At 45.1% G+C, this 141,425-nt stretch overlaps 10 protein-coding genes and 1 long non-coding RNA gene across 20 annotated transcripts; 3 read left to right on the top strand and 8 right to left on the bottom strand.

Moving 5' to 3' along the window:
* Positions 1-3,159: 3,159 nt before the first annotated feature.
* LOC129589628 (uncharacterized) lies at positions 3,160-7,330 on the bottom strand. 2 transcript variants are annotated; one of them, XM_055484450.1, is made up of 4 exons: positions 6,342-7,330; positions 6,062-6,164; positions 3,938-4,687; positions 3,160-3,852 (listed from the first exon to the last, which is right to left on the bottom strand). In XM_055484450.1, exons 1-4 carry the CDS (start codon positions 7,126-7,128, stop codon positions 3,723-3,725), a joined length of 1,770 nt encoding a protein of 589 aa, XP_055340425.1. In that variant the 5' UTR covers positions 7,129-7,330; the 3' UTR covers positions 3,160-3,722. The 2 variants fall into 2 exon arrangements, with proteins under 2 accessions (XP_055340425.1, XP_055340426.1); XM_055484451.1 differs by lacking the exons at positions 3,160-3,852; positions 3,938-4,687 and adding an exon at positions 4,709-5,025.
* A 60,120-nt stretch (positions 7,331-67,450) lies between these two features.
* Positions 67,451-75,570, bottom strand: LOC129589587 (methanethiol oxidase-like). Of its 8 annotated transcripts, none has more exons than XR_008690620.1 (4): positions 75,037-75,570; positions 73,842-74,185; positions 73,657-73,774; positions 67,451-68,025 (listed from the first exon to the last, which is right to left on the bottom strand). XR_008690620.1 is itself a non-coding variant. In XM_055484390.1 (4 exons), the coding sequence occupies exons 2-4, from the start codon at positions 68,982-68,984 to the stop codon at positions 67,836-67,838; spliced, it is 987 nt and encodes a 328-aa protein (XP_055340365.1). In that variant the 5' UTR covers positions 68,985-69,043; positions 69,426-70,769; the 3' UTR covers positions 67,451-67,835. The 8 variants fall into 8 exon arrangements, 6 of the variants coding, with proteins under 6 accessions (XP_055340365.1, XP_055340364.1, XP_055340361.1 ...); XM_055484390.1 differs by lacking the exons at positions 73,657-73,774; positions 73,842-74,185; positions 75,037-75,570 and adding exons at positions 68,104-68,856; positions 68,941-69,043; positions 69,426-70,769; XM_055484389.1 differs by lacking the exons at positions 73,657-73,774; positions 73,842-74,185; positions 75,037-75,570 and adding exons at positions 68,104-69,043; positions 69,426-69,524; positions 69,677-70,769.
* Positions 75,571-77,369: 1,799 nt separating this feature from the next.
* On the top strand, positions 77,370-79,744 carry LOC129589559 (uncharacterized). Its single transcript, XM_055484360.1, has 3 exons — positions 77,370-77,410; positions 78,158-78,732; positions 78,903-79,744. The coding sequence occupies exons 1-3, from the start codon at positions 77,370-77,372 to the stop codon at positions 79,742-79,744; spliced, it is 1,458 nt and encodes a 485-aa protein (XP_055340335.1).
* Positions 79,745-80,877: 1,133 nt separating this feature from the next.
* Positions 80,878-82,993, bottom strand: LOC129589557 (mitotic spindle assembly checkpoint protein MAD1-like). The gene is made up of 3 exons (XM_055484358.1): positions 82,862-82,993; positions 81,896-82,445; positions 80,878-81,377 (listed from the first exon to the last, which is right to left on the bottom strand). Exons 2-3 carry the CDS (start codon positions 82,371-82,373, stop codon positions 80,878-80,880), a joined length of 978 nt encoding a protein of 325 aa, XP_055340333.1. The 5' UTR covers positions 82,374-82,445; positions 82,862-82,993.
* Positions 82,994-84,897: 1,904 nt separating this feature from the next.
* LOC129589721 (uncharacterized) lies at positions 84,898-118,738 on the top strand. The gene is made up of 5 exons (XM_055484564.1): positions 84,898-84,978; positions 116,751-116,838; positions 117,095-117,257; positions 117,779-117,986; positions 118,551-118,738. The coding sequence occupies exons 2-5, from the start codon at positions 116,754-116,756 to the stop codon at positions 118,677-118,679; spliced, it is 585 nt and encodes a 194-aa protein (XP_055340539.1). The 5' UTR covers positions 84,898-84,978; positions 116,751-116,753; the 3' UTR covers positions 118,680-118,738.
* LOC129589717 (uncharacterized) lies at positions 94,974-107,319 on the top strand. The gene is made up of 4 exons (XM_055484561.1): positions 94,974-95,277; positions 105,804-106,007; positions 106,068-106,180; positions 106,301-107,319. The coding sequence occupies exons 1-4, from the start codon at positions 95,004-95,006 to the stop codon at positions 107,255-107,257; spliced, it is 1,548 nt and encodes a 515-aa protein (XP_055340536.1). The 5' UTR covers positions 94,974-95,003; the 3' UTR covers positions 107,258-107,319.
* On the bottom strand, positions 102,754-104,796 carry LOC129589720 (uncharacterized). Its single transcript, XM_055484563.1, has 5 exons — positions 104,645-104,796; positions 104,320-104,486; positions 104,119-104,203; positions 103,879-104,045; positions 102,754-103,807 (listed from the first exon to the last, which is right to left on the bottom strand). Exons 1-5 carry the CDS (start codon positions 104,694-104,696, stop codon positions 103,403-103,405), a joined length of 876 nt encoding a protein of 291 aa, XP_055340538.1. The 5' UTR covers positions 104,697-104,796; the 3' UTR covers positions 102,754-103,402.
* Positions 104,847-108,234, bottom strand: LOC129589722 (uncharacterized). 2 transcript variants are annotated; one of them, XR_008690653.1, is made up of 3 exons: positions 106,438-108,234; positions 106,292-106,380; positions 104,847-106,220 (listed from the first exon to the last, which is right to left on the bottom strand). It is a non-coding gene; the product is annotated as an uncharacterized LOC129589722 (long non-coding RNA). The 2 variants fall into 2 exon arrangements; XR_008690654.1 differs by having other exon boundaries at positions 106,292-106,368.
* LOC129589718 (proteoglycan 4-like) lies at positions 112,043-113,936 on the bottom strand. Its single transcript, XM_055484562.1, has 4 exons — positions 113,851-113,936; positions 113,674-113,751; positions 113,513-113,610; positions 112,043-113,453 (listed from the first exon to the last, which is right to left on the bottom strand). Exons 1-4 carry the CDS (start codon positions 113,903-113,905, stop codon positions 112,341-112,343), a joined length of 1,344 nt encoding a protein of 447 aa, XP_055340537.1. The 5' UTR covers positions 113,906-113,936; the 3' UTR covers positions 112,043-112,340.
* Positions 118,739-119,917: 1,179 nt separating the features above from the next.
* LOC129589716 (uncharacterized) lies at positions 119,918-124,449 on the bottom strand. The gene is made up of 4 exons (XM_055484560.1): positions 123,189-124,449; positions 122,458-122,560; positions 120,456-121,214; positions 119,918-120,395 (listed from the first exon to the last, which is right to left on the bottom strand). Exons 1-4 carry the CDS (start codon positions 124,015-124,017, stop codon positions 120,221-120,223), a joined length of 1,866 nt encoding a protein of 621 aa, XP_055340535.1. The 5' UTR covers positions 124,018-124,449; the 3' UTR covers positions 119,918-120,220.
* Positions 124,450-128,579: 4,130 nt separating this feature from the next.
* LOC129589556 (uncharacterized) lies at positions 128,580-130,866 on the bottom strand. The gene is given in 2 exon segments (XM_055484357.1): positions 128,580-129,276; positions 129,501-130,866. Coding segments are annotated over 2 exon segments (1,824 nt in total). The 3' UTR covers positions 128,580-128,818.
* Between the last annotated feature and the right edge of the window lie 10,559 nt (positions 130,867-141,425).

Here is a 141,425-nt window from a genome sequence, read left to right as displayed (position 1 = left end):
AAGCGTTCTTCAAATCGACTTTCAAGACCGCGGTTAGCTCCGCTACGGACGATTCCACGAATGTTCTTGTTGCATGGACAATTGCTTCAACACCACCACGCTCGTTGAAGCCAAGCTGCTGGGGCGACAAATCGGAAGTAATGCGGTCGGCTACGCGATGACATATGATTTTTGCTGTCAGCCGGATAAAGTTAGTCCAACCGCAATCGGGCGCAGGCCGCCGTCTTTTTTTCTCAGGGCAAGCAGTTTACCACCAAAGAATACTGGCCGAATCTCCTCTGGGATACTTCCAGTCAGTGCCAAATTCAAAACATTTGCCAGCGCTTCACAAAGTGGCTTACATTCATCGTTGAATTTATGGCCGACCATGTCGAGAAGATGTTGTGGACGTAAGCCATCCGGCCCCGTTGCCGAACCACGGGGGAAGGTGTGAACTGCGGAAAACACTTCTGAAGCTGATATAGGTGGCGCTGCAGCTGCCGGCGGGGCGAGCGAGGCCGTGACTGGGGGTGGAGGGCATTCAGGATGCTTCTCTCGTAGCTCCTGTAGTACAGCGGGAGAAAGGGCTACAACAGCATCAGTTGAAAGAATTAACCGCATGGCACCAGAAATGCTACCGTCGTCAATTTTCTGCCCGACGCGACGAACAAGGTCCTCCTGGTCTGATTTCTTCTTGGGGGCAGGCGGGGGCGGCGTCGGGGGTAGTTCGGTTCCGCGATCGTAGGCGCCCACATTTCGCTTCACAACTGTAGCCAAAGATTCTGTACGGTCAGATTTGGCTTTGGGAGGAGCACGGAGAGCGGTAGGGGCGAAGGAGAACAGCTTCCCCCAGGAGGGCTTGTCGTTCTTGCTGGCGACCTGCTGCAGCGCTGTCCTGAGTGAATCCCTCGCCGTAGTGCGAGCTCCATGTGGGATCCGCCGCATTACTCGCTCCTTCGATGGCCTAAAACTTTTCGGCGGGGGTGGTGTTGGAGCTGCTCCTGTAGCATTATCAGCGGTGCCAGGAGAAGCAGGTGAAGGCCCGCAATCAGCTGGGCGCAAGGGACACTTCTTCTTATGTCTGGTGAGGCCTCCCCCTCTGCAATACAGTTTCTTGCAATACGGGCAGGGAACTTTGTCGTTGTTCATTCTGAAAAGGCCTAACGGGGAGCGACTAACCTGATCAGTGCAGGAACGGGCAGGATACTTGAAGGACCGGGTCGCTGCAAGCAGCGAAACACGAAGCGTGCAAACGGGTCCCCTTCTGCGGCGCAGCCCCCGAGCACGTTTACATCCTTCAAGCCACCCTTCAGACCAAGAGGGTTCCTATCCCAGTTTGGTCGGCGTAGGGAAATTGAACGCCAAAATATGACAATGAAGGACGATAAGGGAGGATAATATTGTCCAAATCAATGGCGAAAGTCCAAGTTTGCCAGTTCAATTACCAGTTTTACCTACTTTGTACGAGGGCCCTTTCATAAGTTTTCGCCTTTGATACGAACCAAAATTAATAAAATTATGATCTGATTTTTCAAAAACTGTAGCATTCATAACTAGATCATAGGGCAATGGCCGAGGTGATACCTCCCACGGCTGGCGACTGGCATCCGTTCGTGCAAAGGCACCCAGGCTCAAAATGCCTCGAGTCAATAATGAGTTAACATTTTACCGACCGCGGATTTTCCTTACATATTTCAAGAAATTGCTAGAAAAGAACACTGGAGTTTTATTTCTTGGCGAATTATTTATTCTTTTCCTTGATTCATTGCCATCACGTTCTAACGTTTGTGGACTGGTTAAGCTATTTCGAGCTGGGCAATCTTCTGTGACGTAGACCAGGGAATTGAGGAACCATACTTTAATGTTTACATCTAGACAACGTCTCTTCTAAAACAGCCACGCACAATAATAATCTCGTTAAATCATGAAAGCAATAGTAGAGGGACTAAACATTTAGGAAGCAATGGTTTCGAGGAATCGCTGCAGCTCCTCGCAGATAAGCTTGGAGAAGATTGACTTTGACACGGTATAGCCTCCGCACGGGGCAACCCCAAGATAGCACGCACCTACACTTTTCGTCCTATCGCTCATTTGTTTTGCAACATCACGCAAGAATATCTTGACGCAGCCATTTTATCAACATAGCCTAACCTTCTACTAGTTTAAAATAATTTTCACTTTAAATGCAATATGAGATGTCTAAGAGCAAAAAGCATAACAAGAAGAGAAACAGAATTTTTATGGGTCGATCTCCTCTTTACCGCGTCATTTTTCTCTGAATTCGTTTCAAGAATTGGGGAGCAGATGCCTGCAGAGCAGACAGAGTAGAGAAGTAGATTTTATGGATTCGAAAAAGTAAATTTGATTTAGTTCAAAACCGTGCAGCAAAGACTAAAACTTATGAAAGGGCCCTCGTATAATTATCTAACAATAAGTCGTAGTCTGAATGTGAGCAACGAAATAAACTGCAACTTCTTATTAGCTGATATCACTAGTGACTAACAAGTCAATACAGTGCAGTAATACGATTACCGTTTACATACAGAGATGTACGTGTCGTTACTCATTAGCAATAGCGTAGGAGATTATTAATTTTTGTAGGTAAAATTTTACTTTACTTCTGATTTGAATGTTTAGCTTAATTGCGTTTAAATTTTCGAACGTAAAAGGCAAACGTTTAAACTTTAAAGCGTGTCCAGTTGTCATTTCTAAAGATTTTTGTAAAACCTACTGTAAAAAATTACACATAGTAATCTGGCAGCTATTTCCGTTATGAAATTTGTGCAGTTGCTGCTGCAATAGTTGCGCAATGTAAATCTGTTGAAATTGCTACAAACGAAAACTGAAAAAACCGGGAAATTTTGTTTTGTTATGTTCAGTTTTGACTTTTGTAAGCATGGAAACTTCTTGCGAGCTATGCCGCCGTATGGGTTTCAAACCCCATGTTAAACAATTTGATAGTTTCACAGGCAAGTAAAGCCGGGCGACACGACACGAGCGGATCTCGCGGAACACCAAGCGAGACATTCTGCGGAGTGCTTCGTAATTCCGTGGTGCACAGTTACTGTTTCCTAGATTGGCAAAAGTCGAAAATTAGATTTGCTTTTATTGTTTTCGGAAATGCACTTTCAACCCACAACTAAACGTGGAAAACTGAAAGCTAAAAAGTAAAGTCGACTACTTCGTCAAAAACTTCAAAACCTTTCGTTTGGTTCACGACCGTTTGAAGTAACTCAAGTAAGTAGCAGCATGTTTGAGACATTTACGAAATAAATACTTTAGAAATAACTTGAAAAATGAAAATGAATGTACAGTACAGAAATATTTTGAAAACAAGCGAGGGTGGTGAAAGCAAATCCAAATATCAAGCGAAGGAAATTTTGACTTGGACAGTTGGGCCAGGCAGTAATGAACGGAGGGAAAAGCAGTACGAGCACCGAAAGTTTCAAAGTTTTTTGGTGCAGAGAAATACGAGTACGATTGCAAGGCAACGAAAAGTGGTGAACGGAGTAGTCGAGTTATTTTTAATTTATTTTCAAATGTTCTAAAACATGCGACCACTGCTGAATACGTTCATAGTACTATTAACGAAAAATATGAGTACAGTATGTGTTGTACGAGTAGGTCTCCATAGTTCGTACTTCGGTATCAGCCGCTAATTTACTCCGCGCAATTTGCGCGGGGTCCACTAGTTCACTCATAATTTCACTCGAGCCAATAGGTAGCACTTGGCAACAACACCGTCAGATTCGACAAACATTCGCGGCCGGCACTAGCAATGTCAGTGTCTGCATCATCAAACGTTTTTGGGCAAATACGTTAAAGGCGTCTCTTTTGACGTCCTCCAGACATGTCGGGGGCTCTTCGTTCCACCTGTAAAGTAAAAAACCCTCTTAAGCACTTCCATATTACTATTTTACCGCACAATACTAGTGCACTTCTAGCCTCGCATTCTCACAGTTGATATGAGAGCAGAATAAATGGCCAAATACATTTCTCGACCTCCATATCTTCATTTGTTAATGAATCCAGCCAGTTCACAAAAGATTCGATTTCGTTTTTCTCCAAAATAGGACAACATTCCTCGAGCGCCGACTGGAAAGCTGGTTCGAATGCGGAAGTAGACGATTTAGTAAAGTGATGCTGCCATCGTAAAATGCGGATAGCAAAGGGATCATGACAACATTTAAGGTCCAGTCGTTCGCAAGGACAGAAAAAGCCTGATTCACCGTCTTCTATTGACAAAACTCCCGCAAAACATATAGCGAGCTCGCTACTGAAGTAGCAGTTCTTCAACATAATGTGGTGACAAATGGTATCGTAGTCCGGGTAATCTGATGCGGAGAAATTGTTACGTCTAATAACAATAAAATCTTCGATGTGTAGCATGGGAAGCGGCTTCGGAAATATCAAAAATTCGTTAAACGAAAGCACAAAATCGTCAACAATGACAAGCCAGTCGAGTTTAACGTGCATGACCTTTAGGATAGCAGTCAGTGGGCTCAAGCTTTTCTCCCAGTTGCCAGTAATATACAACACTTTTGCCTCACAGGTGACACAATTTCCAATAATCTGAGCCAGCTGAAAATTATTTGGGCAGGCTATGCACAAACCCGCAGGCTTAGCGGCATGTTTACTTTGCCACGGCAGTATTACACACTGCCGCACAGTAGGCTCAAATAGCAGATGCTGAAACCAGCGGCATGTTCTAAAAAACAAAGTATTACTTTAAAGGCGATGGCGATCGGTAGATGTACCGATCGCGTAATGCGCAGGCAAAATATACGTGATATGTAAGCACATTCTAGAATGTACTCGTAATTCTCATATCACGTTTATTTTGCCTGCGCATCACACTTATTTAGCTTTCGACTAATAGATGACGTTCCAGTATAACAGTAACCATCATTCATTTTAAAATCAATTGCATGTATTAACGACCATCGCCCACGACTCACGAAAACCAGTCTAGAAGTAACAGGTCTCATTTCTTACACCAGTGCACATCAGTGTCCACTTTTTAATATGACATCGCGCAGCAACTGCCTAACGAATGTTAAGTAATAATTACCGGGTGGCTAAATAAAATGGTGGTCAGATTGACAGTAAGACAGTCCACTAAGTGATTTTACGTCATCTTAGTTTCATTTGAAAGAACGATCTCTGCAGCATAGAAGAAGTTAGTAAGCCAACATTATACTAAGGCTTTTATATGAGTTGTTTCGAAAAAACTGGTGGATTTGGAGGTAGTCCTGGGAGCAAAAACTCGAAATTACCACTTCTCAATTAAAAATTGGGACTCCTCAGCTGTGTAGATTTATGTGTCTTGCGTTACTGTTTCGCTCAAACCCCATGGGTATTTTTTGTTGTTTTTTATTGCTAAGAACGGCGATATCATGGTGATCGTGTTTGGCTCATAAATGGGAAACTGAGATGTACGCGTAAGTCTCATGAAATCTGCAAACAAAGCTTTTCAAACGAAGTTTGTGACCAACGGTTTTGAGACTTAAAAGGGTAAACATGTTTTCTCAAGAGCAATGCCTCTGCCACATCCAAATTAAAACCGGCAATTTTTTTAGAGTTGGTCGTGCAGCCAAAAAATATAATGAAAATTCTTTTAAAAATTAAATAAGAACCCGACATGTTTTGGGAAAGTGATATAGTGCGCTATACCACATCTCCAGTGCATGCAAAATGTGGACAACTGTTTTTCTGTCGAAAGAAGAAGTCTTCCTTAAGTAAAACATTTAAAAAAGTCAAATAGTCCATACGGAAAGGAATGCCACTAAATCTAAATTTTGCGAGCTAGGACATGAAAAAGCACGATGTCAGTTGCCAATGACTAACTTGCCACCGTTGCAAATGACCAAAACTTAACATTTAAAAAAACATTCAGTTATTTTAGATAGCTATTGAACTTGTCAATCGAACAAGTCTAAACAAACAATCGTGTGACAAGTTGTCAGCGAGATCAAAACCAGAATCAAAACAAAACGTCGAGAGCAAAACCAGAAAACCAGAACAAAACTATTTTGTTCAGCCACCCAGTGTTCAAGGTTGTACAGTGGTCTATTGTACTTACCTGCGCAGCCGGTGTTGATCGTACACATTCAAATATGCAAATACCGACACATGTAGTTCCTTGTATAGACCAAGGAAACGATTTTCAGAGGGATCATCCAAGGCTGTAAAGGTTTATAACAAATTGTGTGTATGATTAATGATAATCCACAATGTTTTGTTAATGTCATGCACCAAATGTAGACTTTTGTTGAAAGGTCGCAGAAAACAAACCACGGAAACTTTAAGTACTTTCACGACGGGAAATTGCTATTTCTGACAATAAACCCTAATTTGATTACCTTGTTGGGCTACAGTGATGCAGAGAATTTCTTCTACAATCGAGCGCGCTGTAAATTCTGCCGCTAGCACCGATTTTTTCGAATACCAATAAATGGCGCGCAAAACGCTGGTAGCAATTTCGTCATTCGTTACGTCGGTTTCAGTGTTCTCCGCAACCAGTACAGCGACCCGATCATTCTCGACACCCAAGAACATTATTTCCCCGGTTTGCATCAAAAACAGACTACGAAATTGAGGTATCCATTGTATGGTGGTCAACGTGGCAGTAAGACCTGCAGAACGCAAGCGGAGGCTGTCCACTGGGATTGTGGCATGACGAAATGACAGTTTTGTTACAGGCGGTCCGAGATGCCCGCGGCGACGGATACGCCGAAAGGCGGCACCAGGACCATCCAACACCAGATAGCGCTGCACAGAGTCATCGGATAGATTAACTTCTACGTTTGCTAGCAAATAACCGTCCCCCTCAACGCCGCCGACAATGCGTCCTGCTTGCCAAGATTCGGGTCGATTTTGTTGTACAGTGACAAGGACATCAATCTCTTCCGTAAAAGTTTCTGGATGAAAGACTAAACTTCCGTCCACTAAACGTAGTTGTTCTATGGATACCACCTGTAATTGCTGCATCGAGCCAACTCGCACCATACACAGACGCTGACCGTTTTCCATGCCACAGATGTAGCCACGATAGGTCGCATCCGACTCAAGAATATCAACAGCAAAACTATTATAAGCACCTGTAATAAGTGGCTCTTTGAGAACTCGCCAAGGTAATAAGTTCTCCATCCCGACTTTCCAGTGTTTAAATGCAATCACTTTGCTTTAAATACAGCAGGATGTAGAAGACGATCATTGGTTCCAGAAAATAATATACCGCCGGTCGCCGGAGTACCTAATACATTTTAGTAAAGTTCAGAAAGAAAGCCGATTTTATATACCTCAGATTTTACGTTGCGATACTGGGCAATGTGCATTTTGCTACACTTCAAGTAGGAATGCACGCAGCTAAACGCAGTTTGGCGATCGATATTCGCAGTGGTGGATCTATACGAGTCATGCACGATACCCTATTCCCTGGAAGGCATGGCTTGTGTAGTAATGCTACAGGGAATACTTATTACAATACATTGTTGCTTACCGCCTTTACGACGTGGCATATTTACGGCTGACGGTGAATAAATTCCAATTTCCAGTGATGTATTCTGCGCGACTATGTACAGATGATTTACACACACAATAATACTTCCATTATTAAGTACAAATATTCCAAGTATACACTGATATGACTCATATGAGTGCAGAAATTACAGTGGCTCACACACCAATGTACTGCAATTTATACCAGGATGTGGTAAACCAGATGTGGAAAAGATGTAGCAGAAAACGGTTATCATGGGCTTGCCAGTAAGAAGTGTACTAGTATCGGAAGAAGGGAGCGCTATAACGGTATAAACGACATCATACTGCGAGCCCTCTGCAATGCCGGAATCGAGTCGTATCCGGAGCCTGTGGGTTTTCTGCGAGAGAACGGAAAACGACCGGACTGAGCCACACGTTGGAAATGGTACCGCGGACAGGCGTTAGTGTGGGACGTGACGTGCAGAGACACGATGTGCGATTCATACATTGATGCGACTTCAAAGTGTGCTGGCGCCGCCGCCGAACTGGCTTGCCGGAAGAAGATTGGAAAATACAAGTCGCTTACTGATCGCTGCAATTTTGTCCCCTTTGCATGTGCGACTTTTGGCACTTGGTGCGAGACCGGCATTGTTACGTTAAAGGAGATTGGAAAGAAGTTGTTTTTAAGGACGGGCGAGAGCCGCTCTGCTTGTTTTTTGTTTCAGCGTTTAAGTTTGGAAATAATGCGTGGGAATGCCATGAGTGTGTTATGTACGGTCCCTTCTCGTGCCAACTGGGACAAATTTTTCATTTGAATGTATTTCTGTGAGCGATGCTCGTCTCCGTACATATTGCAAATAAAGTTTCAACTGCATCATTTATTGCTTTAATGTCATTCGCAAAGGGGCTAGAGCCCCCTCAAGGCAATAGACAAAAGGGTCAGCAGGAAAACGTGAAAACAACAATGCGCTAATTCAAGAAAATTGTTTGACCAAAAAAGGAAGGAAAATATTAATTTTTTCAAAAAGGAGATTTTCTAGGTCAAAACCAAAAAAAAAAAGTTTTCGAGTTGTGAACCATGAAATGTTCGAAAAAGTTGTAACATGAATTTTGGCAATTGCAAGCAACGGTTCACACACTGTAGTTAAATGATCAGATCAAGCGCTGTGCCTAGGTTAGAGCAAGAATTACGTGATAACCGTTTTTTTTCAGCATCTTCTGCTATTTTGGGCAAAACTTTGCCGCACACAGACAATAACTGTACGGATGTCAATTATGTTCCGTTTGCACAACGTTTGTTGTATTTATCATCTGAAGATCTGTATCTAATAATTATTTTATTTGTCGAGTACTTAATGGTTAATTAGAATTAGTTAAAACTTTCCTAGTCATAGTTGCTTGTGAGTGTTGAAGTACTGACTGCTTTTCAATGTAGTTATTCTTTTAGTCTGCGTTAATCCTCACTTTAATAAACCCGTTTCCACAAATTCGGCATTAAAAAAATAACAGCTAGCAGAGTTTTCAATTACGATATTAAGCACCTGACAGCAGATTAAAGCGCTAGCTAAAACCGATTTTCTTCCTGGAAATAAAACAGATTTTCTAGTCAGAAAAGGCATTTTTGCTCCCTGCTTTCGGCAGGAACAATTGCCCGTTAACCATCCACTCCAACCCTGGTTAGCAGCATTAAACGGGTACTGTGAGTTTGCAATGCCGTCAGAGAATAACGGAGTAATGCGCACAATTACAACGATTCACAGATGGTGCTTCTTAAAGCAAACAAATAAATATTTCTAATATGGTACGGCCGCAGCGTTGCTCTACCCAGACTTTACCTGAAACTTGAAAGACTCAATATTAGAGCTGGATGTAGTTATTTATCCTGACAATTTACAGTATGCTAGCTGTCGCCTGCCGGTAATTGTAGTAATTATTATTAGGAAGGATTACACTAGTCAACCCAGATTTAGTGGTGCACTACGGTATGAATGTCGCGTTCGACTGAAAAATCAAGTTTTATCAGTCAAGTTTTGCCGCGCGCAATGAAACAGTACATGGAATCCACAGCCGTTACGGCGCGATTATGTGAATCCTGATAAGAAGCTTTCTTTCGCATAATTAATGTACTTACGCGTACGTGCGCGCCATCAGTAATTACTAATTACTAGTATAACTTATGGTAAGCGGTGCATGTTAAAAAGCATTAATGTGCGCAACACCGTTCGAAGGTTAATTGAAGTTAGCGTTTAATCGCTAACTTGTTTTAACGATGCGAGAGAAACGCCGGCAAGAGCTACTCTCTTTCTGCACAGGACATTAAAGATTAGCCGCCGGACTTTGAGCGAACCGACGGATGCATTTTCTCCTCCTTCCTGGAATGTAGCACCAGCATGTGTGCCAGCGAATCGCCTGCCTTTCCTGTTTGCGGACGGTGTGCAAACTGCCTTTTTTGCCTACGGACTACCTAACCGTCAGTTCTATCTCATGCTGGCCTAGTTGTATTTATCGCATTGGTGTTTTTCGGCATGTGCGAGTTCTTTGCCTGTTATCCTCACTTTTCGTGTGTGTCAGAATTGGATGTTGATCATTGAAAGTTAACGTTTGCAATTTCCTGTTACCCGCCTTCCCAACCCTTTAGCAATTAACTCTGGTCTTGTTCACTTCGTTAGTTATAGCAGCACCAGTGTGAAAGTCATTAAAGGCCATTCCTCACTCGCGCTGCTCTCTCGCTATGGTACGCACAGAACCGCACCGGAAGGCAGCCGCAACATCCTGGCCACGTATCAGGATCCAGCTCACTCCCTGGCCACGAATCAGGGTATCACCTGGCCACGAATCAGGTGCCTTCGACCCCTGGCCACGAATCAGGGGGTCACCTGGCCACGGACCAGGTGGCACTGCTCGCTATTTCACGTATACGCTCCTTCCGGTGGCCGAGCATGTTCTGACGTTTTCCACGAGACTCCGCGGCCGAGCCGAGGCTGGCCATATGCCCCAAAAAACCATGTCGGCGTTTCTTGAATACATCGTTAATAATTAATAAGCACGAGCATTAAATTTAGTACCGGCATTGTACGGAATATACAGTAGACCGTACAATGAAGTACGCAGTCTTATCGTTGAACTTCTGCTAACATGCTGAGGAGCAGGAAGAAAATACATGTAATTTGCGTTTTGTGCATAATTATACGATACTTTTAATCGACCTTTTTCGCATTCTTGACACTTTTACAATGCGGATTTGTGTGCCGGACACCAGAGATATGACATCTTGCATTGTTCAACATTTGAAAACCTGATAATTTCTTATTAATCTCGTCTATACAAGCTTAATTGCATAAAATAACATTGATCCGTTTTCATATATAGAAAATATATCATTTTCTTGACAGTTGTTAACAATTGTCAAGAATTGGCATAATTTTTGACAATTGTTATTTCAACAGAAAACTTGGGGAATGCTGTGTCTCTGGTGTCCAGAACGCGAATCGATATTGTTACAGTGCCCGGAACAAAAACGTCAAAGTACAGATTTTGTAGTCAATTAATAGCCGTATAAAAAACCTAAATACTTGATAGAATAATAAAACAAAGCCTATCTTCAGGGTACACGTACGGTCTCAGCGCACGGTATATACCGCACGTACATACAGATTGCGCTATCAATTGATGCATGGCTTTATATGGATATCAGCAGCATGTGCACTAATTAATTAATACATGACCTTTCTAAAATTAAGAAAAAAACTTATGTGCGCCAATGATACTTTTGTTTTGGTGATCATAACTTAATTATCGAAATGTTCCATTCTTTGATACGCGGCGTTTATTTGTAGCCAAATTTTCTGTAAATAAATTCCATTTATTTACAGAAAAATAAAAGAATAAGCTCCACTTATTCTCTTATTATAAAGAAAGGATGTAAGAACTGAAGAATGGTAGTACGAGTATGTTTACTGTAAACAAAAAAACTCCCTTTTTCCAGTGCGGGTGCCGGGATTCCTGTTACACTTGTTTTCGAACACTTGACAACGCAAAGACTCGTCTTCTCGTTTTGGCCAAGCAAATTCCCTCCCTTTTTTCGACCGCTCAAAATCCCTTCCTTTAGTTTTCCCTCCCTCCTTTTGACCAGTGAAAATCCCTCCCTTTCATTTTCCCTTCCTCTTTTCGACCCTGGCCAAGTACTCGTACTGCAAAGTTTTTTTTAAGTAGAGCCCTTATTTGAGTGCTCTTTACTCTGTGGTAAGCGCTGGTTGGCGATGTGCATTGCTAGCATGAGTGTCTCCGACTTTTCGCATAACTTCTCTTAAACGAGGGAGTATTCCAAAAACGTCCTTCAGTGGAATCGGGAATCTTCATTTCGGGATGGGCTTCTAAATCGGAAAGGTCACTCTATATTAATAAAATACGATAGCTTTTTTATAGTTGCATTGGCCTTCTGGCCTTTATTCGTTGGATTAGGTAGCATATATTGCCGAATGCCAAAACCTAATGAACTGCAAATTTTCCCGTACGATGCTGTTTTCTTGGCAGGTAACCTGTCAGACTTTTCACAGTCATAATGGATCCAGCTATGTAATCCCTGCATTGGCGGGAATGAACAGCACAAAATAATAATATAATGTGGCTGAAGAAGCCCGCATCAAGGTTTAGAATCTGATGTTCAGTTATGTAAGTAAATAGTGGGTCTTAACTTTCGAAGAATATGAATTTGCCGTTAGTATTAACAGCAACCGGCAAAACGCTTAGGTGCTCGAGAGTGGTGTTCCGTACCATTTTTCTCTCAATTCGCTAAACAAGTTTTGTTGTCGCAAATGTTTAAACGCTGCACGTTGCAATTGTTCGAAATCTTTGAACTTCCATGCATGCAGCTAACGCCCGTGTTGGCCAGTACACCAGCAGTATGTAATGTAAATGTTTTGGTCATTCGGTCTAGCGGTGGGACGGTGACGGAAACATACTCAATCGTAAATTGTAAGGTAGTTAGTGACAGGCTTCAGTGATTCATGGAAAATGTTGTTACATACTCAGCAAAGGTATCTGCAGAAACAAAGTCAGTTTCATGGTTGTTACTTAAAAGCCTAGCTGAAGCAGTTCACCAATAAGTGCACTGCACTGCCTGTAACCTGCAGTATCCGCGCCGGTTAAATGTGCTGATGACACGACACTGTCACCTTAACCCCCTTCATGGTTTCTTCTCCGCATAACAGTAAAAAAATGACTCAAGTATATCTTTATGAAAAATTTTGTATGCGCAGGCAGCACAGCTATGTTATCTTCTGTTATGTTAGCTGCGCAGGCAGCACAGCTACGAGTGAGTACTCGTATTTCAAGTAATGATCGGAAAAATTAATTAATTTATATGGCTTTCTGCAGATTGCAGAAAACCTCCGCGAAAGACCACTATTTTGTCGACCCCGTGATGGCAAAAAAGCATCGCTACTCGGCAAAATATTGGGACCCTTCCATTAAGGAGGACGTACGTGTCTTCACGCAAACGCGCGTCAAGAAGATACTGAACCGCATGGCGAAAAAGGAGAAGGAGGACAAAACATTCGTTTGGTTGGATGTAAGTGTAATGTTATCACTACAGAATACTGATGCATATGGACGCTCAACTTATAGAATCACGACAAAACATGATTAGTTGGTAGATGTAGGATGTTTGGACAGTTTTATGTCTGTAATGCGCCCTACTTATGTACGTTCAAGTAAATCTTGGGGCTCATCAGTTAGACAGTTACTAAGTGCTGTTTAGTACGAAATACGAAATATGTAACAAGTTAAACGTTCGTTTGTAGATTACATCCGGCGTGCCGAAACGGTTGGTCGACTGGGATGTGGAAAATACAAACTCACCACCGTCCAAGCAAACAAAACGTCAGAATTATTTTACGGGAGAAATTTATGTTAAGGCGATAGACTGGTTTTGCTTCATCCCCAGAGAAGTTACAGTAACTACATTTTCTAGAACAGAAAAAAATGCTTTTTAAAATGAGAAGTCTTTTGAGAAGCAAAGAACAGAACAGAAACCCAAATCCGTCTAAAACCAAAAGGTACCGCGGGTCCAAAACGACGGAGGGGTGCAGCAGCACGGTTCGATTCACGTAGCTGCCATCACAGTTTCAATCGAAGCATACCCAACCGCACGCGGGCTGCGTATCTGCGTACCGCTGCAGCCGTGCGCAGGCGGCGATTTCATGAACGCCATGCGCAGCCTGCAGGTAGCGTGGTTATCTGCTCAAACTGGTCCACCGATGCAGCGGACCATTTGCAAAACCCGAAAACCTTGATTTACTGGAAGTAAAGTTCGGAGAGTTTTACGCGTATTGCATTCCACTGCCGCAATGGAATTGGTCGTCCTTGGTACCATTGGAAAGAAAAAATTATTCTACACACTGGGTTTTCTTGGTTTTGCGATATAGTCATTCGAACTCCAACGCTCAGTGATTTTCTCCGTAAGAAGAATTAGTTCCATGTTCAAAAACTTGTATCTTCCTAGCTTTTTATTCAAGATTTTTTCTGAATAAACCCAGTGTGTGAAATAATTTTAAGTTCCATTTGAAAACATCAGACCTGAAGATGTTCCATCTGGTGCTTGGCTTAGATTTTTTTAATGCTCACACAACAGAAAAATTTCTATCGCGTTTATGCTGTTAGTGTTGATTTTGAAACTATGTCTATTAAAAAGCGCGATTTATGAGCTTTCTAATGAACCCATACACTCCGAAAACAGCTCAAACCAAGGTGCACAAACAATTTTCGAAGTAGCTATAAAGATTGGTATTTTACAAACTAGTCCATCGCCTTAAAAAGCGAACGCCGTTAAAGTCCCCGGCTGTTACCAAAGAGAACTATTTAACACGAGGCGTTGATGTTGAAAAGCCTTAGTTGCTCAAGAAGAATAGTTATTATCGGCGGGGATTTGGCCATCAGTGGCAGCTGCCGTTGATAAATCCAACTGTGCGCTTTATGCACCTTTTTTAAATAAAGAACGGTGAAATAAGTACATGAAGCCTTTCGGCAAGTATTTTGTCATGCTACGAGTAGTACTACATTAATACATAAACCATTTGGATAGGACAGCCGTTATTAAAGGGTTGTAATTCTCCGTTCAGGCGGCGCCAGCAATAAACCAAAATACTGTACGTCATTTATTTTTACGAACTTGCACTGAACAATCAGAGTGAATTTTATGCGATAAAAAATTACAGAAACCTTTAACGACTATCGCTGAGCAAAACGTAACTTTCGCATCATTTGAACCGCCTGCGATAGTCGAATAACAGATTTTGTTGAAACCCAGAGAGCATGAGTTGAGTATGACAAGCATTTCTTACCGTTGGTATAGAGTTTAATTTACCGATAAAATCCACCCCAATGGCGTTATTAATACAGAGTACAGTGCGGCTTCGGATTATTTATGTTGCCAACCTCAGAGACAGAGCCGTTTCCGCCAGTCGTAAACCGGCTAACGTAAAGTAGTGTTGTAAAGACCGAAGTCAATGTCGTACGCTTAGCGTAATCACAATCATATTCGAGTGTTTCTTTATTCGATGAATGAATGTCGATATCTTCTTTATTCAGAAATTACATATTTAGTGACTCGTATGAATGGGCTTACTCGCATGCGATGTCTGAAAAAGACAACCTTTCATCTGCGTATGCTAAAACGTCAGCATTCAATAACAGCGGTTTTGCAGACAGCCGGAAAGATGCAAGGTAGGGTCTTGATATGTAAGTATGTCTAAACATCCTACACAAAACTGGGACTAGGAGAAACGAATTCCGTTGTGACAATACAGGTGACGTGTGGGAGTAGGATCACACGCCGGGATGTACGTACGGATGCTGACTGTCCGCCTTCCACCTGCAACATAATAGATAATCTAGTCAATCTCATCTGTGATTTGCTGCTCTCTTTTACTAGCGGTGTATATGATGTCATAACATGAAGTCTATATAAGTTCTGGTTGTCACTAATATCGGCAGCAGTCGGATCGGCAGTCGCTAACCTGACTTCTGAGACTGTTTCTAATTACGATTTCCTAGTGTTGTGGACTGTGAAGTGTATTACTGTATTGTCGAGTCAACTTGCCACCTTTTTTTACAGTGAGTCGTATCCGATTAGCATATAACTCACTGTAAGAAAAGGTGGCAAGTTGACTCGACAATACAGTAATAAAGAGACAGCAATACTTGTTCCTACGGAAGTGCATAGTCGTTCCCGGATTATCGCTTAGTATACAGGTTTGCTCGTGACACAATCGTCCTAGCTCTTATTGATCCTCACAGAACTGCGACCGGAAGTTGTGATTGGAGTGCTCCTGCTTAGGGATTCCTGAGTTCTCGTGTTCCTGAGTCGTCCGTCGTTTCCACCGTAGTTTATCTGTTACAGTTTGAGATAAGAGTTGCCTACCGATTGAGCATTACAGGCGTGGAAGAGTAAAGATTGTTCATGGAACCTTAACCGGTGTGAACGCTTATACACGACATGGCGCCCACCGGTGTCTTTTAATTTTCCCGATGTAACAGAAAATTATTGGTGGAAAGTTTGGTGGTAATTTATTGGTAAAGTGGTCCGTACAGAAAGGCGTCGAACCGCAAAGGTACGCCGAAGGAGGTCAGCGCTCCAGATCTGGCCTAGTCTAACTTATTTTGGCGAGCTTCCTCGCAATTGGTGAGCTTCCTCACTGGTGAGCTTCCTCGCCAATTAAATTAAAATTATTTAATTTGGACCGTAGGAAAACAGTCGAAACCTTAAAGGTCGACTGTGCGAATCGAGTGGTGTTTTGGTGGGTAATTTCCGGGTTGTCTGCGCAAAGCAGTAACCGCGGGGAATAAACGGTAAACTGTAGTGTCAGTGTGCCTGGCCTGCAGATAGATCAGATAGCAAACACTGAGCCACTGTCAGTGGCCAGGTGAGATAACGATCTCCAGCAGCTTGATAAAGGCAAGCCGCAAGCGGTAGCCAAAATCAGCAGCTAGAGATAGTTGATCGTAAAAAGGTAAACACCGGCAAACGGTGATTGACCTGTAAGTTAAAATTACAGCAGCACGCAAAGTGCAGCAAAGTAATTTTAGCATTTAGATCTTCAGTCGAACCGCAAAGGTTGGCTGCGTTCAAATTTTTCACTGAGCAGTTCAAACCTCAAAGGAGGACTGTGTAGTGAAACCAAATTGCACAATCGCAATATCAGGATTCTACGGGAAGCAGTAGCACAATAGTTACTGTGTGTACCGTAAGATTGACCTGTAAGTTAAAATTACAGCAGCACGCAAAGTGCAGCAAAGTAATTTTAGCATTTAGATCTTCAGTCGAACCGCAAAGGTTGGCTGTGTTCAAATTTTTCACTGAGCAGTTCAAACCTCAAAGGAGGACTGTCTAGTGAAAGTAAATTGCACAACCGCAATTTTTCGGAACTTACGGTAATCAGTAGCACAATAGTTACTGTACGTACTGTAAGAATGTCCAATCCAGGAAATAGGAGCAGGGCGTTGAGCCAGGTTCCAGAAGATAAGGTCATAATCGGCCCATATGAAGCAGCAGCGACACAAACCAGATTTAAATTCAAACCGGATGAAATTCCATTAGGGTTAATGTACTTCGCCTTGAACTGGGAGGCACCCAGTCAAACGAGAGCTTACTGTGGTAAGGCGTGGGTAGATTTCCAAGAGCTGGGGAAGTCAGTCGATCCAAACAAAAAAGCTCCCTTTTATTATAATGGATGGTATGAGACTGAGAGATGCATTCCAGAAGCTTATCTGGACATTACTGATGATCAGTTTATCGAAGTAGTAAAGAAAGCCTACAAGTGGTTACCTGAGTATAAGAAAAATATGGAAGACTGTAGACAAGCGGCTCTTATTGCGTTTGAAGCAGCTGCAAAGGTTGCAGGAAAACCAAAGGAGTCCGTTTCTGACGATCGACCCAAGAGAGTGGTGGCGGCAAAGTCAAAAACTAACGAGAAAACAGAACAAGTTACTCGTAGCGAACCAAACACGGAGCCGCGTAAACTGGTTGAACCACTTTCAGAGGAAAGTCTCCTTGATAAGGAACAACCTCTTCCAGACTTCGAGATGGATGAGGATAGCCGATCAGAGGATGATACGCCTATCCATACGGCGTTTGGTGAAAATGTGGAGATAGCTCTGGAAGCATCTGCAAGAAAGAAAAGTATTATGGGTGGCGCAATGTCCTTTCACCCGTCCCAATTGAAATTACATGCTTTTGTTTCGGAGAAAGATTTCGAACAACCGGATGAAGAGTTTTTAACTAAGGCTAAGGAAGTTGACGAGCTACTAGCTCATACGCAAACTGATCAGGATGTGGGACTCGTCGCCCGGAAGACGATGCCCGTATTACTCCAGGGTCTGCGGACTTGGATAGCGACTACGAAATTAAAAGTCGATGAAATGGGAAACTCCATGTCACTGGATGCCCGGGTCGATGAAGAGCTTAATCTGAAATTAAAATTTCAGTCAGATTACAATGAAATGCGCATTAAATTTGTAAACGAACAAACCGAGAATGACCGGTTAGTGAATGAATTGCGCATTGCGGCCGAAAATTTGTCTCAATCAAGAGATGTTGGCAGAAACGCACAAAATGCTCTTAATGCAGTTAAAGATGAGCGTGACGGATTAAAAGATGCAAACCGGCATTTGGAAAAACAATTAGAGGAAGTTCAGAGGGAGCTATCGGCGGCGAAAGCTACCATCGATAGTTTCAAAGCACAAACGCTCCCTGATACGGCGAAGCAGGTGGTGGATCTAGATCAAAAATTATCGAAAGCTCACAGGGATCTGAATGCGGAAAAAGATGCACATAAAATAACCAGTAAAAATTTAGCGGTTGCGCAAAATCTGTCTCAAAAGCTTTCTAAGGATCTAGACGATGAAAGGAAGCGCGCTAAAGAAAAAGAGGACACCCTACAGCGGGATTTAACAAAAGCTAATGTACAGCTTAACAAATTGTCTACGGTTGGCCCGATGCATATTCCTAAGGAAAAGGACGAGCAGTCTCAAAAAGAAATTGAACGGCTCGAAGGATTACTTGATGACGAAAAGGAGAATAATCGCAAAGTCCAGAAGGAACTGAGCGACATTAAAAATGATAAAAAATGCGCTAATTGTGAATCAGCGATTAAAGCGAAGAAAGAAGCACAAGCTGCCGCCTTCGAGAAAGATCAAAACTGTAACCGCTTATATGAAGAAAACAAACAGCTTCGCGATGAATGGTATGAAAAACAGGATCAACTTACCAAATTGGAGGATGAATTCAAGCAAGCGTGTAGTGAGCTTCTCCAGTTTAGAAATTCAGATATTGCCCTTGGAGGTGGCCAAAGACAGTTTCAAAGGGAAGCCCCGGTAGCCACAGGAGATGTGTTGCGGTCTGCCCCGTTCCCCGTGTTTCATCCTCAGAACTTTTCGACATCTAATGAACAGCCTTCGGTTGCGGCAACCAACCCGGCTGGCATACTGCGGAAGCCCAGACAGGAATCACGGGTCGAATTCTCGGAAGCTCACGCTATGCCGCGTTCGTCCTCTAAAACCCAGATTCCCAAGGAGACGGCGCTACCTAATCAAAGTAAAAATCGGTCAACAGATTTGCGTCAAGAGATATTTAAAAGGGCGTCCGATGACGTTAGTCGGCATGCGCGTAGATCTGAAAACAGAGACGGTTCTGATATCGAAAATGATCTGATGGATGATTTGCCGCTTGATGATGAACACCGTCGTCCTAGTAATACGGCAAGTAACGAATCCACGTCTAGGAATTTACAATTAGAAGAATGGTTAATTAAGCAAACGCAAATATCGGATAGAGCAGCACTTACACAAGAATGTGTTGTTGAATTAATTACGAAGCTTGCCGAAAAAGGAAACGATAAAGCTGAAGGCAGTATGAAACTGCTTACCTTTGATGACTCCCATCCAGAAAAAATCCAGAAGTGGCTTATGAATGTGGAGCAATGTCGAACTACAAATAATTGGAATGATGAGGTTACTTGTCGAAGAGTAACAGGCGCGTTCACTGGAGCGTCCTTTCAATGGTTCGAAAAGTTCTGGAAAGACAATAAAGGAAAATCATGGTCCGATTTCTTTAAACCGGCGATTATTGAGCATTTTAATGGCTCATTATCTAAAGCTGATATTCGCAGAAAAATGAATAAGCGTAAGCTGGATTTTTATGAGCCAGTTCGCGCTTACCTGGATAGTTTCCTCCCATGGTTTGAGGAGCTAAAAATTTCAGATGAGGAACAAGTTGAAGCACTTCTCGAAGGTGTTCAGGATCATCGGCCGGCATGGTTCCGCGAGATCTACAACGCATCACCAAAGAATTACTCAGAATTTGAAAAGAAACTTCAAGACTGCGAGAAACTGGGGAAGCGAATGAATAAAGATAAGAAAGCTCCGGAATTGACGCAGAAAAGCGCACTCACAGAACCAAGAAGTGCTGGAAATAATAATAACAAATAGAGTTATGAAAATAGAGGTGGCCGCGGTGGCTCCTCTCAAAGAGGAAATTATTACCCAACTCGCGCAGGTCGTGGGAATTATGGGAATAATCGCGGAGGATACTCTCGTTCGTATACCGAGACGGTGATCCCCCAGCAACAGAACCCTGCGGCACCAGCCCAACCTATCCTGAGTGTGTCCCAGCCGCAGTTTGTCCCGGTCCCGGTGTATCAACAACCGCAATTTGTCGAGCAGCATCCAGTGCAATTTGCGCAGACATTCCAGCAGCCCATTCCGATGCAAGCTGCTATGCCTGTTCCTGTCCAGATGATGAATCCGATGATGCCGGTTATGCAGCCGCAATTTCAGCAGCCGGTCCAGAACTTCGATCCGCAGTACCAACAGGATGGCCCTGCGAATAATAATAATTATAACGGTGGCGGTAAACGTGGGAATTTCCGAAATAGTAATAATAATTACCGTGGACGTGGTGGTTATAATAACAACAATAATCGTCAGCAGAGTCAAAATCAGAATTATCGCCCGCAACAGCAGGCTGGTAATCAACCTCCGTTCGATGAGCGTAACATTTTAAAAGACAAATGGCGAACAAACCGCGGAGTCGAGATTTGTTTCCGCTGCCACGGTTTACATCCGGCAGCAGGTTGTACAAATCAATTTGTACTTCCTCGTCAGTATGAACCGTCTGCAGAATTGTTGGCCCGATACAACAATCCGCAGCAACAGATTAATATGATGGAATTAGAGTTACCGGCAGGTCTTTCCTCGCCAACGCCACAGTGCCACAAGATGGAAATTCAGGATTTTTCGCAATACCCGTTAGCTGATCATGTGTGCCTGTTGCCGACGCTTGACGCACAGGCTTGGTATTCTGTAATTGACATAAATTATCAGAAGGTGAAAACTATGCTTGATACAGGCTCTAGCATTTCGGTTATGTCTCTGAAAATGGCAAAGCATTTAAATTTAAATATCCATCGCTGTCCTGACCACATTAAAGGTAGAGTTGTTCACACGGCTTACCAGGGAAGACAGCTAATTGAACCGCTTTCGGTTGTTGTTACCATCCATGAGTTCGGCATGGCCTTTGAACACGCAATATTGGTGAGTTCCACCTTCGACAGGGACCATGTTGTTTTAGGTTTAGACTTTTTAGCTACAAAACCGTTTGTCCTGGACATGAATACGATGACGTGGCGTCTTTCGCGCAGACCGCCTGGTGCGCCAACATTTTTACGTCGTGAAACTCACCTCATGTCGGATGTTATCCGCTCCCACGACTTTGATCCTTTAATTCCCCCGGGAGTTAGACCGTCTCCTTTGATCCCCGCACTGATGTTGACGGAGCGAATTGGTGTCGCTAAAGAAGCAAAATTTGTGCCATACGAATCCGCACATTGAATTTTGGCAAAGGCTGATCCAGAAATTTGTATCTTACATTTACAAAAAGCCAAACAGGAGTGGTCTCGACCAGTGCAGCCTCCATCAGCGATAAAAGTGGCTAACGTACCGGTAAAAGCAGAAATTAAGGAAATTGTGCCCGTGCCGGCAGCACCTGTTAAAGCGGGATCCGACCAACGTGATGTTGAGTTCGTGCGGGAAGTGGTCCAGGAAATGATTCGGCAGTATCTTCCGGAAGCAGCCTCGGTGGCTGATGAGCCCATCCGTACTGTAATTAAAAAAGAAATTAAAACGGAGAAAACCCCAGAGCCAAGTCAAGTTCGTGGGGGAGGCGGTGAAATAATTGTACATAATATGCAGTCACGTTCGTGGGGGGGAGAGAACAGGCGTCTTCCCAGCCGCAAATTAAGCAAGAAAAAATCTGCCAGTCGTCGCCGGCGGGCAGTCCGAGTACCTCGTCTTCGGCATCGGTCAGTCCCGTGCCCAACTCTGGCTCACGTCAAGTTCGTGGGGGTGACGATCCCTTGCAACTTCCCATTCAGATTTCATCCTTGGACGCGGTCCTACAACAGCACCCTGCTGCAAAATATTTGTATATGGGCGTCCTAGAAAAATCGTCTAAATCAGTGGAATGTCTTAGTATGGACAATAAGCTTCTAAAAGTCATACCTGTTGAACGTGACCACAGAGACGTTGATGAAGTCCACGACTATCCGTCGTACATGGCACGGAATCCAGAGTTTAAGAGGTGGATGTCACCGATGGATAGGCCACAGGATAAACAGTTGTTTCCTTCGGAGCAACGTTTCAGAGATCCACAGTTTTGGCGTGAAACTCAACAGATGTGCGTCGACAGTCGGATATGGTACCAAATGTATAAGAAACCCTCGCACGCTAATACCAATTATACCAAGTACGAAATCAATCGAATGATAATCTGTGAAGGAATTTTGTGCAGAGTGCCCGATCACTCTGGTGCATGTCCGAGGATCTATGTACCACACCAATGGCGGCAGAAGCTGATAGCCTGCTTCCACGAAGTGATAATTCATAAGCAGGTGTATGGCCCGCGGGAGAGACTGCATCCATATTTAATCAAACTGTTCTACTGGCCTGATTGTATAATCGAAATTGAACGATATGAAAAGAATTGCCATATGTGTCGAAATTCTGTAAACGATCGTCGGCATTTCGGAACGTTAAAAAGAAATGAGCAGTTGGCCGCTCAGAAAGCGACTGGAAAACGCAAAGTTACCTTTTCGGTGGATAACCCGGCACCAGCAGGTGAATTCGAAAACGGCAGTTTCATCCCTGCTGATGACATGCGGCCCATTGATATCGGTCCTTGCCCGGTTTCCTACGAGGATAAACAAGCGGAGAAGCAAAGAGTACTTGCTTCTCAAACTCTTGGTAACTCACCGCAAGAATATACGCTAACCAGTCAGCACATGTCGAATTTGGTACCTCCGGCGGTCAGAGCAACATATGATACGCCCACGAATGTGAATATTAATGAACAGTGGGTAATCTGGAATGAAATACAAAGGCAGAAGGTGTTAAGAGAGTCTACAAGTGTTAACTCAGCACAACCTACCGTGGGAAACGTTGAACAGGTGTCGGAAGGTTCGGGAAGGAGTTCACCCCGGTGCAAAAAGTCTAGTTACAGTCGACGAATTAAGCGCGAATATGCAGAGCGCGAGGCGGCAAGCCAGATGTCTGCTGAGACAGTACAACCGGTATCGGTACAACAACAGCATGTGACAAAACACTTACCGAAACGGTCGCAGGATGTTCGTGAGTCCACAGAAATCCCGGCATGTGTGTACACAAAGGATGCCATCGAGTTGGCATACAGGGACGCCCACCTGAAACAAGCACAGGCACAGGCGGAAATCAACTCTGCGGAACAAGACATTTACCGTTTCGAGCCTGAACCTGGCCCAATTGACTGTTTTAAAATGGAGCTATTTCCGGCTTCACCGGTGGTTTTCCAGCCCCATTCGCAGGGAATTATTCGTGCAACGACGTTTATGTCTGATGAACAATTCATGGAGTTCCAGGATGAGTATTTATATACTCAGCCATTTCTCTACGAAGGAAAAATACCCGAATCGAATAAAAATGCGGTATACTGGACGGCGTTTTGACGCTTAACGAGTACGGTAACTGTCGGGTCTGTGTTGTCAACGTTTCTGACAAACCACTGGTTTTAAATGAAGAAACTAACCTGGGAGAAGTTGCGCTTGTTGACGCAGTATACCAAATGGACTCCTTGGAGTTTCAAGAGAATTATCATGACCAGTCTTGCGGCATACCACGTGATGAGAAAGCCGTTCCAGTCCTAGAGAAAATTAATGAATGTGTCGCGATGCAGTTGCAGCCTTCTGCTTCCAGCGCCATCGATCCTGAAACGGAAGAAACCTTTGCCAAAATTAAAGTGGGAGATATTTGTCCCAGTAAAGAAGAGCTTAAACAGATTTTTTATCAGGCAAAATCAGTGTTGCCCACTAGAGCTCGTCCAGTCGGATGTTGCACCATTTACGAGCATTCAGTTGACACAGGAACGAGTTTGCCGGTCCGAACTCCTTTGTACCGCACATCGTTTGAAGATAGGAAATGGCTCCAGGCTAAAACACAAGAAATGATTAAAGATGGTATCATTGAACCGACTAACTCGGCGTGGGGAAGTCCTATTTGTATAGTAAAAAAGAAAGATAAATCTCGTCGTTTAACGGTGGACTTTCGAAAGCTAAATGAGCGATTAATGGGCAGTAGCTATCCCTTGCCCAGAGTGGATGATATCCTTAATGCATTAGATAAAGCCACGGTGTTTAACAAAATAGATCTTAAGTCGGGGTTTTGGCAGATCAAGATTAAACCGGAAGACCGTTGTAAAACAACGATGGTTGGAGAAGAGTTTACTTTTCAATATAAAGTCTTACCGTTTGGGTTGAAGGATGCACCTTCTGCCTTTCAGCGTGCAATGGACTTGACGCTTGCAAACATGAAATGGAGAAACGTCCTCGTTTTCATAGACGACATCATTGTCTTCAGTAAAAACCTAGCGGATCACATGCGGGATTTACAGGAGCTCTTTCTGAGGCTCCAGGAGTGTGGCTGGACCATCAACCCTGAAAAGACAGAATTGTTTGTCAATTCCATTACATGTTTAGGACATACAGTAGATCAATTTGGTATCAGCACAGATCCAGAGAAGATGCAGGCAGTTAAGGAATTTGGCCCTATAAAAGATAAGAAAGTTATATTACGGTTTTTGGGCATGGTCGGGTATTATCGCCAATTCATTAAGAATTTCCAAGAGATCGCGGAACCCTTACAGAAGCTTATTCCGAGAAAAGTTACCTTTGAATGGGGAACAGAACAGCGTCATTCGGTTGAACAATTGAAGGAAGCATTGGTGACGGCGCCGGTCTTGGCCCGTTATGATCCAGAGGCCTTATCCCGTGTTGTCGTGGATGCCAGCACCATCGCTGTTGGCGCAGTACTTATGCAGTGCCCTCGAGATACACCGACGGATGTGGCAACGAATTGGAGGCCTATCGCGTACCTAAGTCGCAAATTAACAGAGACACAGAAAAGGCTCTACTTTCCTACAGAACTTGAAGCTTATGCAGTTATTTGCGCGTTAAAGAAATGGAAACATTATCTGTCGGACTACCAGTTTGAAGTCCAAACGGATCATCAGGCGTTAGTTTTTCTTAATAATATGCGCGATGCCGCTGGCCGTCTTGGGCGTTGGGCGTTGTATATCCAGCAGTTTAATACTAAACCAGTCCACATTCCTGGAAAAGACAACGTTATAGCTGACGCTTTAAGCAGAAACCCAGGAGAACAACCGGAACCTGATTCTGATGACTCCGATATTGAATTTGATTATCGGCAAACTTACCCTTTTGCCGGTGACGCAGCAATGATTGAATGCTGTTTCGCGGTCTTGGAAAGAGATTACGCGGATATCCGCTTCGAGATGATGTCGGCCGAAGTAAAAGCCATTTCGGAGGAAGATATGAGAGCCTTTGACGCGGACAAGGTTCAGAAGTTGATCACGGACGATAAAGCCTCCTACTGGGCGGAAGAACAGTCGCGGGATGCACGGATTGTTCGATGGAGGCTGCTCCTAGAAAACAAAAAGGAAAAGATGTCAGAGCACGAGCAGTTACACCTGAATAAGTTTGTGGTTAAGCAAGGCGTTGTATATTATAAGTTCGAATTAAATCGCAAAATTTATTACTGTATGTACGTGCCCGTACACTGGCGTCTGCAGTTCCTGCAGGATAATCATGATTCACCCCTAGCTGCCCATTTGGGAGTCTTGGCTACTTATAAACGCATGTATAAGTACTTCTACTGGCCACGGATGTTTGAGTCAGTCAGGAATTACTGTGCATCCTGTGCGGCATGTCTTGCTCAGAATGTCCCTGCTACAGCTCCGGCTGGCGCTTTACAGTCAAACCCGACAGTTCCTCCTCGGTTGGTGTGGGCTATTGATGTCGCTCCGGCTCTTCCAACGACGGAATCTGGGAACAAAACATAATTATTGCCGTCGATTACGGGAGTAAATATATTGTGGCAGAAGCAGTTGAGAGAAATGATGCTGCTACCTTGGCATTATTTTTCCATAAAAGGATTTTAACCGTTTTTGGTATGCCGATACACATTACGTCGGATCGAGGCAGTAACTTTATGTCAGAAATGTTTCGAGAGCTTCTAGCTCTCGCTGGTGTTGCTCACGCACCGACAGCGTCAGGACACCAGCAAGGCAACGGACTTGTCGAAAAACGGGTGGGAGAAATTAAAAAGGCGTTGGCGAAATATGTTAACGAACAACAAAATGACTGGGATATTTTCCTCCCGGCACTTTGCGCTGCCTTTAACAGTAAAGTTGTGGAACGAACGGGCCGCACACCATTTTTCATGATGCACGGCACCGAGATGCGCTTACCAGTGAATAACTTCCTCCCTTTTGAAGAAGACTTTGTTGTCCCCGCTCACGTTTTTGTGCAGCAGATGCAGCGCGGCCTTGGTGAGGCTTTGGACTTGGTGAATGCAGAGGAGTTCCGCCATAAGCTAAAAGACAAAATTCGTTACGACGCAAATATCTCACATGCCACGTATAAAACTGGAGACCAAGTCTTGGTTTACGTGCTTCATAGAAAGGTGGGCAAAAATCCGTCGCTTATGCCCCGTTGGACAGCTGGATGGGAAATTGTTCGCCCGTCGGGGCCGGTGCATTATGTAGTTAAAAGTAACAGACGTGGGAATGTTAAAATAGACACAGTTCATGTTAGTCGCCTAAAGCCCTATAATTTCCGCGACGTTGACATAATTTTACAAGACGAGCACTTACCTAAGTTGCTCGATTGTGTGGAGAAGGAATGTCCCGATGAAATCGTTGAGGCACCCGCGCCGCCGCCGGTGATCCCGTCCGTTCATTCAGCATCGTCGCGCCTTGATGCTGAGTATGCAAAATACTTGGATAAACAAATGGAAGAGGTACCGCTTCTGAAGACCCGCTCTGGGCGTGTGGTGAAACCTGTAGAGAGGTTCATCAATGAAATCAATGAGAAAAAGCGTAAAAGGGATCCATCGGTGGATAATAAAAAGAGAATGACAACCAATGGTCGGGATTCAGTCACACCGAATGTATCCCAGTCTGGGGACAATAACTCTATGTCGGCTGAAACATCTGCAAGTAATACACTGATTACTTGTAATGCTATGGAAATTGTGCCAGTACAGCAGATGAAAATTTCTCCTGTACCTGTGGTCTTTCCTGAAGAGAGGTTCATTCCAGCCCCGGCTTGGGCGCGTCCGGTTGAGCAGTTCTGGCCTCAGGGCGTAGTCACTGACGACGCTCTGGACAAACCGGAATTTTGGAAGTATCGCCAATTGGAGTGTAGTGACACCATGTTATGGGACGCTGTAGTCGACGGAGATTACACAGTGGAAGAATCGCGTTATGCAGCTTGGCATCTTCCTTTAGTCCTAAAAATCAATGGCGTTATTTGTCATTACGGAGAAAAAGAAGATATTGCAAAAAGAATTCCCAGAATACTAATTCCCTTCCAGTGGCGTAAAATTCTAGTCGAGTCGGTACATCGCCGATTGCTACACAAATATCATAGCGCTATTTCTCCGTATGAGTACCTATATTCCAAGCTCAGATTCTTCTGGCCGGAAATGCAGTATGACCTGCTGAAATATTGTAAAATCTGTGCGCTCTGCAGTACTGCTTAAGAACGGCTGAGCGGCCGTGTAAATCTGTACAATTATTTTATTTTTAAATTTTAAAGATTGAAATTTTATTCCCTAATCTATTAATTACCTGGAAAAATTCCCAAAAATTGTGTGTACGTACGGTTTGAGCGCGCGCATTCGCCATTGGATAGTCTGTGGTGACGTAGCGTTCGTTGCTTCTATTTGGCCACTAGCTGTGTTGAAGTTGTTTGAAGGTAGCTGTAGAGCGAAATCTTAAACTGCAAGAATTCGATTTGTTCATGTATTGCTCTTAGACTTGTTCGGGTTTGCTCCTTCTCTACGGCTAATAATTTCTGGCATACCGTTGTAATGCATCGCCCGAAAGTGCCGTCACATCCTTCCTATCAGCATGAGGATACCACCAGTTCCTCGGAGGATTTGGTCCAGGTTTTGGCAGATGTTTTGGCAGATGTTCAGCCGCCAATGTATCCTGATCCTCATGTCGGATGGCCAGAACCGACATTTGAATGGTCGACTTGCATGGTTGATTGTGGCGTTCCGCCGTCGCCATGTGATTATGCTCGTGGAGGAAAGAGTTACATTCCTCCGTCTGGATTAATTCACTGCCCCTATAACCCAGACACTGACTACGTGGAGCTTCATCCTGAAACTCGTCTGCGCTTCCGTGGCAAGATCTACCACAATGGATCGGAAATGACCCGGGACAAATGTAACCGCTTTGTCCACACCCTGGATCTGTCAAAGGATGCACATTATGCTTTACTGCGTTACCTGCGGGTGGATTTCCGTCAAGGATGGCTCATAGGGCAGATTGTCTGTGAACTCCGTCGGAACCACGGAATCAATGTGGTGCGTAATCCTGTCGAGTTTCTCACTGCGTTGGATTATGTTCCAGGAGAAATGGGAGACCGTGGTGCTGTAGTCACGCTGGTCGATGCATACAATCAACACATTGAAGAAGAAATTTCTACCATTGACGAAGACTTACGTTTGGAAGCGGAGCAACGCTATTTTGATCGTTTGAATGCAGCGGACCCGCGCTCGTCAGCTCAAAAATGGCAGGAGTTGCAACAAACTCGTTGGCTATTGAAGGAAGGCCAGGAGAAGCGTGGCCCAGGCAGGTTGGACGCTTCAATTGCCAAACGCCACCGTCACGGCCGAGATGATGATGATAATACGGGCGCTGCAGTGTAAAAGGCTTCTGTAAATCTATACAGTGTACAATCTTAGCTTTTATGCTTTATGACCAATTAGTTTTAGTTTTACAATTAGCCTGTTGGCATGGTGTTACGGTGTATAAGCTGTATTGTATGTGGTTTGCTTACCATAATTCTCCAAGAAATCAGAGATCGCGGTTTCGATTGTCGTTCGTTAGACGGAATGAAATAAATCAGATATATGGCAGTCCTGGTTGGTTTAGTAAACTCATAGAGATATTACAGAAGAGAAAAAGCTCAAATGCTTATGAATTTCTGGGAAAAGTCTGAGTTTTCACGTCTTTACATGCAGAAAATGACAGTCGCTGTACCAACCGCCTGTATGCCGCCAAGTGTTAGGGCAGTGGCAGTTTGGGGGCACTCAGCTGTTTCCAGTTCCGGTCTGCTGTTCAGTGTGTCCGAAATTTCATGTTTAGTCCTGTCCCTACCATGCCTGCAGTCTTTTGATTTTCTAATGTAAACTTTTCTTTTCGAAGTCTGAAGCTATAATCATTTTCTCCTGAAAATGGATACTTTTACGTGTCCCTTCAGTTATTAAAGCAGCTTTGGCCGTATCATTTCAGACGACTATGCGCAGCAGCTGTGTAGTAAGTATTTCTTTTTACGCACAAGCTCAGCCTCACCTTCGTATTATCTGCCATATGTGTATTCGAAGGACTTTTCGTCCTTCTTGAGTTCCTTCCTATCGACAATTATTCTCGTGTATTGTAGTCGAGAATCACGAACGATATGAAATGCTCGTCAAGCAAGCAGAGGACGAGATTCGTGCGGATCAGACGGAGTTCTACTATGTCCGTCGCGGAATTTGGCCTGGACCTGACACTCTGATTGTCCGTGCCGCAATGGATCGCATTCGTAAAGACTTGGGTCTGTCGCCGATGCCACCTAAACCAGAATCTCCGCGTACGCGTCGCCGCCGCGAAAAGGAAGAAGAAAACAAGCGCATTGAACACGATCTCTGCTGTGTGGAATGTGAGAACTATGGCCCGGGCACTTGCGGCCGTATGTTTCGGACGCCATATGAACCACCTGTCCCGAAGTTATGGGGATCTGGCAGCCTGGATGACTGGAAAGGACCTGACCCAGATTTTGCTGACTGGTGGAATGAGAAACCCCACATGTTGGATCCAACTAAGATTCTGCCAGTAGAGATGCTCTGGGTAAATGTGAAGCCTCCGATTCCAGAGTCTCCGAAGAAAAAGCGCAAGCATTTGGTCATTCAGCGTCATGCCTTGCGTGGAATTCCTTATAATTATTGGAAATGATGTCGTGCGTTAGTGGCCGTTTTTGTACTTGATAAACGGCGATATCGATAAATTCTGTACAGGCTTTTTAAGCATTGTTGTATGGTGTGCAGATGATTCTTTTTGCACTGTATGTTTTGCCGTTTAAACCTCACCTTTTGAACGAATTATGTTTTCCTACAGTTGTGATAAGCCTGATTGTTTAGGCTTTATGAATTATATAGTAGTAGTGGCTTAATAATTTTCCTGATGCTTTAGAGCTCCCATATCTTTGTATGGTTCTTAACAATAAGATGAAATCAAAATAAAATGATTGGAAGTTAGAATCTGCGAGTAAGATATTTGAGAATGACTAGTGTGCTCCCTACTGGAGGAGGCGATACCGTTAGCGTTAACTTCGCAGCTAGGGAAGTCCAACAACAACAACATTTGTCACCGCCATAAGTGGGTGGTTGCAAGCTCTGCCAATATTCTGAATGTATCCCAGCAGTTTTTCTCGTCATTACCTCTTATCATCCACCTTATTTTTCTACTTCTTCTGGATAAAATTACGGTGTGTCTTGTTGGATACTTGCATGTGATATTATTTTAATAAGATGACTCCTCCAGCCTCTGAGAAAAAGGAAGCGGCCAATCAGGCGCTGCAAAACCGTGTTTCGGAATGGACGACATCTGTTGCGCAGAAGATGGCTCAACGTACTGAGGCCCAGCATCGCTTCGAGCGGAAAAGGATTGCAGTGAAGGAGGCTGTTTCTAAGCTTCCGTTGAAGAATCCATAGTGTCTCTGGACTCAATGGGTCCCTGCGTGAGATTTTGCCTTATGTGTCTCCCTTCTACGGTAATCAGTTGGATGCCCGTAGTTTCTCGAGCATGTTGGTTTTATGAGTCTCATCATTCAGTTGCAGCTCGGCTGTATGTTCCTTTTACGATCTCGTATTCCTCGGGTGCCGTTTAGAATTTTATTTCAGTTGCGTGTATAGTTGTGTTGGTCTTAGTTTTCATTTGGTTTTCTGGTGTGAGTTCTAGCGGCGCTGTTTCCGTGCGTGCAACAATATGGCTTTTGCGTTTTTCCGTTCGTTCGAATGTTTGGTTATTATGCGGAGTGCGAATTCAATAAAGTTTATGTAGTTGCCGTTTGCATTGTTGTTGCCAAATTTGGAATGCTGTAACCTGCAACCACACAATCTATTGCTTACGTTAGTTTTCCTCAGTGCTATACACGAAGTCCCTCACTCAGGCAGGTAGCTGATACGCATATTGCGCATTTTCCCGTTATGAGCAGCGGTACGTTTTAGGCGCTGCAGTTATTTTGCGTTTTGCGTAGAGCGACCCCGCTGTTGTAGTAGTGGCTCCCGTTGCAGCCCCGTTATAGGTCGGAGGTTCTAATCCACATGAGAGTGCAATTTTGTGAATACACTTTCCTTTTTGGCTTTTATTATTTATGTTTTTATATTTTTATACACTGGGTCAAATAATGTGAATTATGGGCTCCTCTACGTTGAAAGAGATCTCTACGAAAAGCAGAACTTTTGTGCTGTTAACTGTACCATATTATATAACAGTAGCTTACGTCGATGTCTTGCGTAGTCGAGTGGTCTAGTACGTGAAAAATGTCAAACGCCTCCCCGCTAGATACTGGGTTCCAATCCCAAGAAATTTTAAAAGCATTTTCATAACCCTTCTTTTTTGACGTTATATATTTATACTAGTATGTACCGACGTATTTCGCGTGCTGGTGTTGATTTTGTCCTACTTCCCGGTGAGCGGCGCACAAATTGCGCTCCCTAATGTTGTGTTTTTGGTCCATCTTGTCAGACACCGTCGTAGTGTAGTGGTCGAGTGGCCAATTTCTGTGACCACCCGGTTGATCTAAGGCCTTGGGTTCAAAACCCCGATAATTAATGCACATTTCATTATACCTTCTTTTTCGATTTTATATTTTTGTGCTCTGGTGTAGTAATATTCTGGTGTTGTTGGGTTGAATTTTGCTATCACAATGAATGAGCGAAGGAGTCGGATGTGAGAATTCTGTACGGCCGTGTTATTACTATATACATGACACGATATGGTGCATTTTCGGTGTCTTGTAGAATGTCGTAGCGTAGTGCTTTGAACTGTTGAACTACGACAATGTGTCAATTTGAAGGTTTCGGGTTCGAAACACCTCAAAACCAAACTGCATTTTCTGAAAACTTACTTTTTGGTTTTTATATTTTTATTTGTACCCTACTTAAGATATTAGTGACGGTGGTTAGAATTTTGTGATTGCTACAAAGAAGCAGTCTTATAAAATCAAGTGGGCACTATGATGTTGTTTTCGGTTCGATAATTTTGTAGAGTGGTGGCCGAGTAAATAATCAAGGAAATTACTTACTGAAGTCTCGGGTCCATTTGTAGTAGAGTGGCTGACTTGCTGAGTCACAAGAAGGAGCTAGCCTACGCTTTCGAGTTGAAATGCTTGAAATTTGTACTTACAAACTTTATTTTTGGTATTTTCGCGCCCGAATGCTGAATTTAACCATCTCATGCACTGTTATTCAGTATATACACGACATGGCACTTCCGGTGTCAAAGTTAACTGGGCTTTTACGTAGAACACCTCGTAGCGTAGTGGCTAGGCCGGGAATTCTCGTTTACCAACTGCTTCACAGGCCTAGAGTTCAAGGCCCTAAAGTTAAAATTGCGAGTTTTGAAAACCTTCTTTTTCGGGTTTATATTTTTATGATAATGTGCAATAACGTGTTGGCATTGACGACGATAATTTCGCGATCATTTCGGTCGAGCAATTTAAAAAGTTGCCGTCGTAGAACGTCGTAGTGTAGTGCTTTGCACCGTTGAACTACTGCAACGGGGAAACTAAAAGGATTCGGGTTCAAGTCCCACACAGTCAACTTGCACCTTCTGGGAAATTTACTTTTTCCTGTTTTATATCTTTATTACCGCCTTGGAAAAGTACTGGCATTATTCCTTGGAATTTCAGAATTAAATTGGAAGAGCGGCGCATAAAGGCGTATATTTTGAAGTGGCAGTGCGTATCCTCGTATCTTCACTTGCAATCGAATGACTTCGTAGTACGGTGGCTAGGCATGACGGCCATTCATTACAATCACTACCTCTTTGATAGTCTCAGGTTGCATGTTGCATGTTCAGAACTTTTTGTTCTATATTTGTGTATATTTGTGGAATGGAATTATGCCAGAGAGAGATACTCAACTCCGTGACTCAACTGGAAAAGCAACGTACAAGTTGTTCATACTGTAGTCACATCATATATACACATGGCGCTTCCGGTGTTTAAATAATTATTTGGAAATGTGCGTAGTCACGCTGGCGTAGTGGCAAGAACAGGATGTAGCCGTGCAGCTAGACCTCAGGTTCAACTCCGCATTAAGACCAATTTTGTTACTTAGAAAATTTCTTTTTATCTCTTTTTGGTCTCCGTGGATGCCGATCTACGTGGATGTTTTGCATTTTTGGGAATTAAATCTGTACAGACCATAAAAGCATGATCGCTTTTCTTATCGTGTACTATGGCCTCATCGTGCACAATGCTCAGGTTAATTTCCTTTATCCACCTCCTGTAATACTATTATGCGCAGCAATTATATCCTCTTATTAAAATTCGCTTGTTAAACTCAAATGACGAGATCTACACGACAAGGACAATTAGAAATTACATGAGCAAGGTTAACAAAATTAAAAAACTCAGATCCAAAAGTTAAAAGACAACCAGGATATACAAACAACCGGCTGAATTACCAAACAAATTATTCAACAGCCGCCGGAGATGCACAAAACACTGTAAATTAATCTAAATCCACGTCTTCCTTGGCATTGTTGATGTTGGCCATGCGTTGTTCCAAAGCTTCACGGACGTATTTGATCTGATCGATGCCGGTGTATACGCGTGCCTTTAGAGTATTCACCAGCGCCTTACAGTTCTTCATGATGTGCTGCTCGCTCTCGACCATCCGCAGTAGTTCGTCGATGTCCTCGGCGTGATCGTCGCCTGGTTTTTCAGCCTTGGCCTTGGCTTTTTCAGCTTTTGTCGCGCCATGTTCTTTATTCTTCTTGGCCTTTTCACGCTGTTCGTTCTTTTTGCCCACTACATATCGCGGACGGGCATTCATCTCTTTCAGTTGACTTAATGTGATAATTGGCTCGCGCTTGATCCGAGCATCCTTGTTGGAGCGAACAAGCAGGTTGGCTCCGATGGTATTGTTCTTCGCTGGCTCGATGGCGTCCAAGCGCTCCATCACTCCGTCGATGATTAAATCGACGTCTTCGCCAACATAGCCGAAGCTGGCGTCGGTTACATGCTGTTCCGCTTCCCGTCCGTTCCTTTCGATCTTTAGAGTGGCCATCTTCACATCTGCAACTCACTGTCGTTATGCAAAATGCGGGAAAAGTGCAGTGTGTGTATTTCAGATCCAGTACAACTTTGCACAGCTGACTTACAGTACTACGATCGTGAAAACAAAGTATGTGCTCTTTTCAAATTCGTTACTAGTAATCACACAAAATACTCACTGATAGTCTGCGCCAAAGTGTCACATAGACCACAGCCGCGAATGCTGCGCAGCCACAGATCAATGCAGCTGTGGACATACAGATTCCCGTAGACCATCACGACTTGTTTCTTCTCCAGGAGCCGATGCAGGCCGCGGTTGAACCAGTATTCGTAGTTTTCCAACTGCAGGTCGTAGGTCCCGGTAGCCCATTGTTGAATTTCTGGCCGGCTCATGGCGTAGCGTGCGTGGTAGAGAATTGCGCGTATCATACAGCGAAGTTTGCTGTATGTATCCACGATCTTCACCTGGCGGTTGTTGTACACATCTTCCGCGACTTCCAGAACAAAGCGCCCGTCGCGCGCCATCTTCTTCAGTAGAATTCCTGCGTTGATGGCGTCTTCCAAGAAAACTTCGACGCGATCCGCGGTGAAGTCCGTGTGCATATCCTGTACAAACTGCTTGATAGCCGCAATATCCACATAAAAACCGGTAATATCAGCTTCGAGGATACAGGCGTGTGCAGCAGTATGCATAGCCAGATGACGACGGCTTGCCGCGGTCTCGTTTTCAGTGAAAGGTGCATCCATGGCAAACTGCACAGATTCCCGCGTTCGTTCTTCCAGTACCGGGCGTGTTCAATCGCATCCGTTTCTGCCGATGGCTCTCTAGGCTGTACAGACATTATGAAATGGGTAGGTTAAAATCTAATAAAGAAACAACAGAAATAAACAAAGAAAACCGTCACCACAGAAGAATAAGATATTGTGGGGTTCTTCGTTTTTAGTGTTATGAGTAAACAGCTGATATTTTCCGTGCTTGCGATGCGGCATTCTGTCGCCTGTCAATCGCCTCGCGCTGGCAACTGCCTCGGAAACTATGCAGTTTCCGGTCTATGTTCCGAATATTTCCCAGCCGCGTGTTTTCTCCTTCCGTTTGCATTTTTAACTATTTGTTACGCGGTGCAGATGTATATTGCGGAAAATTCTAGTTTTTATACTTTTATTTTACAAACTCTTGGTCGACAAATCAGTTGAGACTTTTATTCAGTGTAGACGCCTGAAGTGTTGGAAACTCGGTGAAATTCGGCTTGTCGCCCGTCAACCGCCAACTCGTCGGTTGCCTGAATTTCGCATTTCCGGTGTCGGTGCCGAATTAACCGCAGTGTAACTTGTCACTTTTTGTTGTGGTTTTTCGCTGCGTGCGTATTTCTGGATTTCTTCCTTTTCCTTGGCATTTTTCGCTCTTGATGCTAGAAGTTACTAAAATGTCTTCCACTCCGAAGAAACCTACTGCACGTAAAACAGTTACTCGAGTTGCGCGCCCGAGTCGTGCAATGGCTGGGCTGAGTTTTGGCTATTCGCCAGATAGCGACGAAGCTCGCTCTTCCAGCAGAGTGACTCGATCACGAGTTTCCTGCCGCACTTCCTTCCAGCCAGCGTTTTCTGCCCAGTCGGCTGAGTCATCGGGAAATAGGGCTGCAGCAAAGAGTCCTAAACCTTCAGCTCGTAAGACGGAGGCGACAGTTGGTGCGCTGAAGAACCGTTATCGCGAAGCAAAGCGACGCACTATTGCTCGACGCAATGCGGCTGTGGTTCGCCGTCGTGATCGCCGCGGATCCTTTCCTGCTGATCCTGATGTTGAGATCCGCCCGTCAGCTCCGAAGAAAGTGCAGAAGAAAGCGGAGAAACAGTTGGGCACTCCAGATCTTACTGAGGAAGAGCCATCATCCTCTGAAACTCCGTCAGTGCGAGCGGCACGAGGTATTGTTGTTGTTACTGTGTGATTGCTCAGTGTTATGCTTCTACGATTCTTTCTTCAGTTTTCTTCATTACATTTCAGCCCTGTACTACAATAAGGTCTTGTTCTTGATTGAGACTATTCTTGTTTAATGCTGCACTTCGTTTTGCATATTTGGTTGTTTTCTACATGGTTCTACAGCCTGAGCCAGGCTTATTCTACCTCTTTGTAGATGAAGAGCACTTGCGCAAAGGTGGTATCCTCTATGTTCCGTATAACCCGGATACGCCGCGGCCGATATTTAAGACCAAGCAAACGGCCCGTAAGCGAGCGTCTTCGCCTGTATTTCCACGAATGGCTGTGGCGGATACGCGGGGTGAGCATCAATTAGTTATTACGGAGGCTTATTTTCCTGGTCTGAATCGGTTCCATCGCTTTTATCCGCGTCTATATTTGTCTCGATTTTTGTATCGCAATGGAACTCTTATTAATCGTTTTGATCTATGTATTATCACTCGTTCACTGCCTACGGATATTGCTCTTGAGTTGCGTCGCCAGTACTTATATTTAAGTCCTGCTTTTCTGGCCTTATTTGAAGCTATCGGAAAGCATCAGCGGGCGGATGCGGCTGCTCGTCAAGCGACTGTTGTGGCTGGAAATATGGAAGATGCTGAACCATCTACTTCAGCGGGGCCGTATCATCTTCGTAGCCGTGGTCAGAAGCGCAAGTACAAGGAGGTTTCGCCGTCCTCGTCTTCACCGGAAAGCGAAGTCTCGGTTTCGGATAATGGTGGCGACCGTGACGATCCTCCCGCAGTGTTATCCGCTGATCAGGATGATGACGTCGAGGCCGACGAGAATGCGGATATGGTAGCTGATTGCGATGGTGACGATGGATCCGATTTGGAGAAAATGGACGTGGATCCGTTGCCGTCAATGCAGCCAGTTGCCCCTGCTGCCCCAGCTATTGTCCACGAAGATTCGCCTGAATTTGCTGAACCGGCAGTTTACGATAAACAGCAGCCGCATTCCGATGAGTTGTAATTGTCTTTTGGTAGCCTTAAATTGCGGTGTCGTCTTTGCCATTTTCGCTATGATTTGTTCCTTTATTTAGTATTACACCGGCTGCTTTTTGTTAACTCGTTTTTAATTATATGTAGTATTATGCATCATGGGGGGCATTTTTCTCTTTACTTTCTTCAATTTTTATTTCTTCATGCACCTTGAGTCAATGAACTGGTCGCTGTATGTACTGTGTCGTGGTGTAAGCGTCAGTGTCGAATCTTCCGTTGTGCCTAGATTAGATCTGATTTCTTGATTAATTCGAATTAAAGGATATAGCGCGAAGCGCTGATTGGTCGTTTCTCTTACCTGTGGAATCTGCCGCATTTTAAATTTTCACTCCGGCAGACCGGTATAAAATCACTTGCGTGTAGAGTGCAGAAACCGGCATTGTGGATTTTTCGTTTTGGCCTTCTGGCGTGTTGGATTTTCAGTGTGTGTAGCCTGCAATTTTGACGCTTTTTTCTTCACACTTTTGGCGTTAAAGGTCATTAGTTTTCTTTAGTTTGGGCATGCCGCCTATTGATCCTAACCGAGCTTTTGATAAGCTGGTAGACGCCATTTTTCATTCGTCTTCTAACCAGCACCAACAGCAGTATAATGCCGGTTATAATCACCGAGGAAGGGGTGGAGGCCGTGGCTCTTTCCGTGGCAACTTTCGTCCGTACGGCCGAGGAAATCATCGGAATTCTGGAGACAATAATCTCCGTCGCGGAAACGATCACTGGCGTCGTAATGGCCGACATTTGAGCGCACCGGAGATTATTGAAATACCTGATGGAGCTCCTAACGCAGCTGCACCAGTGGAAGCTCCCGCCGCAGACATGGAGGTTGATCTCCCGGGAAACCAAGCGCCGAATGCACCGAATCCGGGCCAAGGCGGCGGAGTTGTGGTTCCAGGTCAGCCCCATGGTGTCGAGCCTGCTGTCAATTTACCTGGCCCGCCAGCCTTGAACGTTGTTATTCCTCCGGCTGTAGTTCCGCCAGTGCAGGTGCAGCAAAATGCTGAATTTCCGGGTCTTCCGCCTAATGTTTTACCGTTACCCGACGTGCCAATTGTCTGCGATGCCCGCGACCGTTCTCCAGCTGATCGCCCACGTGCGCCTTCTGCTCCCTCTGGCCCTGTTGGTTCAGCTGAACATAATTTTGTGCCTGGTTATTTGGCTCAGCAGCAGCAGCGCGAGTTGGATGCTGATCGTCGACGACAGATGGCTGCGGATGTTTCTCGCCGTTTGGATGCCGCTGCGTCTGGATCTGGCATGACTGGTTTGTTTTCATTGGCTCCTAGCGCTGGCAAGTAACCTTGAATAACCTCTTGACGGTCTGTTGTTATTTTCCGTTGATCTCCCCTGTATTACTGCTTGTCGCGTTCTTTTGTGCACCACCTTTACTGATTTTCTTGTTGCTTCTTTTACTGGTTTCTATTGTGTATCGAAGCTGGTGCTGACGTTTTGCTTGTTAGTTATTGTTGTCTGTTATCACTGGATGATGTAGTACTCGAGAATTCGTAAGAATACTACTAGTTGGTTGATTTGGTGCTTTTGCTCGTTTAACGCATAGTTCTACAGAATTGCACATGATTACATTTTAAGATTCTAGATTTCACAATCAATAAAGCTTTCGGCCGTATACTGTACATATAAACACCACCATCTAGACTCAAACGGTACAGTATCGGTAATTCATAGTTCGCCTTCCTGGATCCTTCGACCTCCGCCCTGCCAAACCAGTGGACTTCCGGATGCCTCTTCGCCCAGGATTCCACCCACTAACTCATTCGGAATCGCGGCGTACAGTCACATCGGGCATCGGATGGACACGTGGATTGTGCGGTGGATCGGGATCAGGATGGATGGATGTGCACAATCGCACTGGGATGTTGCGGGATGGATTGTTTATATTGGCACGGCCAAGCATCGTTCGTGGGGGTGACGTGTGGGAGTAGGATCACACGCCGGGATGTACGTACGGATGCTGACTGTCCACCTTCCACCTGCAATATAATAGATAATCTAGTCAATCTTATCTGTGATTTGCTGCTCTCTTTTACTAGCGGTGTATATGATGTCATAACATGAAGTCTATATAAGTTCTGGTTGTCACTAATATCGGCAGCAGTCGGATCGGCAGTCGCTAACCTGACTTCTGAGACTGTTTCTAATTACGATTTCCTAGTGTTGTGGACTGTGAAGTGTATTACTGTAATAAAGAGACAGCAATACTTGTTCCTACGGAAGTGCATAGTCGTTCCCGGATTATCGCTTAGTATACAGGTTTGCTCGTGACACAATCGTCCTAGCTCTTATTGATCCTCACAGAACTGCGACCGGAAGTTGTGATTGGAGTGCTCCTGCTTAGGGATTCCTGAGTTCTCGTGTTCCTGAGTCGTCCGTCGTTTCCACCGTAGTTTATCTGTTACAGTTTGAGATAAGAGTTGCCTACCGATTGAGCATTACAGGCGTGGAAGAGTAAAGATTGTTCATGGAACCTTAACCGGTGTGAACGCTTATACACGACACAGGCGTTATATTCCGAACAAAACATGATTTCAAGACAATTAGCCATTCTGCTTGTGCATCACTTAATAGTATTCCATAAATTTATTCATCGTAAAATAGACACATTATTATACCACTTAACTATAAATCGACACTTAATATTATTATTATTATTATTACTATTACTATTGTTATAGACACTTATTATTATTATATCAAATGTTTATGGCGTCAAAGATTTTTAGGCTTTTGGGACCTTACATTGGCGGGTTTGGCGGTGCTTCACATTCTTCAAAAATTGAAATGCTTGACTAGTTCAAAGATTAACAGCGGAACTGCAGAGGGCCTGCAGTGTGCCGCCCGTATTTCACGTAAAGCACTTGTAGGTATTCCGCCTGTATCCTGCACGGTGTATCCTGACTCCTGAGATCTTCCGTCATCTCCTATGATTACGGCATTCTTGCAACATCTAGATCTTACCGTATTTTGAGGTTTTTATCCGTATTCCCTACTGCTGGATTCTAACCCGTTCCACACCATGCGTGTTAGGCCGACATGGTGGAGGACTTCTTCTCTCAAATCCGTAATTATGGTCGCAGGGTGTCTTTAATTGTTTCATTTCAAAGGCCAGATGTTAAACAACAGTTTACAATGTATAACAGTTAGCTCCACCGTGCCCGTAAGGTCCAGGGAGTGACCAAACATAGTCAAAAATGACCAAATGGAGTTCTTGGAGGTCCTGCTTACCTGTACAGCCATCTCCACATCAGATAATTACCAAAACAAATGCAGAAGAAGTATTCGAAAAGCTCTATATAAGAACAAAACAAAGTTCGGAAAAAAACGATCACTGGTCAGTGCTGGTCAAGTGAAAATACCATGTCGGTTTTGACACGGTTGGGCAGGGTACTAATTAATTATATTTTCGAAAAAAATTTATAACAACTGGCAGAAACATCGTACACGGTACAATGAACTATTAAAAGAAAGCCCATAAAGCGTTACATTAACTGACTTGTACGCAGTGGTCAGAAAAGTGACCACTGGTCAACACAGACCGGAAATCCGAAAAAAGTGAATTTCGACTAAGCGCTAATATAATTCATGTGAATAAAATGCAAAAACATTATATAATGACTGTTCTCGGTAGCTCTGAAACAGCTGTGACCCGTAATACCCACAATAAGCTGCAAAAACGACTCCACGTCGGGCCGGAATATTTGCGTGAACGGCTGTTTCGGCTATATCGGCTGTACAGTGCATTTGGTTGTGGGCGAAGCGTTATTATTTCTATGTCCTGCAACCTGGCTACTTCATATATAGTTTATCGAACAATTTGTATACCGGTAATCTAAGCACATTTTACCTAAGTTAAAGTGTAGTAATGAGTTAGAAGTCCCGTAAATGTTACTAATTTCGCGTTGTTGCACTACTGGTGAAGCTTGTGACCTTGCATCAAGCACACATTTGGACCTTCCGCTTCATGAGGGCTCATGCCGCATGCCTTGTAAATCTGTAGAAATCAATATGTGCGGGGCGGAAAGTATACCGGATATCAAAACTGACACAGAAGTCCGGTCTTCCCTTGCAAATACTAAAATGGGTTGCATCTGTTTTTGTATAGTATTTGTAGACGCAAGTAAGTGACATGGCAGAACATTACTGACACTGGTGCTGCATTTCTCAAAACCTGATCACCTCTAAAACACTTATGGAGAATTGACCACCGGTCTAACAACAATGGTGATCATTCGATCCCGAACTAGCTCTGCTTTATCTCTGCTATCTCCATTCAGTTGCACAACCAGATACAATATTACTACCACTGTACGTGTCACTCAAACTGTGATCCACATTAAGGTCGATGACCAGTTGTCCAAAACATAAGCCAAAGTGACCAACTGTTGCAAAACACCCAATAAGCACTTATGTAAAGGTTCATATCAGTGCTTTTTCGTTTTTAGATTTTCCTTGACCACTGGTCATCTTGATGATCATCACAATGCACTTGTATTACAGTGCTCGTTGAGATCTATCGTTTGAGCTATTGATAAATTTTGTGCGATTTTTTAATCAGTTGTTATAAACGGCAATAGATAACATGTCGGCGCAACATGGTTACCATGCATGTCAGTCCGGCATGGTCATCTCCTGCTTGACCTGTGGTCGCTAAAATTTTGAAAAAAATATTTTTCTCTTAATTGAATTTTTCTGTCCCAGACTGCCAATTTTTGAAACTGTATTCCCATCCCTTCTAGTACCCGGTTTTCCTGGGTTAAGAAACTAAGAAAACCCAGGAAGGCTAACATATATGAGACTCGAGAAAAATAATTCGTGGCGAACTTGTGAGAGTACAGTACACCAAGCGAAAACGGTGATTACACATGCGCAGCAACGGGATTGTACAGTACTAACACCGAATATAGACCGAATACAAGTGGGATATTCCCAGATACAGGCATTGCTTTGCGAGAAAGGTACGAGAAATTTTCTAGAAATGCTTATGCCGCGCACAAAAGATGGAATACATGAGGTAATACACTATAAAGACTTCGGATTAAGATGTAACAGGCAAGCGCGAGGAGATCACGAGTGCACTTTATTGACAAATAAAGGGGAAACAATGCTGCGTAATAGCAGGAAAGCAAGAACAAAGCACCGATGGCTAAACTAGCAAGTTGATGCCAAAAATGGTTCTTGAGCGTCTCATGGCGTGAAAGAAGCAACTGGCGGCAACCACGTGCTGTGTGCCGTCAGTTGTGTGATGATGCGCAGACTGGACTCAATCCAACGCGAGCGTATGGACGCTGAGTCATACCGCGAGAGAGGAACGAGAGAGCAAGTGTGGCCCAGTGTATGCGCTGCGTATATCCGCTTCAGCGGATGAGTGCAGTGCAGCAGCACACGTACGTACAGCGAGAGAGGCGATAACGGCAAGCAATAGGTGCAAGTACGTCCAGTGTGGACCGTACGCACCAGGCGCAGTCGTACGCCTCTGACATTCCTCTGGGGGGGAATCCGAGCTCCTGCGAAGGCTCCGACTCGGTACCGCACCAGTACCGCACAACTCTCCGGTCGGACCCATGTGGGGTCGCCGGTACGCGTCCTCTGGCAGTGGGAGTCCGGTGTCTGGTTGACCGTCCCTTCTTCACTTCCGAACCCATGAGTGGAAACCACTCACGGCCGAGGAATCCGGAAGCCGCTCGGGCGTTTTGTTGGACCGGTGATGCATCTGTTGGCTGGCTTCTTGCTTCTGTTGGCATTGGAGAACAATGTGAAAAGAAAATGTAATGAACGTTTATGCAGCGCGAAAGAAAGTATGAAATAAAGTTTAATCACATTTCCAGTGAGCAAAAGGGGTTACAAAACAGATCTGTTAGAGAGATCAATCTAGAAAAATACAATTCCGTTTGTTAGGAAAAAATGCTAAAAAATACAAAAATCTGTCCGGGGGTCCTATTCCGACTAGGATGACGTCCACGGGGCAGTTGAGTCTCCACGGGGTCTCCTGTCAACTCTCATCCGGTGAGTTGGGTCCGGGGCATCAGTTCCCGGGTTACCCGTCGTAACCGGTTACATTCGCCGAGGTCGGATAAGCACGGCTAACACGCACTTCCGACTCGTATCCGTCCGTTAGGGATAGAGAGGCACTGTTGCAGATGCAAATGCCAAGGCATCCTCTCTGAATGAAGAAGAGGACCGAGGTCGGTTTTGACCAAGGTCGGCCTACCGGCAAGTCGACCGGCGGCGAAGGTGATTCGGCTATGTTCCGAATTCCAAAAGTTCGGGTCGGAAAAAGCTGTGTGTAAGTCATGCGGCCTGTGTGGTCGTCATGTACAGCAGTTCCGTTAAAGAGTGGTCGGTTACAACCGTTCAATCTGCTACCACGAGCCTGGTTTGGAGTAATCCGAGTCGAACTGGCTCGAAGGTCCGATCGGAATTCGTAGATTTCGTCCATGGAAGTGTCCCGTCGACTTCCATGCGGTATGTTCCGTTGTTATCCGACCTTCGGTCGAGGTCGGTCATCCTCTCCGTCGGTGGTCGACTAGGGTTAACCTGCAATAACATGCCCATGTGGGGCTAAACAAGTTCCTTCAAGCCGAATTCGTCCACCGCAGACAGCTATCGGTCTTCTTCCGTCATGTTGACTGAGTTTCCGACTTCCGACTTGTAGTCGGTTATGGTCGACTTCGGTAGGTCGGATGAACTGTGTGTTCATCCGTCCGAGGGTTAAATTTCTCCGTTAGGAGGTCGGTTCTCGACTTCCAAATGGCTTTGTCGACTTGTTGTCGCGCCCTTCCGACTTGTGTGCGGTTACTTCCGACCTCGACTTGAGGTCGGTTATCCATGCTGATGTTCCAGGGTCGGTTGTCGCCGACTTCCTCAGGTCGGATAAACTTTGTGTTTTATCCGCCGAATAGGTAAGTTCTTCCACCAGGAGGTCGATTTCCTACTTCTTATTGATTTTCCGACCTATACTTCCGACTTCTTTTAGGAGTTCTGTGCCTTCAGCTACAGTTGGCCGGGTCTCCGTTGTTCGGATATCGTACGGTCAGTTCGTACTGGCAGAAGGATATTCAGCAACAAAACTCCGTTTCTTCTGTGGCTACTTTCTTGGCGTGAACTCTGGGATGGATCCGAGCTACTGTTGGCTAGTGATGCCTCTGGGCGGCCGAGTCGTGCGAGGTAGAAGTTCCTTGGCATCTGTTGCCCGAGTGACTGGCGTTTCATCATGCGATTGCGCTCGCTCGTGACGCTAAGGGTCTTTGTGGCCCCGGTTGACAAGCCAAGCTTTTTGATTTAAACATCATGCACATGCAAGTCCCTGAGGTCATCAGATCCGATTCTTCCGTTATCTTTTGTCGCGAACCTGAGACGCCTAGCCGCTTCTGTTGGGGGTAGACAACTCACGTCCACGGAGAAATTTTCTTTGCCGCTGACGAAGACCGACTGGCCAGTACTGTTGCGGGCAGGTGGTCATCGTCATCGGGGTTCGTTATGGGGGTGCAGATCGAGTATTCTAACTCAGTCTGCCTAGGATGTTCCATCAGAGACATGGGGAAGCAGGTCGCGGCGGAATCGTTGGAGTGGCGGCCAAATCACCGTCGCTGTTCCTCTTCAGGGAATGGTAGCACGTTCAAGGACGCGCGTAGTCGTGGTCACCGGTGAATCGGCTGGTTTACCCGATATCGCCCGGGGGAGACTGCGGTTGGACTCCGGGTACAGTTTGCTAGTTCCTGTAGGTCTGGGTTCAAACGGAAAATCCGGTTAGATCGCCACGTAACTCCTGCTAACTTCCTTCCATTCTGCCTAGTCGACTTCTTGTTGGTCGGCTACCGTGTGTCTAGTCGACCTGTGTGGTCGGTTACGATAGCAAGTCGTGGTTCGGCGATCTGCATTGTTGCAGTTTCAACTTCAGGTTTCTGAGCAATTCGTTCCAGGTTTTCAAAACCGATCTTTGTGATTGGCTTGCACAACCGACCTTTGTGGTCGTTTAGTGCAGCTATATCTGTTATGTCTCCAAGTCGAGGGCAAAGTACGAAGTCGACCTTTGTGGTCGGCTTCAGTGCGTATAGCCAAATCCGAGTGTTCCTGCGCTGTTGGCGGCTCGGCCGAGGGATGTCCGCTGTTTACGCTGGTGAAGGTCGCTCGGCTACCCGGTTCCGAAGTTGGCCACGGGTGCTTGGCAAACATGACGATGAACACGCAGCGACGTATTCCACGCCATGTTAGCGTAATCCTCTCGGTCTGTGCTCCGGAGTCGGTTGGCCGGAGTAAGCTCCATAGCCGATCGTGGTTGATGGCACGGTCTGTACCATGTAACTAGCGGTCGGCTCCATGTAACGCGGATTGGGGCGTCTGTTGGCTCCGATGGTCGCAGAACGTGGTTGACGATCTGCTATGTTAGCAGATGATCGTGATTCACGATTTGCCGGTGCCATACTGGAGAACTAAGGTCGGTTTGCTCAGTTCTGTCCAGGGGATTCCTCGGAGGACGCACCGGAACGGTGGAAAAAAGCCGGCTTGTCAGGTCTAACCACTCGTATCCGGGTCAAACCGAAGAATCCGGCTGACTTGTGTAGTCAGCATTCTGGCAAAGTCATCGTTGACGTCCGCTGTGTACATGGTTGGTCGGTCTCTGTGAAAAGAACTGAAGAAAGTGTCCATTCCGAAGTCGTTTCTCGACGGCGCTGTTTCTCAGCCAGACTGTTTCTCAGTCAGGTCGATTCTCGACCGTGCCATTTCTTGGCATAAAGTCCCCTTAGATGTTCCAAGTGGGGGATCGAGTTCCAATGTAGGAACTCGATCCTAACTAAGTGGGACTTCGACGGGTTTATCGCCGCCGAAGTAGTCTTCTTCATCTTCGTCATCCGGGCGAGGTCGGTGTTGTGGCCGCAAGGCCGGTTCCTTGGGTTTACAAGTCGCCGGGCCACCCCGTTGAGACATGTCGTCAGTCTCGTCCGTTTCCTGGCCAGGACGTTCTGCTCTGGCCTTCTTCGTTTCCTTGGCCGCCTGTTTTCGGAACCTCAGCGCATATGGTTGTGCGCCGGGTGCTATGTCATCCGACATCCAAGGTTCGTAGGGCGACGAGTTGAATCCGCTGGGCAAAGTTTTTTTTTGACGATACCAGCTGATAAACCGTGTTGCGTCGTCGCTGGGATCTACGTGATCCTCACGAAAGGCATTCTTTGTTGCATACCGTTCGTGGGTGTACAGCAAGTCGCGCATCCAAACGGCGAGAATAACACTTCTCATCGGTGTGTTGAGTTGAGCCACAAGGGTTTCCAAAGCCGTTGGTATCATTTCGTTCTGGTACAGTCCGTACAGAGTATAATGGCAAAAGTAATTGCCGAGTCGTGCTGCGAAGATGAATCGCAGCAATGCCGTGACTCCATCCTGGGCCATGTCGACTTCTCCTTCTGGAAGGTACTGGGTTAAGTCCAGTGCTGCCCGAGCCGCGGTGATTACAAAGGCTGGGTGAGCGTCCGTGATGAAAAACTGGGCAATACTCTCCAGCTCGTCATGGGGGTATTCCCGAGCTCCTAGTTGGCTCGCACGCGTTCCGTCCGGACTGTAAAGCGGTACGTTTAGCAAGACCGGGTCGGTCATCGACGGTAACGCATTCGATCTAGTGTACGGATGTTTAACATTCTGTGCTGTGTGCGCAGACATGTTGAAGTCAGGTTGCCACTGGTGTTGTTCGAATAGCACCTGATATCCGGATCGGACGAGGAATTGGCGTAAATTTTCTACCATCCGCCAAATTTGTGGGCGATTCCGTTCCTCGTAATTCATGACGTTCATGATGTGATTGGTTCTTTCGGTCGGGTGTGGCATAACGACCTCGATTCCTTGTTGTCGAGCGCGGTCATAGCGCGGATCTTCCCGTGCCGGCACTTCCATTTGTGGTAGTTGTGCCATCTGGTCGGCCACATCGACGTCTATTTGCTCCAGTTGAGCCGCTGGTTCAGCTTGGACTTCAGCCGCTAGTTCCGCCTGATGGGCTTCCGGCTGCTGTTCGGGTGGGACAAAGTTAAGTTTCGACTTATTTGTTAAGTCGACCGTGAGTCCGATTCCCGTTTCTCCGGATCCAGTCCGTTTTCCTGGTGGGGCTCTAGTCGGCTCTTTTCCGACTTGTCGAATGATGGCTCGTTGCTCTTCGATTCTGTCTCGAAGGTCAACCGGGCCAATCCTATGTCTGAGGTCGTGTCCCGCAAGGTTCTTGCTCGGTCGGCGCTGCTGCTGTTGAGTTGCCGATTGGGTGGGATTTCCGTGTTGGGGAATCTGCTGAGAAAAGTCGGACGATCCTGTGTGACTACTGGCGTTGCCCTGTGTGGGACAGCCATCAACTGTTCCTCCGTTGCCGGGACAAGAGTAACCAACCGTTGGGTTCCGTCCGGCATATCCATCATCATTTTCACTGATACATTCTTCATCGGTCGGTTAGGATCTCCGATGAGGACGTCACGTACGTCGTGCATCGTCTGTTCGGAGTCCGAACGACCCTGTGTGGGTGCCGGTAGCCGAACCTTTATCTCTGGCTCATAACAAGTCGGCGGTGGATGGACTTGCATTGTGGCCATCCGTCGCTCGACCTCCTTGTTCTTCTTCTGGTCGTCGAGTTGACGCTGCAGATCCTGCATCTGACGATACTCCAACAGTCTATTTGTTAGGACTGGTGGTCGGGTCCCTTCCCATCTCGGGTCGCGACTTCGTTGTCGCTGAATTGTTGCTAGATTATCTTGTTCGTGCGACTGCAGTAGGTCAACGAGATATTCTCTGCCGGCCAAGTATCGGTATAAGCTCAAGTTCCCAGCGAAAACATTAATGTAAAGTGCCGCTGCCTGAGCTCGGTGTTGCGGTCCGGTGCCGGTAACTCGTTCGTTCGTGAAGGATACGATGCATAGTGCGCAGGGCGATCTGTTGTTATCCCTCGTCTCGTTATCCATGCACTGTTGGCAGTCCGCCGTGTAAGCTTCCGTACGAGTCTGTCAAAACAAAAGTCAGCAAACCGTTTCTCGGTTGCATCCTATAAATTACACCCTATAACTACTACGGTCGGGCCAGGTTGGTTCTCGAACTGGTCCAAGACGCCTTTGTGGTCGTCTATGAGGTAGGTCGACTTCTGTTGGTCGATGACGCCTATGTGGTGTCAATGGAGGGAGGTCGGTTATGCCACTCCCCCAACGCGTTCTGCGTTTCCTCGTTCCCGTGTAGGTACTTCAGTCGACTGCGGCCGACTTGCTTGGTGCGAATCAGCCAACTCGGTCGGTTGTACCGAGGTCGGTCGTTCCTTCGGTAAATGTCCATGCCGGTGAGTTGATGGATTTAAGGCAATAAACCGTTGGCCGCCCTGGACCTGGTCGGTGTTCGTGGCGAACCACTGTTGGTAAAGCGCCTTCGATAAGACGAATTCCAAGTCGTCTTCCAGGGAATATCTCTTCCGTCCGGCGGTCATATCTGGTTTGGCCTTATACTTGGGGTCGACTAACTGCGGTTCCGCCGTTTTCCATTCGAACTCGAACCTTGCTATCAGTTGGTGGAGTATTTCTCCGCGAGTTAGTCCTTCAGGATGCCACGACATTCCCATACACGCTTCGATGGCGTGTATCCATCCTTCATATGTTGAAGGAGCCGGATCCCTCTGGGCCGGTGGGAACTCGTAGTACATCCGCTTTCCGCTGGTGTACGTACGTATTAGCTTCCGCGCATGGTATCCCAGGTCGCAATAATGTCGTAAATTGTTCTGGCTTAGTTGTCGCCAGTCGCCCTTCTCATCTACCTTCCAATGTTGGAGGAGTTTGAAGGCGATCCTCGGCGTGGCGAATTTTGGTCCACGTGTAGCCAAGGCCTTCAGGGCGGCAAATGTATACATCCATCCCGCATCGTATTCCGAAACGATCGGCTTCGGTCGTAAAGCCGATTTAATGCCAGTGTACTTGACCCTTACGTTGACCAACGGAGGAATGTCGTCTGGTAGGACTTCCATTTGATCTTCGGTCCATTCCGAAAGAAGTGGTCTCTCTTCGATGTCGGGCGTCAATGGAATTCGTTTACCGTACTGACGAGGGAAGTATACTCCGCCGTCGTCTTCGTTGCTTTTAGAGTCGTCGGCTTTGTCGCCGCTATCCTTCTCTTCGGGTTGTTTATCCGGTATCTCCGGTTCGGCCTGCTGTTGAGGTGCCGGGTTCGACGGTGGTGGAGGTTTACCATTCTCGTCGTCATCATCGTCATCGTCCTTTGGCGACCCGTTCCCAGGTGTTTGGAAATTTTCGTCGTCATCGTCATCATCGTCGTCATCGTTGTCATCGTCGGTTTCTTCCTCGGATGACGAGATCGGTTCGGATGACCTCGGCTCTTTTTTCTTAGCCGGCTTAGTCGACTTCGTTTTGGTCGACTTCGACTTTCCCTTCTGTTGGGTCGAGTCTTCCGGTTCTGGTGAAATTTCCATGGGTGAGGACGGTGGAAGTGACTGTACGTCCTTCGGAATAAACCGTCCTTTCGCACTCCGAGTTGGTTTGGCCGTGCTTGCTCGTCCCGCTGGAGCTGATGCCGTACCGACATATGTTGTCGGTTCGAAAGGTGCTCGAGGTCGGGGTAAGACTTGGACTCGTCTTTGTGACGACTGTCCAGCCGTTCGAGCTATGTGCAGCAGATGAGCTGCATCTTCCGACGGTTGTTCGTTGGAATCGCTGTATTCTTCGGTTGGTTCCGTGCCCGCCGGAGGTTTGTCCGTGTCGACGTAAGACATCCGGAGGTTAAATTCACGCCGATGTTGTTCCGGTATGAAATTCGGCACGGTATACCGTACGGGTACATCGCGTTCCGCGTTCCGTCTAGAGAGTATGTTGCTCAACTAGGGACGCGATCCGGTCGCCTATCCTATTCATGATGATTTCATCGATGTTCCCCTTCTTGTCCATGTACATCACGTTATATACACGGGCTATTTGGACCAATGTCGATCCGCGGGGATTCCGAATGTATCCGATACACCGTGCGATTCTAGTCGGTGTGTCGCCCGCGTTTCTTGCGGCTGCGCTTCTGAGTGCTTTAATAAGGTCCGGTGGTAGCAGTTCGGCCATCCGTCCCCATTGTCGGTGAACGGCTACTGCCAATCCAAAATCCAAAGTCCAAGCGACGATGTGCAGCTTGAGTTGATGCGTCAACCATGTTCCGGTTTCGCCTCCTGCTTGGATGTTGTTAGACAGGTCTGGGACCAAGGACTGGTAAATGTCCGCGCCGTTTCTCCTGGCGTTTTCAATGCTCCTTACGACTTCTACGTGTACTCGGACACGTAGAAGTCGTAAGGCGTTCGCGTACGTCGTCTGGGGCTGGCCAGTGTGATTCGTCAGTGTCGGCTCCATGATTGAACATTTCCTTCAGGTCGCCTTTGAATCCTTCGTAAGGGTCACCCTCTCCATTGTCGGAGATCGAGTCCTTTTCTTCAATGTCCGAAATCAGGTCGGACTCCGCATCGGACTGTTTTTTGGATGTGGAAGGCTTAGGTTGTTCGGTCGGAGTCGGCGGTTTCGGTGGGTTTCGTAGCCGACCCCCTGAAGTCTTAGCCGGCTTTGTGCCTGCTCGCTCCATGACTTCCTGGAATTTCCGTTCTACCGCCCCCTTGTCGTGCGATTCCTGTGCCTTCTCCTTCTGGTCGGTGCTTTGTGGGCCGGCATCCGAGATATCCAAGTCGTCGGATGACTTGTGCCGCTTGGCCGGGTTGGGCTTCGGCGTCTTGACCGTGGAGTCCGACTTCGGTTTGGTCGGCTCCTTAGCTTCCGACTTTACTGGTTTCTTCTGGGTTTTCGTTTGTTGCGGCTTGGCAGGCTGTTTTGCTGCTTATTTCTTTGCCTTCCGTTTATCCTTATGGGACTTCGCGGCGTTGGCCGAATTGATGACCTGTGCGTCGGGATCATCGTCGATCCGGACGGAAGGTTGTCTGGTCGGAGGAGGAACTTTCATTTTGGCGGCGGGTTGTTGTACCGTCTTCTTGGTCGGCTTGGGTTCCGGAGCGGTAACTTTATGTCGAGTCGGCGTAGCCGCTTGTAGGGCTTTAGGTCGACTCCGTTCCGCCCGGTAATGTTCTCCCATGCGTTTCATAACGTCGGCCATCTTGTCGGTAAGTCGGTCATGGTCGCGCCGCGCTTCCGTGGTGTTTCCGACTATGCTGGCACGCCGGATTTTCAACGAGTGCCAGACTTTTCTGTCCTCCGGATATGCCATGTCGATGCAGGCGTCCTGTTCCGATCTCGTCAAGTCCTTTACGTGTTGTAAAGCCGGGTCGTCATGAAATTCGCGCGACGAGTCCTGAGGTAGTTTCTCCTTAACCGTACTCCGTTTGGTCGGTATGTTGACCGATTCGTTCACCGACTCGTTCGTTCGAGACTCGTCAATTGTTAGACGTGGACCGGAATGTATAGAGGTCGGTTCGTCACTTTGTGGTGACGTTTCGACCGTAATTCCGACTCGCGCTTCCGAAGGGGATGCTGTGTCCCTCGCTTCCTCGGCTTTCTTCGATTTCGTCGGAGTGTTCCGAGGTGAGAACCTAAGTGGTTTCTTAATCGTCGGTTGACTTGGCAGCTTAGTCGGCTGGGATGCTGATCGGGTCGGCGAAATTTGTTTTACCGGCGATCTACCGCGTTTTGGCGTGGATCCCTTTGCTGGTGCCGCTGCCTTTTGTTGAATGGAGTCGTCGGAGTCGATGTCGTCCGCATTCTCCTCTTCTTCGTTACTATCCGACATTGTTATCGGAATCTTCTCGGTCACCTCTTCTCCGGGCCGAGGTTGGATTTCCAGTGTATAGGCACCCGGGTTTATGCTCGGGTTGCGGAGCCGTTGAATCGTCTGGATCATGTTTGAGTCCAGCGGAAGTTGTCGTAACTCCTGCTTTCCGCATCTTAATGTCACCAACCGTCTCAGGACTTTGTCTCTATCCTGGATCGTAGTGTGGATCTTCTGGGCCATTTGAGTCTGTTGCTCTTCGGTCATAGTCCGTTCTCGGATACCTCCTTGAAGTTGTGCTTCGTAAAGTATCCGTTGAAGATCCAGCATCTTGGCTTGGCTGACCGACTTCTTGTGGACGCCGGGTGTGAATAAGGCTTTCGCTCCCATCACTTTCCCTGATGGGCTCGGCTTCTCTTCAGCCGGTGGCAGGGAAGACGGGGTCGCCTTCGGGAGTTCCAAGAGTTGTTCCTTAGTCCTGACTGGTGGTGGCGACTTCGACTGGAAGAGACGCCTGCGTGGTCCGTGCTCTTCAATGTTATCCGTCGGTTTTGGCTTCCTTGAAAATTTCGGTGAATTCGATCCGCCTGGTTGGAGTCGACCATCAGGTGTTCGTTGACTCTGCGGTTCTCCTTGTGAGAGCCAAGGTAATGTTGTAGGTCGTTCCAGGGGCTTAGGTCGGTTAACTTCTGTTGTTCCGACTTCCTCCGATGTATCCATCGGCTCGTCTTCTCCCTCAAGTCCCGGTACTGGTAAGTCGTCCATCGGCTCGTCTTGGTTACTCACCGGTGGGACTACCTGTGTTGGTTTGACAGGTTGTACCTTAGGCTTTTTGGCGGAGGGCGGCCTCTTCAGCTTACGTTGCTCTTCCGCTTCCTTCCTTTTGTAGAAGTCGTCTACAAAGGATTGAATCATGGCCGTCAGAGTTTGCAGCCGTTCCTGATTCTTTACCGACCACACTGTTGTTGGTCGGAGGATAAATCGGGCTTCCTTGGCGTTGTTCTCCAAGTGTCCGAGTTTAATGTCGATCTGGCAGTACTGCGGGCTCCTTTGGTCGGTTTCGTCCATCATCTTTCGAAGTTCGACGATGACGGCGTCCGCTCGCAGTAACTGTGTGTTAACTGCTTTTACCCATTCGAGGTCGGGTTTGGCTAATGGGGCCGGGGGTGGAAGTCGGACGGAATCGAAGGTCGGTTTCCGAGCCGACTGGATCTTTGTGATCCGAGACGGCCGACCTTCAGCCATGGCGTTTGTTGCCAGGTTGGTCGATTCATTCTGTTTGTCCCGTTCTTTTTCCTCCTCGTACTCGTTCACCCTCGTTTCCAACCATGATGTGGTTCGAATAAGGTGTTGCCGAGTCGTGGCTGTTTGTGGGGCGTCCGGATGACAGAGTCGTCGTATAAACCGAGCGCTGTTTCCCCAAGCCAGGAAGTCTCGATCCAAGTCGTGTGTTTCTTGGCTGTTATCGACACAAAAATTTCGGCGGGCTCTCATCTCTGTGATGAGTTCCGCTACCTTAGCCAGTAGTTTGACTATATGTGGCGCGACCGTACTCGACAGTTCGTTAGTGTCCGGTATGGCTTCCATGATCCGAGCCTGTGTGGCTGGAAACATGGGCCGGTCGGCCCTTTCCATCGGCTTCGGTTGAGCCAAGCCTGCTGTTGAGGTCGGCTGGAGTTGGATCCGAGCTGTTGTCGAAGTCGGTTGACTCGAAGTGTTCGGCTGTTGCGAACCGGATGCGCGTTGTTCCGCTTCTTTCCGGTGTTGTTCGAGTTCCTTTCGCCGTAAGATTTCGAGGTCGACTTGCAGGTCTTGAATGTGCATCTGGGAGACTCTAATTTGGTCTCGGATTGCCGTCCGAATATTGCGGATGGTCGGATCTGTTCCGTCCATATTATCGACTTGGCATTGCAGGCTGTCGGCAATCCTCCTTGTACAAGCCAACTTGTCGTTGAGGGCTTCGCGCTGTTCTGCCAATGTGGGCTCGAGCGGTTGTTGTGGAGCAGTATGCTGCGGCTGAGTGGAGGTCGGCTGAACCCTTTGTGGGTTAGCCTCGAGAATTTTCCACAAGTCTTCGACCCGCCTTGAGCAGATGCTGTACTGCTGATCCAAGGCATCGCGCATTTGTTTCTCTGTGGCGTTGTTTGGGTCGAGCTCCCGGAGTTGTTTTCCGAGCTTTTCCATGACGTCGACCGCTTCTCGGTACTGATCTTCGACATCCCCGATGTTGACTTCTTTTTGGTCAACCGGTTCTGCAAATGGGAGTTCGACGTCGAGTCCAGGTGATGGGACTGGAGAAGGTGTTTTCTCGCGAGTTTGTATTGGCGCTCCCGCTTTGTTCGGGTTTGCCAAATACCGCTTGGCATAGTCAATTACCGACTGGAGTGCTTCAATAAGCCGGTCTCGATTCGGGCCTGGTGGTGGAATTCCCCATGAGCCTAGTGTATCGGCCCAATCCGAATCGAGTCGTAACGCTCGGTCGATCCGCTCGAGGTCGGTTGCCTCCTGGTCGGTTGTGGGCTGACTAAGTCGGTGATAGTAAATGTCCGACAAATCTTGTCCGGCTTGGGCGATTATTTCCAGGTTGGCCGGTAAGTTATCCATGGGCGTTGTGCCGACTAGAGTCATCACCGCTGTTGTGGTCGGTGGTGCTCTTCGAGGTGGCGACGGCGTCGGGATCCGTTTAGTGTACGCGGGTTCCGCATCCAGGATCTCTGTGATCCGTTCCACTACCGACCTAAGTTGTCGTTCGTCGGCCTCGGTCGGTTCGACTTTACCGATGAGCTGGTCCGCCTTTTTCAGGTAGGCCATCAAGTCGTTCATCTTCTGTCTCGCCACTTTAATAGTTTCGGCATCGGATGGTGTCTCGTTGACAAAGGATCGCTGGAGGTGTTCCAGTAGATTCCATCCGTCGGTAATTATTGAGGACATCTTTTCCCTGCGGCTTTTCCGCATCGCCGAATGCACCTCCGCCGCCGATGAGGTCGACGGTAATGCGTCCGAAGTTTCCGTGTCCGAGTCCCGTGGTCGGCGTTGGCTTCGGGCGTAATCTCGCAGCTGGTTTATGCCATTCATTACGAGTTGAAAATGAACTCCCGGTTCGACCGTGCCTGGCTGTATCAGGTTCCTCACAAGTTGTATGTGAGTGGCAAACTCGGAAGTTATCCTCTGCACGTTCGGCTCGATTCCTTTTTCGGCGCGTTGCTGAATCCGTTTTAGGATGTCTTCCGCCTCCTGTATGGCGATTCCGCCGTAGAGGATTGCCCTGTTGGGTGATGAAGGTTTCGACGTTACGGCCTGTGTGGTCGTCGTCGGTGGAGGCGTTAATATCGGTGAAGTCACGACTGCTCCTGGTAATAACGTCTTCGGTCGGGCGTTATCCGTCTGTGGGGTCTGAATTTTCTCCGCCAGGATGGCCGCCTTCACCTGGTCCATAGTCGTTCGGAGTCGGTGCTTGTCTACCTCTGTGGTGGGCAAGCCGTACCGAGTAAGATCTTCCGTTAGCCCTATGTGGGCTATGAGATCATTAATTTTCCGAACTGGATCTAATTCAGTGGGATCTCGGATTCCGTCAGCTATGCGTCCGTAAATTCCTTGGAGGGCTTCTTTGCCGTCGAGGATGGTTTTCCAAACTTCTGTTGTTTGGTCGTCCTGTCCGATCTGAAGTGCCATCGCATGATACCGGAGCTGGGGAACCTGTTGTTCGGCTCCTCCCGTTTGGCTCTGGATTATCTGTCGAATCCTACGGTAATGCATGTCTAATCGGACGGCCTGGTCGTCTGTGGTTATGCCACCGCGTTGTTCAGCTAGTTGGCGGGCAATCCGTAAGCTCCGGTGTAGATCGGTTACTGTCCGGGCTCTATTAGAAATGGCCACCGAGTCTCCGCCCTGCGTCATCCTTATTCCGTCAAGGATTCTCTCCCGTTTGGATGGCGGACTGTACTTCTGCCGGTGTGGGCGTTTGTACACCTTCTGACCGACGTTCGGCTGCTTCCAAATTCTGGGTCAGGTGATGATGCCGGTCAGCGCGGTTTTGCGCATTCTGCATCCTATTTCGGATGGCCGTCAATAGTTCCGGAGTTGTTGGCATTCCGGTAATCAAGTACGGCTGTAGTCCTGCCATGAAGTCACGGATAGCCTTTCCGTCGCTTTCGAGGGCTAGCCACTCGGGGGTTCCGGCTTGTGTATCTTCCATAACCGCGCCCATTCGTTCTACGACTATTCCAGTCATTCGTAGGAGTGCCCGTAGCTCCTGCAGTGTTGGGAGCGGTAGTACCGGTAGTCCTTGTGGGACTTATTGTATCGGGTTCGGCTGGAAGGTCGGAATCATGATTGGTGGCATGTTTGAGCCTATATTCACCGCCATCATTGATTGGGGTTCACTTGTTCGAATGGCTGCTTGTTGAGTCGTCGTCGGCTGGAGAGCTCGGATTTCGTTCTCCTTTTCTGTCAGCTTCTTAGTCCAATACCCGATTAGTTCGGAATTAGACTGGACGGCTGAGGGGTAGTACTCCTTAGTCGGATCGAGAGTAGCCAGGCGTTTCTTCACCTCGTTTATCTCGTGGAGGTATTCGCTGCGTTTTCGCGCCAGGGCGTCCAACCGGCCTAATCGGATTTCTTCGTCAATCACCGCCTGTGTGGTCGGTGCTGAGATTCCGGCCGAGCGCAGGTTTTGTTCCTGAGCTCGGATTTTTCTTTCCAAGTCGGCGGCCGAGTCGGTACGTCGTTGTTCTTCGCGGCTTATCCTTCCTATCTCAGCAGTGTAGTTCTCCGCTGTGTGGGGGATCTTGGAGTAACTCATTCTGAGTTTCACTGCCTCTTTCATAGCCTCCTCCTTTTGAACACGGAGTTTTCCGATCTCCAATGACGGTGTTCGGCCAGGCACTTGTTGGCCTGCCGATGTTGACGGAGTCGGCTGAGACGTCGGCGTGACAACCTGTGTGGTTATCGCCGGAGGGCCGGGATCAGGGTCTCCCAGTCTCTGGGCTACATGCCGAGCAACCGCTTGTTGGCAGATTCGGAGGCTTTGCTGTTCCCTCGCATAGAGCAAGTTGTTAGCTTCGTTGAAGCGTGTTTCATGGAAGGAGAGCTGGCCCAATAGCGTCGCTCGGTAGTTGGCGTCGTTCAGGTCCATCTGCGAAGTTGTCGTTAGCGCTCGGCTTATCGTTTCTATGTGAGAACGAGCCATTGCCGCTTGTTGACGGAGTTATGCGTCAGTCCTTCCGTTGGTGTTGGTTTCCTGGACGACCGCAAAAGGTGGAGGCATCGACGTTACGACCTGTGTGGCCGTCGTCGGAACAGGCACCTGTTGGCTCTATCCTCCAACCTGATTTCTGTGCTGATTCAGCCGATTCATTAAATGGGTCGTCGCATTCGGATCCACCCAGAGGTTCTGTTGTCCGGGTGGCCTAAGATGAGTCGGCGAGATCGGTGGCGTAAGCAATACTGGCCTTGGTGGCGAGATTGTGCCATCCGGGCTGACCGTACTCATCGTTGCGATTGTCATAGGCGGGGGTGGCATTCCGGGCGTGGGCGGAACTGCTACGAATCGTATCGGCGGGAGGTTGTATGCGAAACTGTTTGGCGCCAGTGTGGGCGTCGTGTAAATCGGGCTGGCCGTGTTAGCCGTTCCTGGCGCCATTGTGGGCACCGTATAAATCGTTACAGGCGTGTTCGCCATCCCTTGCACCATTGTCGGTGTCGGGTAAGCCGCCCTGGTCATCATTGTTGATGCCGGGCTGGTCGGTCCGACTGTTGTTGTCGGTACCGACCACTGGTAGGGTGGCATTTGACCATGTGGGTCTGCTGCCGTTACCGGAGTCGTCTGACTCATTCCCGTTCCGAGGTTCCACAGACAGCCTGTGTTATCGACTGCTGTGTTCGGTGGCAAAATCTGCGGCGGTATCGTTCCACGTTGGGGCCCGACCGTAAGACCTGCTAAGACATTAGCTGTTACGTTAGCTTGAGGATTGTCTACCTGCGGTAAATGCGTCTGTGCGGCCGACCGCGAATTATCCGATCGCGATGTCGAGCGATGAGTCGGGTAGGGCTGTGTTCGGTTCGACCCACTGCCACTACGTCCGCTGTTAGATCCGCTGGAAGGTGGGTCGTGTCGGTGACGACCTGACATTGTTGCTTGCTGTCAAGGAGAGGAAATACGGCGCGTTAGAATTCTACCAACTCCCGTACATTCAACTGAAGATGTTCCAGTCAACTGAAGAGATTCCATTTCGACACCAAAGGACCATCTAAACCTAGCTACTGTTAAGCTACCTAAAACTTATTCTAAGTTTTACACCTATGGCCCTATAACTGAGTCTGTGCTGTTGTGACTGCTGTTTTGGGTGTCTTGGATTTTGTTGTTTTGATTGGTTTCTCCGAGTCCGCCCGTCCTTCGGAAATGCGTTCGAGGATTTCCTTATGGGCTTCATCTTCAGCGACTCAGTTTCCTCCAGCATCTGTTGTGCGGTCAGCTTCGGTTTCTTGGCTGTCCCGTACTTGCGCTTCGGCTTAGTCGGTTCGACTGTCTGCTCGGTCGCTACCACTTCTGTAGTCGGCGCCGATGTATTGGGTGAGTCAACCTTCCGCTTTGTATACTTTCGCTTGGGCTTAGTCGGTTGGACTGCCGAGTCGGCTACAGCGACTTCTGTGGTCGGTGCCGACGAGTCGGTTTTCTTCACCGTTGTCTTCTTCCGAGCTGGCTTTGTCACCGACTTTGGTTCTTCTGCTAGTTGGTTAGCTGACTGGACCGGCTTTTTCGACTTATCGTCCGACTTCTTCGGCTGCTCGGTGGTTGGCTGAGCTTTGCTCTCAGCAACTTCTTCCGAGGTCGGTGCTGGTTCAGCTGCTATCACGTCTTGCTTCTGAAGTTCTTTCAGTGCTGGCGTTTCAAAGTCGGTCGGAGGTTTCTTCCGAGGTCAACCTCGCTTCTTCTTCACCCTCGGTTCGGTTTTATCCGTGTCGTTAATCGGATCCGAAGGTTGTTCGACGATTTCCTCCGGTTTCTTCTTAGGCTTCCGAGTAGCTTTCCCTTCTGTCGGGTCGGCTACCGGGCCAGTTGACCGAATTGCTGGTCGACTGGTCTCGACTCGGCAATGTTTAACTCGGTCGACGGTTACCGTGTCTTCACGTCCGTCTTCGCATCGAAGGAGCAAGTTATTTGGGCCTACATAGTTGATGACCGTCCAAACTCCATCGTAGCGTTCCTTCCGAGTTGGGTCCTTGGTCGGAAATTCTACCGTTACCTTATCCCTCGGTTTGAAGGTCGGATTCGACTTCTTCTTGTTGTAGTGCTCGGCATTTCGTTCAAATGCTTCATCAATGTTGATGCGGGCAATCTCATGCGAGCGCTGAAGTCGTTCCTTGATAACATGTAGAACGGTGTGAACTTAGTCGCGGCATGGACGGCTCGGTTCATTCCGCAGACGACATAATCCAAGGCTCTGTGCCATCGGTGTCCGTCTTTCACGTCGCAGAACTTCCTTATTCCGTCCCAAATCGTCTGCATTTGCCGTTCGACTTGTCCTTGTCCTTCCGGATGATGGGCAGTTCCGAGTGTATGTTGGATGCCGAAGATCCGTGCGACCTTAGCGAACGTTTTCGCTGTAAAATGAGTCCCTCTTTCCGAGTGGATAAAGGTCGGCATCCCGTACTTCAGTAAGACGTCCTTGACGAAGAACCTTTTGAATTCTCTCGCGGTGTTCGTCTTTGTTGCCCGGGCTACGGTGAACTTCGTCAACTGGTCAGTTACCACTGCGATATACTGGCATCCCTTCGTCTCCGTCCGAGGAAGGGGACCTTTGAAGTCCGCGTATATGCGATACCAGGCTTCACCGACTTCCATCTTTTGAAGTTTACCGGGTGGTGGGCGTCGCTGCTTATTTGCCATGATGCACTGTCGGCATTTCTCGGTGTAGAGAATGGCGTCGCTGTTCATTCTTAACCAATAGTAACGCAGCTTTAGCGCTTCGATCGTCTTCTCCCGTCCGAAATGGTTTCCGGTTTTTCCGTCGTGAAGCGATCGGATGATTTGGTTGCGCATAAAGAGTGGTACGACGAAGCAACGTTCTAACTTTGTGTTGATCGTCTTCAGTCTGTACAGTACTCCTTGCGCCATCTGGTGGTGTTCCAGATGTTTCGACTTATGGTCGAGTGTTTCCGGATGTTCCAGTTCATCAATGATTTTGCGTAGTTGTGGGTCTCGCAACTGCGCTTTCCGAAGTTCCGAGTTCGGTTCAGGTGGAGGTGGGAGTGTCTCTTCGACTTCCAACTCGTCGTCTTCCGCCGTGTTGACGGTCCGAATAGTCGGTTCCGGTGTCTCCGGTGCTGGTATGTTAATAACTCGGACCTCTGCGGTACTCAAGTCATCCCAGTCAGTTATGACGTTGCATCCGGGGAGAACCGGTGGGAGGGGTATTTCCGGTGGGTTTTCCTTATCCTTCTTCCTTTTCTTGTAGGCGTTTGCCTTCAGACGTCTAAGAGTCCGTATTGTGCAGACCTTAATTTCGTCCTTGAAGTCCTCAAAGTTGGGGACTTGGTCCAACTCTTCGTGTGGATCTTTGTCTTCACTACGCTCGAGGGGCCATCTCGACAGGGCATCTGCATTGTCGCAGAATACGCCAGGCTTGTACTCGATGGTTATGTCCCGTCCTTGTAAAGCCAGTGCCCATCTCGTTAGTCGAGGGTTGATGCCGGGTCCATTCGACTCGCATCGGAGCAGATTCTGCAATGCTCGGTGGTCCGTTTGTACGGTGAATGGTCCGTGGTCGATGAAGTGCTTGAATTTCTGCACCGCCCATACCACGGCCAAACATTCCCATTCGGTAACTCCATAGTTGAGTTCCGGTCCGCGTAAGACTCTGCTGCTGGCGTAGGCGATTGGATGATCGTCTTGTGAGATCACCGCGCCTAGTCCGGCTCCGCTTGCGTCACATTCGATGACGGTCTTCTTAGTCGGGTCGAACTTCGCCAGTACGGGTGCTTCTGTTAGCGCCTTCTTAATGTCGTTGAACTCAGCCGTGTGGGCTTCCGTCCAATCGAGCTTGATGTTCTTGTCCTTCCGAAGGAGCTCGTACATTTTTGACGTCTTTTGAGCGTATCCTCGGATGAACTTGCGATAATAGTTGGCCAGTCCGAGGAACGACCTAAGTTGCCGTTCGGTTCTCGGGCAGCTTTGTTCTGCAATGCAGGCCACTTTCTCGTCATCGGTCTGGACTCCGTCCTTGCTAAGCACGTGTCCGAAGAACAGCCTTCTGTCCGTTCCGATCTCGCATTTGGAGGGTTTGACCGTGAATCCAGCTTCGCGGAGGCATTCGAGGGTTGCTCGGAAAGCCTCAAGGAAGTCCTCGAACGTTTTGCCGAAGAAGATGATATCGTCAATGTAGGCGAACACACCCTTCTTCCGAGCTGATGCCGTTATCTTATCCATATGCATTTGGAAAGTTGCTGGTCCGTTGCAGATTCCAAACGGCATACGGTTAAATCGCCACATGCCTTCGGGTGTTACGAAGGTCGTGTAGTCTTTGCATTGTACATCCATTGGAATTTGCCAGAAGCCGGACTGACAGTCTACCTTGCCGTAATACTCCATTCCGGCACATCGGTCCAGTAGCTCGTCCGGGTTCGGTAGTGGGTAGTTGTTTTTCTTCGTTACGGCATTCAACTTGATATAGTTGATGCAGAAGCGTGTTCCTACCGTGCCGTCCCCGTTCCGTTTCGCGGCTAAGACGAAGGGGAAGCTCTATGCGGCCGATGACGGTTCAATGACTCCTTGGTCGAGCATCTCCTGCACGTGTTTCTGGATGAACTCACGTCCCTTCCAGCTTGTCCTGGTGGGGTTCATCTTAATCGGCTGTGCACCTTGGACATCAATGGTATGTGTTACTCCTTTGACGTCTCCGTTAGGTTTCTTCCAGGTCGGAAATACGGTCCGGTAATCCCATGCAACTGCCTTCAGTTTGGCTAGTTGCTCGTCGGTTAAGTTTTTACCGAAATTCATGGAGTCGATGATTCTCCGTCGCTCCTCTTGGGACTCCGCGTCTTCCTGCTCGACTTCAGCCGTGTTTACTCGTGCTTCTTCGACTTTCTGGTCGTCCGTCATCATAGTGAATGCTTCAGCTCGACCCATCGGTGCACCTTTGCGTAAGGTGACTTCCCGGTGAGTGTGATTTGCCACCATGACGGTGAATCGTTTCCCGTCATGTTTGGTTACGCCGTCCATGAATTCGACTCCGTCTCGTTTGGGGTCGGATTCTCCTAGGTAATTAGTTCCTGGTCCTTGGATACCGGAACGTCCAGGACGACTTCTACCATGGTTACGGCTCGAGGAATGAGTTTGACTTTCCGTTGAGATCGAACCCCTGTTGCCTCGAAAACTTCGAATTGGGGTTTTGGCTTTACTTCCCGAGTCGGGGTCCATGTCTTCGCCACTTTGTGTGGGAGTTCTCATTCAACAAATTCGTTATTGATTTCCGGTTCATAGACATCGGCATATTGCATGTGGCCAAGTCGTACGCCTTTCTTCAACACCTTCGTTTGGTGAGTCGTATTCTGGATATTTATTCAGGCCGTGTCGACCTGAGGTCGGATGTCGATCTTGGCTTCAATTGGCCGGATAGGTCGGACTACCCGCTGTAGGGTAGAGAAGTAAATTCGTCTTCTCGGATCCATTGGTTTGGTCGTCCGTACCTTGATCGAGCATGTTGACCATGGTGGGAGAGAGACTCGTTCTCTGTTAAAGACGACTTGTCGGTCTAACGCTTTCGTCTCTATGTAAGGATCCAGCTTTAAGTGATGAACTTCTAGGCATTTGTTGTCCAGGTCCAACTCGTCAATCGTGTTGACTTTGGCTACTCGTGCCTTCCACGTGTTGAAATGCTCCGACTTCTGTTGGTCGGTCAAGTTGGCCAAGGTGGGTTGTTCCGTTGACAGCTGCTGGACAACTATGGTTGGAGGTCGGAGATCGTCTTCCTCCGGTTTACCTCCTCCGAATTCCCACAAAGCCTTAAGTTGGTCGAGTTCCTCCTGTTGTTCGGAGTCGACCAATTTCTTCTGTTCGGTTTGTTCCGGTTGCTCGTCTATAAATTCTGTGTGAACTATAGACCGCAATGCTGTGGTTAGTCGGACATCGTAGGTCGGTTCTTCGTCCTCCGATGACGAATCATCCGAGTCGTTTATGCTCGGTTTGTCCGTCTTACAGTGTCGGACTGACGGGTCGAATTCTTCGTCGTCATCTTCTTCCTCGGATTCTTCCGAAGGTCGGTTATCGGAGTCGGTGTCCGCCGAATCACTCGTATTCTGTATATGCGAGTCGTCCGACTGATAATCCTCGTTTTCGACGGTTGTTCCGTTTTCCTGTTCGGCTTGCGGTATGTTACCGACTTCGACCTGTGTGGTCGATTCATCTTGGTCCGGCATGTCCGTCAGTTGGGTAGGTCGACTTGCTCCGTCCTGATTCTCGAGGTCGGTTGGCTGTGAGCCTATGTCGCTCAGCCATCGGATGCTCGTCTGTTGGGACTTCCGAAAGCGGTCTACCTTCCGTTCCTGTTGCGGAGGTGACGGTGACGACGGTCTGTCGTCCGACCAAGTTAGGTCGTGATTATCCTTTATGGTCCGTACCACTCCGTCAATGTTGTCTTGGCAGATGGTACACCGGTAGGGTTTATCGGTTTTCTCCAGGATTACGTCGTCCTGAGGTATCGCCGGGCTACTCACGAATTGCACTGTGGTCGGAGTATGCTCCTCGATTGGCGGTAACGGGTCGGGAACATGTCGCGTTATAGCGGTATCCTCGCCGTACCGTTGCCAGAATGCAGTCGTTGCCGATTCTCCGTGCAACTGAACTCGCTGCATGTAGGCAAAGAGTTGGAAGCCTAGTTCCTGGCAAGGCATTTCCAAGGGCCGTGGGACAGGAAGTCCGTATTCCATATACTGTCGATGGATCGGAATTCGGTCGTCTTCCCATTCCCATGCTTCGTCCTCTATGTCGTCCGTGAGGGCGATTACAGGTTCACACGTTTGTTGTGCGTCCCGTATTTGCTCATAAGTTACCGCTCCGTTCTGTCGCAGAGTGGTCACCATCTCCAACGTCCGTTGGTCGAGAAAGTAACGAGATCCCGAGAACCAAGTTCGGTACCTTTGTTGTACCTCTTCTAGGTTCAGAGCATCCGCTTCAGCGGATGCCTCTGGTATCGGGATAGACTTCAGTACAGTCCTGGCCGGTCTTAATGTGCCGGTGCTTTTCCGCCCTTCGTACGCTTCGATGGCGTTGTGCAGCTTAAGTTCCTCGAGCAGAGTCCGGTTGTTATTCCAGCAGTCACGGCAAATCCGCGAAGGGTCCGCCGGGTGATCAATCCGACTTATCCTTGCTTCACTTGGTAACTTGCCCGATGCCTCTGGCATCGGGATAGACTGCACTACCGTCGTTCCTACCGGTTATTCCGGAGTAGGGATCGGTGTTAAGACGAAAGTGAACTTCGAATGCAGGTAGTCGCATCCGAGCAGTACTGGAATGTCCGCTTCGGTCGGCTGGACGTGGAATGTATGGTGGCTCGTAAAGCCCTGCATTGTTACAGGTGCGGTACAGCAGTGGGACACCATGAAGGCGACTTGTCCGCCTACACCTAGTGTTTTGGTGTAATGTCCGAGGGGTTGCATGGTTAGACCGTTTCTCTCGCAAAACCGTTGTTCGATGAGCGAAGTCTCCGCTCCGGTATCTAACATCGCCAGTGTGGGCGTGGATCCGACTTGGATTTCGTGTGTCCAAGCTCGAACTGTCTTCGGTTTCTTATGGGTTCCCTTCTCGAAGGTTACTTCCCGTATCGTTGGTTTGATGGGAATTAATGACACCGGTCCGTGGTCGGCTGACTGTTGAGTTGAACCATGTGTAAGTTCGACTCCGACTTCACCCGCTTCCTGTACTTCAGGTCGGTTAGCTACTCCGTCCTTCGGTAGTTTGGCGGTTCCGAACCGTTGTGCCTGAGCCAGTATCCTTTCCTCCATTGAGACGTCCGTTGGTCTCAATTTTGACCACATGTAGTCGAGGTTCAGGAATGTTCGAGGGCTAGCTATCGTTCTAGCTGGTTGCTCTTTTGGTTGGAAGAGGTCCGCTTCTCCCGGCCGAGAGTAAACAGGTACCTGTGCTTCCAATGGGACTGTTTCCCATTGTTCGATTCCTTCCGGTTCTTCGGTAAGGTCGACGGCTGCCCTTGTTGCAGCGTATCTATCCGATGCGCGTCCGGATGATACATTGGGGAAGCTTCTGTTGCCCCGGTGCGTGGATCGGCGTCCCGGTCCTCCACGTCTTGGGCCTCGTCTGGGCTGCTCGGTTGAGTTTATCCTCACCGGCAATCCGGTCCAACTTCCGTGGCCGGGCCGTGCTACGTCGCTTTGTGTGACGGACGGCGCAGTCGCATTGTTTGCGCTGCTTAGGTCGGGCAATTCCTGCGTTCCGACCTCCGACGTTCCGGCGCCAAGTTAATGCGCTGGGTCGGTTGCCTCGAGTACTTGTTGTATCCCGGGCCAAGCTTCGACGTTACCGTTGTTGACATACACGCCGAGCTGAGCAGCTAACTTCCGAGCTGTCTCTACCTCCTTTGTGGAGGTCGACATCGCTTTTGCGAAGTCGTCCACTGAACTATTGTAGTTCAGCCCGAGCAGTTGGAGAACGGCGTCTATCTGTTGAGTGCCTTCCTCAATCGTCGGAGGGAAATTCAGTTGGTTCCGGTAGGTAAGCGGCTGGTTAGTCGGGTTATCCTTGTCCGGTGGTTCGGTTGGATGTTGGAGGTCGAATGAGTCACCGGAGCTCATCGACCTTGGGCGTTTCCCGGGGAGTTACTTCGAGCCGACCCATTGTTGGGTGGCGTCGAGTTCAACGACTGGCGGGGCGGCAACGGTTCTCTGTATGCCGTGGAACCTTGTTGGTTCCCGCCGCTATTGTTGCGGTTTCCGCCATTTCCCTGGCCGGGCGACCGGCTTCCGTTACCGGGGCCACCCGAGCCTCCAGCCTGTTGGCGTTGGCGCGGCGGTGGCACGATGTCCTTCCAGAAGGGATTAATCGAGCCAACCGGGCCATTCGTCGAGTATCGGCGGTACCAATCGTCGTACCACCGAAGGTTCGGGTTGTTATCCGATTCATAAATTCAGCGCGACTCGTCATGATTGTTGAACATGCAGTGCTTGCATTACCGCCCGAGCTATAACCTGGGCCGCCGTAGTTGTTAACGGTGCTCCAACTCCAGGTGCCGGGGGATTCAGGTTTGCTGCTACCGCGCCTGCCCACGTCTGTTGCTGGACTGGTGCTTGTTGCGCCGGTGGCGTCGGGGCCGGACTCAGTGGTCCGTACTGTGCCGTAGGAGTTTGATATCCCGGCATCCGGCTAAGATCGACCTAGAACCGTTACTTTACCAGTGTCGGTGTCGGTGTCGGTTCCGCTCGATTTACTCCGTCCAAGGTCGGAAATCCGTTGTTTCCGAGCTGAAATCCGCGAGTAAAGTTGCGGGTCGCTGTTCAAAGCGAAGGTCCCCGTATTATAGGATTAATCCGTTTGCGCTGCAGACTCTCGTTCGAGTCTGATCCGTCAGTTGGGAGAAGAAAATGTCCGTGCTGTTGGGATGCTCTTCAATGTGAAAGAGACCAAGAAAACTGTGCTCACCAGCTGGGCAAGAATCACTTCAGTGATCCCCGTTGTTCCTCAGCTGTAAGACGATGCGATCAATCCGATCAAAGTCAAGGCAGGGATTGCTTCAGCAATCTATCTGACAAGGATTTTCACGTTCCTCACGAGTTCTCCGTAATTTGAGCCTTCACCGTCTCCTCAAAGGTTCCGTCGAAAGAAGACCAGACGATCTGCTCACCATGTAACAGGCAAGCGCGAGGAGATCACGAGTGCACTTTATTGACAAATAAAGGGGAAACAATGCTGCGTAATAGCAGGAAAGCAAGAACAAAGCACCGATGGCTAAACTAGCAAGTTGATGCCAAAAATTGTTCTTGAGCGTCTCATGGCGTGAAAGAAGCAACTGGCGGCAACCACGTGCTGTGTGCCGTCAGCTGTGTGATGATGCGCAGACTGGACTCAATCCAACGCGAGCGTATGGACGCTGAGTCATACCGCGAGAGAGGAACGAGAGAGCAAGTGTGGCTCAGTGTATGCGCTGCGTATATCCGCTTCAGCGGATGAGTGCAGTGCAGCAGCACACGTACGTACAGCGAGAGAGGCGATAACGGCAAGCAATAGGTGCAAGTACGTTTAGTGTGGACCGTACGCACCAGGCGCAGTCGTACGCCTCTGACAGAGAGTAAAATTAATCATTCTTCCGAGTTCCGACGATAGCATACAGCTGGAAATATATGGCTTTTATTTTTTTTCATTTGTTTTAGAGAGAAGAAGGACAGTTTAAATGCACGTATTTATCGGCAGGCTGCAGCAAAGTAGATCCGATTTCTTTGAACGTCCGGCCATCATCAACCCATTCCACCTTCCTGCCGGTTACATGCGCACGCTCAAAACCTCCTCAGACAGTACGGGCTAGGAGTTCGAGACTTCGTTATCAATTTCAAACACAGCCGTAAGACTAACATAGGATAGTGGAGGCAAAACACTTGAAAACAATTTGAAAAACTCAAGAGATTCTAGCCACTTTCTAGCCACTGTCGTGCATTTTGCTTTTCACTTAAGGCAAGAGTAGTAGTACTATATCTGCACAGAAGATGTACTGTAGCATAGGCCGGTTTACATTCGATCCCCGAAGCAGTTGATCATGTCTCAGCATCTGTTGTGTGGTTATCGGAAGTATCGTCTTTTGACGCGGTCTCATCTTTGCAACGCCTTTCAGTCTTGCATGGCATCAGTAAAGCGAGCGTTTGTAAAATTAAGCTTTTTGCAGAACATTTCTTGGAAACATGTCGCAGAACGTCTTTGAGGCACATGGGCATTTCTTCATTCCACCTGTAAGTTAACAGCAGCCTTTGAATAATTATTTGATAAATTCTTAACTAATGTTTCACAAATTCCCCGCAGCCTTACAGTGTGTAAGATAGCTGAATAAATGGCCAAATGCCTGCTTTTGGCTCACGAACTTTTGCCCCTTTCACAGATTTCAGCCAGTGTAGCAAGGCTTTAATCGTGCTTTCTTCGAGTTCCGGACAAAATTTCGCAAGCGCGAACTGAAAACCTTCTGCAAACGTGGACGAGGCGGGTTCACTAAAACTGTACCTCCAATAAGGAATTTTAATGCAAAATGGTTCACGGCAACATCTGAGGCGTGATCGTCCTTTTGGTGCAAACCATGTAGAATTGCCCTCGTTAACTAACAGCATTGTGGTAAAGCATATCGAAGATTTACTATTAAAGCAACAGCTTTTTAACACTATATGCCTGCAGATCGGGGCATAATTCGTGTATGCAATGGCCGGCATGTAGTTGGCTGTTACAGTTTCAAAGTTGTGCATGCACATCATGGGAAACGGTTCCGGAAATTCCAGAAATTCATTGAACAACAGGGTAGAATTGTTGGCAATTATTAGCCAATCCAGTTTCACGCACAACTTTTTCAGAATCAACGATAGTGTGTTCAGACGTTCCTTCCATTTACCCGTTAAGTACAATATTCTCACATCTGCAGTTATAGTATTCCCAATTATATAAGCCATTTTAGAATCCGCTCCACGGGATGTATATTTATTCAAGACGTCGACGACGTGCCTACGGTGGCGTGGCAGCAATAAACACTGCCGAATTGTCTTCGAGGACAACAAGTGATTAAAATATTTTCCTACCCTGAAAAAGCAATACCAAAATATTGTTGCAGATCGGATGTTCCGTAAGATGTTTCGTCTTGCAGACATGTACGCTGAGTGCTACCTGCGGAGCTGATGTTGGTCGTAAACATCCAAATAGCTGAACATCAGCAAAACAGTTTCCGGGCGCAAATCATTAAGTCGGAGGTCACACGGTGCATCCAGTTCTAAACGATATGAACTTGTGAGAGATTTTCAAAATTATCCGAAGTCAGGGTTGCTGCGCTAACATGTTTAACGAAGGAGAAAAACGCCGGAAAGACAGATACCGTAACTATAGAATTTTCACCCCTGATGTGCAAACGTTCAATCGCCCCGGAGTAATGAAAACCTTTATTAATATACGGGGTCTTGGTTCGAGATTTTTTGACTGGCTCTGAGCGGCGGAAGTTTTGTAGAGCCGTTATAGCAAAAACTGACCGCTAGAATACGCACAAACCCGCGAAATCAATGTGCTGGCGGTCTGATTTACCAAGGTGCGCTGGGTCCGTATACCTCTTGATTGAAGTAACATTAATTTCGGTTTTAATTTTTATCAATTACGCTCACTTCGATTCTTTTAAATGCCATTTCTCATTCGTGCAGCTCTCTCGGAAAGGCATGGACTGAACTGCATCGGTTGCGGTCCGTCGGTCCCGACAATCTAATCTGTACTTACATTGTTACACAATCGTTAAAATTTCTATTACACGATATCTGGATTTTATGTTATGGGATAAATTTACTCCCTCCACACATATCTATTGCTTATAAAAGTAGCATTAACATAAGTTGAAACTTGAAGGTGTTAGTGTTATTACCGATTTGGGCCACAATAATTGTGAGCATTTCTTGCAAAACGCAGCCGGCAATATGCTCCGTCGCTTGGTGAAATTTCTCTAAAAACGAACTAATAGCTGACGCTGACCATTTGGTGATTTCCTTATCCGTCATTTTCCTGTGGTAAGCTTCTTCCACCAACACAGCGATACAATCGTTTCTGACACCAAGAAACATAATCCGATGATCCGTCTTCTCCAAGAAAAAGCTGTGAAACCGTGGCATATTCCTTATAATTTCCAGCTTATTGGTGACGTCAACAGAGTATTGCATGATTTTAGAGAGAGGAATTAACGTCTGACGAAACGAATGAGAGCTCACAACGGGCCCTAGATGTCCTCGTGGGCGGATACGCTTGAAACCGGCACTAGTAATATCAAGTATCCAGTAGCGCTTAACTCTACCGCCCGGCAGTGTTACTTCGACATTTACCAATGAAAAATCTGCAATGCCAACGCCAGTAATAATGTGCGCTGGTTGCCATGACTCGGGTTGGCTTTCCTCCGCACTGATAAGGACGTCAATCATTTCCGCGACGTCTTCGAGCTGTTTGCACTCCTGGGGACCAGCTAAGCACAACCTCTTTATGGGTATCAGCTGCAGTTTGTGCATTGAACCAACTCGCACCATGCACTGATCGTTGTCAACTCCACATACATACCCACGATACGTTGAATCAGCATCGATTATATCCACAACGAATTGGTTATAGACACCAGTAATAAGGGGAGCTCTGCAAACGCGTGGTATCAAAAAATTTTCCATCTTGCGAATGCAACCCTCGTAAAGTAATTAGGCCTTTGTCCACTGCGAGAAATTGTTACTGCTCCTGCATACAGTTGATTGTACTACAAAGGACTGTTTCGCAAGAAAATATTCTCTTATAAGAATTATTTAAATTGCATATTTCTGGGCTGCAGCGTAACTGGGACTTTTTATTAAAAGTGCTTCTCCATATAAAACGTAGAATGCGCAACGACCACGACGCTGCATACACCTACTCTGTGCGTGACTATGTTGGCAACATAAGCCTACTTGTGTAGAGGCGATCGATCCCATGTGCACAGAAACAGTATGCACAACGCTCAATTTCAAGGCGATTTTCATAAGCTCAAATATTGATTGATCCAACTTCCCATCCTGACAGACACACTCGAAGTGTACATGTAAGGGGGTAAATCATTAATTTTAGCCACTGGAAAACCTACGGAACGTTACGCCACCGCTTTCGGTAACTGCGCCGCCAGTGAAGATACAGTAAACAGTTTACACGGTAAGCTGTCAGCTGCAAATAGTACTGTACATTGCAAATGGTATGTTCCGCCCATGATATTCTATATTAACTTGCATAAAGTAGACTGTGTGTGCGCATTTGAAGTCCCACCTATTACTAAACCCCACGCAGAATACAGGGACTAAATTATTCCTCATTATCTTGTTAGAACTCAAGCTCAGAATGGTGACCGGTTAACGCTGGAACTCTCAGTATGGGCTCAGTACCGGTTGAAACGCGATGCTGCGTACTTCACGATACCTAATAGTAAATAATAATATCGATTATGTTTATGCGCACCGATTAGTTCACTCGCTGAATTTCATAATTATGTTATCGGGAACGGGAATAGGAACATACATAGTACGACCAGATAATGTGACTGACCGAAATCTGCACGTTTAATAGCGTATGTAGTACATACGAGTAAAGAGTTAATATCTACGTACGTACGTACGTACGAACATGTGAAGTTTATTTTGCAATAAGTACTTACTGTACATTTTTAGCCATAGCGTATTCAAAAGTCATTCAACATACAAATAATATTACGTGGAATCCACTATGGAGCATACGTTTCCAGCCAACATTATTATTGGCCTGTTTGTCAACCTTCTTATCCAGCTAGTAGCAACGTCTGAGGCTGGGCAGATTGCGCTATGAGCTACGATTCGTATAATTCTTTAGCCACATCGTCCGAGATCTGTCGCCAAAGTCTGCATTATGAATTTTCATTATAATAAAAGAATGAAAGGCAAGAATGTCAGGGTTTAGTGACAGCGTTGTACGTACGGTATTGTACCAGGTTGACAAATCAATGACTGTGAATTACCGATGTGGGAGATGTGCTGGCTCCGTTGCAGTATACCATTATGGATGCGTGAATCTTCCTGAATGTGCGCCAAAGATGACTGCACTGCAGGAAGACCCCATCAGTCTTAGGGATCACGCACAAACGTCTGCTCAAAATGCCTCTCTTACCGCAAAAACTTGCGACCAGGCTGTTCGTTACGGATATATTCTCGAACATACTTATTTGCGATGCCTACTAAACCAATCAAGGTAAAATTTAATTTTTAACAAAATATCGGTAGATTGAGATTTTCTGACTTGTTATAAGCATAAATACAAGACAAAAGTTTTTGAAAGGAATGCAGGTTTAATCGGATGCACTATGTAAGTAATTTTGGCGTTCGACAATCACATAGTCAAAATGTCCACGCCATATAAATTTTAGAAGTATTTAACAGTATTTTAAAGGTAGTAAAAGGACTTTCTCCTCGGCGGCAGTAAGTACAGTGATACATTTGCGATTGGAAAACAAAAGTGATCAGCACAAGGTTTATTTATTCTTCGGAATACGTAATTGCACAGCACTAGACGGTGTGCATAGCCGACGTAGTCAAAAATCGTTATGTCACAAGATTGTCGCGCGCCAATCAATAAAAATACGTACCTTAAGAGGATAATTCAATTAAATAACACTGCGCCAAACGATATACTCTCAAGAACCAGACAGTACCGCCTCATACAGTTGTGACCTTATGCGACAATTCCGAGAAAAACTCATGCAACTGTGGTCATTTTGATTGTGTCCGTTTAAGTACGGTACTGCTAACTGCAACCCTTTTTTTGTACAGCAAGACACTAGAGATCAACTGGAATGGAGCTAACTGTCGTTTTGACCAGTGAATACTATCTCGCGGATCATAAAAGTGGAGATTGGCGGAAAGTGTTCAGGGCCGAAAAAGTGAAGGATATCAAGCAAAATTGGCAAGCCATCAGTGCAGCAGCCACCGCAACAAAGGAAAGATTGACAATCACGAAGTTTGGTGGCCGGTAAACATAACTCAATATCAATTGAATATTTCAATATCAAAGTATCAAACACAGATATGCTCATTACTGATTTGTTTGCAATTCGTTGGGGAAGACAATTTTGTCGCGGCAGATTTGCATCATGATCTTGATCTGACAATCTCTCCGCGTCAGGAACCGAATACTGGCGGCACCAGCCTCAAAGGAGCCAGATTTCTTCGCTCAACGGTGACCCGCAAATCACGATCGCCGTCTCCGTTGAAAAAGGGAATGAATCGGTAAGTTTTAACATAAGGCGTTCAGTGCTTTTTTGGCGCGGATGTTTTTGTTAGATTTAGCGCGGTGCGGTTTTGGTTACTAATGCGGCGCACGTTTGTTTAACCATAACCATAATTGTATAGACTATTATATATAAACTGAGTACTAGTACACAGTTTGATAGTTTCGTTTTGATCGACGCTTTGATGCGGCGATCACCTGGTAGCGGGCATTGTTCGTGCTGTGGGTTTTACTGAGTTTTTGACGTGAGTAGTTTTTAGTAATTCGTGCACGGGCAGGTGAATTTTGTATGCTTAATCATTTTCGTTTCAATAGATGTTTGTTTGTCCAGTGATGACGGAAACCGATGAGCGCCCCATTAAATGCTACGAAATTAATGCTGCTTAATTAGCACAAAAAACGGCAAACTTTTACATGCTCAAGAGAATCGTTGGATAAAATCATTGCATATTCCGCGTATATGTATTCCAGTGTATAAATGTGTTCCACCTTTCAATCTTTCGAAATTTATTACAAAGGTCAATTACAGTAGCAGCTTGAGAATGCCGATATTTGGTGCTCTTAATTCCCATACCGAGGATGTATTGTTACCTGTGACCCGCTGAAACGGTGAAACGCTCGGCTGGGACCGAGAAATTGGCATCCGCTCCTGGTGACAAGTCTGAATTAGCCGGCCATGCCGTAACGAGCCATAATACAGTAAGGCCACCTATAAAAAGAATTGCCGCTTTTCCGAACTGCATTATTAAAAATAATGGCTGTTCTTATTCCACAACCCTTTCGGCTCGAAGGTCTCGCCGTCCAGCAGCAGAAAGGCACCTTTGCCCTTGCCCTGCTGATCGCCCATGTAGGAGATCATAATCTCTCCCGACGGCAGACAATGCACGGTGTGCGGATACTGAATGTCAAAGCGCTGGGCAATCTGGGCACCATCGATGACTTTGTGTAAGCGCGGCGCGTTGGCGGTAGCCACGTCGACAATGTGGATGTTGCCGCTCTGCAGACCGGGGATGATGAGGAAGCGGCGCGTAATGGACGGATGCCGGCAACTGACGCAACTGTTCCATCCGAAATGGTGCAGCTCATCGCGGGGATCCGAGGAGTACAGGCGATGGATCACCTGATAGTATGACAGCAAAACTGCCGTATAATATCGTGAATAGTGCAACTTATCTGTATGTACAGTATCACGGGTGCGAATTGTAAGATCCGCCAAAAAACGAATAAAGTGCAAATTATAATCATTAAGTGGCATAGGGTTTCGAAAATATTTGTGGAAAAAATTTTACTTTTCAATTTTTCTAAAAAAATTTATTTTTTCCACATCTATTTTTTTGGCAATTCTTCATTGTTTGTTATTTTTAGGCTTTAGAATATTGCATACCCACGTTTTTAAATAATGCCAGAAATTTTATACACAAGACCTTTTTCTATCGGCAAGGTCAGCAAAAATCTTTATAATGCGTTTATTACTCAGAAATTTTCATTGTTTTGAAAGTGTATCAAGGGCAATGAATTAATTTTAATAAAAAGTAATGAAGGAAAATTGTTACTTTTGGTTGCCAGTATTTACTATGGCAGTTATGTTGTGAATATATCACTTTTATGCAACATAATGCAGTGCATAGTGATCATTCAGATGATCTCGAAAGGACAACCGCAAAAAATAATAAAAGGACAGTTCGTTTTGTTTAATCCAAGTTTCCCAACTATGTTTTGAGCTTTAATGCTGTACAAATATTTGTACAAACAGGTCCATTGACAAGTAATACGTGCTGTACGCTGTGTACGGTGTACCAAACATCAGTTAATTCTCAGGTTACTGGAATACTTTCCAGAGAACAGGAGTAACAGCAACACGGAAAAAAATGCCTTTAATAAGTATCGAAATACAAGTACAAACGAAGTACTAAAATGGATGAGGATGAGAGACAACAAATTACGAAAGCATTACAATGAAAAGCAACATACCTTTCCGTAATTCTTGGATTCTGGATCAGCATCTACTGTTGCCAAATATCCCGGCTTATTGTGCTCGTTGTTTTCCGGCTGGAGACACAAAACGTATAAAATTTTTTCCCGTGGCAGCGACATGGACTGCAGCGGCGACGGAACTTGATCGCCATTTCCACAACAACCTCCGCTAGACATGATCTAATTTTATCTGACACCGCAATAATATTTGATTTGAAAAAAACAATTAATCAATCTTTCGGCACTGCACCAGATGGGAATGAGCCAGCGATGAAATACCACAGGAGCACCTTTTTTTATAATTATTGCTATGAAAGAAAAAATAACGCTGTGAAATGTGAAGTGCCTCAGGGAAATTTGCCAAAACACCTGGCAAATATCGCCACTAACTGACAGTGCAACCTGATAAAGACGGGTTAAGCTTTTCGTTTACTTAAAAACTCTTAATTCAATACCGGCGATCTGACAAAGTGATTATAGAGTATTCCGGTTTTGCACAGTTGCCGGTCTGTGTCTCGCTTTGAGACGTTCCACTTCCGTAGGCGCCGGTACGTACGTGTCCACCACTCGGCTTACACACAGTAAACATTCTGACTGTTCAGGCGGAGGTGAAAAGTAAGTACTGATGATGAGAATAAACACAAACTGTACAAACTGTAAACGAAGGTGAAAAACATAGTAGTACAAATATAATGCTGTACTTAGCTAATTTGGTGTATTGCGTCATACGCCTTGTCCACTTCCTTGGCATAATCATGCCACATTCATGTGCAACTCAGATTACACGTCCAGTAAATTTTAACCATAAAACTATTGACTAAAAAATGCAAAATAGTAACATTATGGCGTCATAAAATAATCCGTAAATGCAGTATAAATACTGAATAATACATACATGCATAAAACAATTGTATTAAACTAGCAGGTGTTGGCTGCTCTGCCGCTTCCCTTTTTAACCGGCGAAATTGCATGCTTGCCGGTGCGTGCCGCTTTGCCGCAAAACTCAGATATTGCTAAGTCCAGTAAGGCAGCAAAAGATTGGTAAATTTCTATAAATCAGGTTATACGGTAATTGTTCTTATCGCGAATTTTGTATCGACATTACGCTGCTTAATTACGATTAATCACAGGCGAAATCACGAGAAGATATATTCCTCGCTAACCCGCACCACCACTGTGAAAGCCGAAAAATTAACCTCGAATACCTGTAGGATGGGCAGTCGAGCGACTCCAAATATTAAATCGCTTTATTGAGTATACTGCACCATCGAATACGTTGTAGCCCACTCACAAATTGGAGCAGAAACTGGCCGTTGACAAGCTGCACTGAGCGCGTTTAGCCATTTTACCGAAACTGAGGACACTCCCAGTCACAGCTAGAGCTTTATGTTTTGTTTTTCGTTATTGGACGTTACCAGTTAGGTATCAAGCACGAGGTGGCACAACCGTGGTGCGGTGCACAGTGCAAATTCCAAATGCAAAAGCGTGCATCAGGTAGCTTACGGTTAGCCGTGATTCATAACCGATGAGTTAATAAGACAATTTTTAAGGCCCAAAGAGCGGGAAAGGGTACGAGTATATATGCTTTTGTACGAGTATATATGAGATTCTGTCGTAAATGACGACAGAACGCGGGTCATCGGAGTTGTGTATAAATACGAAAATGAATAAATGAATGGGACCAGCTCTCAATAGATCGTATCCCAACACTACGCCCTCGTTTCCTGCATGCATCACCACGCGGGCCGCTGGTTATTTTTAGGTCATCGAATACGTTGTAGCCCATTTCTACATCACAAACAAAAACGCAAAGCTGCAATACTGTAGAAAATGCGAGCGTCGAAAACCATGTTTTGCAGGATTAAACTGTGCAGCAAAATGCTAAATTTATTAGTTATTTTGGCTCTTCACGTGGATGCCGTAATACTCGTAACTGCATTCGCAGATACTTAAAATGTTTCTCAAAATGATACACCATATGACGACATGTTGCTAAAACTGATTGTTTACTGCAGATTGTTGTTGCTGCAAAATGCATTCCCATGCTGGGTCCATGGTGTTCCAGTATCAGTAGGTGCGTTACTAAAATAGTACGACTGATATCCCCTCAGATTACCCTGAAGGCTGAAACCTACATACATGTACAGTCATGCGAAAATAACTAGGACACAAATCGCCGACATTTTCTGTGTTCTGCAAATAATCATAAGTTTTTAACTACTTTTTTTTAAGTAATTATTTTTACTATACAGAACAGCAATGACTTTTCTGAATCGGGTGTATTATAGACAATTTCAACAACGTCATGATTTTATTAACAGCTTGGGAAGATGGAAAAGATCCGGAATCTGAATCATCCGCTGCTGCATCAGTGATGCCGTCCTGGAAAGATATTTTGTGGCTACCGGATGACGCCTCTTCGAACAGGTTTCAGGCACCAGGTTCGGCCACTGGTCGAATGTTTAACAATAACTACTGGAACCAAAGCGGCAACTGCGTTCCATACGCGATCGCACCCGATTTTGGTATGGACAGTAATCGGCGGGCAAAATTAGTTCTGGTTGGAAGTCAAATTGGTTTCGGCAGAGTCAGCTGCTGCTGATTCACTTTGTTTGCTGCATAAAATTAAGGTTTCCCCTGAATAAGGGAATATATGATAGCTGCACAGAATGCAGACGTGTAAAAGTATTGTAGATCCAAACGCTTGTACCGTAAGTTGACTTTCTGATTTTAAGTTGACACTTCCTGACAGGACCGGGGTAAATAATCAGGAGATCAATTTTCTACTCTCTTGACCTTTATAGACGCTGAAGCACAACATCTTATAAGAACGGCGTTGTTGGCCATAGAAAATGCAACGCATGGCTGCGTGAGGTTTAAAAAGCGAGAGCATGAAAAAGAATTTATTTCGATTCAGCATAAGCCAGGGTAAGTAAGTATTCATATTGTGATGAACCAGTGAGGCTATATGGCGCTAACTACTTACTATTTTGAACACTATAGTCAGTAACTCAGTATAGTGCATCGATTAGCAGTCATCGTCGATTACGCCAGCTTCTTACAGATTTTCTTTCGCTTACGTTAGCTTTCGTCATTTTTGAAACTGTTGATGGTTTAGATGCGCGGCTGACGTCGGGAGAACACCCAGAAGAATCACAAAAGTCATACTGGGAGGAAATTGTTTGTCTCCAAGAACAATAATACATGAAATTTTCCATGCACTGGGATTCTACCACGAACATAGCCGTCCGGATCGAGATACCTATGTCACTGTCAACGTTGCCCCGAGCAATATCGAACGAAACGTTGATCTGCGGAATTTCAATATTCTGCCTGATATGCCGGTATTTAATTTGCCATACGATTACGAGTCCATAATGCATTACGCACCCAGTGATTTTGCGGCTAATCCTAATGATCCTAATGGAGCGGTCATCATGCCCAAAGTCAACGGATCATTGAAGATTGGCAAGCGAGACCAGTTGAGCGTTCTGGATATTGCTAGACTAAAAATAGCATACGGATGCTTGGATGCGAATCTTGGACCAGTTCGCAGAACTATCTCTAACAACTGCAAAACGATAGCAAAGGTAGAGGAACGAGAAGAAGAACCAGTTGTCAGTGCGGTTCGTCATCAAAATTTACTCACGCCACGAAAGCTGAAAGTGTCAAGACCCAAAGAATTAAGCGCAGGTTAGCCTTATTGAATTTCGAAGCTACACATAACTTCATGTCCTGTTGAGTTCTAAAAATCTGTCTGTAGTTTTGATTTGATTTCCTGGCAGAAAAATATGATTTTCGCCGTCAGCACACTAAAAGGATGATGTTATTGCGAAATTGCGAATCTAAAAGTGGTTGTAAAGTTCCCAGGTCTCTGGAAGGCGGTGAGGCTGAATCTTCCTTTCTCCCGGAGTTCTCGGATAAATTAATGACAAAAGATCAATGCAGCGCCCAGTTCACTAACAACTGTTCCCCCATACAGCGAAAAAAATCCATATGCGCGCGATTCCGAGGTCTGGAAATAAACTGCCATTCTTTTGTAACCCCCGAAGAAATCGCACAAATGACAGCTGCTTTTTCAAGACCGCCAATTCGTGCCGTACGAGTGCGTTTGAATGATGGCCCACTCATTACGTACAACAATTTTGTGCGCATTAGCACCCAAGTAGTTCAGTTCACACTGTCAACTTGCCTTAGTGCACGAGCCTCGAATAAGCTGATGCAGCTGCGTTTTGTTCGTTTACTGGAATTTCAACTGAGTTGGTGCGACAATTTGGAAATTCACAAAGACGATTTCAAAAGATCACTACAACTGCGAATTATCATATTGGCGCAATCAACGATTCGTACACTAGAAGAGGATACCTTTACGAACCTGCAAAATTTACAGGTGCTATCGATGGAGTACGGACTGGAGAAGCTGCTGCGTTCGCAACCGCGTTTTCGTGACTATGTCGCTCGTATCCATTGCGAATGTGAGTTTGCTTGGTTTCGGACATGGTTAAAGAGAAATCCCCGGTTATTATGGAAGAAGGATGCCGGCGCCATTTACAACTTGCAAAAATCATACAGCAACTCTGCATATAAAAGAAGAGATCTCTATATTCCAATCGATTGCTCAAACTCTCCTCGATCGAACGGATCTCTCATCACCTTTTCTCACACAGATTTTTCTGTTAGTGACGGCAATTGTGTTTCCATTTAAATCATTTAGCACTCCCCGGCTATCGAAAATAAAGGATATGGTAGCATACATGTGACCCGCTTTTAATATCGACTTGTGCTTTCAATTTTTTGTTGACAAAATATAATTATAAATTATAATCATATGTAACGGAAACATCACGTGTCTGCTTGTTGTTCGGCGATTTAAAGTTTGTTGCTCTGGATGTGTGAAAAACTTGGCTCCCCCAAGATATCGGGACTTTTTGCAAAACTAATTTTGCGCTCATAGGCTGCATAATTGCTAATTTATAATGTTTTCAACAGAATTCTTTTTAAAAATATTTATTTCCAAATGCTTACGGACTCTGTGCACATTAGCTTCGCACATATAGTATAAGCAACCATGTTACAACAGGTACACGGTCACGTTGCTAATGTGAGATCCCTCAACGAGTATCATGGAAATTCAGCGGTACACAGTTAAGAAAAGGAGATTGCTGGATCTGGTCATATCCATTGTTGAAATCGCGGCTTGCACGAATGCACGAATATAATAAACGGTGCACGAGCTATTGGCTAGCTTCTACGTCTGAGCGTGAGGTCATAGGTTATTTGCGGCTTGCGCGTCACGGTAGTCAGTATCACCCGGAAATTCCAAAAGCGATGTGGTTGTGCCCGTTGTTGGCAGACCATCCGTCGGCACATTGCGCCGCCTGTAGAAGTCCTTTGATGAGCGGTGGTGGCTCTTACAGCAGGCGTACAATACGAAGAAAGCCGCAACCGCGATCGGTAACCCCACGGCTATGCTAATTTTTAGCCACAACATCGAGGGAGCTGGTGGAGGAGAACGGGCGCCACTTTGTTGAGAATTATCTGTAGCAGTGGTCCATTCTTACTGGGTATTTAATTTTCCAAACAGGTTTGTAATATTTGTTGTAAGTGCTATCCAGTATGATATGATGTTTGCATACGTAAATGAGTAGGACTAACTTGTTAATTCTTTTGTGATGGTAACTTCACCTGAAGATCAGCTGATGTAATTTGTTTTGCTGAATCTTATTTTTTTGATAGCCTTTTCCGGTGTTTCTCCGTTATCCGGCGAGCAGCGGTTACATAATTGCAACTGGCCTCTATCATTACTGAAGCATTTATTTCAGAACACAGGCATTAGTTCTAAACGCTCACACGAATGTTTAACTCACCATTCCCGGCAAAGTACGACATACAGACCGATAAAGAATTTATGAAAAACAAACAACAAAATGTTACAGAAATGGCTCTATCAAATAAGAAGAAAATCACAGCCACGCCTTTACGGAGTGGGGGAATCCATACAATAAGAGTGCGCTCGGAGAGGATCTTGAGGATGATGCGGGCGAAGAATCCCGGGGGACTCTGGTGGCTGGTGAGGAACTCGTTGACGAAGACCTGGTTGGCCGTGGTGTAGTCGTTGCTGCGCAGTTCCCACGGCTTGTTCTCGTCCTCCCGCTCGAAGACGATGGTCTCGTTGGCCGGAGCGTCAGCCACGCGGAAGACGATCTTGTTGCCGTCGTAGCGGATGTTCCAACCCAGCAGGTCGCGGCACACGTGCCGGAAACTCTGGATGGACTTCTTGAAGAAACTCGTGTCCTGGTTACGCTGCTTTTCCGCTTTCTCCAACTGCTTCTTCAATTCTGAAAAATTCTGGATTTGAGTACGCACACTTGACCCGGTACTAAAAGGACTGAGCGCATCAAGCATTTATAAAAAAACGGGGCGACGACAACCTTAATAACTGCACCGTCCGTATCGACTACATTAAGTAATAAAAAACCAAACACTATTCTAAAACATAAGAATAGTTTAAAACATATTACAAATTGTTAGTAAAATTTATAATTATATCTCGTAACTTGTAAATCTTTATCTGGATCACCAACTCCTGCTGCCTCCTACGGCCATTTGGAGCCCTTGCACTACGATACTTCATTGCTCATGGTAACCCTACTCCGTATTCTTCGCCGTATCGTTGGGAAAAAAAGCAACGCAACTACCCTAACATGGCGAAAAAATTTATCGTTGCTTTCATTTTGTAACGAAGAATAATAATCAGAAAATAGCGGATTTTTGAAGAGAAAACCTGTTTAATGACTCCCAAAAAGAGCTAAAAGAAAAACCATAAAAACGACCTTTTGGCGTTTGTTACACTTACCTTCCAGCTGTTCCCCGGGACCGCGCAGGAACTCTTCGGCATTCACCGTTACATCCCCGCTGTATCCGCCGCCCATCTTCACCTGGTTGAGTTTCTCGTGCAGCAGTTTGTTCTCCTCCAACACCTTCCCCGCCTCCGCCAAGAACTCCTTCTGCGCCGCTTCCAACGGACTCTCCCCGACCACCACGACGTCCGTCCGCGTGGGATCGTATTCCCCGCGCAGCATCCGCAGCGTCCACTCGCCCAGCCGCTCCTCCAGCTCCTCCTTGACCGCCCGCAGTTCCTCGTTCTCCTCTGTCAACTTCTGCAGCTGTTCGTGCGCCCGCACCGTCTCCGCTTCATAGCGGCGCTGGAGGTCCTCCAAGCTGGTCTTTAATTGGGATTCCGATGAGAATGTCCGGTTGTACATCTGCTCGAAGTTATCGGCCAGGGTCTGGCTGCGTGTGGCCCGCTCTTCCAGATCGCGTAGTTTCGCCATGAAGGACGGATCACCGCGGCGGCTCGACGACTGGTCGATGGTTTTTTTGATCCGTTTAAAAGTATCGCGTACCTTAAAACAATATATTGCGTGTCAGTTATTTTTCATATTTGCTTATTATCGATGGTTGCGTGACACTGAATGCAAAAAGAAGTGGTATAGCCACCTATTAAATTACTCGTATCTATTCTAATTGCTGCGTTGTAAACTGTAAATTCAGAAAATGATTTAACCTTTAATTTATTGGTAGTTCAGTGAAGCACAAAAGACTGTTCAGAAACCAAACAAATACACCATTTCCGTCTAATTCACTAAAACTGCCATTGCACTACGTTTTAAATAAAACAAATTATGCAAAAATTCTAACATGGCAAATACTTCTGATAATCAGTAATTAAAAACGAAAGTATCCAAGAGCCGAGTGAGCGGAAACTGAGCAAGTCAGCGGAGCATTCATGAAATCAAGACGGATACAAAAGTCCACTTACGTCTTGAAGCGCTCGTTGAGCAGCAGGTTCTCGCTGCGCGCTTCCCGCAGATCCCGGTCGAGCTGCTGCGTGCGCGTCATATGCTCCATTTTGATGTGGGCAATCTGCTCTTCGTACTGCTTCCGCATGGCGATTCCCTCCGTTTCCGCCTTGTCCATCTTCTCGCGCAGCCGGTCGTTCTCCTGCAGAATCTTCTCCACCTGCGACCACATTTCCCCGGCTTTGGCCATGGCAGCCTGCCAAGAAAAAAGGAGTTAATACTCGTAATAGATCGCTTAAATATGCAAAAAAATCGCAGTATTCAAAGTCCAGTTTACTCGCTAATCGCTTTACAATATACCTACGTTTAGATATAATTAAATTCCTGAATTATTTTCCTAAATACATATTTTCAATTTTCCGACAATTACCGCACATTTCAATTTTGCTGCATGAACCACAACACTGATTTTCTGTGCAGAAAAAAAGAACTAATTTATCGCCAAAATTCACAACGTTGTCACAGTTCCACATACCTATTTAATCCGGAAAAAAGCGTCTTACAAAATGATCGAAAAAATCAAAACATTTACAAAAACAAAAGAATCAAAACAAAAACAAAACATCAAATCAAAACACTTATCAGAATTAAATTTTTTCAAGGAAAATAATTTAAAATAAGCCTATAAACACAACAAAAAATAATTATTGATAAATAACAAAATCGTAATAACATAAATCATGCAAAAGGAGATAATGTAACTCACGTCTTCGTCTTGCTTGTGCATGCGCAGTTTCTCCTCCGTCCGCGATCGTTCCAAGCTGACTTCTTCCTTCAATAAAGCGCGCTCGAAAGTCACACGAGTGATCTCCTTCTCCAACTTAATTAAACCCGTGGTTTTTCCAGGCGATAAGGAGAAATTAAGGCTCATTTCGCCGCTGGAATCCAGTCTTCGTTTCTCCGTAGTGGAATCGACTACAAACAGCGACTGCCTTGCAAAATTTCGTAAAAATAAAAAACTTAATCATTAAATATCCACTTTAAATTAAAATAGTCGCAAAAAATAATTAGCACTATAAAATAAAATTAAGAGCTTCAAAAGGGACGGAAATTGCACTGCGTAGAGAATAAAATGACAAAACCCAATCAAAAATCAAAATAGGCAAAGAACGCTGCAAACAGTTTCTGAGAGCTCCTCACCATTTCCCCCTCGCAGATTCTCGTCGCCGCTTTTCGCCTCGCCAACGGGCGCCCCATCCAGCCTGCGAAACGTGGCCAACACTCGCTCGGAGCTTTCCACTTCTGATTTCTGCGCAGCGTCTCGCGCAGTCTCCCCGCCCCTGCCTCACTGGCGGGGGTCTCCTGTGCCGTTTTCCGCTGCTCGTCCGTCCCATTCTCCACACTCTCCGCGTTGAACGTCAGACGGCCGCGGGGCTGGTTGTAATTGCGGTTGACTGTTGGGGAACGCACTCCGCGCCGATTCTCGCCCGGTCGCAGCGGGGTGCTGGCGGCGCTGATCATCGAGGGGCGAGTGCCAGGGGCAGCAGCGGAGGGTAAAGAATACTCGCGGGTGGGTGGCGGTGGAGGATGGGAGAATACGGGAGGATAGGATGCGGAAGTAAGGGTGTAAGGGGGACGGCGAAGAGGTTGGAAATTCTCGGACGAAGACATCGTTGTGGGTGCTCTGGCAATATATATTCAGCATTCGTTAACTGTTCAAACACTCGTTAAACTGCTGATTTCAGTGATTTGGGCCATTTGGCGATCAATCACGGCAAGAGCGGTAGCAACTAATAATCTAATTTAAACACAAAAAATAAACTGTGCAAACGCCGGCCTGGGTGGCTGCAATAGCGCTGTGATTTAAAACGGCCGGTCTAATAAAATGTACGGAATGCCATTCGATGAATGCGCAGATAGAGGCGTGGTTTGCCGTGTTTATAATAATTATGCCGGCCGGTCTGCATGCAGTATTGCGACATACTGTGTTTGTATTGTACACGTACAATAGCGTATGTACACGTACATTGTACCAACCTGTTGAATACAGTATTGAGTGAATCCTCTGTTGTCTTCCACATACTGCTCCTCGGGTTTTTTGTTTCCCCATCCCGTTCTTCGCATATACATACTATAGGTAAGCGGTGGTAAGTTGACAACTGTCGAAACTTATTGGCTATGGACTGTAATTGTAGTTTTTCATTAGGCAGTAGCAACCTGAGTAGCAGCAACGCAAATGCAGAAATTGCTTACTTTTTCCAAAAAATTTGATAATAAAACCAGCCTTTCCTCGGTTTAAAACTAACAGGTAAACTGCTCAACAGCATTAACACCTAATCTGCATAGCCCAAGAGTGGTTGCAAATGGGGCTAACTGTAATAAACCGTATGTAGTTTTTGAGATACGATCGAGGCATCGGGCACAGGTATCACGGTATTTCTGCGGTTTTGTCGTCCGCCCGTCAGGGCCATCTGAGCATGTAGCCTGAGCATTGACGCCATCGCTGACGTCGCCGTCCAAGCACACAACGTGGCAGATGCCGATTACGCATTCGCTGGGAGTCGTCACGTTCTCGCAGAACACCCAGTTCGATATCAGGAGCACTTCTCTCGCGACGCAGGGTTCCTGGGTGGTACGCCGCTGATGCTGGAAACGTTCTGGCCATTCAAGGGTTGTCTTCATTGGCTGAGTAGGTGCAAGAAGTGCTGGAACTCTGCCGCGAATTAGCCATGAGTCGGAAGTTGGAGGACGATGATGCTGAGGCGAAGATGTCGTCACGCAAGAGAAGATCTGAGTGACGGCAGTGACGGCGCCATCGATTCGCGACGACAGTGGGAACATGCGCATGGTGACACCGCTGCGTCGTCCCTGTAGATGATTTGGATTTCACTGAGGAGCGATGCGATGCAGCTGCAAGACCCGCGAAAACAATCGGTGAGTGTGCCAACAATGAAATTCAAGGCCAGATTTATTTTTGATGGATATTCAATCTTTAAAATTAATACGAGCAGTGATTCTTAGTTTTCTTGACTTCAGATCGTTTTTGTTTTGTACTGTAGCTTTCTGCTGTGTATGTTTTAACCAAACTGATAACTGTAGCCTGGAAAAATTTTGCAAACAAGATATACAGTAATTTTGAAATTGCTGATATGCTTGTAAACTTGCAGAAATCATCGCGTTGCAGCTTTTATGACTTTGTCGGCTGCTCAACGGTCTGACCCCGAAGCGTTGTACATTCGATCAAAGGCAATTCTCTTCGGCACCATAATCTAGCCATCGGTCAGTTCAACACAGGATGTGTTGAACGTTGGCATTTTCGTCACAACCCTTGTCGTGTCAGGAGGAAACGCTCCTGTGCCCGCGCCTAACGGACATCGGGTGGACGATGGTGGTTCATTGTGAAGCTATCCAAGCGTACTGTCGTCAGCGTGCCGTTCTACATCGAAAGTATAGATGAGAAAGTGATCACCAGTACCACTATGGATCGCGGAGGATTCCAAGGCTGTCTGGGGAATGGTCGGATTGTAACACTGTAGCCGTCACTGGGCTCATACACACTCGAACTCTTCTTCAGGTTTGAATACCTGTACGGAATGCTCATTATAGGGCCGTCCAGTGAACGATCCGTGCACGCTTCTGATTGCCGGCGATTTCCCATTATCCGGAAGATAAATCTGGAAGCACATCACCGCCTGCTTTGTTAATGATGACGGCGAATCTGCAGATCAAATCTGACCCAGTCACTGTCACCGGAAGCTGCCGTTTAGGTGCCGGGAACGGATGAACTATTCGGTTCCACCAGAGCATCACCGAACGACCCGTCAGCCCCTTCAATCTTCCCGCTTGATCTGACTGCGGAGAAATCGCCCTTACTTTTTACGCGAGATTCATTCCAACTGGTACCGGGCACCATTTCACTGTGCGTCCATATATTTTCCCGCCAATCATTGTGCGTCTGCGCTGAGGATAATACGACGAGATGTTCGTTCCACACGAAAGGTTGTCGCTGACCGTCTGATGAATCCCCTTAAGTCCTTGACTGATCGCTTCCTGCATCCAACACTTCCAACATCGAAAAAGATAGCAAAGCAGAAACTCGAGATTACAGCAATAGCTACATTGTCGTTACCATCATTGACTGCCCAAAGCATACGGCCATCGCGAAGAGCTTACACTAATGCTTCCTTTTCCGTTGGAGTGTCGGCGTACAGGATAATCCCATTTGGATGAAAACTCCGCAAAGAACCGGTAAACTTTACATCGTTTTGCTGCAGAAACATCTGCATTTGGCTGCTTCTTGTTGCCCCGAAACTGACGGCATCAATCTACCGGTGACCTTAATTATTTTGGGCGATGGTGCCCAGTTTCTTGGATGACGGGATAAAGCCGCAGCTGAGGGAAGCGGTTCAGTCAGCAAGGACTCCGCGGTCGACCGCACCACTGCTTCAAATTCACACCGTCCAGTCGCTTGCAGTTCGCGCTGAAATGCTTGCAATCGCTCAAACGCAATCAATTCTCCGCAGATAATCAGCCCGATTATGTAGCCGAAAAAGGAGCGCGCCGACGCCGCAATACTCGACTGATCCACAGCCGACGGAAATGATATCGGTGCCTTGAATCTGCACTTCTTCCTCCTGGACCATTTGATCGTTCACACCGATTTCAATCTTCTTCTTGCGTTCACGCATGGACACGGTATGCAACACCCGCTTTTGTCGATGAGTACCTTTAGCTGTGCCGCTGAACCGCTGTTAAAGGTCAACACAATCAGCAACGAATCCGGCAGCGCGCTCCAGTGTGGAAACGGAATGGCATAAGTCGGTGTGATGAGTGCCTTCATGGGTGAGAATAAAGAGCCGACGACGTGCAAGCGCTTCCGTGTGAAGGCAGTGGGAAATGTAAATATTAATGAAACCCACATTCGGATCGCTTTGTGCTAGAGGAAGCAAATGGAAAAAAAATGAAGCGCCGCTGCCAACACGCGAAAAGTCTCAACACGTGAAAAAGGTCATCAATTCTATGACATAAATGTGAAGTGTACATTCCGCGAATTTTATTTTCTCATCCCAACTTGAAACCGCTCCATCAACTGAAAACTGTTACTATTGACGCCGCATGACGTAACCCCGAAACTCACACAAAGAATAACAGTACCGTACTACACTCATATTCGTTTTTACAACAATGTACATCGACAAAGCCAACGATTCATTCGACGGAAAACAAAACCATCGGTGGACCAACAACTTCCGGTTATGAAATTCAAGCCTGCTGAGAGAATCCTCCGGCGACTGGCTCCTTGGCCTTGCCTCCAGCTGTTTTGCCTGCGTCTCCTGTGGGCCACCAGCAGCCTTCTTCGGCAAAACCGTTGGAGCGTCATTGGGCAAGGACCTCCCTGGCCAGCAAATTGTTCAACTCTTCGTTCCTGCGGATGTCAAGTCGGAGAGGACGCGGAATGATGCGAGTCTTCCAGTTGTCACGTGCGGCATTGTCCGCCAATCGAGGACTTCGGCAGCCAGATGCTCCAGGACAGCGGACAGGTAAACGGGAGCATCAGCATCGATGCGTTCGTCGCATTTGCCCTTGCACAACATACGATGGATACGACCAACGGGAAACTGCTGCAGTTCAGTGCGGCTGGAATGGGACTTGGCCTTTCGCTTGACTTTGCCTTCTTTAGCACGTCCACTCGTGATGAACTCGAACACTGTGCAACTCACGTCACGTAACGTTAGCGCTTGGAAAGATAGCGAAAGTATCACGACCGAGTTTACATGCGGAGTTGCTGTTATCAAGGAAGAATGTCCTCGGTGTCTTCATCAGATTTGGCTATCATGTCTGTGGCAGCACATTTTGAACCACAATATTCAGGCTGTACAATACATGCGGCCCCGAAGAGGAAAAGCGCGCGCAAGCGGATGACCGGCTGTTAACGGCGCTCGGTGGATCGAAACGAAAATCCTAAGAAATTCACTGCCGTAGGACATCGTTGTGGACATTAAATAGCCTACCTGAAGTGTCGGTTATACCGAATTTTGTTGCATACTAGTTGTTTGTGTATATCTTGTGTATCTCGTTCTACAATTCTGAAAGTTTTAACGGATGCTGTTTGATGCTCATAAATTTCGTTTTGACTCTCATAAACTACTTATATTACCGTGTTTTTCGAATTAGAAGCCCTCGGCTTTTAAATTTTCGAAGCTCCCTAGAGGAGGCTTATACAGCAGAGGTTCTATACTAGCTTCATTGTTATAATTATAGTGTTTATGGAGAGAGGCTTCTAATACGGAGGAGGCTACTAAATTTTCGAACTATAATGGTGGGAGGCTTATATGGTAGAGGAGGCTTCAATTTTGGAGGAGGCTTTAAATGTGAATAACACGGTATGTAAAGCGCTTTTCCTCTGGTATGTGGTCAAATCGTCTCGCCATGGAGGTCGTGCTTCTGGTTTCTTAGCGCTATAACAAGAATGCACCGGGTACCGCTATCGACGCGTAGGTGGAAGGGGAAGACTTTCCCAGGAGGTGGCAGCAGAACGCTACGCGAAAACTTTTACCACGGCCTTTCAACCCGGCATGCAGCTTATCCTTACATAGCAGAAGATATAGCGCTAGTTTACGGTCAACTCGGTTTCGGTCCGGTTCGGCTCGGTTTCGGTCCGGTTTTCAGTCGAACCGGTTTGGAGCCGGTTTGAACCGGTTGTTCCCCTTTCTTTGGTTTATTTTTCCCCACCCTCTTTTATTTATTCATGACATTTTATTTTATGGTATTTACAAATGAAAATATAAATTATCAGGACCATTGCTGGCAGGACAGTTGCTAGTCTTACATAAATGATCCCAACGGGGGTCAGAGAGAGGCTCAAAATCTTTAAGTTCACAGTTGCAGTAATAACACTGAACACAATCATGTGCGCCAAAATGAAAAAATCCATCTCCAGCTAGTTCCATGGGTGAGGGTTTCAGATGTGGCCATCCTTTGAACGATTCCAAACGTGATCCTAAGGTACCGTAGTTGCAGAAATCATCTATTTCGCGATCGGTTAGAGTGTTGCTGGCGTGTTCGGCGAGTTTATCAGCGAGCGTAATACTGTTTTTGTATCCATCACACAGTTGGAACCATGTCTGCGGTATACTTTTGAGACCGTGCCAAGCTCCGGCAATAGCACCCGCCAAGGTTGCAATTCCGTCAGTGCATCCACCGACCCGTAGTGTGAGGGCCATGGTCGCTTCAAAAGCATTTTCAGGCGCCAGGCTGGTTCCTTTTAGTACGCAGTAAATAGCCATAGGTACAGCTTCTAGTCCCGCGGAATGATTACCAAGGGCTTTCACCACAACACTCGTTTCTTGAGACAGCAGCGTTTTCAAATGTACTAGTTTCGGAAGATACAGCTGAAGGTTAATGCCGGAGCCACACAGCGTGATTAGCATGTCCAGAAACTGTTCGGGAGTGAAGTAGGAGTAATGTAATGCTACGGCAATAGCGTAGGCTTGAAGTTCACACGCTCCGTAAGCTTCCATCGTAGGATGCGTGAGTTCGGCAACGCTACGTACGTTGCGGATCATTAGCTCTGTTTGATGTCTAAAGTATAGTGGGTACGCTGAAATCCACGCCGCTGGGCCGTATCCTTTGAGGAACGTTTTCGGTACAATGTTTTTCGGTAATGTGTCTAAGGTATTGTAATTGTTCCACTTCCAGTGATGTATTATATCCTTAAGCTTCCCGAAAGCTGAACGTATGACGGGATGTGCGCTGTAATAAGCTTCAACGCACGCTCGAGCGGCAGACACTGCATCATAACCCCCATTATCCAGCAATGCATTACCCAGCGCGTTTGTTAAGACAGTCTTCTCACGATAAGAGCGGTAGTCTCGTGTATCAACGAACAACTGCGCAACCTTGTGAACAATACCATGATACGCCTTCAAGGGAACGCATAAGCATTCCCCCAGCAAACCCCCAACTAAGCAACCACGAAATTGGTCCTTCTCCATTTTCCTTGCGAATGATAGATTTTTCAGTGCAACTCGAGTTTAAATATTCTAAAGAAAAAGTTGCTTTATTTACAACCAATCACCGCTCTCATTTCTAAAACATTTTTGAGTTTCCGAGCTACGTCACGTGCGGTTTGGCCAATCGGTAGGAGCCTACAGTATATAAGGGCGTATCTATTTTTGATTTTTCAGCCAATCATCGATGTAATAAAGTGTTTTTTTGTTTTGAATGACGTAAGCGTGAAAAAGGCGGAGTCTGATCGGAATTTACGACCAATGGGGTAAGCGGTTGGTTTTCTCAGACACAACTGGAGAGTATAAAAGCGACGCGACTGGTCTTTTCCAAATCATTCTGAAAAAAAGTTGAGAGCAAGTTTTTTACCATATCTCAAGAGAAATGGATTTCGCACGTATTTTAGATGTTGTTGGTGATCATGATGGCTACACTGTGTACAAAGTCAATAGTGTGGTTAGCCTGTTCTGGAATGCTAAAGAAGTACGGGCATTTCTTGTGTTCGAAGCAAATGCGGATGCTGAGGGCTTGCGCAAAGCATGGAATAAAGGAATCCGATTCGGATACAATGAAATCACTGAATTGCTAAAGATCCTGAAGAGTGGACATTTGAAAGATTCGCTGGATAACGCAGCATCTGAAGGCAAACAGGAGAAAATGAAATTCGATGGCCCCGCTTGCCTGGAATTGACTTTGAAGGTGCACGAAAAGTACGGGCGCACGATCAGGTTTTCTCAGCCCGGACGCTCTGTTCAGCTACCATACATGGGGTTCATCGATGTGGCTCGAATCTTGGACGATAGCTTTAAAGCGCAATCTCTTATTGTTTAACTGCCCTTCTCATGTTTTGTAACACTATAAAATTGTTGCTGTTGTTATTCTTGTTGGTTTTCTATTAGCCCCTTTTGTTATGAAAAAAAAAAGGCTGAAAAACGCCATTATTTGCGACAGTCTCAGCAGTGAAGTATATAAAGCCTTCTTGCTGACACTGTTGCAAGTAATGCGTTCAGTCATGGAAATCCACAACATTATTCTGGCGGTGCAATTCAACGAGAAAGTTGATCTTCAGCATGTTTTAGACGTTTTTGGGAAACATGCTACAAAGGTAAAAAATTTCAACGCAGTTAACATCAGACTTGCAGACCAGTCACATACATTCTGTCAAATCTTCCAGAATGGTAAGGTGATCGTAATAGGTGGTAAGTCCATAGAAGAATCAGATGGGCTATTAAAACAGTATTTAAGAATGTTGAGGGTAAACTGCATTGACGTGACTATTAAGGAGCGCTTTGTGGCAAATATAGTCTGCACGTATGCTTACAGTGAAATAATAAATTTAAATAAGCTGTACAGCCAGATTTTGAAAGAAAAACCAACGGGTGTCGCATTTTTCTACGAACCTGAGCTTTTTCCAGCGATCAAATTGCGGTTTCCGTTACTGAAAACTACCGTAAACGTTTTCCATACTGGAAAGTGTGTAGTTCTCGGAGGGAGATCACTGTTGCAGATTCAACGCACAATTGAACAGATTGAAACCCTCCTAGAAAAGTATACCAATACGGTGTGGAAAAGTTAAAAACTTGATCGTTTCAGAAGCAACATTTGAAAGTTTTTGTATTCGAGTTTATTGTGAAGTGGCCGATAGTTAGCAACAAAAATCAGGAGAAATTAAAAATGGAAAAACTGAGTTTTGATTTCCGCTTTAAAACTCCCTGCGCGATATATATTTCTGGTCCAACTATGTCAGGAAAATCGACTTTTACAATGAATCTCTTGCGAAATCTGACGGAGAGTTTCACTCCACCCCCTGTTAGGATAGTATATGCTTATGGGACTTGGCAAGATGCCTTCCAAGATTTCGAAAAAAATATTGAACTTGTCCAAGGTCTTAGTCCCATCGTAGAAGATGAGAATTTTTTTGACAAAGACGTCCCAAGCCTGCTAGTTTTAGATGATTTAATGGAAGAAATTGCTGGAACGCCAAAGTGTTCCACGATTTTTACTCGCGACGTTCATCATAAAAATGTTTCTGTAATTTTTATATCTCAAAATTTGTACAAACAAGGAAGGAGCATGCGTGATATTGCTCTGAATTCTCAGTACTTGGTAATTTTTAAATCAGTTCGCGATGTTCAGCAAGTTAAAACACTTGCACGTCAGTTAGGTATGCCACATATGCTGGAGGCCTACCGAAAGGCTATAAAGGAACCTTTTGGTTATTTACTGATAAACCTTAGACCCGAAGCTCCAGACAATGTTCGCCTTCAGTCGCACGTGTTTGAGTATAGACGAATATATGTAGAAAAATGAAACCAGAAGATATTTTTCGACTTATTGAAGCGTTAAAGCTTCTGACACCACGTCAGAGAAGAAGCTTTTTCCAGCTGGCAACTAAACAACAAATAAGCGCAATCGAAGAAGCCTGCTTAAACCTAGTTAAGCAACCCACCGGTCTTAGCAAAGTTGATTTAGCTCGGGCTCGAAAACATTCTTCAACAATCAAGCGTCTAGCTGACCGCAGTACAGACCGTTCAAAAAAACGTAAAATATTACAACAAAAAAGGCGGATTTCTCAACGTTTTGCTTCCAGTTTTAGGAACGTTGGTCTCCACTTTTCTAGCAAAATGAAGACGTACGTTTTAGTTCCCGAAACCGAGTTTTTAAAACAAAAGCATGCTCGGGAAGGTGTTCCCGCGCCGACTGCTTGGAAAAAGGCTCAAGACATTGGTCATGAAATTACACAGCAGCTCATGGCGAAGGCTGCTTTTGATTACCAGCGTTCAAACAATACGGGTAACGCTCCAGTCGCGACTCCATTGTTGGAAACAGTGCAGGTTGAGTCTGCTGCTGCTACCAATACGTCACCCATAATGATTGATAAAAGTATACAAGCTCATTCTACAGGTGTTCTTAAAGATCAATATAGTCAAGCGGGTCCAAACGTAACCCATCAAGTTGTGCAGGCTGTGCCGACATTTCAAGAACAGGGTACTCAAGCAACAGCCTCACCGTTAGTTGAATATAAGTATGTCGAGGTACCATCACAACCAATTGTACAATATGTACAAGTGCCTGGTGAGCCGCAAATACAAGTTGTTCCAAGCAAACCGGTAGTCAAACATGTTTATCGGAAGCCGAAAAAACCCGCTTTGGTCAAAAAAGTCCATGTTAGACGCATTCCGAAATCCGATAACACTTTAAATGCCGCTATAGAATACGCTCCTACTCCGCCTAGTGTTCCGATAGTAGAATTTCCTGCTGATGGTGTGTTAGAATATCAAGTACCTGTCAATGGATCTTTTCCGGCTTTGGAAAATACTCAACCAGCTATTGAAGGGTCAAAAGCGCTGTCCGTTAAACCGAAAACTTTAAACCGGCTCCGGCAAAAAGACAAAGATCAGCAACTTGCTATTGAAGGGTCGAAAACGGTGGCAATTAGGCCAAAAACCTCTAAAAAGCTCCAAAAGGCCACACCAAAACCTAAGAAAAGGGCTGCAATTGCTAGTGGTTCTGAAAGATTAGCAATAGAAGCCAGTGAGGAAGAGCAAGCAGCTATTACCGACGCAACGCCGCTTAAGGCTTTAACTTACATACAATCAAATAAGGCTGAAAGTTCAGGTCAGCACAAAATACAGTTGAGAAAACGTAATAAACCGTCAGGACCTCCCGCTAAAAGACACAAAGGTGGTATACAAAGAGGCGGCTGGCTCTCGTACACATGATGAAGCCCACATTAGATGATTTGTATTTGAATCCTGTTTCTCAAGGGAGTTTAGGTGGCATAGACCGCTTGTACAAAGAAGCCAGAAAACATGGATATACACGAAAGCAAGTTAAAGCTTACTTAGAAACCAAAGACGCATATACACAACACAAACCTTTTCGGTCAAAGTTCAAACGCCGAAAAATTATTTCCGTTAATGTGGGAGACCAACATCAAATTGATCTTGTGGATTTTCAAAATTTGCTAGTTATAACGATGGCTTTAAGTATATTCTTATGTGTATCGACTGCTTTTCTCGTTATGCATGGGCTGAGCCGGTTAAATCAAAACGGCCTGCTAATATTCGTGAAGCGCTTTTGAAAATATACAAGAGCGATTATCCTCCATTACGCGTTCAAAGCGATAATGGTAAGGAATTTGTTAGTAAAGACATGCGTAAGTTTTTTGAAGAATGTAACGTTACATTTTTTACAACAAAAAACGATGATGTAAAGTGTGCGATGGTTGAACGTCTAAATCGTACAATTGAAGACCGGTTGTATGTGTTCATGACCGAAAACAACACATACCGATTCATTGATATCCTTCCTAAGGTTTTATCCGCTTACAATTCTACAAAACACTCGGCTACAGGAGTAGCCCCTAAAGACGTCGGTCCTGAAGAAGCTGAGCAAATTCTCCAGAAGATGGTTGATGAACAAAAAGGTATGAAAAATCCAGAACCAACATTTTCTGTTGGCGATCATGTACGTTTGGCAAAAAAGAAACAGACATTTGAAAAAGGGTACGAGACTCGTTTCACAGAAGAAATTTTTAAAATAACCCACACTACACGAAGCAGGAGCCATTACCTTTACACGGTCGAAGATTTAGCAGGCGAACCTGTAGACGGTAAGTTTTATCCGGAAGAGTTATCTAAAGTCAAAATGGCAGAAAAGCCATATCACAGGATCTCTAGGATATTAAGGGAAAGGAAACATAAAGGAAAAGTACAATACTTAGTACGTTGGTATGGATACGGCCCTGCTTATGACTCTTGGGAAAACAAAGAAGATTTGAAATGAGTTTTTACATGACATTGCCGTCTTCGGCGTCAGAGGGGTTATACTCTGATAACTGCCCTGGTAAATTTACAACGCTTCTCGCTAGACCCATAGATTTAGACGGTGCGTGGGAAGTAGGTCTTTCGGAAATTATTCTACCGCCTATGCGGATAAAGTTTAATACCGGATTATCCATTGCTGTCTCGCGTGACGGTATGCCGTCTAGAATTCATAGATTCGTCGATCTACATGCTTTTGAGGATGAAAATCATTTAATTCGTACGGTTAACAAACTGCTGAGGGAAAACGTAGATGATAGGGACTCGAAAACCTACGGCCAGATAATAGTGAGTGGTCAAGCAGCTCAGTTAAACATCACGCCGGGCCTCTCTTTAACTTTTACGGGCTCCGAATACGCGCGCGCACTAGGCATACTACACCAGTACACATATAACAGCAGAGATGCTCTGACTCATATGTTATATCCGGGACAGCATAGTCGTCTCGTGCATGTATATTGTGACGTGATTACACATGGGTTGGTAGGTGACTCAATGGTGCCTTTACTACGCACCTTATCGACTCAAGCGAATTCATTTCGAGAGACAGTAATTCGTTTTGAAAATCCGCATTATATGCCGTTAGCCTACCATACGTTTCAAACTATAGAAATAGCGATGCGCGATGATTTAGGGAAAGAAGTACTCTTTCATCCAGGTACATCAGTAATTAAACTACACTTTCGACCAAAGAAGCATTAAAAATGGTTCTACAGGAGTTAAAATTTGACGAGCACCGCTACACCCAGATCTTTACCAAACAGCATGGGTACGGTATGCCATATTATCGTGGCGCACCCATGAAAGGTGGTAGTTTCTGGGGTCGCGTGATTGGCTTTGCAAGGGTTTGTTCAGCAAAGCTGCACCACATATAAACAATTTAATTGCCACTGCACAACCTCACATGAAAACAATGGCCAGCAAAGCTGTGGAATCCGTAATCGATAAAGCTGTTGAGCGTGTTAGCGAGAAATTACGCAACACGGCTCAACAACAGGGGTCGGGTATTAAGGGTCGTCGTCGAAAGAGAATAATCAAAACCACGAAACGTCAACGCGCAATAGACGCTATAAAAGACAAACTGTAACGATGGCTCTTATTGAAGCTGGCTCAGAACCCTCCATGCTGTTGGAAAGTCACTTGTTTTATCTTCCAGCTACGCTAACGGAAAGGTGGAATACACATGACTATGACTTGGGACCGTCTCAAGCCGTAACTGACGATTCAAACGATATTGTATTTACAATTTCACCGTGTCAAACCGAGCTTATCAGTTTAGCTGACATTAGATTTTCATGTGATTTACACGTTACTAATTCTGCTGGTACTGTTCCAACAGAAAAAGACTGTCTTGCACCAATTAACAATATTTTGCATAGTTTATTTCAGTCAGTTACGGTTTCATTGGGAGGTCGCAACATAACCGATAACAGTCCTTTGTATCACATTCGAGCGTACATTGAATCCCTTCTGGTTTCACTGTTCAGGCTCAGAACAGTCAGTTGAGCCTGTGTGGATTTGCGTTGGACACTGACCTTGACAAAGACCCGTTATACATGAATGAGATAAATGGGGCAACAACATTTCATAGTAAGGGTGCCGAAACGCGAAGAACATGGTTGCAGACTTTCCGTCCGTTGCAGTTGTCTGGTAAACTACACTGCGACTTGTTCCAGCAAGACCGACCACTAATTCCTGGTGTAGAGTTGAGCATTAAACTGATACGAAACAGGGCTAGTCTTTGTTTTCTTACTGATAATGATCTAGCAGCTCCAAAGGCTTTTGCTATTCGAAACCCCAAGCTGAAAGTTCGAAAGTATGAACCTTCTCCAGACTTTCTAGCAGCCATGACAAAGCAACTGGTCACAACTAATGCAAAATATCACATTGAACGGGTTGCTTTAAGACAGACCACAATGCAATCAGGCCAGCAGCAGCTATCCTGGGCAAATATTGTTATTGGACAGTTACCCAAGGTAATGTTCTTTGCAATGTCACCCAATCGGTCATTCGTTGGCGATTTTAAGTCAACTCCGTTCAATTTTCATCATTTCAACATATCTAACTTAAGTGCTGAAATTGATGGACAGCTTTTTCCTACGCGGGGGTACAATTTAGATTTCCAGAACGGTGCGTCAATTGAAGGGTATGAAGGGTTGTTAGATACTCTAGAGCGGCTGCATGAAGGTCATGGCGAACTACCATTTGACAGGTCCGTATTTAACAAGGGTGGTTTCAATATTTTTGGGTTTGACTTCACTCGCGGCCATACGGGCAGAGGAGCGTTGTCGCTGATAAGGCAAGGTAATTTAAACATCAATGTTAAATTTGCAAAACCGCTACCTGAAGGTATAGTTTGCGTAGCTATGATGGTCTTCGATAACATTATCGAAATTAACAACAATCGCCAAGTACTTTTCGACTTTGCGCCATGAACAGCCTACAAATAGATTCAGCGCTAAAGCAAGATCCTAACGTTCGCGACATTTTTGTCGGAGTATTTGCCAGTGATACACTGCCAGCAAAAGAATTTCCAGGTGCATACATATCTAACACTCAACCGTCAGGTGCGGCGGGTGAACACTGGGTAGCATTTTATTGTACGAAACCCGGTACGTTAGAAGTTTTTGATTCGTACGGAAAAAATCCCGGCGACTATTCAGATGACATTGAAAAATGGATAGACAACGACTTTGTTATAATGTCGAATACTGAGCGACAGAACGCTGATAGTACTGTATGTGGTCAATATTGTATGTTTTTCGTTTTATTACGTTGCTACGGGTTTTCGTATAAAGACGTCATGTCTGCTCTCACTAAGCATAAAGGTGTGAATGATAAATTTGTATGTAAATTCATCAACAAGTTTTTTCGACTAAGGACTGTAGTCCGTGACGCAACATTTATACGCGACCTTATAAGAAATGGTTAAGCCGTTAGCTAAAAAAGCAGCATCAGTATTCTTTGCAGTACTGGTCACCATGCTGCTGGTAGTTTTTAATACTTTAGAGATTGTTTCCTATTTTATCAAGTCCGCCAATCGTACGCAGTTGGAAGAATCAAGAAAAATTACGAAAGAGGTGCTGGATGTAATGGTGAGCGACGAAGCGACGCAAACAGATTAGGTTTCCCCCTTTCTTTTATTGATTTTTTCCCCACCCTCTTTTTTTTTATCGCGTGCCAAAAGGCAGCGTTGTAAAATCATCTAACATGATGCGCTTGTCGTAAACAAGCTTCAATTTTTTAGCCAACTGAACAGTATTAATTTCTTGGGTTTTTCCATTTCGTTTGATGTATTCTGGATATACAACCTGCACATGCCCATCCACACCATCCAGTAACCGCTTCAGCTGGTTAAAATCCAAGGCTTTTCCAGTCCGCGTCAGCTCCTTCGTGACCGAGTCCCAATCCAGAATATCTTCCGTAAATCCGTTCTGCATCATCCCTTTCACTTTCAACTCAATGCGCCCCGTATTGGTTTCGTAGCTGTACACTTTTGGACCACACGAAACAAATTTGACGATATGATTCTCGCCAGCTTCTAGCTGGTTATCCCAGTCCCCAAGAATACTGCCGGTATCAGGAAGCCAGTCGCCAGGTCGGTGAATGAATATGACGGAATCCGTGTCGTAGTACAGGAGGCGCTCGCCCAACTTTTCCATGAGGGATAACAGTATAAGTCGCGCATGGCTGGTGGTGAAGGCGGCAATGACAACATTCGTACCGTTGCTACCTTCATTGTAGTCATCCACTTTCGAGTGTGTTACCATTAGACACGTTGGGCTTACGCCATACACATCATGTATTTCAATAGCTTTTGAACGACACAGATCAGAATACCGTTTGGGGTCGTAGACAAACTCCGTTGAGTTCATATCGCAACTTTGACCGGTTTTACCCCAAAGACTGTTCACCACAATCTTGGTAGTGCTTTTCTTTCCAGCATCGAAAACCATAGCATCAGGATCCAAGGAAATGCCTTCGCGTTCTCTAACCGTCTGAATAAACTTGGTTTTCTTTTCATCGGAATCGCACCACGCAGGCCAACCACTGGCTTCCATTTTCACTTTTAAAAACTTGTCCATGTATGCCGCAAAGAGTTTGGTGTCAGACTGCGTCCAGTGCCACACTTCATACATTTCCACAACACGATACCCCACATCGATGGCATGATGTAGCTCGGGTGTCGCCCAAACCCCTTCGAAACAGCGATCATCGTCTGTATGCGCACAACGGCTTGACGCTTTTTCCATTGCGCATTTTTTGCATAGAACAAACATAAGCTTGCCGTTTATTGTGGCCGGTAAGACTGGATACAGGCATTGATTCGGAGCCGCTACTTTGCAGTAGACCAGTCCAAAATAATCTTTGGCATCCTTGAAATTGGATACGATTACTTCAGGATGGCCGACCGGGTATGCCTTAGTCTTGTTCACGAATGGGTACAAGCTAACAACGTCATAGTGCCTAATTTCTTCGTCATCCTTCACTTGGTAGTACAAACGACTAGCATTCGTCCTGCCTCCTTTGAAGGCGTCACGAGGATTCATTGGCTCACGAATGTTCATATTCAGCAGAAATGCGGCAATATCGGGATCTTGTCGTTCTTTGAGCCACTCACAACTCCATTTCACCTCTACAGTGTAGCCCTGACTTTCAAGGAAGCGTTCGCGTTCCTGGAACTCTTCGTAAACTTCGCGCATTTTCTTTTTGGAGTATGGTACAACATCGTTTTCTTCAGTACAGAAAGGATGTCCATGGAAGACGCAGCCGTTATACTCGTAAACGGTTTGTGTCTCCTTGTCAAAACCGTCTACAAAGTATCGCCCAATTTTAACTTCTTTGCCGTTCCGACCATGTCGTATACGACCGTTTGCGCTCATGTTTTCCCATTCCAGCCATTGTGTGGCTTGAATGCTAGTCCGTCGGTTTCTGTGCGGTCCGTGACTGGATAACGCGGCAACTTTGTTCTCGGAAGGTGAAACATTCTCCAGTACCGGTAGCAGGCCGAAGGCATGGTCATGCTTTCCATTGGATTCAGCGACGTCAGAGCTTGGTAATCGCTGATAAACTTCAGCGCACACACACGCAAAACCGTAACATCGTTCGAGCAGTATGTCATCATCTGCTCGCGAAAATTGAACACCCCATTGGCGGCCGCTTTAGCTTCAGCGTGCCACTTTAGAAATTCTTCTTTTTGCTTTTTTCGCATTCCATCAATCATGTACTGTTCCGGCTCGGGCCAGGGCAAATCGGTTTTATCCCAATTTTCAGGCTTATTAAATCGATGTGGGAAGTCGCCTTTCTGCACTTCGATTTCCAAGCCAACTGCTTTTGGTAACTGGCTCAACTTCAAAGCCAGAAAGTTGAGTGTATCACGTGAACGGATCCCCAGTTTGCGGTACCGTAATTCCAACAACTGCGTCCCACGCTTGATGACCTCCACTCCTTTCAAACCATTGTCCAACATGTACTTTAGGACAAAATGTCCATCGTAGCCACGAAAATTGTGTGCTATGATAGTAAATCCCCGATGCTTTTCTTGAAACAGCCAGCGCCCAAATGCCTCATCAACTTCCGTATTCATCGGCTGACCATCTTCCGGAAAACGTACTTCCGAACCATCAGCATATTGCGCAACGATGCATGTGGGCACATGACCATTCACTGGATCGTTGTAGGTTTCGTAATCGAAGAAAATGTATTTCATTTCTTCTTGCTGCCATGGTGGCGGTGCCTTGAGCGGTTTTATGTAGCACAAATGCGTAGCTTGAAGAAAAAAACCATTGCACGTGTTGCAATAAATTTCTCCGCACTGGTGTTTTACGTTTTTGCCACGACTGGAAAGATTTACAAAAACACCGCATGCCTGGCAGATGAACATTTGCTCGCAATAATTCTTTCCATTTTTCCTTTTCTTCTTATGGATATCGAAACACTGTTGGTTGTGGAACCGACGGCTGCATTCAGTGCAGGAGATTGGGTTGTCCACCAGACAATCGCTCTTGTTGCGGTAGCACGACCTACATTTCCCCTCGCAACGATGACGTTCTTTATGATGATACGGTCGATCGCAATCATTGCAGAAGTAGGGAGAGCAGTAAAAGCCTGTCGCGGTTGTGACCAGGTCAAAATGCTCATTGTCCAGCAACAAAAAAATCTCCTGCATATCATGGGTTTTACGCTCGGGTACCCGTGCAATAATCATATCGCCTTGATTGGCCGATATAACTTTAATTTGAAACTCGGGAAATTCATTTTCCTGTAGCACGCCTAAGACATCAAGGTCGCAGTAATGGCCGGGTTGCAGATCGCAGTTATTCATTATCTTGGCGGCCTCCGCTTCCAAGTTGTGAGTGCGGTTAGCGCGAATATAATTGTACCATTTATTTTTATGCTGCGGAACTTCAAGGTCATGCGTCAGGCGAAATTTCCCCAGGAACAATGCGGCGGGTAAGCACAAGTTATTCCCTACACGAACGCTTACAATGGATTTCTTGAAACGATTTCTGTCATGCTTAACGTGCTGATGCCTGAGGAACCAGGATCCACCAGCCGGCATGATAGAACGCCAAATCCGTATGGTGAAAGAATCGTCAATCACCAACTTCTGGCCGGAGTTCAGAAGCTCAATACGATGCATAAAAGCGGGTATGCTAAAGTCAGAGAGCTTTCGCATGGTTAAATAAAACGCTCTTTCAAGCCCATCCGATTTAAGAGCCACAACAACGCGGTCCGTCGGGGCAAATTCTTTAAAACACAAATCCATTATGACGCGCAAGATTTCCGGCATGATGAGCATGGTTTCTTCTTTTGCAAATATTCGCGGTAGCGAGGCTATCTGGACACGGTATTTCTGTTCAGTGCTGTTGAATGTTTTGAAAACGCGTTCCGACTCTTTGACCAACTGGAATAGACCTGAGAAATCGGGCAGCGATTCATCACGGACCGCTTTTCCACCAGCTTGCGGCACTTGAGGATCTTCATACTGCCAGTCGTCCAGTTGCGCAAGAGCAAGAGCGGCAGCTAAAGATCCGGGGCTCAACTGATCAGCCTGATCCAGATGCAGCAAAGCCGTTGCTAGAGTCTGTTCATTGAACTCATTGGGATTAGCAAGCATGTGATCAAAAGCTGCTTGATCTTCAACGGTTAACTGGTACGCATCGTTAGCTTGCTGCTGCTGCTCATCATCAACATCCATCCACGGCTCACTGAGTATGGCCGCAATAGCCGCATGATCAGATGCAGACAACTCATAAGTCATTTTTTCGCCAGATGTGAGGGATTAAAATGAAGAAAAATCTCGTGCCGCGCGGGTTTTATACACGAGCTGAATTACTGCAGCGTGTGCTTATTGGTCTGATGTTTTCTGTAATGCGATGCAATTGGTTAACAGTGTTTAAGCCACACCTTTGGGCGTTCCAGTGGGCGCGAGTGGATACTTACCGGCGCTAGCAGCGCCGGTAAGTAACCGCTCGGCCTTTTTTTCGACATGTTTGAACGTGAAAAACTAACGAAAAAGAACCACGTTGTATTATTTCCAACAACAACCATCTCCATCGAAAACAGTCTACACCATTACCACAACACTGTAATTCCACTAATACTGTAACCATTATCCCACGGTATGCGGTATCAAATGAGAGGTATGAAAACTGTACTGCCGTTATCCCATGGTATGTATTGTATGTAAAAACAAAACCATAAAAAGAAAAGCACTACGACATTTTAGTTTTGGGTGTTCACCTCAGTCTCTTGCTTCTTGGTAGGCGGTTCGTCGTTGTCGTCGTCGTCTTCCGAATGCTTCCGTTTGTTGCCACCTACGACAGTCTCCGCAGGCTCAGTGCTGTTCAGGTATTCTTCCAAGTCAATGTCTCCGACCAGGAGAGTGTCGTCCAGTTCCTCTTCGGCTTCGGTCTCCGGAACCGCGTCGTCGATTTCTCCTTCTTCAGCTTCAGTCGCCGGCTCACTCTCCAACGTGTCATCCGCAAGAACGTGTTCACCTTCTTCTTCGTTTTCGTCACCCACGTCGCTTTCAGCTTCATCCGACGGATCGCCCTCGAAGAAACCCGAGTCAAGCGAGTTGTCCGGGGCGCCAGCAATGCGTTCGTAGTAAAAGTCGTGCAGCCGCTTCTACAAACGCCATGCATTGAATATAAGTTAAACTATGCACAGAAAAATACATCAACGGTGAGGGTTCTTACCATAAAATCAGTTAGACGGAGAAACAAGAGGAGGACGCCAGCATTGCGGGTGTAACGCTGAAGATCGAACCACATATTCTTGGCCCGCTGGTAGTAAGTGTAGTAGGTGTGGATCTGGTCAAACTCAGTACGTGAAGCCCAGTCCGAAATCAAATCGTTGGCTTGCTCTAAAAGGTTAAGCATGTTATAAGTATTGGATTAGACGAACACGGAAATCTTCACGAAAATTCAGTGGCTCACCAATGTACTGTGCAAGTAGTGGAAATTCGTCAGGCAAATCCGGAGTGGGAACAATGAGCCGATAGTAGAAATCGTGAAGTTGTTTCTACATGGAAAATTTTAAAATTAGCGATAAATCGTAAACCAAAGTCAAAGGAGAATTGAGAAGTGCAAATTTAGGTGAAGAATAAGATTTACAGCTGAAATACAGTGGATGCTTACCAGAAATTCAGCGATATGGAGAAACAAGACGAGAGCATCATAATGGCGGATGTAGTGAGCAAGGTCAATCCACAACGCATAGGCTAGGTTGAAGTAGCCAGAATAACGCCGGATTCTGCGGCAGTGGTTGAGAGCCAACCAATCCGAAAACAATTCATTTGCGATCTCTATAAGAAGCCGAGGTTTTCTTTTGGCATTCGAGTAATAACCATGTTATAAAGAGCCTCAATCTAACTATGAAAGGTCACCATTGCTAATATTAGAAAATTAAATTTGACAGCTTTTGTAAATAAATAAGTTAGCAGTGCATACTGTTTGAACTTACCGGTGTACTCTTCAAGCAGTGGAAACTCGTCAGGAAAATCAGGAATAGCCATGGGAGATGCTGAAGATCCAGTTCCAGTGGTGTGTAAAAGAAAACTGTCCGAATGATTTGATTTTGTGCTAGAGAAATCGACTTATATCCTCTGGCTTGGAACTCAACATTTTTCCTGGTGCGGAGCCATTGGCTGTAGGTGATTTGTAAACTCCCACTACCCTTGACCAGACTGATGTGGTCCGAAGCAGAGAGTTTTTGGTCTGGTGGACACTGGTTCTCTAACGATGTGGGTTGGGCTGTATGATACGTGGAGCTACCAAGGAAAATTCCTTATGACCCATTCGGTAAAAAGGGCCGAGGGAGAACTATTGTAAGAATCCGGAAAAACCGTTTTTTAAACAATGGAAGTCGCGACGGAATCCGGCTCCCAAATATCAAGGTACCAGACCAAATCAAAAGAACGTGTAACCCAGATAAACAGGATTATGTCGGTAGCAACACAATGCAATCTTAGTCAGTGTCGCGACAAATCCGGGATATTAGCTAGGCATCAGGGCAAATGGATAGGAGAACGACAGCCATTATACCAAAATTCTCAAACAATAGAAATCAGGTCGCTGACGCGACTTATTCAGGATCTAAGATACGGATGCAGGGTAAATCAAATCGTCGCTTGACCCAGAAAAACAAGAACATAATGGCTCTTATCCGGGTCGCGAGACGGATTACTGTTTATTGCTTGCGCTCTAACCTCTTGTCATAGGTCTCCTCTCAACTTTCCTTTACTTCAACGCATACCAAAATTCCACAAAAACTTGTCTTTTCTCTTAACATTTGTACTAAGAAACTCAGCCGTATGCTTCGTGCCTTGATGGTTAAAAGTTTTCCCTTACACGTATGTACGGAAACAGTAAGGTTTAGTCTTACGAAGGAGAAAGAGCCTTAACCAGACCGACTGTAAGGAAACAAAAGGCAAGTACGGTGAAAAATCTGGAAACCAAATTTTTGCTAATATAAACCAACTGCAGCCACAGTTAAACCATCAGTTGCTTGAGCAGTAGTTTTTGGACGCTTCTTGGATCTTTTACTGTTACCTTATAACAGCACTGTAGATTTAGTAAGCTTGAGTTAACGAGTGACCTTTACATAATGTCTTCCCGAGCAGATTCAGTAGCATCTACCGGATCTTCTTCATCCTCATTGTCCTACGCATCATCCACTTCCTCCGATGGCGTGTATCGCCCATACAACTTGGTGGATCCTGGTTGCCCGTTTGCTAACGCTTGCCTGGAGATCGACCAGTTTTTTCATGTGTTCACTCGCACGCCAACGACTGCAGAGCTGGCTGCCATCTCCAATAGAGCATTCGGTAAGATAATTTTCCAATTGATTTTTTTGTCTATTATTGCAACAAAATTAAATTAAACAGAAATTGCTACCCGTATACGCCGTGATATGCTGGCCCGACGTCCAAACGTAAGCGCCATGGATAATCTTCCGGATGCCTGGGTGCATGCTATCCATCTGGCTAATATGATTTTGGTAAGTTCCACGATAGTTTTGGTTTAGTTTATTGCCCCGTCTTCAAAGAAGTGATATATTTTGTTAGCAAAAATATATTAGACGCATTCTTTCTATAGTATAGTTTTCTACCATTTATAGGGAGACATTCAGTTTTTCCATGACGCCCGTCTTATTTCTTTGGTTGGTCCGTATGGCCCTTGCGCCGCCTACAATTCAGTCTACCAGTTTGGCGTGACCGGCACCGTGCCGTACATTGGTGAGAATACCTTACCCACCTTGCAGCTTTACGCACCGCCAAATCCACCACCACCACAACCACCTACTGGCTTCTACACTCCAGCCAACGACTATCCTCCAGACAACACCCGCCACATCTACACTCCAATCAACGACGGCTTCGTCTATACTGCCGCTTACGAGAACGTCTACTCTCCGTTGCCTGACGACCACGAGCAAGAGCTAGCATTTTCCCTGCCACAACGTTCTCGCACACCGGAACCGACCCAGATGGTGGAGTACAGTCCCGCTTCTCCTGACATGTCAACTTTGAGCCATTACCTTACGGAGCCAGCACATACCTCTCGTTGGAATGTTGCCCGCGTTGCCCGGGATCGAATGCCTTCACCGACTCGCACACAGCCTTTCAATTTGATTCGCTTGACGTCACCATCTTCTGCCAGCAGTCCATACCGCTCACGTCTTTTGGATGCGCCACGAGGTGGACGCCGCCGCTCTTCAACTCCACCGTCACCCACAATGCCTTCCACGTCTGATGCTTTTACTACACCGACACGCAATCCATGCCGACCACGCTTTGTGAATGCACCGCAACGCCGCCGCCGCCCGCCAACACCGTTCCATTCAACGCCTCCTCGCGCATCAACGCCAGTACAAGACTATTCACCAGACGACCAGACCGCCGTTGAAAGAATCAATAGCCTTCTTTCCCAGCCTTTCATCCTTGACCAGATCAACCGCATCGCTAACTCACCCCGGGACCATTATCCGGAGGAAATTTACAGCCAGCCGACTACGCGAAAGCGCTCCACCGATTCGCCAAATGAATCAGACCCTCGCCGTCGCCGCTATAATTAACTTGCAATTTGCCTAATTTTTAATATTTCTTGTTTTTTAAAAATTGTTTTGCTTGTTAGGAATCCAGGACTTGAACTATTGGTCACTGTCTTGTGTCTTTGTGGTAGAGGTTTAGCCTGGAACTAATGTTGTGGTATGTTGTACTACTGTTGTACTAATGTTGTACTAGCCAACTGTGTTATGTTGTAGTGGGTGGCGATTTGTATTAAACTACGTTAAACAGAGTGTGTGGTGCCATGTATTAAACTATGCTGACTAGCTTGTTTATAAGCACGAAGAAGCTCTGTCTAGCTTAGTCATTAAATCAAGTTTTTAGTCTATCTGTATTGGTATAATTGTAACAATGATAGGTCCGGCTGTAGAGGTTAACATACTATTACATTTTGTACCCATTCATTAAGTAAAAGAATGTCACAATTAGCTCCGGTTAGCTTTCCACGAATACGGAACTATCGTATTGTTTTATGAGATGAGTGGCATCGTTCTTTGAATATTAAATGCTTTCAATCCGGGTTCAACGTGTTTGTAGTCTGGAGTTTATTGTATATCAAATTATACACTAGCGGTCTATGGGTCAATAAAACAAAAGCCTTTTATGAACATAGATTTCATTAGTATCCGGGTTAATAAGATAGCTAGTGACGTAACACAGTGGTCCGAGCGAAGCGAGGACCACGCGCGCCCTCTCGGTGTGTGCGCGTGAAGCCGATGCCCAATTTCAAGTCTGTGTATTTTAGATGGTTGTTGTATCAGTATGGATGTATTAGTTTAAGCCCGCCCACATGAGTTCTCTCTGATATTAGCGCGTTTCAGTCACTCATTGTTTTTGGAACGGTTTTTACTGGTTGATTCCAAACTGAAGTACGACCCCAAAGGTTTCTCTCTGATATTAGCGCGTTTCAGTCACTCATTGTTTTAGGAACGATTTTTACTGGTTGATTGGAAACTGCAGTACGCCCACGTAGGTTTCTCTCTGATATTAGCACGTTCCAGTTACTTTCGGTAATACAAGTAATGGTGGTATTGTTCAGTGAAACGTTACGGTTGGTTACTAGTCTAAACGTCACAATTAGTCTGGTTAGCTTTCCAAGAATTACGGAAATATCGTATTGTTTTATGAGATGAGTGGCATCGTTCTTTGAATATTAAATGCTTTCAATCCGGGTTCAACGTGTTTGTAGTCTGAGTTTATTGTATATCAAATTATACACTAGCGGTCTATGGGTCAATAAAACAAAAGCCTTTTATGAACATAGATTTCATTAGTATCCGGGTTAATAAGATAGCTAGTGACGTAACACAGTGGTCCGAGCGAAGCGAGACCACGCGCGCCCTCTCGGTGTGTGCGCGTGAAGCCGATGCCCAATTTCAAGTCTGTGTATTTTAGATGGTTGTTGTATCAGTATGGATGTATTAGTTTAAGCCCGCCCACATGAGTTCTCTCTGATATTAGCGCGTTTCAGTCACTCATTGTTTTTGGAACGGTTTTTACTGGTTGATTCCAAACTGAAGTACGACCCCAAAGGTTTCTCTCTGATATTAGCGCGTTTCAGTCACTCATTGTTTTAGGAACGATTTTTACTGGTTGATTGAAACTGCAGTACGCCCACGTAGGTTTCTCTGATATTAGCACGTTCCAGTTACTTTCGGTAATACAAGTAATGGTGGTATTGTTCAGTGAAATAATTCATTAAGTAAAAGAATGTCACAATTAGCTCCGGTTAGCTTTCCACGAATACGGAACTATCGTATTGTTTTATGAGATGAGTGGCATCGTTCTTTGAATATTAAATGCTTTCAATCCGGGTTCAACGTGTTTGTAGTCTGGAGTTTATTGTATATCAAATTATACACTAGCGGTCTATGGGTCAATAAAACAAAAGCCTTTTATGAACATAGATTTCATTAGTATCCGGGTTAATAAGATAGCTAGTGACGTAACACAGTGGTCCGAGCGAAGTGAGGACCACGCGCGCCCTCTCGGTGTGTGCGCGTGAAGCCGATGCCCAATTTCAAGTCTGTGTATTTTAGATGGTTGTTGTATCAGTATGGATGTATTAGTTTAAGCCCGCCCACATGAGTTCTCTCTGATATTAGCGCGTTTCAGTCACTCATTGTTTTTGGAACGGTTTTTACTGGTTGATTCCAAACTGAAGTACGACCCCAAAGGTTTCTCTCTGATATTAGCGCGTTTCAGTCACTCATTGTTTTAGGAACGATTTTTACTGGTTGATTGGAAACTGCAGTACGCCCACGTAGGTTTCTCTCTGATATTAGCACGTTCCAGTTACTTTCGGTAATACAAGTAATGGTGGTATTGTTCAGTGAAATAATTCATTAAGTAAAAGAATGTCACAATTAGCTCCGGTTAGCTTTCCACGAATACGGAACTATCGTATTGTTTTATGAGATGAGTGGCATCGTTCTTTGAATATTAAATGCTTTCAATCCGGGTTCAACGTGTTTGTAGTCTGGAGTTTATTGTATATCAAATTATACACTAGCGGTCTATGGGTCAATAAAACAAAAGCCTTTTATGAACATAGATTTCATTAGTATCCGGGTTAATAAGATAGCTAGTGACGTAACACAGTGGTCCGAGCGAAGCGAGGACCACGCGCGCCCTCTCGGTGTGTGCGCGTGAAGCCGATGCCCAATTTCAAGTCTGTGTATTTTAGATGGTTGTTGTATCAGTATGGATGTATTAGTTTAAGCCCGCCCACATGAGTTCTCTCTGATATTAGCGCGTTTCAGTCACTCATTGTTTTTGGAACGGTTTTTACTGGTTGATTCCAAACTGAAGTACGACCCCAAAGGTTTCTCTCTGATATTAGCGCGTTTCAGTCACTCATTGTTTTAGGAACGATTTTTACTGGTTGATTGGAAACTGCAGTACGCCCACGTAGGTTTCTCTCTGATATTAGCACGTTCCAGTTACTTTCGGTAATACAAGTAATGGTGGTATTGTTCAGTGAAATAATTCATTAAGTAAAAGAATGTCACAATTAGCTCCGGTTAGCTTTCCACGAATACGGAACTATCGTATTGTTTTATGAGATGAGTGGCATCGTTCTTTGAATATTAAATGCTTTCAATCCGGGTTCAACGTGTTTGTAGTCTGGAGTTTATTGTATATCAAATTATACACTAGCGGTCTATGGGTCAATAAAACAAAAGCCTTTTATGAACATAGATTTCATTAGTATCCGGGTTAATAAGATAGCTAGTGACGTAACACAGTGGTCCGAGCGAAGGAGGACCACGCGCGCCCTCTCGGTGTGTGCGCGTGAAGCCGATGCCCAATTTCAAGTCTGTGTATTTTAGATGGTTGTTGTATCAGTATGGATGTATTAGTTTAAGCCCGCCCACATGAGTTCTCTCTGATATTAGCGCGTTTCAGTCACTCATTGTTTTTTGGAACGGTTTTTACTGGTTGATTCCAAACTGAAGTACGACCCCAAAGGTTTCTCTCTGATATTAGCGCGTTTCAGTCACTCATTGTTTTAGGAACGATTTTTACTGGTTGATTGGAAACTGCAGTACGCCCACGTAGGTTTCTCTCTGATATTAGCACGTTCCAGTTACTTTCGGTAATACAAGTAATGGTGGTATTGTTCAGTGAAATAATTCATTAAGTAAAAGAATGTCACAATTAGCTCCGGTTAGCTTTCCACGAATACGGAACTATCGTATTGTTTTATGAGATGAGTGGCATCGTTCTTTGAATATTAAATGCTTTCAATCCGGGTTCAACGTGTTTGTAGTCTGGAGTTTATTGTATATCAAATTATACACTAGCGGTCTATGGGTCAATAAAACAAAAGCCTTTTATGAACATAGATTTCATTAGTATCCGGGTTAATAAGATAGCTAGTGACGTAACACAGTGGTCCGAGCGAAGCGAGGACCACGCGCGCCCTCTCGGTGTGTGCGCGTGAAGCCGATGCCCAATTTCAAGTCTGTGTATTTTAGATGGTTGTTGTATCAGTATGGATGTATTAGTTTAAGCCCGCCCACATGAGTTCTCTCTGATATTAGCGCGTTTCAGTCACTCATTGTTTTTGGAACGGTTTTTACTGGTTGATTCCAAACTGAAGTACGACCCCAAAGGTTTCTCTCTGATATTAGCGCGTTTCAGTCACTCATTGTTTTAGGAACGATTTTTACTGGTTGATTGGAAACTGCAGTACGCCCACGTAGGTTTCTCTCTGATATTAGCACGTTCCAGTTACTTTCGGTAATACAAGTAATGGTGGTATTGTTCAGTGAAATAATTCATTAAGTAAAAGAATGTCACAATTATTCGGTTAGCTTTCCACGAATACGGAACTATCGTATTGTTTTATGAGATGAGTGGCATCGTTCTTTGAATATTAAATGCTTTCAATCCGGGTTCAACGTGTTTGTAGTCTGGAGTTTATTGTATATCAAATTATACACTAGCGGTCTATGGGTCAATAAAACAAAAGCCTTTTATGAACATAGATTTCATTAGTATCCGGGTTAATAAGATAGCTAGTGACGTAACACAGTGGTCCGAGCGAAGCGAGGACCACGCGCGCCCTCTCGGTGTGTGCGCGTGAAGCCGATGCCCAATTTCAAGTCTGTGTATTTTAGATGGTTGTTGTATCAGTATGGATGTATTAGTTTAAGCCCGCCCACATGAGTTCTCTCTGATATTAGCGCGTTTCAGTCACTCATTGTTTTTGGAACGGTTTTTACTGGTTGATCGGCCTCGCTCAGCCTGGCCTCGCTGCGCTCGGCCGCGGCTTTGGCTTTGCGCGCGCGCGCCTCGAGGGCGCTTTATAATGGACCTATGTTGCACTTCATTCTAAAGCGCTTTTTTGTGTTGCTGCGACAAGTCATTAAACCCGCATATCTCTTTTTTTTTTTTTAAACAAACAGTTTAATAGACCGACAACTGATTTCATTCAGAGTTCACATCAAGAAGTTATTGTTAGACATATTGTTATTGTTAACATATTCTTAACAACATTGTACCCATCAACCGCAAGTTGCATAAAAGCATCATTAGCAAAATGGTTTAGCTTAGTTAACAGCATAAAGAAGAGAAAACAATTCATCAGTCTAAGTAATAACCAAATGCGTTCAACCAGCCCTCCACTGCCGTCATACCAGCTGTGTCCTCCATTGCATTGTTGTCCAATGAATACTGAGTAGACGTAAATGGCGGCTCGAAATCATCTTCGTCCATGTCTCCTAAGAATCCGTCGTCCATTTCATTACCGCCGTCTTCATCATTGTCCTCCATGTCGGTATCCTGGCCTCCGTCCAAAACGACCGCTCCACCCCCATTATCCGACTCAAAGCAAAGCGTTCTCATACCTTCGTCGTCCGAACTGTCAGAGTCATCCAAAGTAATGACGGGCGGCTCTTCTTTGTCTTCAATGATGATAGGATTTTCGGCACTGCCAAGTGGATCGTCTTTCACGGTAATCACGGTTTGAGTATTCGGGAAAGTAAACTTCTGCGGGATGAGAATTCCGTTATTCATAGGCAAAGGCACCTTGAAGTGTGAAGACGGTGGAGTAGGAATAGTGGGAGGGACAGGTAGTGTGTCTTCAATGGTCGTACCGTCAGCGAACGTTGCCTGGAATGTAATAATACCCTTGGAAACAATGGCGGTCTGGCTAACAGGAAACTCCATATGCATAGTAGCCGGATGGTCAGCAGTGACAGACACTGCCAATGGTGGAGTAGGCTGAGGTTGCTCAGTGATGACAGCCGCTGGCAATGGTGGAGTAGGCTGAGGTTGCTCAGTGATGACAGACACTGCCAATGGTGGAGTAGGCTGAGGTGGCTCAGTGATGACAGCCGCCGGCAAAGGTGGAGTAGGCTGAGCTGGCTCAGAGAAGACATGTGGCGATGGTTGGGGGGTGGGCTCCCGCTGCCGGGTGAAATCGTAACCGCCAAAGTCCGGGGTTGGAGAACGGCTTGACGGTGGAGAGGGTGTTGGTGATTGGATTACACGCTTAGCTGGGTTCTGCTTCTTCTTCTTCGGCTTGGCCTTGGAAGTGGATGGCTTCACTGATGATGAAGACTTGGCCTTCAGCTTCTCTTTCTTCTTTCGGTCACGCTCCACACTGCCTGCCATTATGATGGGGACCGTATCCAGTTGTAAGTTGGTACGACGCGGATCGGGAACAATGTCACAACTCAAGAAGGCAACCGACCACTAAACACATTATACAGATGTAACATTATTTTTGTGAAATTAAATAAAAATCAATATACCTCCAACCGGTTGACCGCATGTTGCAAACGGTCTACCTCCTTTCCCGGCTTACTCCATCTACAGCTTTCGACAAACTTCTTGACACTTGCACACAGATCTAATAAATTAAATTTTCATTGTTAAAGTTCAAACCTTTTAACAAATAATAACGAAAACGTACCGATATTATACTGGGCACACTCCCGTTGCTCTTGCTCCGAAAAACCATCCCACTGGGTTTTCAACCCCTTGATTATAGCTACAAATATTTTTCTCTTAGAACAATACTATTAGATAATTTCGATAATAAAAAAATTAAAAAATTATAAAGATTTTTAAAAAAATGGATAAGACTTACCACATTGCTGGCGGCACCACTCCTGATAATCCGCAAGATACTTGAAGGGAGCCATGGAGCAAAAGATAAACTGAACTAACTGAAAATATGAGGGGATCCAGGCAGGTATTCCAAGGTAAGTGGATAGGATTAAAAAACTTTGGAATGAAAAAATTTGCTTGGCCGCTGAGGTTTTATACTCAAAAAAAGTGTAGGTTTCAAACCTCAAAATTTAAAACAACGTATTAACTATTGTTTTAATTACTTGTACTACGCCACCCGTTAACTGAACTCTGTTGACCAGACTAAAATTGACGTTTAGACTAGTAACCAACCGTAACGTTTCACTGAACAATACCACCATTACTTGTATTACCGAAAGTAACTGGAACGTGCTAATATCAGAGAGAAACCTACGTGGGCGTACTGCAGTTTCCAATCAACCAGTAAAAATCGTTCCTAAAACAATGAGTGACTGAAACGCGCTAATATCAGAGAGAAACCTTTGGGGTCGTACTTCAGTTTGGAATCAACCAGTAAAAACCGTTCCAAAACAATGAGTGACTGAAACGCGCTAATATCAGAGAGAACTCATGTGGGCGGGCTTAAACTAATACATCCATACTGATACAACAACCATCTAAAATACACAGACTTGAAATTGGGCATCGGCTTCACGCGCACACACCGAGAGGTAGGTTCTCGCTTCGCTCGGACCACTGTGTTACGTCACTAGCTATCTTATTAACCCGGATACTAATGAAATCTATGTTCATAAAAGGCTTTTGTTTTATTGACCCATAGACCGCTAGTGTATAATTTGATATACAATAAACTCCAGACTACAAACACGTTGAACCCGGATTGAAAGCATTTAATATTCAAAGAACGATGCCACTCATCTCATAAAACAATACGATAGTTCCGTATTCGTGGAAAGCTAACCGGAGCTAATTGTGACATTCTTTTACTTAATGAATGGGTACAAAATGTAATAGTATGTTAACCTCTACAGCCGGACCTATCATTGTTACAATTATACCAATACAGATAGACTAAAAACTTGATTTAATGACTAAGCTAGACAGAGCTTCTTCGTGCTTATAAACAAGCTAGTCAGCATAGTTTAATACATGGCACCACACACTCTGTTTAACGTAGTTTAATACAAATCGCCACCCACTACAACATAACACAGTTGGCTAGTACAACATTAGTACAACAGTAGTACAACATACCACAACATTAGTTCCAGGCTAAACCTCTACCACAAAGACACAAGACAGTGACCAATAGTTCAAGTCTAATACTCCAAGTAATGCTGTACTTGGAGACAACGAATCCGACCCATACGATAATCTTACAGTATAACTAGGGGTTGGGCTAAACGGTGATGAACCAATAGCTGGCGAGCGCACTGTACTAGGGGTTTTGCCTTGAGTTGTCACGCCTGATAGATACTATATAAACCCTAGCATTTCAGTTCGGTTGTTCAGTTGGTAGCCAAAATGGATATGACACAGATGAGCAATCGCTTCGAGAGTTTTGAAAACTGGGCGGATCAGTCCCTTGCCCCTGAAGAACTGGCAAGCCAAGGGTTCTTTTATCAAGGGCAGCATGACGAAATCCAATGCGCATACTGTGGCCTTATTATGGGTGACTGGGTGAACTCACGGTATAAACCATACTACCGACACCGTTTAGCACGTCCAGACTGTGTTAGGGCTAAGGAGGGTTCCGAATCAAGAAAACACATTCCGCACTCACCGGCAATGAAAGACTACAAGACACGCTTTGCTACTTATGCTGAATGGCCTGTTAACAAACACCAGCATCCCAGGGATATGGCTGCAGCCGGCTTTTATTATGAAGGCCGGGATGACTGTGTACGCTGCTTTCACTGTGGTGGTGCACTTTATGCTTGGGACAAAGATGATGTTCCGTGGAAGAGCACGCTTGGACTTACCCGAAATGTCCGTATCTTGTACAAACAAAGGGCTCAGCATTCATCATCGATGTTCGTAAAAAACGCCAAGAAGCCGAAACAACATGTTGTGGACTAACGCGAAAAGCTGCAGCACCTACAACTTCCGAAGACCCCAAAGAGAAATTACGCTGTAAAGTATGCTATGAAAGTGATTCGGAAATCATGTTCAGACCATGCGGTCATTTAGTTTGCTGTGCGAAATGTTCAAGCAGGCTGCTGATGTGTCCGATTTGTCGGGGTGTCATTTTTCATAAGTGCTGGGCTTTCTTCTGTTAGTTTTACTGTCTGTATCATGCATGTTCATTCATGTTCATAGAAAAAAGAGGGTGGGGAAAAATAAACCAAAGAAAGGGGAACAACCGGTTCAAACCGGCTCCAAACCGGTTCGACTGAAAACCGGACCGAAACCGAGCCGAACCGGACCGAAACCGAGTTGACCGTAAACTAGCGCTATATCTTCTCATAGCATACAGAATTGATTCATTATCCAGCTTATCTCTTTGTAAAACCACCAAATTATTCGCCTGAAATTCCGCGGCTACAGTAGCATAAAACCATAAGGAAATTATTCCAAGGTTTTAATGTTCTCGAATGCAAAAAGTGGTTTAAGTTGGCATTAAAGCTAGCTAGATGGAAACGGTTTTCTAATAACATAACGTAATAGACTGATCGTATCTGAAAGGTCAATGTGCGAACCAGATCCATTTGAGTCGGCGTTAATAAAGAAAATCGTACGTAGACTTCTAAGCGGTCAAATTAAACTCGGAATCGTAAATATATCTTTGGTGTAACTTTCGGTTAAAGTGTTAAGCAGGGTAAACTAGCAGTAGATTGAAACAAGAACAGAACGAGAAAAGAAGGCAGAGAAACAAACGCAGAGCTAGCATTGCAAGATGTTGAAAGCCGACTAATAAAGCTTCATGTTTTTTTGCAGAAAATGGCATCCTCCACCACGCCTCGACCAGTTGACGGATTTTACTTTGAGATGGAATTCATTTTCGATCAGCACGAAGCCCATGGATGTAAGTACGGGGAAAAAATAATTCTTGCCTAGGTACCTTAGGAATGATGAAAATACACTGCTATTTCCAGAGAAATTTTACATTAATCAACAATCATGACCCGCTAGATATTACTAAGATGCCAAATTAAGTTAAACACTTTGTCGTATAATACATCAAAAATAAAATGTTGTTTGTGAGATGTAAGCGCAGTTAAAACATCCTGCTCAAAACGAAAACTCGTATTACTGGAATAATTACATCTCCTTTCTTTCAGTCAAGCCAACCAAGGCGTTGACGGACCTTATGCGCCAGCACAACATGAAAGGCGATTATTACGATTGCAACATGATGGTTGCTTCGCACAAAATGCACTTCATTCTTTTCGGCCACCGCAGTCAGGAGAAAGTCGAAGCATTCAAAAAGCCGCTGAAAGAACAGTAAGAACCTTACAGCTAATAAAAAGCGCCTAGTTATTTACTAATGTTTGTTTGTAATAATGCTCCTTTGGTGACAATCTATCCGGTTGCATTTAGTTTTTCTGGTTTTTGGTTTACAGTACAGAGTAGTTACTGCGGGAGTACGTATGTACATAATTTGTATTGTTCACTTTGATATTGCTTTCCTGCTGTACTTGAACGCGTGACAGCTTTGATGCCTGGTTGATCCGTAAATGTCACTTCCAGTTGTCTTATCTCAGTACCCAGCAGAAAACATTCTGGCGTGCTTCGGCCGTTGTAGGAAAAACCTACAGGATTTATGCCTTTCATTGGCGCTTCTCGACTTTATGCGACTACTGAGTGTAGAAGCATTAAAACAAAATATAACTAGTAAAATGCATGCTAGCTTTTGAGGTGCATTGGCAGACCAGAGCGCAGCCGTTGGTCACGTATTCCATTTTCGTGTAGAAAGTAGTGCAGAATGCCGAGATCGTTACTCAGTGCATGTGTTTTGTTTCCAGCCTGGATATGAGAGCTGCTGGTAAACATCGGCTCGACGAATTGCTCCCTTCGAAAGGCCACACTGAAAAATATATGGATTGGGACAAAGATAAGGTTAACGACATCTGCCGCTATTCCGCGGAGCGCATGAGAGAGATCTCAGCGGAATGCAAAAAAATGGAAGAAGAGCCAGCCGGACCAAATGGCCCACCGGTCTGGATCGCCAGGGTAGGCTGTGAGGAACATACGAGTATAGTAATATAGCAAAGTCACTAAATACACAACGTATTTATTTGCCACGCAATTAGTGTTACTTCAAATAATCTTCAAAATGAGTTAGCTGACGCAGGACACCAACTAGGTAGTACTGCGCTGCTATAAATACTCCTGCTCTTCATTTTTACGCAGCGTATTAGTACGCTTGCATGCGTCATAATTTTGTTGGTTCGGAGTTCTACTCATGTACCGTGCGAGATAAAATGTATTACCACCAGCACAAAGATTAACAAAGTGCACTGCACAAACGAGAATCTCGACTTGATATTTGTTTATTATTTAGTAACTGGGACTTAACCACTGCGTCTGTCAGCGGAATTAGTTTATCGTTCTACTGTAATTTGCACTATACAGCGAAGAACCAAAATATATGCGTACGAGTGTCATATTACACCACTAAATTTATAAGAGATTGTGAGTAGAACAAATACATAAGTCCATTTTACAAGAAACTAAAAAAAATATTTCGTTTGTTAACTTAGCGCATGCATGTATGATTGTGTTTGTCTTCTGTAGGTGGAGGGAGGTGTTTCAGAGCGGGAACTAGATTTTGATTGGCGCACCGGAACAACGCCTCCTCTCCTGCCGAACAGTAGTCAGAACCGGCTCAAGGGAGAACTGTATGATCTTCATAAAACAGAATAGTGTATGTTACATGTTTCTGTTGGCTGTTTGGCGGCCTCTCAAGTCGTGAATCATTAAAGTTCAAGAATCAGTATGAAGTACGCTGTGTTATGTTAAGTAACCGAGAATTAGGCTAAGTGATGTCCAATTTAACATGCTTAATTGTTATTAATGGCAATGTGGCGCACAAGTATTGTGCTACGTGCTCCATACCGCCCACTACGTTATTATACAGCGCCAGCACGGCTTCGATGCTTTCCAGAGTTCATCGCTGCTCACATCGCAGTTCATTTCTGTTTTGCAAAGCTAGCAGTCACATACAGACTTTCTTGTCCACCCGCCACACCCGACTACTTTTCTGTATTATTTTGTCCGACGCCAAATAAGGTGTTATAGGTGCAGGGCTGGTAACCGGCAAACGCCCACGCACAGGTGCGCAGCCGATGCCCCTCCCTATTCGAGAACTTCCACTTTCCCACAGGGCACTCTCCTTTCCGGAGAAAGATACGAGCAGTATGCACATTAACTTGAATTAAACGGCAAAATCGATAACAAACATATTGCACAAGTGTGTTAGGCAAATCGTAAGTGAACTTTGAATAGTTTACCATGAACTAGCAAGCTGTCGAGCATGGTTCCGGGATAGAAAGCCGCGCAGAATTTATTCTGTTTTTTCTTGTTATTGTGTAGATCGTACAGTCTACAGACATACTCGTACACATCCAACTGCAAATGCTTTTTATCGGACAATGCCTCAAATTGGCATTTTGTGATGATGATGTGGCGCATACTTATAGCGTTTTGTTTGCAAACCGATGTCATAGCTATCTGGCGCTAACGTTAATATAAAACTACACAGAAAGTATTCAGACTGCCGTGCGAGAAACGAATTTGCAGTTCGGCTCGGGAAAATGACCCGCAGTCAGTGGGATACAGTTACCGCATAGGCGCATACTCTGTCTGCAAGCGTTATTATTGTCTGATACCTACTTTACCTTGGAAATTGGAATCATAATGATTCCGGCTAAGGCTGTTTTGCTGCGGTAGGAACAATAGGCGGCAAAATAAATAACTGGCTAATTTATCGCAAAGACTGCGGCAAAATAGCCATTCCGAATAATTAAATATGCAGTGCGCGATCAAGTTTTCGAGTATTCACTGCCATATGTAGAAATATATATTTTTAAGTCCACTGGGTGCACGGTGTCGAATTTAGTGGGCCCGGACAGACTGCTTTTATGATCGATAACCTCGAAGACTTGGTGCAATAACATAACAGATAAATAAATAACATAAAATTTAAAGGTGTTTAATAGTAATTAACGGCTGCAGCAATTTTGCAGTACGCAGTTTTCGTTAGACTGACTTGAATAAGGCGAGCGCTCTTGACTATTTGGAGGTTACTGTTCCTTATAGTCTTGACTGGTTTTGCATGTGTATTTGAGTTCCGAATTGGCTGTTTAAGAATATCATACAAATGTAAAAAGCATCGCACAAACAACCAAGCGCGGTAGTTAAAAAGGTCGGTAAAATTAGTCTGCATTCAGGCATTTCAAGCCATTTTACCTTGGACCTTGTAATGCTTCTCCATCGACTACATAAGCAAAACAGCAAAAACTGCCGCTAATACACGGCAGTAGCAAGGCCATTGTCTGCAAAATGCAGCTCTTTGGCGAATACTTACGAGATATATCGGCTACAATGTCGTCCAAATGCTTGGGTGGCTTTTCGTTCCACCTGCAAAGTTAAATCCACTTAGTTTGCCATTTTTGCTTATGTTTGCTGCTCGATGCGTACAGTTCGTAGGAGAGCGTAATAAACGGCCAAATGCAACCTTTTGGTTCACAAGCCTCGCTTGTCAAAGAATTCAGCCAGTGGAAAAGGTTATCCATTGCGCGTTCTGTTAGCATTGGACAATGGTCTTCTAGTGCAGACCGGAAGGAAGCCTCGTATATTTGTGCCGCAGATTCCGAAAAACTGTGTAACCATCGTGGGATCGCAATAAAAAACGGATCACGGCAACATCTTAAATTCCATCGTCCAGGGCCCCTAACCCGATGCAGTAGCTCATCGTCTAGCCACAACACTTCTCTGAAGCATATCGATAACTTGCTACTGAAACAGCAGTTCTTCAAGGCTAGATGTTGGCAAATGCAAGCGTAATCCTTATAAATATCTGTCTGATTTGCATGGAGATAATTTCCGTACATAGTAACGAAATCATATGTATACACCATGGGAAAGGGTTTGGGAAATCGCAAAAATTCGTTGAGCAAAAGTCTGGAGTTGTTGGCGATAACCAGCCAGTCGAGTTGCACGTCCATGACCTTTAGGACTTTCACAAGGGTGAACAAGCATTCTTCCCAGTCATCGATGAAATACAAAATCCTGGCATCTTGGCTAATTGTGCTCCCGATGACATATGCCAAGTCCCGGTAACCAGAGCCGGATGGGCCGACCCTCAAACTTTCAATGGAATGTTTATGTTGGTTTGGCAACATCACGCACCGCCGAAGTGCTTTACAGAATAACCGTTGATGGAAAAATTTGGACGTTCTAAAAAAATAAAAAGCTTATTCAAAGTATCACGAGCAAAGGAAAACTGGGAATTCTCTTGCTCTAACCTGGACCCTCAAAATGGTTTTTTCGGTGTGCTAGAGCCACTTACGCCCACTGCACATTTTTACGGTCAAGCGAAAATCTATCACGCAGCAGCGTTACAGTTGTTTAAGGATTCCTTCTAATCTGCTGCCAGAGTTGAGGTTAAACTGCCCCTTCTACCCCTGGCCTAAACCATTTCGCTCCAAGTGCCATTTACTCGACCTATTTGTTCGCTTGGTCACTGAGCATGGCTGGGGACCCAGAACTAAATACATGTGTTGTATTTGCGCCCTGTATTGTATTAATTTTGATCTACGATGCATGGTGTAAAATGGTGACGCTCAAGTGGAAAATAATAGAGAAGCAACTTTACTACAGTTTTTGCACATCTTCTTCTGCTAATTGAGTCGGAGCGGTTTTAAAGTAAACCAAAACGTTCTGGCCGGGTTTTTTTAAAATGAGCCCCGCAAGCAGTTATTGATGGTTTTGGAGGGTGATTGATGCTTGGTATGGTGAAATTGCTGTAACGGGTAAATTATAATTACCGTATATAAATTTGACAACCACTGCTAGATGACTTGGTATTGAATTTGTGTGATGTTCAGTTTAACCAGTAACCAGGTGATCTCCTGAAAAGCAAATACTTATTCTATTCCAACGGACATCAGTTTCAACTTTATTTTTATGCTTTATGCACTCCCCATCTGGTATGTTAAAAAATTGCTGCTGTTAAGTAAAGAACTGCTGCGGGCATAGCGCGGGTGGGCAAATTGCGCGGGTGGGCATAGCGCGGGTGGTGAATACTGGCACTGCCGGTAACTAGTGGGCAATTTTTGGGAAACGCCGAAATAATGGAAAACCAGAAATTCTTAGATAATTAGGGAAAGAACTTTTGAATTTGATTATTTTTATCGTTGTTGACAATCGCTTGGTTGTCAGTTAATGCTAAGTACAGTTTATGAATGCCGAAATGTGTATGTGTTAGTGAATAGTGATAGCTGATTTTCCGACCTGTCTGACACGCTGACAATCTGTCATAGTCAGAATATGGGTTACCGAACTCACGTAAACTTACAGCCCTCGCCTATTTCCGTTCAGCCCCAGTCAAAACGACAGCAACGGTTATTCTCATGCGTGTCAATTTAAGAACCCACTTTGCGTATGCGATCCTTCATGTCAGAAAAAGCCGCATCCCTACCTGCGGAGTTGATGCTGGTCATACACGTCCATAAAAGAAAATACTTCCGTGCTCAGCTCCATAAGTACATCATCAAAATGGAATTCGTGAGATTTGTTCAAGTCTGAAACATTACAATACAGCCTTAAGCCTGGAGCATTACATTGTAATCATAACATATGTGCGCACGATCTCGTGCGTAATAAAATTTAAATTGCAAATTGACTACCGAATTGGCTATCGCTTTATACGGACGCCCTCACTTCGTTGTTGTAACTGCACTTATCCTTAAAGGTCCAAGTTTTTTATTCTTTACGCATCCCTCGCATACTACAGTAGTTCAGTGCCAGATTCTGTTCACGCCGTATAAAGATACAGAGTTGTTTCTTATAAAAACCCCAGTTGTTTTTTTTGTACATAACGCGCAGTAGATAACAACTGGTAACGTGTGTCATCACAATCCGGAGCTTATCTGCGCTCCGAATGGTCAAAAAAACCATATGGCACGTATTCAAGATAGCGCAGTTTTTTAAAAATACCCGTGCTTATCTCTATGAATGATGACACATGCGCCATAGTGCACATTGCTGCACAGCACTGGTCGGATACCAGTCAGCGGAAAGATGTCAGAATTTGCGTATTGAGGAGCATGCCGGTCTCTTGTTACAGTGTTAACCATAGCCGAACCCGTGAAATGTTTAAACTTGCTGGAGCAATTTAATTTTATTGCGGTTAGGATGCATAATAAGTACCTTGATCCGTATCGATTAGAGCGACAAGCTCTTTCAGAACGGTGTTGGCAATTTTGTCTGTTGCCCGCATGAAGTCTATCATAAACCGATCCACAGCATTCGCTATGCGCTCATACATTATGTGGTCCGGTAGCTTGTAACTGGGTTTTCCTTCCACCAAAAGAATAACGCCATCATTCTGATTGTATTTCTCCTCGACCAACAGATCAATGTGATCATCCGTCGCACCCAGGAACATAATGCCATAAGTCTCTTGCATGAAGCGGCTGTGAAATCGTGGCATTTCTCGAACTTTTTGCAGAGTATCAGCGAAGTGTGTACAATACGAAGTAAACTTTGAAACCGGGATCTGCTGATTAACAAACGACTGCGGAGTAACGCGATTTCCAAGATAACCGCGGCGGCGAATCCGTTTAAAAGCGGCACCGGAAGAATCAAGGACACAGAATTGTCTGGGCGCATTACCCGGCAGGCTCACTTCTGCATGTACCAACGAGAACGTCTGTATTAATTTGCCGCCTATAATACTAGCTGGCTGCCACGATTCTGGCTGATTGTCATCAACACTGACCAGTACGTCAATTTCCTCCGGTACAGTGTGAGGATGTATACGTTTGCATTCGCGATAATCCATTAGATGCAGTTTATCCATAGCGACACGTCGCAGTTCCTGCATCGAGCCAATTCGCACCATACAGTGGTCATCATCGACTGCACAAACGTACCCACGATAAGTGACATTCTCATCCAGTATATCGACAGCAAAACGTTCGTAAACGCCAGTGATGAGAGGATCTCTGCCAATGCGCGCCGATAAAAAATTTTCCATGATGCCTCCGGATGATGATCCTTCCGGATGGAACGAAGTTTTCGTGAACGATTTGTACAATCCTTTAGTTCTCCGATTTCAGCCAACGTTGTTGGGCTGTTTGTCAACCTTCTCATCCCGTAGTAGCGACGTCTGAGGTTAGGCAGATAGCGCTATGAGCAACGTTTCGTATAATTCTTTAGCATCCGAGATCTATCGTCCGAGACCGAGATCTATCGCCAAAGTCTACATTATGAATATTATTTTCATTATAATAAAAGAATGAAAGGCAAGAATGTCAGGGTTTAGTGACAGCGTTGTACGTACGGTATTGTACCAGGTTGACAAAATTAATCAGTGACTGTGAACTACCGATGTTGGAGAATGCTGGCTCCGTTGCAGTATACCATTATCAGTTATGTATCTCTTCCATTCAGGGAAGAGTCTTTCACATTAAAGTTTCATGCAAAAGAGATCGATAACAGCACACTGTCTGTACGCAGTACACACGCGTGCTGAATTGATGCATGCTCTGCTTTATAAGGCGCTTATTCGGTTGTTCCTGCTTGTTGTTGTCGACTGGCCAATGGTAATACCCGTGCCGGTATTGATTGAATATTATGCAGTTGTGCACTGTGTATGTACTGCGCCTGCGAATCCTTATTACGGTACAACGTACAACAGAATATATGTATAGATTGTAGATATATAGGGGGCAAAAGTAAACGTGTTCCACCGTTCCCCTGTACTGCTGCCGTCACCCGACTGGAGTTTGACGTTGTGGCTGAACATGGCGCTTATGTACCGCGCCAGATTTAACCACATGTATTGCCGTAACGTCACACTCCAGGCGGGTGACGGCAGCAGTACAGGGGAACGGTGGAACGCGTTTACTTTCGCCCCTTATATATGTATAATATAGATATACAATGCACTGCAATTTAGAGGGTACAAAATACTTGTCCACATACTTGATAACGCTAAACTTTGCGTTTAATTAAACAGGAATCTCAGCACAGTCAGCAGACTGGTTGGAGCATCGATCCCATCGGCATATTCTCTCTGTTCTGTAATAAGCATGCACGGCGCCGCAACTAATCGCCATACGTACATCCTGGAGTAGTATCGCTGGAAAAACGGAAATTGTACAAATCAAGAAATTACCAATACTTGTACAGCATCATAATTATACGAACGAACGTGTACGATGCAGCTGCGTAATACTGACTCCAGAATCAGCAGCGGTAAATGCTGAAAGATCTATTGATATTTTATGCATCCGTAGACAATACTTCACTGCGGTATTGCTGAAATCGGTTGGCTCATCCATATTCTCCGCAATGTCCTTTCTTGTACAGAAAATTTCATTAAACTGCACTGCAAAGAACGCGCGCACTGATGTGCCGTGCACTAGCCGTCTGATTCTCGGACTTTAAATAATTTCCCACTTAATAATGATGCAGCATGCGCGCAGCCGCAACGGAGAAATCTGGCTGCCAAAAACTTTAAAAGCCCCGCTCGTCACCGGTTTATAACCGTTTTGCTGTTGATGTTCTGTGTGGCGAATACACTTACCGTGTTCGTGGATAGTGGATACAGTCACGGCAATCTTCTGCATATTCTGATTGTTCAAAAGGGGCACGTATTTTTGAGCAAATCTAACAGCGGCAGTGCATATCTACAAACTTTACAGAACTTCCCTGTCGGCAGATGATAAATCATCAAGAGCGGCAAATGACGGCTTCTTGTACGAGTATGAGTAATACTGTCAGCAAGTAATGTGCATCTTACTGAAGGTGCGCTAAAGGTGACTGCACTGTAGGAAGACCCCATCAGTCTTAGGGGTCACGCATAAACATCTGCTCAAAAAGCCTCTCTTACCGCAAAAACTTTCGATCACGCTATTCATTACGGATACATACTCGTACATACTTATCTGCGTTGCCTACTAAACCAATCAAGGTAAAGTTGAATTTTTACCAAAATATCGGTAGATTAAGATTTTTTGACTTGTCGTTAAGAAATACAAGACAAAAGTTTTGAAAGCAATGCAGATTTAATCGGATGCACTATGTAAGTAATTTTGGCGTTTGACAATCACATCGTCTACAGAGTAAATATCCACGCCATATAAATTTTAAAAGTATTTTAACAATATTTTAAAAGTAGTACAGCTAACTGCAACCCTTTTTTATGCAGGAAGACACTAGAGATCAACTGTAATGGAGCTGATTGCCGTTTTGACCAATAGATTGAGCCGACTAATTCTAGTGAATACTATTTCGCGGATCATTAAAGTGGAGACTGGCGGCAAATGTTCAGGGCCGAAAAGTGAAGGATATCAAGCAAAACTGGCAAGCCATCAGTGCAGCAGCCACCGAAACAAAGGAAAGATTGACAATCACGAAGTTTGGTGGCCGGTACACATAACTCAAATATCAAATACTGAATATTTCAATATCAAAGTATCAAACACAGATATGATCATTATTGATTTGTTTGCAATAGGTCGTTGGGGAAGACAGTTTTGACGTGGAAAATTTGCATCATGACCTTGATCTGACGATCTCTCCGCGTCAGAAACCGAATACTGGCGGCACCAGCCTCAAAGTAGCCAGATTTCGTTGCCCAACGGTGGGCACCCGCAAATCACGATCGCCGTCTCCGTTGAAAAAAAAATGAATCGGTAAGTTTCAACATATGGCGTTCAGTGTTTTTTTTTGGCGCGGATGTTTTTGTTAGATTCTAGCGCGGTGCGATTTTGGTTTCTAATGCGGCGCACGTTTGTTGTAACCGTAATTATATAGACTATTACACAGATTTGTACGAGGCGGGAGCAAGCATCTTCGGTAGCGCGTTCGAATAGTCAAGACTCTTAGACGTTTGAACATTGTACGTCAAGTGTGTGACAGCATGATTCACTTAACAGCCAACCGTGGAATGTTGCCCATCTGCGTGCACCTCACCGTCAACCGTGGATGGATGCCCTGATTGACAGTGGCCAAGTTACGCGTTCCTAACGCGAAAACAGCTCCTCGTAGACCTAACGCTTTAACGAACACCCACCCACAGCCAATGAGCAGGGCGCTAGCCACCGAATCTTAATTGCGTATAAGACTTCATAATTTTCTCCGCTTCGATTGCAACCACTGTGTCTGTATGTATCTGTAATTGCATGTGATATTGATTTTTTAATCTCAATGTCAGAGTTCGTTTTTCTTTCATATAACACTTTTGATATTTTGTTTTTGCTGATCACTTTTCCGCGGAATTTCACTCATTAAACACCTTTTCAATTTAGAAACTAATGGCACGTTGTGGAAAACATGTGGGCACAGAACGTTTCTTATCGTGCGCTTTTTTTTATAAGTGCATACAAGTCGAACAGTATTGATTTTTAAAATTTGTTATTGCTGCACAACAAAACAATCTCCACTGCAAAAGTAAAATGGTTTCCCAACAAAATAGTGGCAAAACACCGAAACTGTTTAGCTTTTTCTGTTATAGCGGCGCTCGTTTGCTGTACTACCGCCTGCACTACGCGATGTACTGTTGGTTGTACATCAGGTTGTACAACAATATGCACATCAAGTTGTACTGTAGATAAACATTAAGTTGTACCGCAGGCTGCACATCAGGTTGCGCTTCACGTTGTATTTGACACAATTTAAAAGACCATCATTATTATAGACATTAAAAATTATTATAAAAAACCTTTTGCACGGTGTTTGCATTTTAACGCTAACTAAAGGTTTAACGTAGCTTCCGTTAGAAAATGCATTAATTTTTTTAAAATTTGGTTTGGACAATTTTTTTGCAATGATGACTGGGATGCGTAGGCTTATCAATTTGTTCTATCAGATGTCTATAGGGAGGCCTTTTAAAAATCACATCCTAAAAATGATGTTATTTTTATGAGAACTTCCAATAAAATTCGCAATATGAGGTACGCTAGTTAAAACGTATTTATGGGAAGTTAATTTTGGTCAACCAGAAATGTAAAGTTTACTTTAACTGAAAACCAAGATATTGCATCAGCAAAACAGCGTTAAAACCAGAAATTCAAAACCTACTTAATTTTCTAAGGGGATTGTATTCTTGCATAGAAGAGCTGTTAGAATTCATGAGTGTAACCGTTACTAATGTCTGTTACTCATGTTGGCACCCAGCCCCTTTGTCATACAACGGCCTTAAAGGCGAAGTTGTTACTCAGAAGTTTAGTCAATCTGACTGTTTTACTGAATATTTAACTCTGCCGCTCGCTGTGGTCGTAAACAGAACACCGCATCGTGGGTTTGCCGGGCATTTTATTGAAAACAATAAATACACAATGAATGCACATTGAACCAAAACAGAAACGCCGCAAACAAACCCCCAAACAGAACTCAGTACATGCGGAATGATTGAATTGGCAGATTCTCCCGAATATAACTTGAAAATGTCGAAGATTTCCAACGTCCAGCAGACTGTACTTGCTGACAAGATGAACTCATCGCCAACGCAGTGGTTGCAGCGCGAATACGAAAACTGTGAGAATGAATATCAGGAAATTCCGGTAATAACCGACGTAAACAACATTCAAAATAATTCCGAGACAATGATGACCCATCACGAAACACAAAAAATGGAGCTTGAACATCAATATGGGCACGGTATCGCGAATAACGAATATATGCACGAACAGGACAAATTGAACGCTCAGTTGAATTAAAATGCACTGTATAACCATGAGAAAATTGGTCGGTTTTAGAACTTGGAATAACAAGTGACACATGATGCCCATCAAAGGTGACGTGTCGAAACTAAACAGTGTGCTTATTGCTCAACAAAACTGCAAATTCAGAGATACGCAAAAAACCAAAGAATGCAAAACACATTGCGCACCAAAGTAATGATTGGTCATATAACGATAAGCAATAATTCTGGCTTTTAACAATCGCATTATGACTAATGAAACTGGCATTCGGTTATCAGGCATGATACGAGCCAACCGCTGAAATCCCTTAAATGCATGTTGAACGTTTATGGACAATACGGGATCAGATACACCACTTTCAAGCGCGTATTTTGTGATTCCGGCAAGATATGTTCGCACACATGAAAACTTATGGCCACAACGATATAAATGAGCAATGAAATTCAGCACGTTGACTTCGGCAAACAGTGACGAATTGCAAAGTGAAGCAGACAGGAACTGCAAAAATTGATTCAATGCGGTCAAATACGTTTTCCGAGTTGATGCGGAAATATGATGCTGCATCAAATGGTAGACTGTTGCATCTGCAAGATATCAGACCAAAAATCAGGCACATTTACTGGACGCATACAAGCATTCGGAGCAGCTGCGCAAAAACGGACAAATTCGAAACGGGAAAGTGAATCGGCAATTACATTATCAATGCCCGAAACATGTTTTACAGTCATTGTAAAATTATTCAAAGCTGCAACCATTAAAATTTTTCGCAAAGCATGCACAATGTCAGAATTTTTTGAATTAAGTGTACACCAGCACTGAACCACCGCCATGTTGTCACAATGAAAAATAATTCGTTGTTTCCGAAATTTTCCTGCCCAAACTAAGCACGCAACATAAACAGGAATGATTTCCAGAAATGCGATGCACCGTTGAGCAATTTCCTGTGATGGCCAGCGGCATGCAAACCATTCCCCATCAAAATACGCGGCTAAACCGGTGCCGGCAGCTGCATCTGTATACAGATGAAGAGCGTCAGGATGAGACCAGTTAACAGACAGGAATGAGGCACAGCCATTCCACTTTGGCAAAAACTCTGCCCACCAACGAAGATCATCATAAATATCATTAGTGATAACGATTCGATTTGGATCTGGCGAAGATAGCAGATTAATTAGTCTACGCGTGAATAAAAGTCCAGCAGGAACACACTTTGCGGCAAACTGCAATGAGCCGAAGAGGCTTTGAAGCTCAGTCTTGGACCAAATGGGCTGCGCCAGCCACACATTAATTAACGCAATAAGTTGTTCTAATTTACCCGCTGGGAGGGATAAAGTTTGTGACACTGAATTAAAAGTGATACCAAGAAACGGCAAACAGGTTGAAGGACCTTCAGCTTTGTCGAAGGAAAAAGGAATACCGAGATCTTGAGCAATTTGCAGTAACAGGTTAACGATAAACTGGCAGGCTTCCACCGTAAGTTCAACAATGAAGAAATCATCAACATAATGCAAAATGCTAAATTTTCCTGAAACATTTGCCACAATCCAATGTAAAGCGTCAGAGATCATGCAAAAAAGACGCGGAGACGATATTCCACCGAATGGCAGAACAATATCGTAATAAAAGTGATTTCCAACTTTATAGCCTAACAAAGGCCAATCGGCAGAACGCACAGCAAATAAGCGAAAAGCATGCTTAATATCCTGTTTACACATTAACGCCCCGACTCCCATACGTGTCAACAATTGAACGGCATCGTCAACTGCACAATAAGAGACCGTGTACGCTTCAGCATCGATATAATCGTTGACACTATTACCAACTGGCCGGGATAAATCAAGAATAACTCGATGTCCACTCAGCTTCTTTTCACGCACGCCGAGTGAACTGATAGAAAAATGCTTAAATGGCGGCTTCGTAAAAGGACCGACTGTATGTCCCAACAAAACTTCTTTTTCGATAGCTTTTAGCGAAGCGTCATGGTGATCGCGCGCAGTTTTAGCGTTAGCGGTAAAACGAGAACAAACAGGCCCGAATTAACCAATATCTGCACCATTAGTGATCATGTCAACAATCACACTTACAAAATGCTGGTCAGGATGATTGCGCACGTAATGCCGAAACGCATCAGGCTTGAGAGGTGTCGACGCGGTTCGCGGCGGCTTCGCCGACATTAGAGCGCTTCTTGCAGGTGCGCAAACCATGGGAACCGGTGTCACACGTTGCACAGCGGCGCAACTTCCCGTACTGGCATGGTGGAGTGCAGAATCCGCGTTGCCATTCGGAACAGAGACGGTCATCCGTCTCGTTGCGCCCGCGAAAAAGCTGGGGTTCCGGGTAACGATTAGGAGGATCCTTACGGCGATTAGGGCGTTTCTGGATCCAGTGGCCAGGAATAAAACACTTGTAACAGCAGTAGGATGGTGGTGGAACACTTGACTGTGTCGAACGTTCAAAAGACGCTGCCTGACTTCCACTTGGACGCATACTGGGAAATACAGTCATAAAGCACTCTCTATAAATTTCATGATCAGTCTTAGACCAAATGGCGGCATTATTCGGGTGCATACGAACAAACATTCGAAAGCGCTGATCGTAATTAAACCACTGAGCGGTGTCAAATGAATGAGCAAAACTTTCCATAATGTCGAGATATTTTAACATTGGCAAAACAAACTCTGGCTTGTTGTAAATCCGGTAAGACATGAAAATGTGATAACATCGAGTCCACATTGTAAAGGTCATGGCACTAGCGCGCTGGCCGGCCGCTGATACGGCTGATAATGGTTGAACAAATTCGTCACGACGCACTTTAGGTAAATTTAACTCGAAAACAAATGACAAGGAAAATAATTCGGTGAAATCAACGAACGCAGAATGATCAAACAAATCTCTGCTCAGTTTTTCAGCAACGGCTGGCAGGTCAGTGATATCATCTGAATACTGAATTAATGCGTCAGGCTTTACACCAAGCCGGTTAAAAACGCTGGGAACTGCAGCATTAGAGCTTTTCTTGGTAGGCACATACACAACGCTACCGTTACCTGTACGCTCAGGAGAAGGAGAAAACCGAACACTACGCAACGATGAGGGGGGTGATACTGGTGAATGTTCAGAAGTCCCTGTCAGTTCATTGATTTCTGCAGACAATTGCCGCTTACGTGCAAGAAGTTCTGACAACCGATCAGGCTTTGGACGAGCAGTAGTAACCTTTAGAGTGGGCGCACGAGGTGGCCGGCCACGTCGCGGTGCAGGCTTGGAGATCCTTCTGGAGTTACGCCCGACGGCAGCAGGCGCATCAACCGTTTTCCATGTGCGTCCCATTGTGAATCCCAGCGTCCACAATTAATCCGATGCGTCAGATAGGATAGAGTGGAAGATTGAAGCAATACCAAAGGCAAAGATATTAATTGTCGAATCGGATACGGCTGAGTCACGAAGATGATAACGCAAAAAACGATTAAAAATCAAATTTGACGTCAAAAATCGTGCAGGAAAATCGTAAAAGTCATATGAATAAAGATGCGCTAAATCTGTTACAACTTGATTCGCAGTGATATGAGAAGAGCACAGAGTACACGTACAAGGGTAGCCAGAATGCAAGCAAATGAAGTTGGGCATTTTGCGCACCCGGCAATATGCCGGGCTGGAAGAACGGGGCGACCGCCAATACGGTGGTACTCACAAATAAAAAGCCAATATTTATTATGTAAAGGGAAATTATTACTGATCCTCGATAAAGAAAACGTAAACAGGGACCTCCAAAAATTGATCGTACGAAACACAAGCGGCTATATACAATTCATGAGAGACACGACGTAATAATTGTCGACAAGATATGCCGCGGACAAGATTACGCTATAACATAATGAAGGAGCATATGGCAGGAGCAAATACACTAAAGCACAGCAACATGGAATTTTATTCCAGAATTTTCACAAAATCGCGATCGATGTGAACTGCATCAAAGATTTTCACCACTGGTAGATGGGCATGCAAAGCTGCAGAAAGCAGCATGAAAACCAGAGCAACATCAGGAAATGTTATCTGACCACCTAGATGGCCACCAATAAATCTGTCGCGCGACAGAACATTGATGTCAAAGGCGAGGCAAAAGCATGCCGCTCGCCAGAATTAACATTAATTATCTCCGATAATTCCTTATAAGATGCTACAATTACAATGTTAACGACACTTTATTATTATTATTATTACGGCACAAGAGCAGACAACCCCGAAGGGACTTCAAGTCTGGTCGAACAAAACAATTTTCTGTTAACAAAACATTTAAGAGAGATTAACAGATCTGAGTAGAAATTTAAAAGAAGGCACAGAACTAGCTTCGAGAATTTTAGGATTAACAGCAAGAATTTTATCAAGAAGACGCTTTAGTCGCATTTCCATAGTCGACCCTCCGAAAACTTTCTTTGCCCGCGTAACATCGATCCGGGCCGGCTTCCGCAAGTTGTAGTGCGCGGTGTTATCTTTTACTTGGATCATGTCCAGGAGGTAGGCCGGAAGTGAGAACTGATCTTTGTTCCAGAACTTGAACAACCACACCGCATCGCTCTGACGCCATCGGTCGAATATGTGAGGAATACCCAACTTCTGATACAGTTCCGGAGTAACCGGCATCTTGTAATCAGTGATGGTTTTCAAAGCTTTACGTTGCAGTCCGTCCAGCTTGTCGCGCTCAGTCGAAGACGCTGCAGACCATACCGGCGACTGGTGTCCGATATGGCATCCAAAGCAAGCGTGGTAAAGACCTTTGCGCTGTAACATGCTGAGCCCTTCTTGTGCCCGCTTAATCATGGCAATGCCGAAATTCCCCTTCCGCTGCACCTTTCTGAACTGCTCACTCCACTTCAAGTGGTAATCGATCTCAACGCCGAGATACCGTAAACATTTTGCAATGCTGACAACCGACCTGTTGATGACGACTTCCGGATCCGGTTGTTTGTTTCGGTCAGAACATAAGTAAATGGCTTGGCATTTCTTTCCATTTACGTGCAAGAGATTTTCTTCCATAACCTGGCCGACACGCACCAGTCCAGCGTTCAGTTTAGCGGCAGCAATACTTTTCGTTTTTCCAGTTGCATGGACAATTGTGTCGTCTGCAAAACAATCAACCTCACAATCTTCTGTGTTAACAGTAAGTACATCATTAATGTAGATGGTAAACAGGATTGGTCCTAGCACTGTGCCCTGCGGGACGCCAGATGTTAATGGCAGCCAGTCGGATGTTCGTTTCCCATCTCGTACTCTTTGCACTCTGCCGGTAAGGTAACTATGTAGCCATTTCACTACGATATTCCCGGCTCCGATTTTCTTCATCTTGTCCAGTAGTCGCGAATGGCTTACACTGTCAAATGCTTTCTTGAGGTCTAAAAAACACACTGCTGTCACATTCCTGCTATCCAATGCCTTCTTCCATTTCTCCGTTGTTTTTAACAATAGCGTTTCACAAGAATGACCGTCTCTGAATCCAGACTGATTTGGGGATAAGATCTGTTGTTCTTTCAAAAAACGCACTAACTGCAATTGGACGCATTTCTCAAACACCTTCGAGAAATTACAAAGTAGCGAAATGGGGCGGAAGTCATCAACACACTGCGGAGAAACACTTTTTGGCAAGGGGTAAACTTCGGCTTTTTTGAAGACGGAAGGAAACACTCCCCCCTTCAGCGACTGATTCACCATTTGCGTAAGGACTGCACGTTACTTCTAGCTTCACTCGCTTATACTCTCGGGCTTGCTGATCGTACATCGGTGTCCCACGTGATCTGCATTTCTCTTCGTACAGTTGGTCTTTAATCTTTCGCATAGCTTCTAAATCATCGTTCATCCACGGTGGAGATGCACGCTTTACACGGCGGGAGCGTGTAGGAAAACATTTGTCAACCACAGCTGAGAGGTCTTGCACGAAATTCTCCACAACTTCATTTACGTCACGTTGTTCATCATACTGTTCGTAGCGCTTCACTGTTTCACCGATTTCATTTAAAAACTTGTTATCGTCCGTATGGCTCCACAATCGAAATTGAATTGTTTTGTGAACTGGAATTTTAGATTTGTACTGTGCAACAGTACGACACAGGCGATGATCCGAAAAACTGACATCGGTAGCAGGCATACTGGCATACAGGGAAAGTGGGGAGCATAGCATAGTATCGATTTTGGTGCAGCTGATAGAATTCATGTTATCCTTCTTCATTTTCCTGTTGGCCACGCGAGTATAACCTATCACCTTTTCGTCGAGATTAAAATTTGTTTGCAGATCATGGTAATAGCGGTGGTACGGAGTACTACTGATGGAAGTATCGATATTCAAGTCTCCCGTAAGCACGTAATCACAATCAGGGAACCGAGACAGGGTATTATCGATATGCGCAAACAAATATTTTGTATCTGAAGCGTTGGAATCCGGAGCACGGTAAATCAAACCCACCAATACTTTTCGCTTTCCGATTTGTAATAAAACCCACAAACTTTCACAATGAGCATACGTTTCTTTGCAATCAACGAGTTTACTGCTGATATAATTGGGCACATACAGCAGGAGACCTCCGCCGCGAACTTTACAGTGGTCTTTACTGCGATCTTTACGAAACAGCTTATATCCAGGGACTTCATATAATTGATCAGGATCCGAAGATGAAAGATGAGATTCCGAAATACAGAAAATTTTAGAAATGTTATCATCAGAGAGAAGAATACTTTCAACCAAATTATGCTTGGTCGAACTGCGGTTATTAATGCCCTGTATATTTAGATGGTAATAAGCCACTGAAGACAAGCTGCAGCGTTTTTTGGTCCCCATATCGATTATATACAACCAATCCGTACAAACTTACAGTTGCAAGACTCAGAAAAAATTACTGAACATTCTACTACAGAAAAAAGCTGCTTCTATTGCATTCTGAAAGGAAAAAGTTAAAGAAACTCCGCTGGCTTGGTGGAGCTAAATTTAGCCCACCAGCCAGCATACTTGAATTACTCTTCATTAAAGCAAACTACCAAAACCACGTTAATTGTATCAAGAGCTATTAAATTACATATATTATGTGTATTTTCAATATTAATACCACCAAGAAAAAGAAGCAGTGATGTACCATTTTTACAGTACTTTTAAATGTTAGTAGCTTTTTAATGTTTCATAAATTTTATAATACGACCTGTAGTATACCTTGTACTCTGTAGCATAACCTGATGTACATCCTGCAGTACGACCTAATTTATTTCTCACAGTACAATGCGTAGTGCAACTTGTAGTGCAACACTCCAGTTTGAAATACAACCTGACTGGCGCCGTTATACAAAAAAGGTCACCATTATGTCATTTTGTTTTTTTTAAAAGTCATTTTTAAAAAAAAAATGTCAATACCTGCTCTATGCATCAATTCAGTTAGAAGATTCAATGTTTTCATTCTCAGTCAAATTAAACGTTAGATCTGGCAAGTCCAAATTAACTTTCCATAATTATACATTTTTGCTTCGCCCGCACTTCATATTGTGCAATTTATTTAAAGCCCTTATAAAATAACATCATTTTAGGTTGTGATTTTTTAAAGGCTTCATGGTAAACTTTGATAAAACAAAATGATAAGTCTGCGCATCCAGTTCATCGTGGTAAAGACATTGTCTAAATCAAATCTGAAATGAGAATTTATTGCATTTTAGAATGGAAGCTACTTAATCTTGAGTTAACGTTGAAAAGCAAATAAAGCGCAAGAGGTGTTTTATATTAATTTTTTATGTTTATAATAATGATGGTCTTTAAAATTAATTGAATACAACGTGCAGCGCAATCTGATGTACAGCCTGTAGTACACCCTAATGTTCATCCTGTAGTACAACTCGATGGGCATACTGTAGTACAACCTGATGTACATCCTGCAGTGCATCGCGTAGTGCAGTCGGTAGTAAACAAAACGGGCGCCGCTGTGAGAAAAGAACTAAACAGTTTCGGTATTTTGCCACTACTTTTGGAAACCATTGTATTTTGCAGTGGAGATTGTTTTATTGTACAGCAATAACTAATTTAAAAAATCGAAGCAGTACGACTTGTATGAATTCTGTTATTCAATATATCGCTTATAAAGATAAAGAAAGCGCACAGTAACAAACGTTCTGTTCGCCAACATGACGTTGGACAGCGTGTCTTTCGTTTCTAAATCGATTAGTTTCTAAATTAGTTTGATTAATGAGTGAAATTCAGCGGAAAAGTGTCAGCAAAAACAAAATATCAAAATTGTTTTATGAAAGGAGAAATGACATTGTCATTCAAAAAATCCAATATCGCATGTATGTTCAGATGCGGTGGTTGGTAACAGCAATGGTTGCAATCGAAGCGGAGAAAATTATGAGTCCTATGCGCAATTAAGATTCGGTGGATAGCGCCCTGCTCATTGGCTGTGGGTGGGAGTTCGTTATAGCGTCAGGTCTACGAGGAGCTCTTTTCGCGTTAGGAACGCGTTGGCCAAGTTAAAACGTGGATTGTCAGCCTTCCGCGGTTGACTGTTAAGCCAGATTTGCAGCCACACGAGTGTTCAAAGTGTCTTGAGTCTTGACTATTCGAGTCTTGACTGCTTGTTCCCTCCTCGTATATAAACTGACAAGTGAGTACTAGTACTGTACATAGTTCGATAGTTTCGTCAAGGTGGATGGTTTCGTTTTAATCGGCGTTTTATGCTGCGATCACCTGGTAGCTGGCATTCAGAAGTGGCTGGATCTGTACCAAACCTGGCGTCTGTTGTCACTGTCTCGTTGCGGACCAAACTTCGCGACTACTAACAGAGAAGTTGAGAAGTGGCAGCTAATAATACGATGCGACGACAGCGACACGGTACGGATGCGAGACAGTGCCGCTACAGGAGCGACCGTGCTAGTGGTATGCCCTGGTACAGCCAGAAAGACGACGCGACTACAGCGACGCGGTATATAAGCGTGACAGTGCCGCTACCGCCGCGACCTTGCTGGTGCTATGCGCAGGCGGCGTAGCAAAAAACATGGCGCGACGGCAGCGACAGTGACCTGCGACACGATAGATTAACGGTTTTAAATTTCAAGTAGTGTGCCAGCGTCTGCAGTTATTGTTATTTGGATGGCCACTGCCTATTAAAATATAATTTAATTTGCGTTGTGTTTGAAATTTAATTTACACTGTTTGCGTTACTTGATGTCCCTGCACTGTATGTACAAGTACAGACAGTACAGACTGTACTTATCATTAATTACAGCCTGTACCTAAGTTATACTGATTAAGGACTCGCTACGGGCATCAGGTTGGCCTAATGTGAACCGCTTAATTCATTTGTTCCGTAAGATTACAGCAGCTTGCAATTTTTTCGAGTGCATATTTGCTCGTTGCCATTTGCGATCTCGTAGATACTCGGAATCGGATCAGTCGGACGTTACGTTCACCGATTTATTAACTGCAAAAGTTAATAAAATTATAAATTACACGATAGGATCGCAGCAGTCTGTCTATCAACTTTCAAGAAGCCGTTAATTTGCAGCTGTCCTATAAATTTTGAATCAATTGTCCGTAATTAGTGTCTACCGGCTCAGCCTTTTTTTGAAACAGAAAAAAAACAGAAAAGAAGCAGTCGTTTTAGAAACTTGTAAGATGGCAGTATGTATTACGTACGGTACTTAGATGGCAAGCTCTGGCTGAATTTACTGCTGAATTTACTGGAAACCACGAACAACACCAATAAGAATGCATAGATTTATTCATATTATCATTCAAAAAAATATATTCAAATGAAACTGGTGCCAGTTGGCATGTGAAGGGTTCGTGCCTTATAGCACTGTCGCATTATCGCATTATCTTCAAACGCAAAGATTAAAAAAAGCGTATGGCCCGTTCTGATAAACAGCTTCTTGCTGGTCTTTTTTAACAAAGCACTTGCGGCATCACACCCAGTGCCAAATGTTTCGTCCGCATCGGGAACAAAATACGAGCAACTGGTAATTAAACCGGCTGTTAAGAAAGCACTTAGTTATTAGTTACCGCCTTACCGGTAAATAAGCAAGGGATACACTGAAACTCATAGGAACGCCCCTACTAGAGTTAAGAGTAACTGGATGCTCGAACTGACAAATTGAACCGGTTCATTTCATCAGTTTCACTTAAATCACTGGTGCTCCGCCCCTTCAGTTCACATACATTACATGCATGAGGATGCGCGCAGTCGAACCGACAGTAAATTTTTTCAGCGAGACCAACCGACAACCACGCTCACAAGTGGATTATTTTTTTCACATAACAGCCACCCGTGGAAGGGAGGTGTCGTTTGCACCATGTGTGGTATAGGTGACAGCCATCCATGGATGGTTGGCAGTCGCTTGCACTATGTGCACGGTTGTCGGTTGGTCTCTGCGGAAAAATTTACTGTCGGTTTGACTGCGTGCATCCTCGTATATTGCTTCCACCGGCCGGCAGAAGTCCGTCAAGCGATTGGTTCGGCCGCGTCAACAAAGCTGCTACTTTGTAGAGTCGCCTGGACTACACGGCAGTAGCAAAGCAAGGGTCTGCATAACCAAACTTTCGGTGGAAATCCTGTTGGATATATTCAATATCACATCATCCAAGCTGCTTGGTGGTTCTTCGTCCCATCTGCAAAACCAAAAAGCCAGTTTATGGCACAACTTATTTCCACTTTCATCCTCACCTGTCCGTTCTACGTAGTCTACTCAGCTCATAAGACAGTTCCAGATACGGCGAAATACACTGATTTACTTCTAAATCTTTCTCTGTCAGGGAATCTATCCAGGAAATCAGAGTTTCCGCCTTACTGCGCTCCAGTACTGGACAAAATTCTGCCAGTGTTATCCGAAAAGCTGCAGCAAATTTGCAGTTATCTAGATCTTCGAAATGATACTGCCAGCATGGAATTCTGATGCAAAATGGATCGTAGCAACATCCCAGGGCAGGGGATAAAGGTGGTAGTGGCACTTGCCACTGGCTACTGCCACCGGCAGTGGCAATTGCCATTATGCGTTCTGGCAAGCGATAAAACGTGGAAAGTGGCAATTGCTTAGATATGGCTATACATTGTAAACCTAAGAAACCTATGTATAGAAAAATGTTGCCGTCTTTCCAGTTCTACTAATAGGGCGAGTGATGGCTGTAGAGTGCGGCGAAATGTCACTCCCAGTTTTCCAGGTGCGCTTTCATCGCAATTCCGTCAATCATCAAAAACCATTTCGATGCTCCTGCACGGTTGAACTGTTAGGTTCGCAATTACTAAGGGCGCTTAGAAAATCAGTGTCAACAGATTGTTCTCCATCATCTCTCCAAATATGATGAAAATGCGATCAGAAACAGAACAGAGAAATGTATGTGCTGTCAACTACATCGGCTACAGTATCCGCAAGCACAACAAGAAGGTGTCACCGAACGTTATCAGTTCTGAGCACGAGCTGCCTGCTAGCTGCCTGGAAGAAACCGCAGGTTCTTTTTCCCTGCATTGTTGTTTGTTCTGGCCAGCTTTGGACGGAGTTTAACTTTGAATGCCCATGCAGTGTGGCGGCCCGCCGCCGAGATCAATGCCGCCTCCGTTGTTTCTGAATCAGTTCAGCCGCCGTCACAAGCGTCCAATTCCATAAACTCATACAATAAGAGCCCGATTTCTGCCCATAATGAGTTCGCCTCAGCAGTGGCTCTAACCGAGCCTTTGGATCATTATTTTGATTTTAATTTTTCTTAATCACAATTTCCAGTGATTTTAGATATGGCACAGTTCGTACACGTCAATTTTCTGGATCACAGTTTTAACGTGTAGTCCCGTAGCGCATGTAGGCGCCTGTAGCCTCGGCAGTCTCCGGAGTACGCCGTAATACCAGAAGTTTCGCAAGGTCTCTTTAGTCGGATGTAGTCTTTTGTAGTCTCTGTAGTCTCTGTGGTCCCGTGTGGGTCTCCGTAGTCCCGTGTAGTCTCTGTAGTTTCCGTAGTCCCGTGTAGTCTCCGTAGTCTCCGTAGTCCCGTGGAGTCTCTGTAGTCTCCGTAGTCCCGTTCAGTCTCTGTAGTCTCCTTAGTCCCGTGTAGTCACCGTAGTCCCGTGTAGTCTCTGTAGTCCCTGTAGTCCCGTGTAGTCTCTGTAGTCCCGTGTAGTCTCTGTAGTCCCGTGTAGTCTCTGTAGTCCCGTGTAGTCTCCGTAGTCCCGTGTAGTCTCTGTAGTCCCGTGTAGTCTCTGTAGTCCCGTGTAGTCTACGTAGTCTCCGTGGTCCCGTTCAGTCTTTGTAGTCTCCGTGGTCCTGTAAACTCTGTAGTCTCCAGCCCTGTTCATTCTTTGCAGTCTCCGTGGTCCCGTGTAGTCCCTGTACTCCCGTTTAGTCTCTATAGTCTCCGTAGTCCCGTGTGGTCTATCATCGCAAGTAAAATTATACAAACAATTTGATTTTAAAATCAGATTTGTGTGCAAATAACGCAATATGTTTCTTGATTTTGCTTATACAGATAGCTTGTCAAGGTCAAGCGTTCCAAAATCGAAAATACTGTATTTGTATCTGCTTAAAGGTTAACTTATATCCACTACCCGTAGCTTATGGAAACCTTTACTGTTCTTTAATTTTTTTGTCGTGAAAATGTTAGTATGCGCTCAATTAACATATGAATAATAAACGCCCATTTCACCACTGGCCAAGGTTTTCCGGCCCATAGCATTTTGACGACGACTATCTGCACCATGCAACGTATCTGACCTATAATATAAGCGCCGCTTATCCG

The sequence above is a fragment of the Paramacrobiotus metropolitanus genome, unplaced genomic scaffold (genome assembly GCF_019649055.1).
Source record: "Paramacrobiotus metropolitanus isolate TYO unplaced genomic scaffold, Prichtersi_v1.0 Parri_scaffold0000036, whole genome shotgun sequence".
Classification (NCBI taxonomy): domain Eukaryota; kingdom Metazoa; phylum Tardigrada; class Eutardigrada; order Parachela; family Macrobiotidae; genus Paramacrobiotus; species Paramacrobiotus metropolitanus.
The sequence above is the reverse complement of the archived record's forward strand: the minus strand, read 5'-3'. Positions and strand labels throughout refer to the sequence as shown.

Excerpts from the sequence above, each read along its gene's own strand:
- LOC129589628 (XM_055484450.1), bottom strand. The coding sequence starts at position 7,128 with ATGGAGAACTTATTACCTTGGCGAGTTCTCAAAGAGCCACTTATTACA. Across the intron at positions 6,165-6,341 it reads CATCACTGTAGCCCAACAAG|CCTTGGATGATCCCTCTGAA; the intron begins GTAATCAAATTA and ends AAACCTTTACAG. Across the intron at positions 3,853-3,937 it reads ATTCTGCTCTCATATCAACT|GTGGAACGAAGAGCCCCCGA; the intron begins GTGAGAATGCGA and ends TTTACTTTACAG.
- LOC129589587 (XM_055484386.1), bottom strand. The coding sequence starts at position 70,460 with ATGGAAAATTTTTTGATACCACGCGTTTGCAGAGCTCCCCTTATTACT. Across the intron at positions 69,044-69,676 it reads AATTATTGTGGCCCAAATCG|AACTGGATGCACCGTGTGAC; the intron begins GTAATAACACTA and ends CATATCGTTTAG. Across the intron at positions 68,857-68,940 it reads GACCAACATCAGCTCCGCAG|GGTAGGAAAATATTTTAATC; the intron begins GTAGCACTCAGC and ends TTGCTTTTTCAG.
- LOC129589559 (XM_055484360.1), top strand. The coding sequence starts at position 77,370 with ATGGAAAAGATCCGGAATCTGAATCATCCGCTGCTGCATCA. Across the intron at positions 77,411-78,157 it reads AATCATCCGCTGCTGCATCA|ATGCGCGGCTGACGTCGGGA; the intron begins GTGATGCCGTCC and ends TTGATGGTTTAG. Across the intron at positions 78,733-78,902 it reads ACCCAAAGAATTAAGCGCAG|TTCCCAGGTCTCTGGAAGGC; the intron begins GTTAGCCTTATT and ends GTGGTTGTAAAG.
- LOC129589557 (XM_055484358.1), bottom strand. The coding sequence starts at position 82,373 with ATGGCGAAACTACGCGATCTGGAAGAGCGGGCCACACGCAGCCAGACC. Across the intron at positions 81,378-81,895 it reads TCCCGGGGAACAGCTGGAAG|AATTGAAGAAGCAGTTGGAG; the intron begins GTAAGTGTAACA and ends AGAATTTTTCAG.
- LOC129589717 (XM_055484561.1), top strand. The coding sequence starts at position 95,004 with ATGCGTAAGTTTTTTGAAGAATGTAACGTTACATTTTTTACAACAAAA. Across the intron at positions 95,278-105,803 it reads GATGGTTGATGAACAAAAAG|ATTCAGTAGCATCTACCGGA; the intron begins GTATGAAAAATC and ends CTTCCCGAGCAG. Across the intron at positions 106,181-106,300 it reads ATCTGGCTAATATGATTTTG|GGAGACATTCAGTTTTTCCA; the intron begins GTAAGTTCCACG and ends TACCATTTATAG.
- LOC129589720 (XM_055484563.1), bottom strand. The coding sequence starts at position 104,696 with ATGGCTATTCCTGATTTTCCTGACGAGTTTCCACTGCTTGAAGAGTAC. Across the intron at positions 104,204-104,319 it reads TCCATATCGCTGAATTTCTG|AAACAACTTCACGATTTCTA; the intron begins GTAAGCATCCAC and ends TTTTCCATGTAG. Across the intron at positions 103,808-103,878 it reads TCCGTCTAACTGATTTTATG|AAGCGGCTGCACGACTTTTA; the intron begins GTAAGAACCCTC and ends TGGCGTTTGTAG.
- LOC129589718 (XM_055484562.1), bottom strand. The coding sequence starts at position 113,905 with ATGGCTCCCTTCAAGTATCTTGCGGATTATCAGGAGTGGTGCCGCCAG. Across the intron at positions 113,752-113,850 it reads GTGGTGCCGCCAGCAATGTG|CTATAATCAAGGGGTTGAAA; the intron begins GTAAGTCTTATC and ends AAATATTTGTAG. Across the intron at positions 113,454-113,512 it reads ATGCGGTCAACCGGTTGGAG|TGGTCGGTTGCCTTCTTGAG; the intron begins GTATATTGATTT and ends TAATGTGTTTAG.
- LOC129589721 (XM_055484564.1), top strand. The coding sequence starts at position 116,754 with ATGGCATCCTCCACCACGCCTCGACCAGTTGACGGATTTTACTTTGAG. Across the intron at positions 116,839-117,094 it reads TCAGCACGAAGCCCATGGAT|TCAAGCCAACCAAGGCGTTG; the intron begins GTAAGTACGGGG and ends CCTTTCTTTCAG. Across the intron at positions 117,258-117,778 it reads AAAAAGCCGCTGAAAGAACA|CCTGGATATGAGAGCTGCTG; the intron begins GTAAGAACCTTA and ends TTTTGTTTCCAG.
- LOC129589716 (XM_055484560.1), bottom strand. The coding sequence starts at position 124,017 with ATGGAAAATTTTTTATCGGCGCGCATTGGCAGAGATCCTCTCATCACT. Across the intron at positions 121,215-122,457 it reads GACCAGCATCAACTCCGCAG|AACGTCCAAATTTTTCCATC; the intron begins GTAGGGATGCGG and ends TTATTTTTTTAG. Across the intron at positions 120,396-120,455 it reads ATTACGCTCTCCTACGAACT|GTGGAACGAAAAGCCACCCA; the intron begins GTACGCATCGAG and ends TTAACTTTGCAG.